At 40.6% G+C, this 142,964-nt stretch overlaps 11 protein-coding genes and 1 pseudogene across 29 annotated transcripts in view; 7 read left to right on the top strand and 5 right to left on the bottom strand.

The window, feature by feature from the left end:
- LOC115686157 (cysteine--tRNA ligase, chloroplastic/mitochondrial) overlaps positions 1–5,208 on the top strand; it is a 5,612-nt gene extending 404 nt beyond the window's left edge. The window contains exons 1-10 of one of the 5 annotated variants that reach the window (XM_056318898.1): positions 1–115; positions 528–591; positions 859–1,020; positions 1,275–1,445; positions 1,924–2,205; positions 2,316–2,441; positions 3,214–3,411; positions 3,712–3,813; positions 4,143–4,405; positions 4,832–5,208. The exon at positions 1–115 is cut by the window's left edge and continues 391 nt beyond it. In XM_056318898.1, coding sequence (XP_056174873.1) covers positions 1–115; positions 528–591; positions 859–1,020; positions 1,275–1,445; positions 1,924–2,205; positions 2,316–2,441; positions 3,214–3,411; positions 3,712–3,813; positions 4,143–4,379 — 1,457 coding nt within the window. In that variant the 3' untranslated portion in view covers positions 4,380–4,405; positions 4,832–5,208. Of the gene's footprint in view, positions 116–523; positions 592–858; positions 1,021–1,274; positions 1,446–1,923; positions 2,206–2,315; positions 2,442–2,586; positions 2,727–3,213; positions 3,412–3,711; positions 3,819–4,142; positions 4,693–4,831 lie in introns of those variants that run through there. The other 4 variants (XM_056318897.1, XM_056318901.1, XM_056318900.1 and 1 more) reach the window with 4 other exon arrangements.
- A 49,322-nt stretch (positions 5,209–54,530) lies between these two features.
- Positions 54,531–55,595, bottom strand: LOC115686255 (uncharacterized serine-rich protein C215.13). The gene has a single exon (XM_030611481.2). The coding sequence runs from the start codon at positions 55,459–55,461 to the stop codon at positions 54,808–54,810; it is 654 nt and encodes a 217-aa protein (XP_030467341.1). The 5' UTR covers positions 55,462–55,595; the 3' UTR covers positions 54,531–54,807.
- Positions 55,596–61,886: 6,291 nt separating this feature from the next.
- LOC115686234 (uncharacterized) lies at positions 61,887–68,486 on the bottom strand. 3 transcript variants are annotated; one of them, XM_056318806.1, is made up of 8 exons: positions 67,999–68,486; positions 65,905–67,148; positions 65,476–65,535; positions 65,159–65,287; positions 64,427–64,480; positions 63,902–64,042; positions 62,741–63,782; positions 61,887–62,589 (listed from the first exon to the last, which is right to left on the bottom strand). In XM_056318806.1, exons 1-7 carry the CDS (start codon positions 68,153–68,155, stop codon positions 62,748–62,750), a joined length of 2,820 nt encoding a protein of 939 aa, XP_056174781.1. In that variant the 5' UTR covers positions 68,156–68,486; the 3' UTR covers positions 61,887–62,589; positions 62,741–62,747. The 3 variants fall into 3 exon arrangements, with proteins under 3 accessions (XP_056174781.1, XP_056174782.1, XP_030467318.1); XM_056318807.1 differs by having other exon boundaries at positions 62,587–63,782; positions 65,905–65,957; positions 66,069–67,148; XM_030611458.2 differs by having other exon boundaries at positions 62,587–63,782.
- Positions 68,487–72,248: 3,762 nt separating this feature from the next.
- On the top strand, positions 72,249–93,144 carry LOC115686186 (uncharacterized). 12 transcript variants are annotated; one of them, XM_056318730.1, is made up of 17 exons: positions 72,252–72,541; positions 74,712–75,012; positions 75,145–75,393; positions 75,488–75,576; positions 75,723–75,821; positions 76,701–77,400; positions 77,522–78,565; positions 78,685–78,799; positions 79,092–80,896; positions 88,221–88,356; positions 88,460–88,580; positions 90,867–91,025; positions 91,119–91,298; positions 91,605–91,718; positions 91,802–91,984; positions 92,355–92,399; positions 92,736–93,144. In XM_056318730.1, exons 2-17 carry the CDS (start codon positions 74,901–74,903, stop codon positions 92,868–92,870), a joined length of 5,286 nt encoding a protein of 1,761 aa, XP_056174705.1. In that variant the 5' UTR covers positions 72,252–72,541; positions 74,712–74,900; the 3' UTR covers positions 92,871–93,144. The 12 variants fall into 12 exon arrangements, with proteins under 12 accessions (XP_056174711.1, XP_056174706.1, XP_056174708.1 ...); XM_056318729.1 differs by having other exon boundaries at positions 74,716–75,393; XM_030611398.2 differs by having other exon boundaries at positions 74,712–75,393; positions 88,526–88,580.
- A 2,763-nt stretch (positions 93,145–95,907) lies between these two features.
- On the bottom strand, positions 95,908–101,900 carry LOC115686187 (hydroxyproline O-arabinosyltransferase 1). The gene is made up of 8 exons (XM_030611403.2): positions 101,351–101,900; positions 99,861–99,928; positions 99,556–99,757; positions 99,258–99,355; positions 99,093–99,162; positions 97,444–97,515; positions 97,119–97,232; positions 95,908–96,307 (listed from the first exon to the last, which is right to left on the bottom strand). Exons 1-8 carry the CDS (start codon positions 101,768–101,770, stop codon positions 96,248–96,250), a joined length of 1,104 nt encoding a protein of 367 aa, XP_030467263.1. The 5' UTR covers positions 101,771–101,900; the 3' UTR covers positions 95,908–96,247.
- A 5,556-nt stretch (positions 101,901–107,456) lies between these two features.
- Positions 107,457–116,643, bottom strand: LOC115686228 (uncharacterized). Of its 2 annotated transcripts, none has more exons than XM_056318865.1 (18): positions 116,417–116,643; positions 116,093–116,294; positions 114,378–114,534; positions 113,900–114,036; positions 113,524–113,636; positions 113,328–113,423; positions 112,073–112,166; positions 111,540–111,660; positions 111,224–111,423; positions 111,037–111,128; positions 110,891–110,946; positions 110,131–110,220; positions 109,949–110,048; positions 109,557–109,661; positions 109,409–109,481; positions 108,361–108,524; positions 108,086–108,140; positions 107,457–107,873 (listed from the first exon to the last, which is right to left on the bottom strand). In XM_056318865.1, the coding sequence occupies exons 1-18, from the start codon at positions 116,417–116,419 to the stop codon at positions 107,800–107,802; spliced, it is 1,932 nt and encodes a 643-aa protein (XP_056174840.1). In that variant the 5' UTR covers positions 116,420–116,643; the 3' UTR covers positions 107,457–107,799. The 2 variants fall into 2 exon arrangements, with proteins under 2 accessions (XP_056174840.1, XP_030467310.1); XM_030611450.2 differs by having other exon boundaries at positions 113,524–113,627.
- Positions 116,644–119,964: 3,321 nt separating this feature from the next.
- LOC115686203 (uncharacterized) lies at positions 119,965–120,559 on the top strand. The gene has a single exon (XM_030611424.2). It carries the CDS (start codon positions 120,100–120,102, stop codon positions 120,523–120,525), a length of 426 nt encoding a protein of 141 aa, XP_030467284.1. The 5' UTR covers positions 119,965–120,099; the 3' UTR covers positions 120,526–120,559.
- Positions 120,560–121,768: 1,209 nt separating this feature from the next.
- On the bottom strand, positions 121,769–125,138 carry LOC115686202 (probable calcium-binding protein CML25; annotated as a pseudogene).
- Positions 125,139–132,993: 7,855 nt separating this feature from the next.
- LOC115686201 (uncharacterized) lies at positions 132,994–133,425 on the top strand. Its single transcript, XM_030611423.1, has one exon. It carries the CDS (start codon positions 132,994–132,996, stop codon positions 133,423–133,425), a length of 432 nt encoding a protein of 143 aa, XP_030467283.1.
- Positions 133,426–136,305: 2,880 nt separating this feature from the next.
- Positions 136,306–136,713, top strand: LOC130140142 (uncharacterized). The gene has a single exon (XM_056318756.1). It carries the CDS (start codon positions 136,306–136,308, stop codon positions 136,711–136,713), a length of 408 nt encoding a protein of 135 aa, XP_056174731.1.
- Positions 136,714–138,858: 2,145 nt separating this feature from the next.
- On the top strand, positions 138,859–139,272 carry LOC115686200 (uncharacterized). The gene has a single exon (XM_030611422.1). It carries the CDS (start codon positions 138,859–138,861, stop codon positions 139,270–139,272), a length of 414 nt encoding a protein of 137 aa, XP_030467282.1.
- A 1,073-nt stretch (positions 139,273–140,345) lies between these two features.
- On the top strand, positions 140,346–140,971 carry LOC115686199 (uncharacterized). Its single transcript, XM_030611421.2, has one exon. The coding sequence runs from the start codon at positions 140,509–140,511 to the stop codon at positions 140,929–140,931; it is 423 nt and encodes a 140-aa protein (XP_030467281.1). The 5' UTR covers positions 140,346–140,508; the 3' UTR covers positions 140,932–140,971.
- Positions 140,972–142,964: the final 1,993 nt, after the last annotated feature.

Raw genomic sequence — 142,964 nt, 5'->3', positions numbered from 1 at the left:
CGTTCAGGCCCAGAGTGGAGGGCAAGGTGGGGATGTACGTGTGCGGGGTCACCGCTTACGATCTCAGCCACATTGGGCACGCTCGAGTTTATGTCACCTTCGATGTGCTGTACAGGTGCTTCCCTCTTTCTCTGAAAATTAGTGCCGTGTGCATATATGAGGGGTAGTTTTTGGGGGTCAGTATGAGTATTTGTGAGTTAAACTTGAGATTCTTAATTCCATTTCATCGAATTAGGTTGGTGATATTAATGGGGGGAGGTGGAAAGTTTTGGACTTTGATGAGTATTGTTGAGAATTTGGAGACTTCGGCCTATGACTATGTTAGTAAGGGAGAAAAAGTGGGAATGATGAAATTCATTAGGTTGCTGATTTTTGGTTTTGAATTTTTGATTGGATTTGTTATTCTCTCTCTTTCTCTGGGCTAGTGAGGGCGCCGCCACATTTTCAATAGCATGTTTTCCGTATGGAATTCGACTTGAAATGCTAATCAGGATTTTGTGTTGGGTGTTTTTTTGGAAATTAGGCAGATACCTTAAGAATCTGGAGTACGAAGTTTGCTACGTCCGTAACTTCACCGATGTTGATGACAAGGTGAGTTGGATTTATGGGTTGCATTGTTTTCTTTTTAAGACATCACTTATTGCACATATGAAGCTTAGGAGGTAGTTTTGTCCTGTAAAGTGAAGTTTAGCCGTTCCTCTATTGATCATCTGGTGTTTACTGATTCATATTCTGGTCATTGCGTCACTAGTATAGTCATATCATTGGACATTGTGCTATTGGAGCAAAATGTTGACTGCATTTTATCATTGTTCATTGAAACTATAGGAACCTGAATGCAGTGTCCACATTTTGTAGATCATTGCTAGAGCAAATGAACTGGGGGAGGACCCTATCAGCTTGAGCAAGAGATATTGTGAAGAATTTCGTGTCGATATGATGCATCTTCATTGCTTGCCTCCTTCTGTCGAGCCTCGTGTTTCAGACCATATGCCTCAGATAATTGACATGATCAAGAAGGTAATCTTTTGGTATGATGTGTGAGTATTGGCACCATTATAAAATCAAGCAATAGTGTGCGCTTCAAGCACGGAACGGGTGCTCATGAATGCAGAGTTTGGCTGTACAAATCCTTTGATCATAACCTATTTCAGTGGCTTATAAGTTTCTGGAGTATTCAATAGTCAGTGTCTTTCAATTTTGTTTAGTTAAATCTCGCTACAACCTGCTCCGTGGTTCTAAATTTGGATTGAATTATGTCCTTTCTTGGACAGATTTTGGATAATGGTTGCGCATACCAAATTGACGGAGATGTGTACTTCTCTGTTGACAAGTTTCCCGAATATGGACAACTATCTGGGCGAAAACTAGAAGATAATCGAGCTGGGGAGAGAGTTGCAGTGGACTCGAGGAAGAAAAATCCTGCTGATTTTGCTTTATGGAAGGTACTGCAATTGCAAGATGCACCTTTTTATCTCAGATTTGTTTGAACATTGTAACTTCTACGCAGAAAGAAAAGAAGATTGTGTTTCCACATTAATTTTCCATCAGACTGCTGTCTCCTCATTAGATTTAGTTTGCTTCTGCCAATGACTGCTGGAGATACATGCTAAGGGATTGCTTTATTAGATCAGGAAAAAAATTCAATAATGCTTCATCTTGCTGATCACTCAAATCTTGTTCCAGAGTAGCATTTTATGAAGCTAGTAATGACAGCATATTCTGATTATATCCTAGTATAGTTGTGCTATTTCTGTGAGAGAGTTTGCGAGAAAGCTGAACTTGTATCCTGGAAAGATCATCACCCAGCAGATTATTTTTGAAGTTTCTTATCTTTGTCTGTCTGAAATTAGGTGCTGATCTAACAAGGAATAGAGTTAATGAGTATAGAGTTAATGAGTATTGTTTCTAATTATGTTGCAGTCTGCAAAGGAGGGTGAGCCCTTCTGGGAGAGTCCTTGGGGTCCTGGAAGACCTGGATGGCATATAGAGTGCAGTGCCATGAGTGCCGCCTATTTGGGTTATTCATTTGACATTCATGGTGGAGGAATGGATCTTGTCTTTCCACACCATGAGAATGAAATTGCTCAGAGCTGCGCGGCATGTAGAAAGAGTAATATAAGCTACTGGATACACAATGGTTTTGTCACTGTGGATTCAGAGAAGATGTCAAAATCCCTTGGGAACTTCTTCACGATTCGCCAGGTGAAAAATTTGAGGTCAATTATTTGTCTGATCCTTGATGATTGTAGTTCCTCTGTGTGATTTTTTATCCTTTGAAGTTAGATTTGATTTTGCTTGACTCTCTTTGATAGGTGATCGAGTTGTACCATCCACTAGCTTTGAGACTTTTCTTGTTGGGGACCCACTATCGATCGCCAATAAATTATGCTGATGTACAGCTCGAGAGTGCATCAGAACGTATGTATTACATATATCAGGTATGAAATCTGCTTCTAAGTGCTCTCTCTCTCTCTCTCTCTCTCTCTCTCTCTCTCTCTCTAGCATTGTCTATAGCCTAGAAAGACCATGCTTCAGGAAGATTCTTTTGTTCTAACATTTGAAATGTCCAACTGGTAATTCAAGTTGCAGAAAGGACAGAAGCAGGGCAGAGAAAAAGCAGAAAATCAGTTAAGGATGAAACAAAACATCCACCTGATAAGAGGGAAAATTTACCTACCTCTGTGGATATCAATCTACTCGAATAACTACACATTGCTATTTGGGTACTCTTTCCTCTCGTGTTAAATTAATCATTTAATACGCCCAAAATATGGATAATGGAATGCTGCTAGTGTGTTAGCAAAGTGGAATTCAAGCTAAAACATGATAAGACAATCTGCCTCTCAAAATTGAGACGTAAATTCCCCTTATTCTCCAATTTTTAACGGACATTAGAAATACATGGAAACATTAAATCATATTCATATTTAACATAGGTCCTTACTATGTCCGTCTGATGACTGCAGAGACTAGAATACCGTGGTCTTGCATTTTCTCTTTTGCAGCGCGATCAGAGCATTGGTCTCAAAGTGCATTGATTTGTCTGCCTATGTTGGAATTTATATTCACATGAATTAGTTATTAATTTGCCTCAGCTCATGCAAAACTTGAATATAAGTATTTATCTGCAATGTTGTCACAAGTTTAACAAGCACTGATTGAATACTGAATTGCTTTTTTTTGACACAATGGATTTAAATTTTGTTGCAGACTTTGTACGACTGTGAAAATGTTGTTAGTCAACATGCAGTCCGGCAAGATAACATCCCATCTGATGCACTGGAATGCATTACGAAGTTCGAGAATGAATTTGTGGCCTCGATGTCTGATGATCTTCACACTCCCGTTATTCTGGCAGCACTTTCTGACCCGCTGAAGAACATTAATGATCTGCTGCATACCCGTAAGGTCAGGAAACCAGGGTTTACGATTATGCAATCCGTCATTATCAAGACAATTCTTATAGGGTGTCTGATGTTTGACCTAACATGGTCCTATTTGATGAAGCTTTACCTTTCTCAGTTCAATTATTTTCGTAATCATCTCAAATTAACATCTTATCTATGTGGCGTATTTGCCGATCTGTCTCAATGATGAAATTTCGATAGATACAGTATATCAATATGGTAATCTGCTTGCTTTTCCTTTTTATTTACGAGTGGTACTATTTCTTTGGCGTATATGGTATGATTTTGACGATGCATGCAGGGGAGGAAGCAACAACTGCGAATGGAATCACTGGCTGCTCTAGAAAAAGTAATCAGGAACGTTTTGACTGTTTTAGGACTACTACCCGGCGGTTATTTAGAGGTATGAATGCCTGCTTTTATATAGGAATGATGTTCATGATGTTACGTAGCATCCAGGAGCTCCATTTCTTGCATTCATGTCATAGATATTTGTAAAAAATTGCATTTATTTTTGCTGTATTATACCTTTCTGCAAGTGTCCCAAGGAATAATTCCCTGAATAGTGTGTGAAAATTTCGTCTCAATTATTGGCATATTCCTTCGCATTTAGTGTCGTCTTTTCTGTTTTTAAGGATGAAATTCATGGCCTTTGCTTCAGATGTTTGCTCATTGGGAAGTTGCGTTGCCGTTCTTGATTTGTAGTAATCAACGGTCTATTTCTCCTTGCAGGTATTGCAACAGCTGAGGGAAAAAGCGCTGAAGCGCGCAAAATTAACAGAAGAGGTGGTCCTGCAAAAAATCGGAGAGAGAACCGCCGCAAGGAATGCCAAAGAGTACGACAAGTCAGACGCGATAAGGAAAGATTTGGCCGCTGTAGGGATTGCTCTCATGGACAGTCCCAACGGGACAACTTGGAGACCATCCGTCCCTCTCGCAATGCAAGAGCAGATGGCTCCTATGACATAAGCGGTCCCCAACATGCCAAAATCAACGTACGTCTTCATCGAGCTGCTCCGTTTAACATCTACTTTTTTAGGTGAAATCAGGTTAGGAACGGGTTCCGGGATTTTTTGAGACTCGAGGCGAATGGAAAAACGCAATTTGTCATGTTCAGTTGAATCAAAGTTAGATACGGAGTCAGAGTTTGGGGCTATACCAAATTATTCTTTTTAAGATTATCCTTGCCTGAAGGAATTGCCCAAAAAAAGTAAAGGACACATTAAATTGCCGATTATATGAGCGCAGAAAGCTTGGTGACACTTTTGTCCCCATTTTTGTCGTTTTATTTGTTCATGATTTTTTGTTTCTCTTGTATTGTCATGAAATGTTTTTCTAAGGGAAGCTCATCATATATAATGTCTTTCTTTCAAGTAAAAACACAATTTAGCTTGACAAAATCGACAAAATGTCGAATGCAGGACAATCAGTCTGATGGAATGGGTCCATAAAACACGAGTTGCAAGAAAGGATTTATTCAAGTGACTGCAGAGCTTCTTGCTCTTCGGTCATGCATACCCCCAAGGATTTGTCGACTTAGAAAAGAAAAGAAAGTAATGGGTTATTGTCTCGGTGAATGCTACAATGTTCCGGATGTTTCAATCGCAACTGAGGAAATGATGAAGAGAATTTTGTCCATGAAACACTATTCGTTTGCCATTGGTTGGTCACATTGAGTGAGGACATATGTAGGCGACGCCTCAGTGACCAGATTCATGTTTTTCCCTTTGTGGATGCAGAGTGTAGTTGGAGATCATTTTTGAGTACTCGTCATGTTAAAGTAATCTTCATTTCTACCTATTATCTACTGTTAAAGATAATCTGTCGTGCACACAAAACTTTGCCAAATTCACAAAATGGGATATTCATGAACATTCACTGTTCAATCTATAAAAGGTTGCCGACCTCAGGAGCAACTGTCATGTCCTTTCTCTTCTTTTTTTGGTATTAATCGGTCTCTTTCCTTTTTCGATCATGTTGAAACAGCATGGTCCAAATCTGTTGTTTCTTTATGAACATGGTTGCTGCACCACTGCACATTCAGTCTCAGCTCCAAAGTCCACCCCTCATTCCATCTTGAGAGAGACTTTACACCTCGAATGCAGAGTGTCAGGACTATCTTCTCTTCCCTCATGAGGCGATAGCCTTCATGTTATTCCCACAATCAAGCAGAGTGTGTTCAGGCTTAAAGTTCCATTAAATCTCTGTGCTAGAGAGACGAATAAACTTTTGACATAAACAAAGAACTGCCATTGGGTCTATCATTAAGCTTCTGTGTGCGGCTTTGCTTCTGCTTCACTTAAGTAAAGGTGAGCGTCTCGTTCTTGATTACACAATGAAGTGCGACATATCAAGTTGTGCCTTCAGAGAAGCTTGGAGCACGAGGTTTACTTCTTGCGGCAAATTTTTTGCACGGACGCACGCTTGTAGCCCGGGCGATGTGAGCCTAGCCCAGTACGGCATGGGCGATCTGTACATGCGCAAGCCAGTGTACAACGTGACGATCCATAATGGGTGCACTGACTGCGCTGTGGTCAATATGTCCCTAAGCTGCCCAAGGTTCAAGTCCGCGATGCCAATTAACCCTAGCGTCTTCGACCTTCCGACAACTATTGCATCATCAGGCATGGCAGCGAGATCTTCATTGACATGACGGTCAACTTCACCTACGCCCGGGACTATCAGCACCCTTTCGAAGTCACGCATCTTGATTTTGCGTGTCGCTCCACCTCCGAAAATCGAAGGATAAGGGCGCGGCGATGATTGTTAGTGGTTGATGAGGTTCTTCATATTATGGTTTTCCTAGCCCTAGACATGGGATCGTGTTGCATAATTCGTAGTCCTATGTTCGCTTGTCCATGTTTGTAGCTGGTGGCCTTCTGTTTCCCATTAATAATTCAATGAACAGTCTTGTTGCCATGAGGCTAGATGAGTAGCGGGGGGTGCAATATCACAAGTTGAGTCTGGTCGCTGCACTGTTAGGTTCGAACTCGACCCGACTCACATCTTTTGCGCTGATGCTCAGTTAGAACTCGATTGAGTTTTACATGTCGTGCTCGATCGAACACGACTTGCAATGTAATAGAGAAACTCCGACTCGGCTCGACTAGGTTGGATCATATATATAACGATATGATCTGCAATTTTGAGATCTTTACTGTCTCATTTTACGAGCACTAGCAAAAAAAAAAAAAGACATGCTCACTGGAAGTTTTAAAACTTATTACGAAAGTGCAATCAAGTCCTAAACTTTGTCAAATTGATTCAATCGAGTTCTAAAGTTAACACCGTTTAACTTATTAACGAAAAATGTTGACATGGCACTAACGTGACTGAATTATGAAACATAAGACTAAAATTTAACCTAAATTTAATTTTTAATACTATTTTTATTTAAATTAAATTAAAAATATAAGCTAAACACAAAAAGGAGGAGGAGAAGTCAGGCGGCGAGGGCTGCAACCCCTTGCTGCCGCCACCCCATCATCGTTGGGAGGGGCCGACGAGAGTAGGGGATGGCCGACGCCAGTCGCCGGCCCTTGCCCAGACCTGTCTGAGGGCTACCAACCCCCGCTAATGGCGGCCCTCCCCTTTTTTTTAAACAAATATTCAACTTGTTTTTAAATTTTTATTTAAAATAAAATTTGTATTAAAATTTTAAAAAAGTCACTTCATTGTCACGTAGAAAAGGAAAAATAATAAAAAAATCCAAGTTAGCATTTTCAACTTCCAACTCGATGTGGAAGAAACCGAAGTCAAGTTCTTCTTTGACGTACGAGAGCGATTCCATCTTCATCTCCATGATCAAACTGATTCAAATTCCTCTCTCTCTCTAGATGTGTTCTGCAGAGGGTAGGGTGTAGCATCCCAAATTTCCGTCGGCTTGTCACACAAATACAATCAAGTAAGTACAGTGACAATTAGGACGTTTGTCAATGGAAATAGAGAAATGCCGGTTTAGAGGACTCGGGTACCGTCCTGACATTTTTACTATCTTCACATTCATCACCGCACCTCACAACACTATTGTGTTTATTCCCGCACGAACCGTCCGACGATCCCCATCCTTTTAAGTCCAAACATCAACTGCTGAGTACACTACTCCTCTTATCATACTTGTCTTGACATGAAAATCCGAGCTTCGGTTTTATTTCTCACCACCATTGTCACATTTGCTCGGCCTATTTCTCCTTATTTTCTTTTCTTTCCGCCTTCCTTCTTTTCCGTCACTTGGCGGGGACATGCGCCAAATGGCGCCAGAAAGTTGCCGAGTGGCAACCTCCCATCACGCCCCCGATCATTTCATGCTTCATGCAGAGGGGAAATGACCCTCAAAAGTCTCTCTCTCTCCTCCAGATCAGTTTCTTCTTCTGCTTCTTTTCTCTCTTCCTCGGCTGTTCCGCCTGAAGCCGCCCGATATTGCTCGATCACTGGCACCGTTCACCGCGACTTCGCCGGAGAAGACTGGACGTCGGTGACCTCCCCCACTGTCCATGAGCTCAGGACGACGAGCAGGAACCTTGAGGAGCCACCGGATTTTTCTCTCTTCCCTGGAACAGCGCCGCACCGCGCCGAGTTCTTCCGATTGAGGCAAGTGAAGTTCTAACATCCTATACCAAACGGTGACTGTTTGCATGCTGAATTGGAGTCTCGGATGGGTGTCGGAAATAATTGTGACTGTTGTAGTTGGCTGTGTGGGTTGTGATAGTGAGCGGTGGGCGATACCGCGAGTGGAAAGGGGGGCGACGATGCTCAGTCCGCGAGTCCAAGGGGAAGGATGACTCGGTGAGGGCGCAATTGTGGTTGGCTAGTGAACAGTGAGTAAATTTTGAGTGATGTAGAGTGTGTAAGTCTAAGTGAGAGAGAGAAATGCTGGAAAAAGCAGTGATACTCATCGCTGGGGAAGAAAATGGAGCCTAGGTTGTTGAGTCACGTGATCTTATTTTACCATGTTTATCTACCATATTATAGTCAGTTGTTTGTTGTCCTAGTTTTTAGGAGTGTTTTATAGTGGTGCTGAACATGGGTTTGCGTTTTACCAAGTCAGTAGGTGGTTTTTGCACGTTGCTGTTTTTAGGAGTTAGTGGATGTACTTTCTTTCTTAACCCTCATGTATTAGCTCTTTAAAAGAGCATCCGTTGTAAGCATTCTTCTTTTTTTTTTAAGAAGTAAGAAATAGACGTACTTCATTGCATATTGTCAGTTTTCTTTCTCTCTAATACTGTAACAGTGGTATCAGAGCCTGGTTGTGAGAAGGCAGCAGCAATTTTTCAATGGCCACTGATAATTTCGTTCAGCCAGCTATCCCTCGCTTTGATGGTCACCATGATCATTGGAGCATGTTGATAGGGAATTTCCTGCTGTCCAAAGAGTACTGGCATGTCGCTGATTCCGGAGTAGCAGAACTAGCAACTGGAGTGGTATTGACTGATACACAAAAAACTGACGTAGATGCATTGAAACTAAAGGATCTAAAAGCCAAGAACTACCTTTTTCAAGCTATCGATCGATCAACCTTGGAGACAATTCTTTGCAAAGACATCTCCGAGCATATTTGGGATGCAATGAAGAAAAAGTATCAAGGGAATGTGAGGGCAAAGCGCATGCAACTTCAAGGGCTTCGGACGGAATTTGAGAACCTACGTATGAAGACCGGCAAATCCGTTACTGATTACTTATCAAGAACAATGATGATCACTAACAAGATGCGGATCCATGGCGAGAAGATGGATGGCGTCACCATCATCGAGCATATTCTTCGATAAATGACATCGAAATTTAATTTCGTTGTTTGTTCTATAGAAGAATCTAAAGATATTGATGAACTTTCAATTGATGAGTTGCAAAGTTCTTTGCTGGTTCATGAGCAAAAAATTGTCCGGCAAGATAAAGAGGAACAAGCATTAAAGGCAGTAGCCAATCCAAGAGGTCCTGATCGTGGGAAAGGGAGATGGAAGGACAAAGATTCACACCAGAAATCAAATGAGGATCATGCTTCTGATTCCAAATGGAAAGCGAAATGCCGTGACAACAACTATTCAACTGGTAACAAATCGAAGTTTGTAGACAAGTTAAATGTTGAATGTTATAGATGTCATAGGTATGGCCACTATAAGTCTGAATGTAGAACCAATCTCAACAAAAATCGTGGTGTAAAATCAAATTTTGCAGAGAAAGTAGAAGAATTGTCACTGTTGATGGCTTGTCATGCACAAGAAGAGGTTCATCACAATTTGTGGTATTTAGATACCGGCTGCAGCAATCACATGTGTAGAGATAAGTCTGTATTTTCAGACTTGGATGAATCGTTCCGTAACACTCTGACGTTTGGCGACAAATCTTCAGTTTCTGTCATGGGCAAAGGCAACGTTAAGATCCACACCAAGGAGAACTCTACTCAGATTATTTCTAACGTTTACTTTGTTCCAGATTTGAAAACCAACTTGCTTAGCATTGGTCAGTTACAAGAGAAGGGATATGAGATCTCTATCAAAGATGGAGTTTGTCACATTCAAGATGAAAAGTTGGACTTAATTGCTCAAGTCAACATGACAACAAACCGGATGTTTCCACTATATCTCGACAACACCACCCAATGGTGCTTCTCTGTGAGATTGAAGGACGAAGCCTGGTTGTGGCATTTTCGCTATGGACATCTGAATTTCGGTGGTCTAAAAACACTGCAGCAAAAGAATATGGTGACAGGTCTTCCGCAAATTCAAAGTCCTTCTCAAGTTTGTGAAGAGTGTGTTGTTGGCAAACAACATCGAGACCCATTTCTGAAAGGAAAAACATGTAGAGCGAAGCAGATGTTGGAACTGATTCATTCAGACTTATGCGGACCCATTAATCCGACATCAAATGGTGGTAAACGTTATTTTATAACGTTGATTGATGATTATAGTCGGAAAACCTGGGTTTATTTTCTACGGGAGAAGTCCGAAGCTTTTTTAGCTTTCAAAAACTTCAAAGTACTAGTCGAAAAAGAAGCAAACACACTTATAAAGACTCTTTGCAGTGATCGTGGCGGAGAATATAACTCACAAGAATTCGTAAATTTTTGTGAGACTCATGGAATTCAAAAACAATTTACAACAGCTTATACGCCGCAGTAGAATGGCATTGCAGAGAGGAAGAATCGCATGATTGTGAACATGGTACGAACCATTTTGGCAAGAAGTGGTGTCCCAAGAAGTTTTTGGCCTGAAGCTGTCAATTGGAGCATTCATGTATTGAACAGAAGCCCCACACTTGCTGTTCAAACCTGACGCCTGAAGGAGCTTGGAGTGGACGCAGACCAAGTGTCGAGCATTTCAGAATCTTCGGTTGCATAGCATTTGCCCACATTCCAAATCAGAAGAGGAGCAAGCTTGATGACAAAAGTGAAAAATGCATTTTTCTTGGTGTTAGTGAGCAATCAAAAGTGTACAAATTGTACAATCCTATCACCAAGAAAATTGTCATCGGTCGTGACGTGATTTTTGATGAAGAGCGGTTCTGGATTTGGGATGAAAACAATGTTGAACAACAAATACAAGCTGATTTTGATGGAGAAAATGGAGAAAAAATGCAGCAGCCTTTGGAGAATGCACAATCTGTAGAAAATGAGCAACAACCAGAAATCAATGAATCCATTTCAGCCTCTGAAATAGTAGATGAACAACGACCTCAACCTGTTGGAAGAAGGCCTGCATAGATGACTGATTATGAGGTAATCGAGATTGACCAAACTGAAGATCCCCTTACTCATTTTGCTTTATTCTCAAATTGCGATCCAGTAGCTTTCAAAGATGCCATTAAAGAACCAAAATGGCGGAAGGCGATGGATGCTGAAATTGCAACCATTGAAAGAAATAATACTTGGGAGTTGACAGAGCTTCCGAAAGGGCAAAAGACCATTGGCGTGAAGTGGGTGTACAAGACGAAGCTGAAGGAGAATGGTGAAGTTGATTAGTACAAAGCTCGCTTAGTCACAAAAGGCTACAAGCAAGAGTTCGGCATTGACTACAAAGAAGTGTTCGCTACAGTTGCTCAACATGACACAATCAGGTTGGTGATCGCACTGGTGGTGCAAAACTCAGGGCCTATCTTCCAATTGGACGTGAAATCGGCATTTTTACATGGCAACTTGGAAGAGCAGGTATTTATTGATCAACCTCCTGGTTATGTAAAGTTTGGAAGTGAGCACAAAGTGTATAAACTAAACAAGGCTTTATATGGACTAAAACAAGCTCCAAGGGCTTGGTATAGTCGTATAGAGGCCTATTTTCTGAAGGAAGGTCTTCAAAAGTGTCCATATGAGCATACACTTTTTGTCAAAACTGGAGATGAAGGGATGATGCTTATTGTTTGTTTATATGTGGATGATTTGATTTATACTGGAAATGATAGAGCCATTTTTGAAAAATTTAAGTAGTCTATGATGCTTGAATTTGATATGTCTGATCTTGGAAAGTTGCACTATTTTCTTGGGATAGAAGTTGTTCAATTCGCTTGTGGAGTTTTCATTTCACAAAGAAAATATGTGCAAGACATTTTAGACAGGTTCCAAATGAAGAATTGTAATCCTTCTAGCACACCAACTGAGGCGGGTTTGGAGTTAGTGAAAGATTTTGAAGGAAAGAGAGTTGACAGCAATATGTACAAGCAAATTGTGGGAAGCTTAATGTATTTGACTGCAACAAGGCCAGATATAATGTATTCTGTGAGTTTTATAAGCAGATATATGGAGAATCCTACTGAGATGCATCTCTTTGCTACCAAGAGAATTTTTCGATACTTGCAAGGTACGACTAGTTTTGGACTGCTCTACAAGAAGGGAGAAAACTCAAGCTTGATGGGCTTCACTGATAGTGATTATGCTGGAGATCAAGATGATTGAAAGAGCACTTCCGGATATGTATTTATGTTGGGTTCAGGAGCTATTTCATGGTCATCAAAGAAGCAGCCGATTGTCACTTTATCAACCACTGAAGCTGAATTTGTTGCTGCAACTTCATGTGCTTGTCAAGCTATTTGGTTGAGGAAAATTCTTGAAGAACTTCATTTCAAGAGTCAAGGACCTACTGCAATTTATTGTGACAATAGTTCAACAATAAAGCTCTCCAAAAATCCTATTTTACATGGAAGAAGCAAATATATAGATGTGAAGTTTCACTTCTTAAGGGATCTCACGAAGGAAGGAGTCATTGATCTCATCTACTGTAGAAGTGAGGATCAAGTTGCTGATATTTTTACTAAATCCCTCAAGTTGGCTGCATTTCAAAAGCTGGGAAACCTGCTTGGTGTTGACAAGTTGTATTAAACTGAATATTGGCAAACTTTCAGTTTAAGGGAGGGATTGTTGAGTCACATGATCTTATTTGACCATGTTTATCTATCCTATTATAGTCAGTTGTTTGTTGTCCTAGTTTTTAGGAGTCAGTTTTATAGTGGTGCTGAACATGGGTTTGTGTTTTACCAAGTTAGTAGGTGGTTTCTGGACGTTGCTGTTTTTAGGAGTTAGTGGATGCACTTTCTTTCTTAACCGTCATGTATTAGCTCTTTAAAAGAGCATCCGTTGTAAGCATTCTGTTTTTTTTTTAAGAAGTAAGAAATAGACGTACTTCATTGCATATTGTCAATTTTCTTTCAGAAAAAGTACACCACAAGTGCCATAACTTGTGTACGGCGATCACTTTGGTGCCATAACATTTTTTCGGATCACTTTGGTGCCAAGTCGGAGGAAAAGAGATCACTTTAGTGCCAATTTGGCCGGAAATCCGACGTGGCATTTTTAATTAATTTTTGACGCCGACGTGGCTCACCGGAGGCTGAGTCAGCGTGTGCAGTCAGCATTTTTTATTTTAAATAAATTTTTCCAACGTGTACAGTCAGCATTTTTAATTTTAAATATTTTTTTTCCTTTTTTTTTTCTTCTTTCCTTTTTCTTTTCTTTTCTTTTTTTTCTTTTCTCCCCTCGCCGGGCGGTTGCCGGTGGCTGGCCGACCACCGGCGAAGCCCGGGAAGGGCTGGGCGAGGCTTGCCCATGGCCGGCGAGGGGCGGCCTCACGAGATCTGGGCGAGGCGACCCTCGCCGGCGACAGGCGAGGCCGGCCCGGCGAGGAAGCCCTCGCCGGGCGGGCGAGGGTCGCCCTCGCCCGAGCGGGCGTGGGCGACCCTCGCCCGACGCCGGCGAGCGACCCTCGCCCGCCCGGGCGAGGGCTTCCTCGCCGACGCCGGGCGAGGTCGCCCTCGCTAGATCCGGCGAGGAAGCCCTCGCCCGGGCGGGCGAGGTCGCCCACTCCCGACTCGCGGCGAGGCGACCTCGCCCGCCCAGTGAGGGCGACCCTCGCCCGCCGCGAGGGCTTCCCTCGCCCTACGCCGGCGAGGGTCGCCCTTGCCGGATCCGGCGAGGGCGACCCTCAGCCCTCGCCTGGGCCGGCGAGGGGCGGCCTCGCCTGGGCCGGCCTCGCCTGTCGCCGGCGAGGGTCGCCTCGCCCAGATCTGGCGAGGCCGCCCCTTAACGGCCATGGGCAAGGCCGCCCTCGCCCAGCCCTTCCCGGGCTTCGCCGATGGCCAGCCGGCCACCGGCAACCGGCCGGCGAGGGGAGAAAAGAAAAAAACGAAAAGAAAAAGGAAAGAAGAAAAAAAAAGGAAAAAGAATATTTAAAATTAAAAATGCTGACTGTACACGCTGAAAAAAATTATTTAAAATAAAAAATGCTGACTGTACACGCTGACTCAGCCTCCGGTGAGCCACGTCAGCGTAAAAAATTAATAAAAAATGCCACGTCGGATTTCCGGCCAAATTGGCACTAAAGTGATTTCTTTTCTTCCGACTTGGCATCAAAGTGATCCGAAAAAAAGTTATGGCACCAAAGTGATCGCCGTACACAAGTTATGGCACTTGTGGTGTACTTTTGCCATTTTCTTTCTCTCTAATACTGCAACATAGGTGGCGATCGTAACTAGTGTGGCGACAAGGTTGAATTCGTAGACGGTTCGGGGAGGACGGTGTGACAAGTTGTCAATTGAGGAAACAAATTGAAGTTCTTGTGAGTATAGACCAGAACGAATACCAGGGAAATGCAAGTGGATGATGGCAAGCGTATTGCACGGTCAAGATAGTCATGGAGAGAGAGGCGTATGTTTAGTAGTAGGGTTGAACAGTGAGTTGAGATAGTCAATTGATGATCCATGAATAGTTTAGCGGAATGACAAGCTAGGTGGAGCAGCACAACATGTTCTGTATATTAGTTAGTCTTATTTTCCATGACTTGTGAAGTGTTCTGTTGGAATTATATTCAGTCAATCATAAGTTCTAGCCAGGCTAAGAAACCCGTGACATTGAGATAAGTGGAATGTCCATGAAGGCTGGTGTAATGAATAGGTAAATTATTGTGTTTGTGCTTGCGTGGGGGAAAATATCATTGAATGCCGTTGGTTAGTGAACTGACGATGCCCCGCGGAGCTAGTAGGGAATAGCGGGATGCCTAGTGATCGTGTGAACTAGATGCCTAGGATGAGTGTTCCTTAGATGCCCCGGGAGTGTGATCGGGATGTCGTGGTCAGTGGATCACAAAGCCTGCGCGGGCCGATGAGAGTATCGGCATACACCGCGGTAGATCGGAGAGCGCACCGCACCTTGCCAGACGGGAAGTGTTCCTCCTTGCGTGACCGGCGAGCGCACCGGGCATGGGGCTCGGAGTTGATGTTGAAGTACCATTGCAAGCATTTAACTGTTTATTCATCTTTGAGTCATATGATTTCTCATTGTTATTGATCCTTGAATCTCTACTCTTTAGGATTTGGTAATGGAATGTGCACTACGATGAGTGTTATAGTAAATCTCATATGTTCGATAAATGCCTGACATGAAGAATCCTATTTGACGTGCTTGAGTGTTTTTTGTTTAGTATAGTGTGTTAGATATTTCTTTGCTGAGTTATCGCTCACCCTTGTGACTGCTGAAATTTTTTTCAGATTAGTAAGCATGAGCTATCCATCGCCTGCAGCACTTGTCACTCTCTTTGGCGCCCCGAATGAGTTCGAGGGCTGCCTTATTCCTTTTACTGACCCGGAGTTCCCACTGGTTCATCCGATACGCTACGAGGCCACGCTGTGGGTAGATGTGGGGTTACCAAATCACCAGGTGCCTTTTCGGTCGGTCTCAGTCTTCCTTGATGTGGGTGGAAGCTTGGTAGGGCCAATCTAGTATCCCGTGAGTGGAGGTGGAGGCGGCAATGGAGCGAGCGGAGGTGTAGGTGGCTAAGTAGGTTGGTAGTAACCAACTTAGAGAACCATTTTTGGAAGCATGACTAGTCACTTTTTGAAATATGGTCATGCAGGTTGGGTGATGCCTTTTGATGTGCCAATAGGCAAGTCGGGCTAGTAAGACCCGTTAGGACATAGCTTTTGCTTAGAGATGGTTTCCCATGTATGTCCTTACTTGTATGTCACCCAATGTTTATAAATAAGAGAAAGAAGGACTCTTTAGTAAATATTGTCATTCACTCGTATATTAGTTCTTTCATAGTTAATTAGTTAACTCAGTTTGACTTAGGCAAATGAACGGAATATGGATGTTGGATATCACATTTTTGCAGGTGTTTAAAGTGTCCAAATGATATTAATAATTATTTTAGGAGGAGAGTGTTACCCTTATTATTAAGCATAAGAGTTTAGACTTAACCACTTTAAACACCTGCAAAAATTTGATATCCAGCATTCATATTCCGTTCATTTGCCTATGTCAAACTAAGTTAACTAATTAACTATGAAAGAACTAATATACAAGTGAATGGAAATATTTACTAAAGAGCCCTTCTTTCTCTTATTTATAAACATTGGGTGACATCTAGGTGAGGACATACATGGGAAACCATCCCTAAGCAAAAGCTATGTCCTAACGGGTCTTACTAGCCCGACTCGCCTATTGGCACATTAGCAGGCATCACCCAACCTGCATGACCATATTTCAAAAAGTGACAAAGTCATGCTTCCAAAAATGGTTCTCTAAGTTGGTTACTACCAACCTACTCAGCCACCTACACCTCTGCTCGCTCCATTGCCACCTCCACCTCCACTCACAGGATACCGAATTGGCCCTACCAGGCTTCCACCCACATCAAGGAAGACTGAGACCAACCGGATAGGCACCCGGTGATTCGGTAACCCCACGTCTACCCACAGGGTGGCCTCGTAGCGTACTAGACAAACCAGTGGGAACTTTGGGTCAGTAAAAGGAGTAAGGCGGCCCTCAAACTCATCCAGGGTGCCAAAGAGAGTGACAGGTGCTGCAGGCGATGGATAGCTCATGCTTACTACTCTGAAAAAAAAAAAATCAGTAGCCACAAGGGTGAGCGATAGCTTAGCAAAGAAATATCTAACACACTATACTAGACAAATAACACTTAAGCACGTCAAATAGGATTCTTCATGTCAGGCATTTATCGAACTTATGAGATTTACTATAACACTCATTGTAGTTCACATTCCATTACCAATCCTAAAGAGTAGAGATTCAAGGATCAATAACAATGAGAAATCATACGACTCATAGATGCATAAACAGTTAAATGCTTGCAATGGTACTTAAACATCAACTCCGAGTCCCATACCCGATGCGCTCGCAGGTCACACAAGGAGAAACACTTCCCGCCTGGCAGGGTTCGGTGCACTCTCCGATCTACTGCGGTGTACGCCAATACTCTCATCGGCCCGCGCAGGCTTCGTGATCCACTGACCACGGCATCCCGATCACACTCCCGGAGCACCTAGGGAGCACTCATTCTAAGCATCCAGTTCACATGATCACTGAGCATCCCGCTATTCCCTACTGGCTCCGTGGGGCATCGTCAGTTCACTGACCAACGGCATTCAATGATATTTTCCCCCACGCAAGCACAAACACAATAATTTACCTATTCATTACACTAGCCTTCATGGACATTCCACTTATCTCAATGTCACGGGTTTCTTAGCCCGGCTAAAACTTACAATTGACTGAATATAATTCCAATAGAACACTTCACAAATCATGGAAAATAAGACTAACTAATATACAGAACATGTTGTGCTGCTCCACCTAGCTTGTCATTCCGCTAAAGTATTTGTCACGACCTAACCTTTGCGGTGCACCATCTAGGGGTTCGGCTAATGAATTATTAAGTTTAAACCTAATTCGGGCCCTACCAATTCACAACTTGTGATTTAAATTCTTAACATACAAATGTTTTCATGTTGATACCAACTTCTTCTTCCTCGTGTTTTGTGGCGGGTGTTGCCGAGGAAGCAACACCAGCCTCCCTCTCTATTTCTGTTCACTACCGTCTCTCAATGTGGCCGAGTGTTCAATATGTGGCCTCCTCCCTTGACTTGTGAGGATTATGACATATTTATAGCAAAAACCTTAGGTTTAATAAGTAAAAGGCTTAATTTCAAGCCTTATTAAAGATTAATGGGCTCTATTAACTTTAAGTTCAAGGCCTTTTATTAATTAAACTCAAAAGGGGCTAAATTTCGATTAATCAAAGCTCAATAAGGCCTTCTTCTCCCTTTGAATTTCGGCCAAAGCAATGGTAGGGCTGAATTTCGCTGCTCTGTGGGCTCAATCCAATTCATTAAGTCCAAGAGAATCCATCAAGATCCGTTCACCGCCGGTCCTATTAATATGCAAACTATATGGGCCTAATTAACTATTAATGCAAATGTTCTTAATATCTATATGCAATTTAGCTAATTTTTTTTCTAGGGACCAGGATCGATCCCTATTTTTATGCAATGAATGACTAATTGAGTCGTCAAAATTTAGGTATCAACACTATTCATAGATCATCAATGGACTATCTCAACTCACGGTTCAACCCTCCTACTAAACACACGCCTCTCTCTCCATGACTATCTTGACCGTGCAATAAGCTTGCCATCTTCCACTAGCATTTCCCTGGTATTCGTTCTGGTCTATACTCACAGGAACTTCAATTTGTTTCCTCAATTGATAACTCGTCACACCGTCCTCCCCGAACCTCCTACGAATTCAACCTTGTCGCCACACTAGTTACCATCACCACCTAGGCTCCATTTTCTTCCCCGGTGATGAGTATCACTGCTTTTTCCAGCATTTCTCTCTCTCTCACTTAGACTTACAACTCTACTTCACTCAAAATTTACTCACTATTCACTAGCCAACCACAATTGCGCCCTCACCGAATCATCCTTCGGACTCACGGACCGAGCATTGTCGCCCCCCTTTCCACTCGTGGAATCGCCCACCGCTCGCTATCGCAACCTACACAGCCAACTACAACAGTCACAATTATTTCTGACATCCATCCGAGACTCCAATTCAGCATGCAAATAGTCACCGTTTGGTATAGGATGTTAGAACTTCACTTGCCTCAATCAGAAGAACTCGGCACGGTGCGGTGCTGTTCCGGGGAAGAGAGAAAAATCTGGTGGCTTCTCGTGGTTCCTGTTCGTCGTCCTTGAGCTCACGGACAGTGGGGGAGGTCACCGGTGTCCAGTCTTCTCCAGCGAAGTCACGGTGAACGGTGCCAGCGATCGAGCAATGTCGGGCGGCTTCAGGCGGAACAGCCGAGGAAGAGAGAAAAGAAGCAGAAGAAGAAACTGATCTGGAGGAGAGAGAGAGAATTTTGAGGGTCATTCCCTCTCCCCCCCCCCTCCCCGCCGTGCATGAAATGATCCGGGGGCGTGATGGGAGGTTGCCACTCGGCAACTCTCCGGCACCATTTGGCGCATGTCCCCACCAAGTGGCGGAAAACAGCCCAAGGACAGAAACCAGCGGAAAAGGAGGAAGGCGGAAAGAAAAAGAAAATAAGGAGAAGTAGGCCGAGCAAATGTGACGATGGTGGTGAGAAATAAAACCGGAGCTCGGATTTTCATGTCAAGACAAGTATGATAAGAGGAGTAGTGTACTCGGCAGTTGATGTTTGGAATTAAAAGGATGGGAATCGTCATATGGTTCGTGCGAAAATAAACATAATAGTGTCGCGAGGTGCGGTGTGATGAATGTGAAGATAGTAAAAATGTCGAGATGGTACCCGAGTCCTCTAAATCGGCATTTCTTTATTTCCATTGACAAACGTCCTAATTTGCACTGTACTTACTTGATTGTATTTGTGTGACAAGCCTACCTATAGTGACCAGGTCCAATGAGGGCGGGGAGTGGTCGCCGGGACCAAAGGGTCTGGACAAGGAGCGGTTCCTGATAGGCTTCTAGGATGGTGAAAGGGGCAGGAATGAACCGAACTATGCACCTAATAAGGAGAGAGCGATTCTGGAATATATATTTAAAAACTGGAATTAACTCACAAATGCGCCTTTTGACGTAACAGCAAGCTTTGCTTTGGAACTCCAAAGTTAAGCGAGCCCAGGCCAAAGCACTATTAGGATAAGTGACCTCTTTGAAAAGTGCTTGCCTGTACACCAATGGACAAAACCGTGAGGCTTGGTATGGGACGAGCCAAAGCGAATAATATCTCGAGTGAGTTAATCCAAGGATGTCACATTATGGTATCAGAGTGGTACCCCCTCTAGTAGGTATGTGGTTCGAGGACGAACCATGCGGCAATTGGTAGGCCTGTAATGACCCGGTCCTACGAGGGTAGGGAGTGGTTGCCGAGGCAAAGGGTTTGGACAAGGAGTGGCTCCTGACAGGCTTCTAAGATGGCGAAAAGGGTGGGAATGAACCGAACTGTGCACCAAATAGGGAGAGAGCGATTCTGGAATATATATATATATATATATATATATATATATATATATATATGTAAAAACTAGAATTAACTCACGGAGGCGCCTTTTGACGTAACGGCAAGTTTTGCGTTGAAACTCCAAAGTTAAGCAAGCCCAGGCCAGAGCACTATTAGGATGGGTGACCTCTTGGGAAAGTGCCTGTCTATACACCAATGGACAAAGCCGTGAGGCTCGGTATGAGACGGGTCAAAGCGAACAATACCTCAAGTGAATTAATCCAAAGATATCACACAAGGTCGCCATGCCCTCACCTCATTTTCACCGGTGGTCGACGAGGGCGAGCTTCGCTAGAGGCCAGCAAGGCCCTCGCCTCTGCGTGCTAGAGGAAGAAGGAAAGAAAAAAAAGAAAAAACAAAGGAAAAAAAGTCAATGATTCTCTCTCTCTCTCTCAAGTCCTAGTCACTTGACAACAAATCCCTCCTTGCCCCTTCAAAGCCTACCATCGCAAGTTCCATCCTCAACTAGAGGAGCGTTGATTTCATCTAAGTTTTAGCATGCCACTCGCACTAAAAGCCCCAAATGGGTTAAATCTTGCCAAAATGAAGACACCCAAAATTGAATTATGATTTAAGCTAGGGCTCTTCAATTCTTCTTAGCCATCCCACCCATTTGCTTATGAATCCTCTCTATTAGCTGCACTCGCATCTTCAAGCATTGTGATGATAGGCTAGTCCCTAACATCAATGATGCTTTTGTTGAAACTTTCACACAAGTTATTCAAGAAAATATCACAACTTTAGCTTGTCCTAAAGTTGGACTTGCTCAATTATATTAAAGGCCTCTGGAACAACCAATCATAAGTTTCCTCATCAACTGTCTTCGGCTCTTCCATTGCCAAGTAAAAATCACATACCCTAGTAGACGTGTCAACCTTACACAACAACATTTTAAGTTCCAATCCTTTTGTGATAGAGCTTGAAATTCTCATAAAGATGCGTCGAGCAAAATCTATGTTTTGCTCTAGACATTAGATTTGATAGTGCTTGCACTAATTTCTTCTAATTGTCACACAAGAAGTCCAGTACTTTGAATTTGCCAGACCTATAATCCCCAGGTCTTCCACAATCATAATAATATATGAGTGTCATGTCTTGTATGTTTTTTCTCCCACAACTGCCTCTGCAAAGGGGTACATCTTATTGTCGTCATCTATCTCATGACCGTTAGAAGTATACCTTTGTAGCATTATGACAAATGGTAACCATCAAACCCAAACAAGAGCACTTGCATCCTTAAAAAAATCCATCCTCAACGCATCCTCTAAACTTGAATTGGTCTTGGCATTGGTCAGTCTTGATTACACATGTGGATCATGGTTTGGCAATAAGAAGTGCTTGGTAATAGGTTTTAAGCATCCAAACTTGCTCCTCCTAATTCCCTGCGATTATACTCATTGTTGTAGCCCTAGCTTTATATATCATTGTTTTCGACAGTTTTAATTAGACTCCTTTATTTTCTTCATTGAATGACCTAGCCATGCAAGATAGCTACTCAACCTATGACAATACTTGTTGGCTAGCCATTTGATGCTTACTTGAGGAATGGGTAGAGCTCTATTACATGTATGTACAAAATTGAAGGATTTACCTTGTAAAGTATGCCCCATTTGCACTTTGGGAATACACATGAACCAATCATAGTCCTCATAACACACTACCCTCAACTTTTATGCTGTATTCTTAGTGAAGCTCACCTGTCTCCCATTTTTGTAGGCAAAATTCCTAACGATCTCTCTAAACTCCTTAGCATTACTAAATCACATCCGAACTTGAAGACAAATCTCCATATCAACCTAAGCATTAAACTCAGAATATGCATACATATTTTGGCTGCCTGCATTCAAGAAATCTACATTATTAGCTCATACATTTACATACAGGCTAATGTCTCCAACATACATATCCCTCTCTATTAAAACATATCCCTCAGTGCATCTTACATTTATTTTGTATAATTCATCAAGATCAACAATGACAAACGCATCTTCTTTGGCACCCTCAACACATATACTATGAGGCAATAGTTTGATTCAAAATAGAAAACATCTTTCTAGGAAACCTATTCAAAATATGAAACATAATTGAATTAGGAAACTTTCCTTTTGCGGCCTCAAACTATAAAAGCCCTCTAACGGCTCCGGGGTATTGCCCCCACGACCCCCGCTGGGGCAAACCTCCCAGACCCTCGCCCGCTCACTGGGGAGTGGAACCCCTGTGCTGTCCAGTCGTTGGAGATTATGGACTATACCCCAAAAGTAAAATGCACTTGGACCATTGCATACTATGGACCTTACTTGTAAATATACTGGGTCCATCCAAAAATACTGTTACATATCTATTTTTGTATATACACAATCCTCCTAGTACTTTTTTTCAGTCATAAGTTCTAGAGTTTGCTAATTATGCTTCTAACATCCATTATTTTTTTTTCTTTTAATTCTTATAGTAACTACAAAATTTTGCTTTAATTGGTCTTGCTTTATTTTGATCCAAGTTCCCTATCCTGGAATGCACTTGCCATTTTAAGCAAAGAATCCAGTGACGATACGACCTATGTTTCTCCTCTTTGTATTCTTGAACTCTAATTTAGGAAATGTGAATCCAAAACATAATTGTCCCCAAAATGGCAAGAAAAGAAAATCAGATTCTATGTCTTGTATTGAATTATAGGTAGGCCTAAGTTTTGTATATAAAGACAGCAAGTCCTCATAAATTTCTACGAATATCATTTGGAATAGGGTTAATACCACGAAAAACCCTAAACTGGTACACCTGTGACAGATTTACCCCAAACTATTTTTTTGACCACAAAAAACTCTAAACTGGTACATTTGTGACAATTTTACCCCGAACTATTTTTTTGACCACCAAAAACCCTAAACTGGTACACCTGTGATAATTTTACCCCGAACTAATTTTTTAATATTATTTTTTCGAATTTTTTTAGTTTTTCTTTTCTTTTCTTTTCTTTTTTCTTCATCTACTTTATCTTTAACCTCTGGTCGGCGAGGTCAGCCTTGCCCCACCCCAGGCGAGGTTCGACCTCGCCAGTTGCCGGCGAGGGGTCGTCCTCGCCGTCGCTGGCAAGGCTCGGCCCCGCCGGCAACTGGCGAGGTCAACCTCGGCCACAAGTGGCGAGGTTGAGCCTCACCAGCGATGGCGAGGACGACCCCTCACCGGCAACTAGCGCGGTCAGCCTTGCCCCACCCTTGGCAAGGTTCGACCTCGCTAGTTGCCGGTGAGGGGTCGTCCTCGCCATCGCTGGCGAGGCTCAACCTCGCCGCTTCTGGCCGAGGCCGACCTCGTCAATTGCCGGCAGGGCCGAGCCTCGTCAGCGACGGCAAGGACGACCCCTCGCTGGCAACTGGCGAGGTCGAACCTCGGCCGGGGTGGGGTGAGGCCGACCTCGCCGGCCAGAGGTTGAAGATAAAGAAGATGAAGAAAAAAAAAAGGAAAGGAAAAATAAAATAAAAGAAAAACTAAAAAAATTCAAAAAAATAATATTAAAAAATTAGTTCGGGGTAAAATTGTCACAGGTGTACTAGTTTGTGATTTTTGATGGTCAAAAAAATAGTTTGGGGTAAAATTATCACAGATGTACCAGTTTGGGATTTTTTATGGTCAAAAAAATAGTTTGGGGAAAATATGTCACAGGTGTATCAGTTTAGGGTTTTTCGTGGTATTAACCCTTTGGAATAAGGCAAAAGTTACAGTGAGAAATCTGATCATCATTCAAAGGTAAGGAAATTGGCGGTCTTATTCTTTTTTTTCTTTTTTCTCTTAAGCAGAGACTTGACTCTTTCATTTTCTCTAATGTGTTTTGGGGTGTTAAACTCCAGTTCTCAGTTTTCGAATTTTTTTGTTAATTTTTTTCTTTTTTTCTTTTTTCCTTTTTTTTTTTTCCGCCCTTCTTCTCTATGGCCGGTCTGGCGACCGGCCAGAGGCAATGACTGGCAAGGTCGACCTCGCTCAACAATGGCTCGCCCTCGTCAATGGCCGGCAGGGGTGAGCTTTGCTGGAGACTCGCTAGCCAGAAGGAAGAGGGGTAGAAATAAAAAGAAAAAAAATTGAAAAAAAATTAAAATATTAATAAAAATTGTCACGTCAGCGTTGGCCGGACGGCCGGTGTCCACGTCAGTACTGACCGGCCAAAATTAGCCGAATAGACTGAATTGGCAAAAATGCAATAGGTTTAGGACTTTTTAGACAATTTTTCCTTATTGAAGTGGTACATACATAATTTTGAAAGGAAAGGAAAGGAAAGGAAAGGAAAGGAAAGGGATATATATAATGAATTAGTACGTTTATTGGTGCCATTATTAGTAGAGTTAATATCACGAAAAAGCCAAACTGGTACATTTGTCATAAATTTACTCCAAACTAATTTTTTGACCACCAAAAACCCCAAACTGATATACCCGTGACAAATTTGCCTTTCGTTAGTTTCCGTTAAATTTAACCATCAAATTGCTAAGTTAGATGACGCGTGGCAGTAGACGGATGTATCAGTTTGGGGTTTACCCGTTTGTTTGTCACGTGTTTACCAATTTGTGTTTTTTCATGGTATTAATCCAATTTAATGGAGGGTAATTTTATCGCAAGTGTACCAGTTTGGAATTTTCCGTGATTAAAAAATTAGTTTAGGGTAAATTTATTGCAAATATACCAATTAAAGTTATTGGTGGTCAAAAAATTAGTTCAAGTAAATTTATTATAAGTGTACCGATTTGGGATTTTTCGTGATATTAATCCTTATTAATGCATGAGGCTGATGCATAGCCATAGTCGCTGGCTATGATTCGTTGCACTAACAGGGCAAAACTCGAGTATTAAGCCGTCATAATCTCCGATTACAAAATCATCAGACTAATATCATTCACTATCATTCACCCACGCTATAAGGCCATTTGTTTTTTGGAGGAAGAGATTGTGGCATAGCCATGAACGAAGAAAAAAAAATGCCTTAGAGCAACCACAAGGCGGTGGTGGAAACAAAGGGGATGACCAGAAAGTGTCCTTCTTCAAGCCGTTCATCTTCGCGGACCGCCTCGATGTCCTTTACATGGTTGTCAGCGAGCAGGCTCTCACAAACTCTCATGACGCTCATATTGAGCAACCTCATACTCTCTTTCGACTCCACCAACCGCGACCATGTTGTTAGGGAAATCTCAAAAACTGTGCATGTTGTGTCTAGCTCTTCTCAATAGTGATCGATAGCAAATTAAATCGAATCTATGAACCCAATACCAATCCGCATTGTAAAGTAATGATCGATGATTATATCTTTGTTGACACCAAAATAAGAATCGGCATAAGTGCCGAATCGGCTTTAATGCCGAATATGGCGTATAATGGAAATCAGCCATCTGCCGAAACACGTCTAGACCAAATTCGGAAACATGTTGAGAAGCAAGTGTGAATGGTATCGTGTCCCGAATTCGGTAATTAATGAAAATATGTATACTTACCGAAATATGGAGAGTTATAGTTCGGGACATTGGAATATTTATACCTCGGGACAACGACCCTTTCCCGAAATTCGGGAGGTTCATACTTCGGGAATACACTGAAGAATCATAGCCCAGCCACGTAAATCACGATAGAAAGAAGTTATGAGCAGAAGCGAGGATAGTGAGCACGAGCATATCATGGGAAGTTACTTGTCCATATTTGAAATCATTTTAGCGGTTGAGATCAAGTTTTGGCGGACAATAAAACTGGAAAAACGTGGTTGGAAAAGGCAGTTATTGGAAGCGCCAAAATATTCAAAGTTTGAAAACATGGAAGTAACCGACGAGCAGTTGCAGGATAGGAGGAGATACAAATACTCAGAGGAAGCAAAGAGGAAGGGAGGAACAACGATACAAAAACCACTCAAGCTTATCTGCACTTTAGTTTCCTATGCATCTTTACTTCCTGTATTTACAGCTTCCTGTAGCTTTAGTTAACTTTCGAGTCTTTTACAGCTTTCGTAGGAGTATTGTAACATAGCTTGGAACTCTGTTGATCCCAAACCCATTTTCAATCCATTCAATTTCTATCCATTCCATACAATCTTGTGTTACATTTTATATTTCACCACAACTCTCCTAGTAATCAAGCCACAGAATCTACCTTAATAAAAACCGAAGATCGAAGTTTCGGTGAAGGATATTCCTCGTCGTAAAACGAGCGAACATCTTTTTGGCACGCCCGGTGGGACCTGCGTGGTAAGATTTGGAGAAATGGTAAGAACCAGGCAATCTGAAGGAATACCGGTGGGTAACGTCAACAATCCAGTTGAAGGAGCACGTTCTGAGCATTCTGCGGCTAATCAAGTAGAGGAAAGTGCCGATATTCCTCGGCAATTAACTGAAGAACAAGCCCGTGCATTGGCACCAGACAATACCTTGGTTGCCACTATGAAAAGGATGTTTGAGAAACAACAGAACGAGCTTACCAACCATATGGTGCGACATGTGATAGATGTGATAAAACCCATGGTAATCAACGCTATAAATGAGGTAATCTCGCGTCCCAGTTCATCTTCTCAAGTGCCGCCTTTTTATGCAAATCCTCTCGGCGCAACATTGTTGCCACCAACATCGGGACCTTCTTATGTGGGGTATAATGGCAATGGAGGATCAAATTCTCAACCTCCTGTTAGAATTATACCAAGACCAGAGAATCCTACCCCTATAAACCTTGTGAATGGTGTGAATGCTTATAGCTTTCCTCAAAATGTCCCGAATGATGTTAATTTGGTTAATCCCATGGTCACAAATGCAACACCAGTGATGAATGTACCTCCACCAGTAACTATGCCTAATGTTGACCATATCAGACCACCTGCGCCTCAACCATATCCTCATGTGATAGAAAACCCTCTTTATAGGCCACCACCACCCGTTAATTTTAACATGGAGCAGCAAGGGGTGAACCGACCTCAACAGTTCGACCCTAGGGGTCAAGATCCTTGGTTAGGTCAGCAGAATTTAAGACCATGGAACCCAGATAGAGTCGCAGAATTGGTAATGCAACAATTGGGAGCAGAGAAAGGATTGCCAAGGTAGGAAGCCACATCCCGATTGGGTTGATAACATACCATATCCAAGAGGTTTCAAGATGCCAGACTTTGCTGTATTTACTGGAGAGGAAGATCAGTTAACTGTGGAACATGTGGGTCGATTCCTGGCACAATGTGGAGAAGCTGGAACTAATGAATATCTAAGGTTAAGGTTGTTCCCATTGTCTTTGTCAAAAACAGCGTTTACTTGGTATACAAATTTACCTGTGAATTCTATTCAAACATGAGCCGAGATGGAAAGGCAGTTTCATTCTCAGTTTTACCGAATGGTACCAGAGGTAACGGTAGCCGATTTGGCCAGGATGTATCAATATAACGCCGAGACGGTAGATCAGTTTATTGCCCGTTTCAAAAAATTCAGAAACCGATGTTTAACATCACTCACTGAGAAGGAATTCACAGATTTGGCTTTTAACGGTTTGAGGTTTAACCTTAAGGAAAGATTTGAAGGACAAGCCTTTGACGATCTTTTTCAGTTGAATGCTCGGGTTTCTAAGTATGAACACTTATTGAAGGAGAAAGATAAGAAGCCGAATAAGGACAATCGGCAGGCAATCGCATTTGCTGAAAGTACCGAACATGGTGGGATAGCTTAGGAGGAGAATGAGATAGCCGTAGCAACTATGGTACTTGAAAAATCATATGTATGCCCAGCGCTTAAACCGGCCAGGGTAAGGGATGTATCCAAGTTCAAGGCTAAGGAGACCAACAATTATTCCTTTGATATTTATAAGTTAGATGAGATATTTGACATATTGTTGAAAGATGGAATGATCAAATTATCTGAAGGACAAGTAATCCCATCAAAGGAGGAAATAGCAGATAAGAGATATTGCAAATGGCATCACTCTACAACTCATGATACGGTAAATTGCATTATGTTTAGAAAAACAATCCAGGAGGCAATTCGCCAAGGCAAGATTAAATTTGCCGAAGACAAAGGCAAGGCCCGAATGAAAGTAGACGCAGACCCTTTCCCGAACATGATCAACATGGTTAATATACGAGAGATAACAGACGATGACAACAAACAACTTTGCACTCGTTGTCACCAGGAGTTGACTCGGCAAGATCGGGAGTTTCCAAAGTTCCAATTCATGAGGGAAACGAGAGGGAGGTACCGATCGGGATCATTTGTTCACAGGATAAGCGGACCACGTGTAAGATCTGAGATTGTAGCTACTGAAAATTCCTCAGTACAAACAAGAGAGGAGGAAATTTACCCAAGACAGACAGCACAGGTGCTTGAAAGAAAATATGCTGGCCATAGGCATGAGAGGAAGGAATACCACCCTGGTTTATCTCAACTAGCTTCCCCAATTCAGGAGTCGGTTACGCAAGTTCATGAAGAAAACGAAACATTATCGAAGCCTGCAAGGAAAAAGAGTTTATGACAGCGATATAAAGAAGGTGATCCCAAGGTTGGATTGCTTGGAGAACCTAGTGGGAAGTTTGACTATGTGGTCTATTATGGAAATACAGACGATTATCCACCTCCATCATTGCCAGTTGAGCCAACTGGTTGGGGAGATGAGTTCGATGATCCGCCACCATTAATATCTCAGGAAATCCACAGAAGAAAAACGGTTAAGGTACCGTATGACCCTCCCGAGGGAAAATGGTCAACAGTTAAAGCGCTGGGACAGGCGTCTTATAGAACCATCAAGAGGTGTTTCCAGCGAATGAGAAATAGACAAAAGAATTTTGAGAATGGCCAAGCTAGAGGTATAGCAAGGCAAGGTTTACCTTTCACATCTGTCAGTAGGAAAGGTAATTGGGTTTAGAAAAGAAATCCCGATGAAAAAGATCAGGGTAAACCAGAACCAGGTGATTCGGGAAGTGGCTCTCACATCCAAATGAAAAGGGAGAAAGAAGCTGCTCAGGTTCAACAGACAATTAATTTTGGGCAGATTACTGTAGCTCTCAACCCAAAGCAACAAGGGAAGGTGGAACAAAAGGACTTGGATCCTAAGTTGTCACAAAAAGATGGCAAAAGTTACCGAATTGGCTATTCCAAGATATCGAAGAGATATGGTTCCCCAATACGGATAAACATGGTCTATGTTAGACTTCCAGCGAAGTATGAAACTAGTTTGATAGTAGAAGAAGACATCGAACATATTTCAGAAAAAGAGACAACCATGGCAGAATTTCAGTTTCCCGACAAAGAAGCTATCAAGTCTCAAGGTACCCTCTGAAAAAGCAAAGCATTTAAGATCCTTGATTGTTTCAGGAAGGGTCAATGGTAGGTCTGTCGGTAAAATCTTTGTAGATGCTGGAGCTACTTTGAATCTCATATCTTACAAATACTGCAAGAAATTAGGGAAAGATGACAATGACATCATCCCATCTAATGTTCAGTTATCTGATTTTCTTGGGGAAGTTACCGAAGTCAAGGGGGCAATAGTGCTTGATTTAACTATAGGGTCCAAGTCATCTAAAACGACTTTCTTTGTAGTGGAATCTAATGGTTCATATAATCTGTTGCTTGGAAGAGATTGGATACACTCTAATCAGTGTGTACCATCAACTTTGCATCAAATATTGGCATTTTGGAATGGCGAGAAAGTGGAATATGTTGAAGCATATTCGGGATATGCTTCAATCGGATGGACTGACGTTTGTCAAAAACATCGGGATTGTTCACATGAGGGTTATGCTGTTGAATTACCAAAGACAGATCCACAGTCCCTTGCTTATTGCCGCTTCGGGGATATGAAAGCTGAATGGATCCCCAAGTCAAGCTTGGCATTAGAAGAATTATACATTCTTTATGGAAAACGAGTTTGTATTGCAAGAAGTTTGTGAAAGGTACTTCACACATTTGGCGGAAATGGCAAAACAAAATGTTGAAGCCTCAGATTGTATAGATGATTGGGAAGAGTTGTTAGTCAAAGAAGACAGAACAATGGAGGCTCAAGATCCATTATTAGAGGTTGATATAGCAGAACTTGGTTGTTTTCGCCCAGTGTATGTAAGTACGTTTTTGCAAGGGGGCATGAAAGACAAGTTGGTTAACCTGATCAAAGAGTACAAAGATTACTTTGCATGGGACTATCATGAAATGCTTGGTTTGTCAAGAGATATTGTCGAACATCGTCTTCCAATCAAGAAAGGGTTTCGTCCACATAAACAATTACCAAGAAGATTTGCTCCAGATGTAGTCGGTAAAGTCAAAGAAGAAATAGAAAGGCTGCTGAAGGTAAAATTTATTGAAACAGCCAGGTATGTTGAGTGGCTTTCAAATATTGTTCCTGTGAAAAAGAAGAATGGAAAGCTAAGAGTCTGCATTGATTTTCGGGATCTAAATAATGCCACTCCAAAGGATGAATACCAAATGCCCATGGCAGATATGTTAATAGACTCAGCATCGGGAAATGAGATGTTATCATTGATGGATGGTCATTCGGGTTATAACCAGATTTTTATTGCTAAGGAAGACGTCCCGAAGACAGCATATAGATGTCCTGGTGCGATCGGGACTTTTCAGTGGGTAGTTATGCCTTTCGGATTGAAGAATGCAGGGGCTACATATCAGCGGGCAATGAATTTTATTTTTCATGATATGATCGGTAAATTCTTAGAAGTTTATATTGACGACGTGGTGGTTAAGTCAGCCCAAGAAGATCATATGGATTATCTCGAACAGGCATTCATTAGGATGAGAAAGTACAAATTGAAGATGAATCCAACCAAGTGCGCCTTTGGAGTACGAGCAGGAAATTTCTTGGGATTTTTGGTCAATCAGAGGGGAATTGAAATTGACAAGAACAAAGCAAGGGCTATCATGGAGCTTTCCCATCCTGCGTCCAAGAAACAATTACAAATGGTGATTGGAAAAATAAACTTTCTTAGAAGATTCATTGCCAATTTGTCTGTTAAAATGGAGCCGATGACACAGCTTCTTCATCTTAAAAATCATGACGAATTTATATGGGGAGAGAAACAACAAAAGGCATTTGATTTGATCAAAGCCTATCTAATGAATCCTCCTGTATTAGTGCCGCCAAAAGCAGGCAAACCACTGAAATTGTACTTATCAGCTACCGATATAACTATCGGGAGTATGTTGGCAATGCAAATGAAAAAGAACAAGCGGTATATTATTTGAGCAGGGTATTATCTGACGTTGAAAAAAGATATACCGCAATTGAAAAATTATGTCTATCTTTATACTTTGCATGTATGAAGTTAAGGCATTATTTGTTGCCAACTACAGTGCATGTGATCGGTAAGACTGATATAATAAAATACATGCTGTCCCGACCTGTTATAAAAGGGCGTATAGCCAAATGGGCATTTATCTTGTCTGAATTTGATTTAACATATGTGCCGATCAAGGCAGTAAAAGGTCAAGCCATTGCTGATTTTCTTACCGAATACCCATGTTTACAAATGGAAGAAAATGAGCAAAGCCTCAGTCAAGTGCTACCATGGACTATGTATTTTGATGGATCGCATGCTAAGAGTATGGCTGGAGCTGGATTAATAATAATCTCTCCCGATGGGGAATTTACAAGGTGCGTTTGTAAGTTAGATTTTGAATTTTCAAATAATCAGGCTGAATATGAAGCACTAATTGTTGGCTTGGGGATATTGATTGAGCTAAAAGTACAGTTTATCAAAGTATTTGGTGATTCACAATTAGTGATGAAACAGTTAAAGGGAGAATACCAATGTTCAAATGAAAATTTGATTGGTTATTACTATCTGGCCAAGAGGCAGTTAGAACAATTCAGAGAGTACGACATAGTTTATGTGAGAAGAGACACGAATTTCGAGGCTAACAAGTTGGCTCAAATAGCTTCTGGATACCGAATATTAAAAGAAGTGGCAGACATCGTGACTACTATAACGCTGTCGGTACCTTCTATTGAACATAGAAAGATACCGATAGTAGTTAGCAAAGTAGTTCGAGAAGAGGATTGGAGACAAACCATCATTGAATATCTGAAGAATTCATATTCGAGAGATCGAAAGCTGAGGATGCAAGCCCAGAAATATGTTATATTAGGAGAAGAATTATACCGAAAATCCTCAGATGGATTACTCTTATGCTGTCTTGATGAAGATAATGCAAAATTGGTGATGGTAGAAGCACATTAAGGTATATGTGGAGCTCATCAAGCAGGAATCAAGATGAGATGGCTATTAAAAAGGTATGGATACTTTTGGCCAACAATGATGCAGGATTGTATCAACTATGCCAAAGCATGTCTCTCGTGTCAAAAACATAGACCGTTGCAACATGTACCTGCTATGGAACTCCATTCTATCATAAAGCCATGGCCATTTAGGGGATGGGCAACGGACATAATAGGTAAGATCTATCCACCTTCTTCTCATAAGCATAGTTACATTTTATTGGCCACGGATTACTTTACAAAGTGGGTGGAAGCCATTCCATATAAGAGTATTACACAAAAGACTGTGGTCAAGTTTATTGAAGAAAATATAATTCATCGGTTTGGCTTGCCTGAGTCGATTACTGCGGATCAAGGAACAGTATTCACTAGAAGCAAAGTAATAGAATTTGCACGATCAAGAGGAATCAAAATGGTCTATTCCACACCATATTATCCCCAGGCAAATGGACAAGCTGAAGCAACTAATAAGGTTGTTATTGGACTGATTAAGAAACATCTAGAAGAAAATCCAAGAGAATGGGATGTTTTACTATCAATGGTGTTGTGGGCATACCGAACATCACGAAGATCAAGCACAGGTGTCAGTCCTTATATGCTTACATATGGACAAGAAGCAGTTTTACCGATGGAAATAATAGTACAATCTTTAAGAGTCCAATTGCAAAGTGAAATGTTGTCCGAAGATTATAGAGATTGGATGCACATAAATTTGGATGAGCTGGATGAGGTTCGTGCAGCTTCTTTGGATCAGTTGATTGCACAAAAGAGAAGAGTGGCCAGAGCTTTTAACAAAAGGGTTAAAGTCAAACAGTTCCTTGTGGGGGATTTAGTTTAGAAAGCAATTTTGCCATTTAACCTCCAAAACAGGGAATTCGGTAAATGGTCGTCAAATTGGGAAGGTCCATATTTAGTTACCGAAGTGCTTAGTGTGAATTCATACCGATTGATGGATATCAATGGAAAAGAACTATCACGTTCTATAAATGGGAAATTTTTGAAGAAATATCATCCATCAATCTGGGAAACACAAGGAAGGTAATTTATTCATTCGAAATGAAAGTACATCTTAATCTTGGTGACAAAGATCTGCAAGTCACTAACGAGTTTGAGATTTTGGGCTACATAATGAGAATGCAAAGTAAGATCCTGACGAAGGTTAGATTGTTGTCCCTCGAGATGCTCCAGATGACGAGAATGAAAGCGGACAATTTCAAACTTCTCCCAAGCTTCTTGAAGCAATTGCCTGTACTTGTTTGAAGCAACTTCAACCATAGACTTGACACGGGAGATTTCATCTCTGAGTATTCTTCGCTCCACACGATGATGATTGGAAAAGAAATTAAGAAGTTGACGTGTCATCTCAACGTCATCTCTAGCTTGAGCACAGGAGTCCTGAACTTGAGCATATTTCTCTTTGGAATTTCGTAATCGGGAAGATTCTTCCTCAATTTGAAGATGAAGGGTGTCAGCTTCCACAATAGTAGGCTCCAAATTCCAAATTTCCCTCACATTATGCTCAAATTCATCAAAGCTAGCAGGGAATAAAGAGCATAGTTCCCAAACCAGATCGAGGAAGCCAGAATCTACAGACAGAAACACTTTGGATTTGAAGAAATTAGCCAAATCGGTAACTTCTACCTTATGCTTGTGAGTTAATAATAAGGCATGATGTCCTTGAGACAGTAATTCGTGCAGTCGCCTCCATATGGACCGATCACCTAGATAGTGGAATAAACAAGTTGTTCATGTTAAATAGTTGTCAAAGCCCAAATCTGGTAATGTTCAGGGGAAAATTTACCTTCATAGGAAATGCGACGTCTTTGTGATCGGGACCAAAGAAGCAATTGGGATGAAGAACCATGTGAAGACATCATGAACAGGATTGTAAGTTTCCAGGAAAGATTTGGCAACTTGGACAGTTATAAAGGTAAAGGATATGGAGCAGATTGTGGGTAGTAATGCGCCAGAGTTCTTTTTGGGAAACTGAGATAGAGGCTGAACGTGGTCTATGCGTGTGGACAAACAGTTATTTCTGAAGTTAGTAATTTCAGAGAGGATAAGCAAAAGGGAAGGTTATTGTTTGACCTTTAAGTTATGAAAGTTGCAATGGAGCAATTTTCTTTGAGTTGGTTTAAATGTCAAAGGAGCCAAATGGAGATTAGGTTTAACCTTTGGTTAAGAGGGTTAAATTATTGATGTGAGCAAAGTACAACGTCGGGAGTTTATATCATCGGGATATTAAGTGAATGTAAAGGAGATCAAGATCCAGCAAGCAGGACTTTTAATTTATTTCCATTTGGCCAATAAAGCTTTGGCTTCAATTACAAAATCTCTCAATTCAGTCTCAAGCCTATGATTTTCATCCATAATCTCAGCTCTCTTCTTTTCATGGACTCTGACCATTCCAATAGAAGCATCAAATTCTTTCTCCAACTCCCGACACTGCTTCATTTTACACCTGAGTGTAGGGCAAAAAGTCGAAACTGTGAGATTATGTTCTTCTAATTGAGCATTCACCATCCTCAGCTCTGCCTCAAGCTCTTCTTTCCTGGCCTTCAAGCGTTGAAGTTTGCTCTCTTCAACTTTGAAATTGTTGTAGAAAAGACGAGCATCTTCATGCTTACGGGCCAGTTCATCTTCAATTGCCAGTCCTCGGTTTTCTCCAAAGAGAAGGCGTGGGAGTTGATCAAGATTGACTCTTATTGTGCTCACAGCATCCACAAAGCCAACAGCAAAGAGATCAATCTTGTCCTGGAAAGGCTCAGATAAAATAAAGGATGGATTACCAGAGCATACTTCCTGGAAAAGAATCCTTGCCTGGCGTTCCTTATCAAAGTCATTGATCAATTTTCCATAGCCAGGTTCCAATAAGTGAAGGAGCTTTTCTCATTTGGCTTTGGCTATTTCTTTGGAGATTTCGGCTGACATTGATAAAGTTGAGGACTCTGGAGAATCAGGAGCTGTGGAAGAGCTAGGATGAGAACCTGTCAATATCCTCTCCATTTCTGCCTGTTCAGCTTGAGAAAAAATTTCTATCTCGGCAGGTGGACTAGGCACAGCATGAGATGTAGAGGGAGGTAAAACTGTAACTGTATAAGTAGCAGGTGGTACACTTGATGCTCTTTCAGAAATTGAAGTCTCTTGAAGCTCATCAGTATTTGCAAGTGGTGGTACACTTGATGCTCTTTCAAAAATTGGAGTCTCTTGAAGTACAGGAATGGGCTCATCGGTAATTGCAAGTAGTGGTACATTTGATGCTCCTTTAGAAATTGAAGTTTCTTGAAGCACAGGAGTGGTCTCATCAGCAACTGCAAATGTTGACCTATGTATGTTAGACAACAGCATAAAATCTTGAATCAGACAAAAGATAGTAATATTTACCGATGAAAGACGAAGAAAGATCTTTTTCAGATCCTACAGCAGGGGCAAGAGTATCCTTTGGCGGTATACTCTCTTTCGGATGTGAAACAGAAGGTTGTTCTTGAATCAATCCAGCCTCTATCAAAGGAGCAAGGATCATCGGTAAAGGACTGGAAGTTGGTGGGGTAAGATCCTTGCTAGGAAGGGAAACAAGAGAAGCAGTACTGGGTTGATTAGTCTTAAGAGTTCCTGGATTAATCAGAAGATAAACAAGTTAGTGCTGTAATAACCTTCAAAAGTAAAGCATGAGAATTACCTTTCGGAGTGCGTGGCTTTATCATGGCTCGTAATGTGGGTTCTGGAGATTGATTCATTGTTGGAGAGCTATCTGGAGGTGACTCTGAGGATCGAATAATCACTCTCCGTTTTGCTGGTACTTTCTTTGGAGCAGGAGCAGGTGAGTCTGAAGCTTTCCTTTTCTTACTCACTATAAGGATAAAAAGTCAAATTGGAAGCTGAGTATCAAACAAAATACATGGATATGGAAAAGCAAAATCAAGTTACCTTTAGAAGTCCCTACTGGTTTAGTTGAAGGTACATTGGCAGCTTCGATTGTTTTTGACAATGTAAGAGGAATAGCATCCCTTATCTTCAGGAGAATTTGATCCAGAGGATCTGAAAATACGGTTTTGCGATAACCATCCCACCAGAGGTCAAAATCGACTGAAGAACGGTTGGGATATCCAATGAATTCGACAACACGGAACAATCGATAAATACCCCGAACCAGTGTGGCCAGTTCAACAAAAGGTTGATTATCTTTTAGCTTGCAGGATATTTTGTCAAAGGAAGCATAAGAGAAAGTATAAAGGGCTGGAACAGGAACCCCTTGAATTAGCCCAAGCTGTCTGGCACAGTATTGGAGAGAGTAAATTTCAAAACCAGTAACGAATCTGCCTTTTGTTGAAAATCTTACAGGAAGATCAACAGAAGTCAGAACGGTCTACCAGAAGTCACTCCTGTTTTTCTGGAAAGCAGGGAAGTAGAACTTGATTCGGGAAACAAAGAAAGGAGTGAAGGAATTTGGGTTCTCCTCAGCAGAATAGATTTGAGAAATAAAATACCGAAGATAAGAAGATGGCTCTTCGGAAACAGAGATTAATTTCCTACTCAAGGCCTGGCAGACCGGGTGATCAGGAATGGAAATCGAAAGGGGTTGGATAACTTGATCCTTAGAAAACCAAGCAAGGAAATAGAAAGCCGCCCATGCTTGAAGGAGCCAGAGAGGACCACCAAAAACTCCACTAACTTCTTCTGAAGCAATAGAGGAGGAAGCATGGGCTAAACCCCGATATAGCAAAGCTAACATGGTTTTGCCCAGAGCTAGTGGGGTCCCTGATGCTAGAGTGGAGGCAACAACAACAAAGTCATTTGAAATCCTAACTATGGGATGGCAGAAAAGGAATTTACAGAGCTAGTATAAAAGAAAAGCAGTATGCTCCTCGTCGGTAACTATACTCTCCTTTTTGAAGTACTTTTTTATGAATGCCCCATAGGCCATTTTAGAATCAGATAATTTACCAAATATTGAACGAGAATCGGGAGACAAGGTAGATGGGTCTGTACCCAAAGGAGAGAGCCCAGTGAGGCAGTATACATCATGCAGAGTTACTGACATAGGAGAGAAAGGGAAAAAGAAGCAATTAGTGGAAGGCGACCAAAAGCAAGATAATGCTCCGATTAGTTCACGATTCAAATGGTAATCAAAACAGCTACGACGCAGAGCATTATGAATTGAAAGGGTATCCCAAAGGGAACCCTTAGAGGGGAGGAGTCGAAGATACCACTGGTAGAAGTTTGGCTCAAAGACGGAAAAAACCCTAAGGCGAGGAGGATGAGAGTGCCACTGATATGCCAAGATAGATGACTCGTGGACTGGAAGCACTTCAAATTGGTGACGTGGGAAGTGGCTTGATAGGCACCTTGGAACAGAGAACTGATTGTGCACTGCTGGACCAAGGATGAAAGAATCTTCAAAATCATTCTCCACGGAGAACAGATGAAATTCTTCGTTGAAATCTTCAGAATCTCGGAATATATGGTAGCGATCAAGAGCATCTGATGCAGAAAAAGAAAAAGTTTGCTCCTTGGAAGCCTTGGAAGCCATTGGGTTCAGATGTATGTCGAGAGAAAGTGCAGAGAATCGAGAAGTTGCAGAGAGTCGAAAAGGTGAGAAGGCAAGGGCACGAAGAAAAGAATGATTTTTAGAAAAAGGTTTTGAAGACGAAAGGGCAAAGCGCGCGAAGTGAGGTGACGAAACGACAGCAATAATAAAACGTAAGTGTCTTTTCTTTCGGCATTTAAAAGAATTAAACTTTTAATTCTTTTAAAAGGGGGCATATGTTGACACCAAAATAAGAATCGGCATAAGTGCCGAATCGGCTTTAATGCCGAATATGGCGTATAATGGAAATCAGCCATCTGCCGAAACACGTCTAGACCAAATTCGGAAACATGTTGAGAAGCAAGTGTGAATGGTATCGTGTCCCGAATTCGGTAATTAATGAAAATATGTATACTTACCAAAATATGGAGAGTTATAGTTCGGGACATTGGAATATTTATACCTCAGGACAACGACCCTTTCCCGAAATTCGGGAGGTTCATACTTCGGGAATACACTGAAGAATCACAGCCCAGCCACGTAAATCACGATAGAAAGAAGTTATGAGCAGAAGCGAGGATAGTGAGCACGAGCATATCATGGGAAGTTACTTGTCCAGATTTGAAATCATTTTAGCGGTTGAGATCAAGTTTTGGCGGACAATAAAACTAGAAAAACGTGGTTGGAAAAGGCAGTTATTGGAAGCGCCAAAATATTCAAAGTTTGAAAATATGGAAGTAACCGACAAGCAGTTGCAGGATAGGAGGAGATACAAATACTCAGAGGAAGCAAAGAGGAAGGGAGGAACAACAATACAAAAACCACTCAAGCTTATCTGCACTTTAGTTTCCTATGCATCTTTACTTCCTGTATTTACAGCTTCCTGTAGCTTTAGTTAACTTTCGAGTCCTTTACAGCTTTCGTAGGAGTATTGTAACATAGCTTAGAACTCTGTTGATCCCAGATCCATTTTCAATCCATTCAATTTCTATCCATTCCATACAATCTTGTGTTACATTTTATGTTTCACCACAACTCTCCTAGTAATCAAGCCACAGAACCTACCTTAATAAAAACCGAAGATCGAAGTTTCGGTGAAGGATATTCCTCGTCGTAAAACGAGCGAACAATCTTCTTGATTTTCAGGGGTGCTTTTGTTTTTGTACTTGGCTTTTGGTGCCGGAGTCGTTTCTTTTCTCCGTAAGTGCGGTCGATTCTGTTTGCACAACTTTTCTTTAACATTATGAGGCTTGGGTATCTCCATGCTTAGTCGAGTCCCTTGGTTTCTCTTGTTATCGTTGCTGGTTACTGTGGACAAAAAGTCTCAAGCTCTTGTTGTGTGTGTGACTTCATCTCGCTTGTGTCGCGCGTTGAAGCAAACTTTGCAGCTCAGCAACCATTCCCATCATAAATCTCTCTCAAATTCAGTAGGGGAAAAAGAAAATGGAAACGTACAATTACAAAACCAGCGGGATAAAAGAATCGGGAAATTTCAAATTAGGATCTAAAATGGGATCTTTTTCTTAAAAGAAAATCCAGAGTGGACATTGTCTCATATAAGACCTTGAAGTGGTTAACTTAATATCTAATAAGGCCTCGAGCTCATCAGCCAACCAAATCTTCGCCATTGGGCTTGTTGTTTGGCAAAGATTTGGTCCGCCGATGAGCTTGGGACATTATTTGGGATGGCATTTAGGGCTTTATTTGAGACAAGCTCCCTTTAGGCCCTCTTTTGAGAAACAGCCCCACTTCGTACCCTTCTTGGTTTGTCTTGCTTTATATTGACCCAAGTTCCTTATCTTGGAATTGCATTTGCCATTTTATGCAAAGAGTCATGGTGGCAATATTCTATATATCTCCTTTTTTTTTTCTTGAATTCTAATCTTGGAAATGTGAACCCAAATGGCAAGAAAAATCTGATTCCTATGGCTTATATTGAGGAAGCACTTAATTACCTGTCTTACCATAAGCAAGCCTTAAGTATTATATATAAGGACATCAAGTCCTCATAATTTTGTGAGAACATAATTTGGAAAAAAGCATAAATTAAATTGAGAAATTTTTATCACCATTCAAATGGCAACCCCTGTCAAGATGTTGATCCTTGTTTTTGTTATGCGTCTCGTTTGCAAAGGTTAGGGAATTGGCGGTCCTTTTTTTTTTTGTCTTTTTTCTCTTAAGCAGAGACTTGACTCTTTCGTTTTTTTTTTTTCTAATGTGTTTTGGAGTGCATACCTTTCTTGCGGGTTTTCCCTAAGTGACACAAGAAAGTATATGTTCATTGTAGCGTTCAATTAATATATACTATGATATATAGTATAAGAAAGTATATGGTCTCAAGACGGATATTGAAACCAGCACGACAACGATAAGCATAACCTTTCTTTTCTTATACTGAACCCTAGGATTTTCGATGAAAGATTAGTGCAGGGCAAAGGTAATATGGATCTTTGATTTATCTCGTACGTGCATCGCTCTTTCTTGATACTAATGCATGGTAAATTTCATTTTCACGTGTGCTCTTCAAGATTTAACATGTGTGAACTTAACCCTCCCCTTTGCTAAGTTAGATGACGCGTGACAGTAGACGGATGTATCAGTTTGGGGTTTACCCCTCTGTTTGTCACATGTTTGCCAATTTGTGATTTTTCGTGGTATCAATCCAATTTAATGAAGGGTAAATTTGTCGCAAGTATACCAGTTTGGAATTTTCCGTGATTAAAAAATTAGTTTAGGGTAAATTTATTGTAGATATACCAATTAGAGTTATTGATGGTCAAAAAATTAGTTCAGGTAAATTTATTATAAATATACCGATTTGGGATTTTTCGTGGTATTAATACTTATTAATGCATGAGGCTGATGCATAGCCATAGTCGCTGGCTCTCATACTAGCAAAGGAATACTATTAGTGATGATTCGTTGCACTAACAGGGCAAAACTCGGGTATTGAGCCGTCATAATCTCCGATTACAAAATCATCAGACTAATGTCATTCACTATCATTCGCCCACGCTATAAGGCCATTCGTTTTTTGGAGGAAGAGATTGTGGCATAGCCATGAACGAAGAAAAAAAATGCCTCAGAGCAACCACAAGGCGGTGGTGGAAACAAAGGGGATGACCAGAAAGTGTCCTTCTTCAAGCCATTCATCTTCGCGGACCGCCTCGATGTCCTTTACATGGTTGTCAGCGAGCGGGCTCTCACAAACTCTCATGACGCTCATATTGAGCAACCTCATACTCTTTCGACTCCACCAACCGCGACCATGTTGTTAGGGAAATCTCAAAAACTGTGCATGTTGTGTCTAGCTCTTCTCAATAGTGACCGATAGCAAATTAAATCGAATCTATGAACCCAATACCAATCCGCATTGTAAAGTAATGATCAATGATTATATCTTCTTGATTTTCAGGGGTCCTTTTGTTTTTGTACTTGGCTTTTGGTGCCGGAGTCGTTTCTTTTCTCCGTAAGTGCAGTCGATTCTGTCTGCACAACTTTTCTTTAACATTATGAGGCTTGGGTATTTCCATGCTGAGTCGAGTCCCTTGGTTTCTCTTGTTATCGTTGCTGGTTATTGTGGACAAAAACTCTCAAGCTCTTGTTGTGTGTGTGACTTCATCTCGCTTGTGTTGCCCGTTGAAGCAAACGTTGCAGCTCAGCAACCATTCCCATCATAAATCTATCTCAAATTCAGTAGGGGAAAAAGAAAATGGAAACGTGCGGAGTTACAAAACCAGCGGGATAAAAGAATTGGGAAATTTCAAGTTAGGGTCTAAAATGGGATCTTTTTCCTAAAAGAAAGTCCAGAGTGGATATTATCTCATATAAGACCTTGAAGTGGTTAACTTAATCTCTAATAAGGCCTCGAGCTCATCAGCCGACCAAATCTTCGCCATTGGGCTTGTTGTTTGGCAAAGATTTGGTCCGCCGATGAGCTTGGGACATTATTTGAGATGGCATTTAGGGCTTTATTTGAGATAAGCTCCCTTTAGGCCCTCTTTTGAGAAACAGCCCCACTTCATACCCTTCTTGGTTTGTCTTGCTTTATATTGACCCAAGTTCCCTATCTTGGAATTGCATTTGCCATTTTATGCAAAGAGTCATGGTGACAATATTCTATATATCTCCTTTTTTTTTTCTTGAATTCTAATCTTGGAAATGTGAACCCAAATGGCAAGAAAAATCTGATTCCCATGGCTTATATTGAGGAAGCACTTAATTACCTGTCTTACCATAAGCAAGCCTTAAGTATTATATATAAGGACATCAAGTCCTCATAATTTTGTGAGAACATAATTTGGAAAAAAGCACAAATTAAATTGAGAAATCTTATCACCATTCAAATGGCAACCCCTGTCAAGATGTTGATCCTTGTTTTTGTTATGCTTCTCGTTTGCAAAGGTAAGGGAATTGGCGGTCTTTTTTTTTTTTTTTTGTCTTTTTTCTCTTAAGCAGAGACTTGACTCTTTCGTTTTTTTTTTTTTCTAATGTGTTTTGGAGTGCAAACCTTTCTTGCGGGTTTTCCCTAAGTGACACAAGAAAGTATATGTTCATTGTAGCGTTCAATTAATATATACTATGATATATAGTATAAGAAAGTATATGGTCTCAAGACGGATATCGAAACCAGCACAACAACGATAAGCATAACCTTTCTTTTCTTATACTGAACCCTAGGATTTTTTATGAAAGATTAGTGCAGGGCAAAGGTAATCAGGATCTTTGATTTATCTCGTACGTGCATCGCTCTTTCTTGATACTAATGCACGGTAAATTTCATTTTCACGTGTGCTCTTCAAGATTTAACATGTGTGAACTCAACCCTCCCCTTCTAACGTGAAGTGCAGGCGATTGCCAGTGTTTTCTGCAAGATATTGAGATCGTGCAATCCCAAACAGGAGCCATTGTGAAGCAGAAACCAGAGTGGAAGGTGACCATCAGCAAGAATTGCCCTTGCAGTGTGCTGGACGCGAGCTTAGTCTGCCCGGGCTTTCAGACCGTTGAGCCCATCGACCAGTCGGCCCTGCAGCAACAGGGGGACAAGTGTCTCCTCAACGGCGGGCAACCCATTCCACAGTCGATCAGCTTTTCCTACGCATGGGACGATTCTTATCCATTCAAACTCGACCCCGGTTTCCAAATCGCCTGTTCATAAGAGGAGAACGGATTAGTGTTGTTGTATCGAAAGGAAAATGCCGAATAAGCGCTCTTTGCTATGCTCGGCTTCATTATTGCTTTTTCATTACTAGACTTTATTGTGCTCAGTTGATCAGACGGCAAAAATTCATACAATTTATCAGCATATTGAGCTCCTTGCGGTAATACCTGAGAACCTTTTGCAGCAATTGGTGACGGACTCCTTTCTGCGATTCCATATTGTCGATTCCGAATCCAAAGGAGACGTGAAAAGATAACCAAACATCTCGGATTTCACTCTTTTTTGCGATTCCATAGCATCGGTTGCCAAGTAGAGCATCCATACATAGGACCAGTCAAATATACTTACATCTGCATAATAACTGATTCCCATTTCCTGCTAACGAAGTACGAAGACGATGATTTTCCGGCATTTTCCGTACCCGTAGACTCCCAGTTTCTCGCAACATTAGAACAAATAAACCGATGCCTTTTTCTCATCCTCCCATCCCTTTCACTATTCTTTTTCCAGGGGTGGATTTTTGCAGGGACAAACCAGATTTGTACCCCAGAAAATATGCCTAGCCCAGTCCGGCAAGGGCAATCTGTACCTGCACAAGCCAGTGTACAACGTGACGATCCACAACGGGTGCACCAACCACGCCATGGTTGTTCAAGATCGTGAAGCCGATCGACCCCAACATCCTCGAGCCTTCCGGTGACTGTTGCATCATAGGCAATGGCCACCAAGTCTACACGGACATGACCACCGACTTCGCCTCCGCTTGGGACTTTTCAGTGCCCTTTCGAAATCCCACATCTTGATTTTGAGTGAGCTCCGCCTCCGAAACCGAAGGAAAGGTCATGGTGATGATTATCAGAGGTTGATGAGGTTCTTAATATTATGGTACGCCTACACTAGACATGGGATTGTGTTGCATAATTGAGTGTTACGTATCCTGCTCGATCGACCTTGACTTGAAAGGTAATTGAAAAACTCGAGCTTGACTCGACTAGGTTTGATCATATTACATGACAGTATTATGTGCCTTTGAAGTCTTATATGTCTCACTTAGCAACCATTAGAAAATAAATTTAAAAAGATTGCGGTACTGGACAAAATCTCGCGAGCCAATCGATCTGTGCATTGTATTTGCGAGCTCGAGTTCCGGTCAATAAGCAATTTGAATGGTTCGAGACAGAGCTCTGTGCGAGATTGGTCGAGCGGATCTCGAGTACTCATATAATCAAGCTCGACCTACTCACGAGTAGATTGACTCGATTGCATCTCTATAAATAACTATTTGCTTGCCTGTCTTGTTTTTGTCTATTGGCGATTCTCCATTGTCAATGGATTAGATGTTATCTTCTTACTGGTTTGTCGGTTTGCACGACCCGATGCAATAGAGATTATAGACTCAAGTTAAAATCCTTTTTTGAGGTTCGCACAGAAAGTGCATGCAATCTCAAAACAAAAACGCCACGCTGATTTTGGAGTTCAGTTTCAATGCTTCTCCGATTTACAAAAATGTTGCATTAGTTATGTTAAAATATGTCTCGATTTTAAGCCAAAAAAAAAAAAATTTCTAATTCAAGTAGGTTTCCTATTTCGAATAGATTTTTTAATTGAATGGCTTCCTAGTTGGAGAAGGTTTCCTAAAAAGAGGTTTCCTAATTTGGATCCAATTCTTGCCTATAAATAAGAAGTGGATATTATTTATGAAAAGCATCGAAGAGGAGCTTCTACTTGTGAATTAGAGGTCTTCTGCTTGTGAATTACATCTTGAGAGCTTTAGTGTTTGAAACAAATTAATTCTTTTGGTAAGAATTTGTGTATAATTTCTTTGTAAAATTGAGAAATTATTTTGTGAGAAATTGTGGGCTACACACTGTTTGAGTTATTGGATGTAATTGGAGCTTGAGAAATACTTAAAGTGTTTGAGTGACTCGAGTGTGATTGTAATCTCCGTTGCATCGCTTGATCTATGATGGAATTTCGTGCTTCTCTTAATGTAGGTCACTAGACAACCGAATCACGTGAATCTAGAGTTCGATTTATTTTCTTGTTCCGTCAAATTTATTGTTTGATCTCTTGCTTCTGCAACAAGTTATACCAACGACATGGCAAAATAAATATATTGCAATTGTACCAATTCAGTCCCAAACCATTTTCTTGTTAATTGAGTCCTAAACATTTTACATTTATGCCATTTAAATCCATCCGACCAATTTTGACTTGCTCACACTGATGTGGACGCCAGTCAATGCTAACGTGAATAATTTTTAATAATATTTCGTTTTAAAAAAAATTAATTTTTTATTTTTCCCTTTTTTTCTCTTTTTTTTTTTCCTCCTTCTTCCTCTAGCCAGTCGCCGAAAGAGGCAAGGGCCGGCGAGGTCGACCTATTTATTTATTTTTTGAATTAGCCCTATTTTTGTTTGTACATGTACAACTCTCCTGATACTTTTTCATTATAAGTTTTAGAGTTTGCTAATTATGCTTCTAATATCCCACAACTTCTTTTTTAATGCCCGTCGTAAGTACAAATTTTTCTTTTCTTGGTCTTGCTTTATTGAGACAAAAGTTCCTGTCTGGAATTGCATTTGCCATTTTAGCTAAATGATTTTATGCAAAGAATCGTGGTGACAACACCTTCTATGTCTCTCCTTTTTGTCTTCTCGAGCTCTAATCAAGGAAATGTGAACCCAAAATGAAATTGTCCCCCGAAATGCATTAGCCATATTAGTTGGTCTATGCTATATTTTGACCCAAGTTCTCTATCCTGGAAATGTATTAGCCATTTTATGTGGAAAAATTACCAAAAAAGTGATAGAGCTATTATAATTGTGCCAATTTAGTCATAAACTTTTTTTTGTCAATTCAGTCATAAATCTTTTGCGTTTGTACCAATTCTCGATCCATTCGGCCAATTTTGGCCAGTTGGCACTAATGTGGACACCAACCGTCCGGGCGATGCTGATTTGGATAATTTTTAATAATATTTTATTTTTTCAATTTTTTCTTTTCTTCTTTTTCTTTTTCTTTTTAGTTTTCTTTTTCCTTTTCTTTTTTTTTCTATTATTCCCTCTTTTCTTTTCTTTTTTTCTCTCACTGGGCAAGGCTGCCTAGCCCTCGGCCCCCAAGCTTGTGCCCCGATCGCGAGAAAAATCATACTGACCTTGAAGAGCCACACACACACAACAGTCTAGGCGCAAGGCCTAGGGACCGCATGCAAGGCCAACCTCTCAGCCACGGGCAAGGCCATAGTGAGGCTGGCCTCACCCAAATATGGGGGAGGGCCGGTGAGTGGAGAAAAAAAAAAGCAAAGAAAGATGGAAAGAAAAAAGAAAAAGAAAAAGAAAAAGGAAAAATTAATAAAAAATCGAAAAAATAAAATATAATTAAAAATTGTCCATGTTAGCATGAGTCGGATGGCCGACATCGATGTTAGTGTCAGCTAATGTGGGGAAAAAAAGAAAGGGAAAAGGAAACAGAAAAAGAAAAAGAAAAGGAAAAAATTCAAAAAATTCAAAAAAAATAAAATATTATTAAAAAATTTCCATGTCAGCGTCAATCGACCAAAATTAGTCGAATAGACTGAATCGACACAAATACAAAAGGTTTATGACTAAATTGGAAACAAAAAAAAAAGTTCATGACCGAATTAGCACAATTACAATAGATTTATGATTATTTTAGTAATTTCCTCATTTTATGCAAAGAATCATGGTGACAATACCTTTTTTATGTTTCTCCTCTCGTGTCTTCTCGAACTCTAATTTAGGAAATGTGAACCCAAAACATATTTGTCCCCAAAAATTTTGGAAAGAAAAAAAAAACGATTTTGGATTCCCATGGCTTACATTGAGGAAGCACTTAATCATCTAATCATCTGTCTTACCATTAAATATAAGGGCATCAAGTCCTCATACTTCTTCCGAGAATATCATTTGAAGCTAAGGCAAAAACTAAAGTGAGAAATCTGAGCATCAGTCAAATGGCAACCCCTGTCAAGATTTTGGTCCTTGCTTTTGTCATGCTTCTCGTTGGCAAAGGTGAGAGAAAAGATTGTTTTTTTCTTCTGGGTTCTGCCCTAAGTCTAAGTCTAACCATGTTTTAGGTTTTGATTTGATAAATCTATCAAAGTTAGTCAAGACAATACGTTCATTATCGTATAAGAAAATGTATGGTCGCGACATGGATATTGAAACCAGCACGACGATGATAAACATAGCCTTCCTTTTCTCGTACCAAACCTTAGGATTTTCGATGAAAGATTACTGCAGGGCAAAGGTAATCTGGATCTTTGATATATCTTGTACGTGCGTCGCTCTTTTCTTAAAACTATGCGTGATAGATTTCGGTTTCATATGCGCACTTCAGGGTTTACCATGTGAAGTAACCCCCCTCCACTTCTAACGTCGTGTGCACAGGCAATTGCCAATGTTCCGCGGACGAAATTGATATCGTGCAATCCAGAACAGGAGCCGTCGTGAAGCAGAAGCCGGAGTGGAATGTGACCATCAACCTCGGTTGCCCTTGCATTATAACGAACATTAACTTAGCCTGCCCGGGCTTCCAAACGGCGCAGCATATCGACCCGTCGGTCCTGGAGAAGATGGGGGACGAGTGTCTCGTCAACGGCGGGAGATCCGTTAGAAATACGATCGGCTTTTCCTACGCGTGGGACGAGTCTTATCCGTTCAAGATCGCCTACTTCGAAACCGTCTGGTGTTCGTAAGAGGAAATCGGATTAAGTGTGGTTGGGTTCAAGTCGTTCCTGTTGATTGCACTTCTTGAAATTTTAGATCTTGATTGCATCTTCGTGGGAAGTTTTTGGACTTCAAATTTCATGACTCGATTGTATTTTTGGGACAAGTTTTAGGATTTCTATGCATCTTTTGAAAGTTGTATAACTCAATTACATTTTCGTGACAAGTTATATACTTTTTTTAAACTCGATATTTACCGTGTTCGAGATTTTTAAGGTCCAATCGGAGTTTATGTACACAAGAATGTTCCGATCTTCTCAACCCCGTCGCCAAATAACTCGCAGGGTCGAACCAGTCTCCTGGCACAAGAGAGCTAATCCGAGTTAGCCGAGTTGACTCGGTCCGCACCGCCCGATCCGATACCTTCAGAATCGGCCAGCTGGCTCCCTCGTTCGCTAACAAACCGGTAACCTGGAAAAAAGCATTCCTACTGCAAATCCTCACATGCACTCTCTTTCATCAAAATCACTTCATGAACGGTATAAGAGATCGTTACAAAAGTTCTCAAATCAAAATTTTCATTCAACGCAACAAGTGAAAGGGAACATTCGGGTTCTCATACATGGTAAAAATGTTCAATTAAGCTACCATGCGCTTTGGGTTCGCAACTTGATCGAATCCATAACTTTCATTAGCAAATTCATTTTTCTGTGGTTTTCCTCATCAAATTGGAGATTGCCAAGAAACCATGCATAGCACTATATAGGGAGACATTTTATTTGGCAGTTTTCAAGATGTTAAGTGCCATGGTGGGTTACCATGGCTTCTATTAAATGAGCACTTAATTACCTGTCTTTCCATAAGCAGGCCAAAGCTCTATACATAAGTACATCAACTGCTCGTATTCTTTTCATAAATTAGTACACATATGACAAATTTATCGCAAATTAATTTTTTGACCACCAAAAATCCCAAACTGGTACATTTATGATAAATTTACCCCAAACTAATTTTTTTGCCATAAAAACCCCCTAAACTGGTATATTTGTAACAAATTTACTCTCCCTTAGTTTTCATTAAATTTGATTAATATCACAAAAAATCACAAGCTGGTATACATATGACAAACAAAGGATAAAACCCCAAATTGGTACATCCGTCAACTGTCACGTGTCATTAAACTTAATAATTTAACGGTAAAATTTAATAGAAACTAACAGAGAAAAATTTATCACATGTGTACCGGTTTAGAGTTTTTTGTGGTCAGAAAATTAGTTTGGAGTAAATTTGTCACAGATGTACTAATTTGGAGTTTTTTGTAGTATTAACCCTTTGAAATAAGGCTCAAATTAAAGTGAGAAATTTGATGATGGCTGGGGACCTCTATCAAGATTATGATCCCTGTTTTTGTTATGCTTCTAGTTGGCAAAGATAAGGACTTGGTGGTCTATTCTTTCTCTCTCTTAAGCATAGATTTGGCTTTTTCATTTTTCTAATTTTTTTGGGGGGTCGTTAAATTTCAGTTCTCAGTTTAATTTCGTTGCATTTCATTTTTTTACTAGTATCAGAAATTTCAATCTCCACTGAGAAAATTATGTCGTTGTAGATGCAGCTAGACTGGTTTTGCCCTTGCTCATTATACAAATGAAGTGATCATAAGATAGATCATTGAATATAACCTTCCACCTTACAAAAATATCGTAAAAAAAAAAGTGGAGTGTGTATCTTTTTGTAGGTTTTGGCCTAAGTCTAACTATGTTTCGATGTTGGATTGGATAAATCTAATAAAGTAAGTGGAGATAATTTGTTCCTTATAGGCTACGATTAGGCAAAAATTACCAAAAAAGTTATAAATTTATTACGCTTGTGTCAATTTAGTCCTAAATATTTCAATTCTTCTAATTTGTCATAAACCTTTTTCACATGTTGCCAATTGAGTCCATCCGGCCAATTTAGGTCAAAATTCGCGGATGTGAATATCGGTTGTCCTAAGTGGCATGGCCGGCACTGATGTTGACATTTTTTTGTAATTTTTTTGATTTTTTTTTATAATTTTTTTGGTTTTTTCTTTTCTTTACTTTATTTTTTCCGAGGGTCGCCGACCACAAGCGAGGGCATTGCGGCCCTCGCCCAAGCCCTCACCAGCCACATCGAGGGTGTCGCGACACTCGCCTAGAGTTGGTGAGGGCCATGATGCCCTTGCCCAATGCCGGCAAGGGTTGTCAGCCCTTAGTCCAAACAAAAAAAAAAGAGTAAAAAAAACAAAAGACAAAACCAAGAAAAACTTATATAATTATAAAATATGTCCACGTCAGCACCGGTAGTCCTAAACCGGCAATGCCATTTAGGATTGCCGGTATCCACGTCAGCAAAGTTCAGTCAAAATCGGCCGGATGGACTATATTGACAAAACGTAAAAAGATATATGACTAAATTGGCATAATGAAAAGGTTTATGATTTAATTAGCACGAGTACAATAGATTAAGAACTTTTTTGGTAATTTTTGCCAATAATTAGCAAATGCTGGGTTGTATTTAATATGGGAAAATATATAGTCGCAACAAGAATATCGAAACCGGCACGACAATGATGAACATAGCGTCTCTTTTCTTGATCTTTGGGCGAAAGATCATCTCAGGGCAAGGATGATTCCAATCCTCGGTCGACCTGGCACACGCGGCATCGCTCTTTCTTAACACTGCGCGGGGTAGGTTTCTCTTTCCATGTATACTCTTCGAAGATTTATGAGATAATGATACAAACAGTCCCTGAACTTTGATTCAATGTGCAATTTGGTTCCTGAACTTTTAATTTGTTCAATATAGTCCCTGAAGTTTAGCCTGGTGTTCAATGTGATCCCTAAACTTTTAATTTGGTTAATGTGGTCTCTGAACTTTTGATAAATATTTAATTTAGTCCCTGAACTATATGAAAATATTTAATGTAGTCCCTGAACTTAAATTAATGAAATGACAACGTTGAACATTTTCATATAGTTTAGGGACTAAATTAAACATATACCAAAAGTTCAGGGATAATATTGAACAAACTGAAAATTTAGGGACCGCATGACACATTGGGTTAAAGTTCAGGGTCTACATTGGATAAATTAAAAGTTTAGAGATCAAATTGCAAATTGAGCCAAAGTTCATGGACTCTTTATGTCATTTTCCCAAGATTTAACATGTGAATTAACAAACCCCTCCACTTCTAACGTGATGTGCTGGCGATTACCAGTGTTATCCGCAGAGTATCGAGATTGCGCAATCAAAAACAGGAGCCATCGTGAAGCAGAAACCGAAGTCGAACGTGACCATCCGCCTCCATTGCCCTTACGTCATAGCGAACGTCACCTTGGCTTGCCAGGGCTTTCGGACTGCCGAGCGCATCGACCCGTCGGTCTCGAAGAAAACAGGGGGGACTTGTGTCTCGTCGATGGCAGGAGATCCGACTGGCTTTTCCATCACGCGGGACAATTCCTATCCATTCGAACTCTTCTATTACGAGCATGTCGATGGTCATAAGAGGAAGGCGTTGTGTGGTTGTGTCGGAGGAAACGCCGAGGACGAGCTCTTTGTTGTGATCTACGGAGAGAACTTACAGGAAACCCTCCATTATACCGGAGAGTTCCTTCGCCCGTCTCTCTTTGAATCTTTTAAGGCCTTGCTCATGACCAAAAGTGTTCCTGTTTTTCTTTTTTTATCATTACAAGACACTTTATTGGTGCTCAGTTGATCCCAATAAGCATATTTCTTATTCGTTTTGTTATTTTAAAAAGATTCTGTTCCCTCTTATTGCCAAACAAAGAAAAAATTTATATCGCTTAGCTTTTTCCTTTATTCCCATTTTTATTTTATTACTTTTTAAATCTAATCGATGAGAAAAAAATTTTGTGTTTCAACTTATCTTTTTAAGCATAGAAGCGTACTTTAATTTTTTTTTCTGTTTTTTTTTGTTGGAAAATCAATCCGTTAATGTGTTTATAGTATGAAGATCAAATTTAGGATGAGATGTTGGAGTATTTGATATTATTGGAAGACGGTGTTGTAGCTAATGAAATAACCTAAAGGGGTGAGTAGGTTATGAATAAAATATGATAAATTTTTTCGGAATTAAACAGAATCAAGTTGATATATTCAGGAACAAATTGATCGATGTAAGTATATGCTGCGAATATGGTGCGTCTATTGATCAATTAAAGCCTCGAGTAAGGAGATAGAGATAGGTGCATCAATATGACTAGCTATGAAAGATCTTTGTGCTCTTGAAATATAGCACTTCAAAAATATATAAGCAACATGCTTTGATACTAATTGTTGTAGCTAGTTAGATAAGGGGGCGAATAGATTCAAGTTGATAGATGCAAAAATAAATTGATTGATGCAAGTATATGTTGTGAATACGTGTGCGGTGCTTCTATCGATCAATTAAAGCCTCAAGTAAAGAGATAAAGATAGATGCGTGCATATTAATAGTGGTTCGGCTTAGATCAATTTTCCATCCACTTTTCCAAACTAACATTCACTAGTAGCTCCTTTTTTTTTCTTCTATCATTCACTAGTAGCTCTTTGAATAGTGACAATCGTAGCTTGCGCTGCTTCTACCCAAAGCTGGTAAATAACGCTACCAAGTTACATGCACTACTACAGCACTTGTACACTTTTTAAACGATTTACAATCAATGTATAACTCTCGGTAAGTAAATCAAACTAAGTAAGATATTCTTGTAATTCTCACAACTCGTCTCTATCTACTTTAGCTTGCCTTGATCACTTTTATAATTGTCAATCGTTTACCGTTGAATAATCTTCGAGACAATCAATTAGCCATTGTAGATAAAAATAAAATAAAATTACCAGAGATACGTTCATCCATACAACTAGCTCTTCTAGCAATCTTGTTGCTTCCAAGAATAGTTCCATCTTCAATGGTTTATGAATGATTAATTGGATACTCTTCGAACTGAATGGACCCGCAATTCCATGCTTGTGATCGGCCATCAAATTCCTTTAGATGTGCAATAATGACTAAAGGAATATCCGGTTTTTGTTTAACATGTTATGTGACTTCTCAGCTTGATATAAGCAGTAGCTTTTGTCAACCTTCCATGATTCTGCTCAGTCATCCAGTTGGCAAACATTGTGTCTATATGCATGAGCATATATGTGAATTAGACTTCCACAATTCTGTTCACCTATTGATTTCTCCAAGTCCTCACAAAACTTCTCCTTCGCTGATCTTGCTTACCTTCGAGTCCTTCCAGTCTTTTAAGTCATTTCACTTAGCACTTAAAATAGTTCCAAATGGAGCTAAGTCATCAATCAAAGTCACCTGAATAGAAATAACATTTGGATCTATCGAAATACAAATAGTAAGTGATAGTTTTGTCAATACTAAAATCTTATGAGGTTTTCTCAAAAAATAGTACGATTGATTCTGATTCTGATGAGATATGATTAAATTATAATAAAAATGTACTTTTATTCGGCGTATGTCGAGATAATTTATCATTGAGAAAACATATCCTGCCAAAAACATTTTACTTTTTCGCAATACAACACGGCCACTCGAGTTACCTTTGTTTTGCTTGTTACTCTATCTTTCGCTTTAACCAATGTGATAAGAATAAATTGTATGAATTTTAATTCAATGTCCGATGTCGCTTCTAAACCTTAAAGTTCGACGTGATCCCTAAATTTTAACTCAATATTCAATCTAATTCCCAGACTATATGAAAATATATAATATTATTCATAGTTCAAAAACTGAATTGAACATATATCAAAGGTTTAAGAATCACGCCAAACAAATTGATAGTATTAAGTTAAAGTCCATGAGTTATTTGTGTCAATTTTTGCCTTAACCGTCCTTTTTGCGAGGGTAGAGGTTGAGATCTTCGTGTCTCCTTGTTGTTCTTGCCGACACGGCGATTTTCATCGCGTGGGTTCCGTTCACCAAACTCCAATTGATTCGTGCGGGACGAAGCAAAATGCTCATCGATTCTCTTACTTTTTAACACATCATTCCATCCCGACCGTCGAATTATGTACGATCTCGATGGGGCGCGGTAATGAGCTCATCATCTCGCTAGGTCCTTCACGCAACGTCCTTGTTAATCTGGCTAGCTGTCTTCCACCATCAACACTTCTTTGCTTTCCTTTCACTCTTTCAATCAAATTTGACTATTTCTCGAAATTTTCAAATCAATTAGTACGACCGTCTCATGATTTAATTCCAAGATTTTTAAGACCTTCTCATTATTTAATTCCAAGATTTTTAAGGTCCAAATCTCCACGCGTCCGCTCGGGGAAAATTACCATTTTTTATTTTTCACTTTTTCTTCCCAAAATTGAATTATTTCGGTCCCCAGTGGTAAATTCTCGAAAAATCCCGAATTTCTCACCTGCGAATTTACACATATAGAGAAAACAAGGAAAATAAACGTTAGCGAAAAAGGTCAAAAATAAAAAATAAATAACGGAATCAATCAACGAGGAAACAAATGTTAAAAGAATATACCTCGCACCGAATGCCACGCAACCCAGCACGAACGGCGAAGCGAACGGGACGACGGTCAACGGGGAAGGGAAAGCAACGCACGACGACGACGACGACGGCTACGGCGGCGAACGGCGCCGTCACACGGAACGGATCACGACAGCGATCCCAAACAAAACGCTCTGCAAAGACGGCGGGCCCCGACGGGATTAGGGTTTCGAATTTCGATGATCGCGATTAGATTTAAGGAGTCGATTAACCAGTTTGATTAGGGATTATTATCAGATCTGTCCGATTGAATGTAATTAATGTCCGAAAAGAATCTTTTAATCTCCTTCAACAGCCCATCTCAGCCATCACATTGGCTCAGCAACTATGTACACACAAGAAGGTGGTTGTGGTTCCGATCTCCGCCGCAACCCCGTCGCCAAATAACTCGCAGGGTGAGCTCGCCGAGTTGACTCGGCCGGCACCGCCCGATCCGGTACCTTCGGAATCGGCTGGCTCGCTCGCTGACTGACAAAACCTGTGACCTGAAAGACGCCCGCTCTCCTACCGCGGATCCTCCGCCTTCGACATGACGGAGAGCCGGCTCGGCCTGGTCTCGAACGCCCCGCGCCGCCGCTGGTGGTGCGACGACGGCCGGATCAGGGCCGTGAGGGATCTCCTCATCAGCTCGCCTTCGACGCCGCCGATCCGCACCAGCGAGTTCGTCATCGCGGATCTCCTCATGTTGAGCCGGTTGGAAGGGGACGACGCCGACTGCCCGTGGTGGCCGCCGCCGCCGGAGTTCTTATGCAAGCTACAGCGAAACGAACCTGGATGGGTGGTGGGCGAGCACATGCACGTCTTCTTCGCCGGGCCGCCACGGCTCCCGATGACGTGGTGCCTGGGGGAGACGGCGATGGATCTGCCCGGGGACGTCGACCGGTCGATGGAGAACCGCACGGAGGGGGACATCGAGGAAGAAGAGGAGGACGACCTGAAGACGTTGACGCGCGTCGGGGACGACGACCGGCGGCTGAAGAAGGAGGCGTTGGAGGGACGGGAGTAGAAGCTGGAGCTGGTGGAGGAGGCGAAGGCCGACGCGGTGGCGGAGAGCGACGAGTCCTGCGCCGCCGCGAGGGGGGAGTAGTACCGGCCCGACGGGGAGAGGGATCGCAGCACGTGCCGGCTGCTGGATCTGGTCCTGGACGAGGTCGCCATTGTCGGGGAAGCTTCGAGGCTAGAGAGAGAAAGCTCGAAGGCGGAAGAGAGAGAAAGAAGGGAAGTTGGGGGGAGGAGCGCCGCCTTAAGGGGGTGGTTCGGGTGTTTGGTTCGGCAAACCTAGCGAGTCTCAATGGCTAGATTTATAGATCGGAGCGGGAGTGGCAGAGGCCGTAAATTCGAGAAACATCGTGGGGGGTTTCATATGGTATGTGAACTCGGGTTAAGTTCCCCGACCATGGTTAGGGGGGAGCGGTTAGGGTTTGTGGGGGGCCTGGATCTTTTGCGGGATTCTGATCCAACGGCCGGATGGAAAGGGACGGGGGAGGCGAGGGGATGGAGCGGCCTGTCCAGCTGTCGCGACCTCGGACGCGCCGAGATGCCGACACGTGTGGGAAGGTTCGCGCGTTTCGCGGTTGTCGGGATGTTCGGTCGACGGCCCGTAGATACGTGGGAAAGCGGTAGTGGCTCGAAGTGGCCAGGATTTCCGTGGCGCCCACTGTCGCAACTTATCGTCGCACGCGTGGAGCGCCTCCCCGCGTACAATACTTCCAAGAATAACGCTGCCGTTTGTGGGCCACGAAATTTCTTTTTTAAAAAAAAAAAGTGTTTAAACGGAGGAATTTTGGAAAATTATTTATTGTTATGCCGATTTTGCAACTCGGTCCTAAATCTATCGTGCGAATGTCAATTCAGCCCCAAATCTTTCAATTTTGTTAAGTTAGTCCGGAACATCTCTGTTAAATTTTAATGTAGTCATTTTGATTAATTTTCGTCGAAAGTTACTCATGTCGTCCTGCACGCACACTGTCAGCGATTTACGATGAAAATTGACTAGAATAACTAAATTGAAATTTGTGCCAAAGGTTTGGAGCGAAATTATAAGATTGAATTGGGATCTGCACAATAAATTTAGAACTGATTAGACAATTTTCCCAAACATCGTAACATTGTAAAATAAATAAAAGTTAAGGACGTTTTGTTTTTTTTTTTTGTTTTTTAATTTCGAAGGGCAAAATATCATAAATTAAACATTTTCCCTTTAGAACCTTCTGAACTTGTATAGCATTAGATGTAGGAAGCCCTTGTATAATATTATAAAGTTAAAAAACAGTATTCTACGTTCTTCCATGCTTGGCTAGGATGAAATGTTATATAGCATTTCCAATATATCCTAAAATAAATTATGCGTGTTTGGCTTCTTGCAATTTAGTGCTATATAATAGGGGTGTCAGAACCGAACCGAAAAACCGAACCGAGATACGAACCGAACCGAAAATTTCGTGCATTTCGGTTCGGTTTCGGTTTCGGTTCGGATCATCAAAATAAACCAATTTTTCTTTTCGGTTCGGTTTATTTCGGTTCGGTTCGGATCGGTTTGGATCGAACCGAACTAAAATAAACACTTCGGTTTAGGGCTATTTTGCCCTCTCTCTCTCCCCTTCTCTCTCCTCTCTCCTCTCTCTCTCTCTCCTTAATGAACTTGAAACCGAAAACTGATCCGAACCAAACCGAACCAAATCGATTTTTCGGTTCGGTTCCAATTCGGTTCGATTCAAATTCAGTTCGGTTCAAGGGGGCACCCTTAATGGTTCGGTTTTCTTGAAAAACCGAATCGAACCGAACCATTTACACCCCTACTATATAACATCGTTTAGATTTTGACACACGCTAAAACAATTGACCTTCCTAAATGATATGATGAGCTATTGAGACTCAAATGGGATTATTCTAGAAATATGAAAATGGTGGACATCCAACCGTTGTGAAATAACATAACATAAGTTGTTAGACATATTATAAGTCAAGGGTAATTTTATTCAAAAGGAAATTCTACGTTGGAGATTTAACTTTTATTTAGGGTCGACCATTTGAAATTAGCTAGTCTTATAAACTCAATTGATGTTGAAAATAAAAAAAAATTCGACATATAGTGAGATCAAGCTTGTTTGATTACCCTGATTAGCTTTGACTGAAAGGACTTGATTTAAGTTATAAAAATTCACTTAATTCGAAAGTTAGGAAGGAATTACTCATTTCGTTAAGTAGAAAACTTAACTAATAGTAACTAAAGTCCTGCCAACCATATCGTTAAAACCTATCAATAGTAGCGGCGCTTCTATTTTCAATGAAGCGATAATAATATTCAGTCCTCAATTGCAACAATATATAAACTTATTCTGGACCAGTCCAATATGCATTGAACTCATAATCATTTTCGCCATTTTAAAGTTACCACCACTTAAAATTCAACGCTTAAATTTTCGGCACTTGCTACATGTTTAAGACAGCGACTATTTTTGTAATACTCAATGAGGGGCTTTATATATATATATATATATTTGTCCTCGCTTATGTAGAAGTGGGATAAAATCAATACCAACCAATATTATTACTTGGCTCATAAGTTATTTAATTAAATTTTTTTTCGAATAAATGGAAGTGGCGAGTACATAAAATGTACGCACAGAAGAGAAGAAAGGGACAGAAGGAGACTTCACTGTCGCACGACGCCATGTTGGTGATGGGGGAAACTGGGAATGTGGAAAAAAATGGGGGGTTGGAGGTGGGTCGATGTCAACGAAAGTTGCAGCCTCCACGGCTTGTCCCCCCGTCATTACTTACCTTAGAATATCATCCACCTGTATTTTAAGAAAGGAAAAATGACGCGAATAATGCGATATCCGAATATTTCGGATAGTTTAGAAATTAAACTGAACATGTATCGAAAATTTGGGGATCATATTGAATAAATTAAAAATTCAGGGATCACATTACATATTAGACCAAAATTCATGAATTATTTGTAACATTATCTCTTTAAAAAGCAACTGATCAAATTCCTAATTTCCTTCAAACCCAAAATATATATTTTTTTTTGTGAAGAATTTTAGTTTTTGAGAGCTGAGGTGAGAGTCTTGACAAGTTGGCGATATGACAAGAGAACCCCGGACCTTGCACATGTACGTATTAAATCTACTAATCTTTTTTGGCGAATTATTTGGATCGGACGCACAACCATTGAACGTGGTCTAAGAATATCTGTTCATTTTTTTTTTTTAAATTTTGGAATGGCCGTTCGAAATTTTAAGTTTATAATTGACGAAAGAAGGTTGGAAGTGGGCCTCTCCTTGCTGGCCAAGCGTTTTCTTGGGACCCCCATGAGTTAGGTCTTCCGAAGCTTTTTCCTTTTTGTGCTGCGACGTGCTAGAGGGTTTGGAAAATTTTGAAGTCGCGTTAAAGTTGGGTTGTGATGTGTCCCGTCTAAAAGGCCAAATTATTATTCTCAATCTTTAGTGGGAAATTCGGTGATGGTTATAATTTATAACCCGCTAATAAAAAAACACGGTTTAAGAAATATGCGACCCGACTGAATTTCGCACGTCCTCGATAGGATATTGATTTTCCCCGTGAGAAACGGTATTAGATCTTCGTGCGGTATTTTTACTATCAAGATGATGGCGGGACTCGGAAATAATAATAATAAGAGCAGTGCTCCTAATGAGTCATCGAGTGGGAGAATGCATTCGCTAAATTTAGTTGGTGTCGTCTCTCTATGAATAAAATGAGAATAATTAACTATTGTAAAAAGTATAGATTAAGCGCCCTAGTTGTCATTGTCGTGACGGAGTGGTAGGGATGGTATTGAAACTTATGAAAATGAGAATACATATATTTTTTGGGAAGACGTTGACGCTATGTCTGAAAGAAAGGTCGAGGAGGAAAGGGCGGAGAAAATGCTCGAAATTCCAACTTTTTTCCTACTCTCCCTACTCATAGAAATTTTTTTAATTTTTTTTCATCATTTTGCACTGAAATTTTCATTTTCCCCAGCTGCCTCTTCTCATCACTACAATAAAACTTTTCGGTACATATACAATACGAGAACAACATTGCACTTACCACTCAAAATAAAAAAAAATAAAAAAGTCAGCTTGATTATCAGGTCAAAACAAGAGCAACTCCGACGAGGTGTTGACTTAGACGCTCAAAATGTTTTACTCTTCTCGTGAAGGTCTCGGGTTCAAATCTTGTTGGGAGCATTTCAAAAAGTGAAATTCTAATCGCACTAGGCCAAGCTGAGGGAATGCACCGTTGAGATCGCCGTTGATATGTATGAAAACCGATCCCTACACCATCCGATTGTTTTTTGTTTATTTTAAAGAAAAGCAGGAGCTTCACTATTTGTTGTTTCCATAAGTCTTACTGCAAGGAAATATATGGAAAAAATTTGAATTCATACAATTCACATCCAGCACTTAGGATGTGTTTGTTTGAGTGAAAAAGATTTTTCGCGAATTACTTTTTTGGATTTTCACGAGTTTTGATTTTCTAAAAGTGATTAGTCAAAGAAAAACCATTTACGGTCAAAGAAAATATGCGCGCTTAAAGTTAGAGAACATGAATTCCTTAACCTGGAAAGGGAAAAACATTTTCCCGAAAAAGGATTTCTCTTTATAACGAATCTCGCGTTTGCTTTCCCCGAAACGAACACTGCCGTTAATCGGTTTTGGGCGTTAAGAGCAGACTCGTTAGTCCCGATCAAATATTACAGCTATAGCGGCACGCCATAACAAATAATAATCAAAAGGAATCTCGTGCACACTTAGCCTAATCAATGTGAATTCTAATCTATTATGTTAACAAATTGATTTCTAATCTTGTGCAGCAATTAACATGTGAACCGTGGCCAAACCCTAGAGTCACGACCACGCCGCCGCCATGGCAGAGTCGTTCTTCTGCAGCTGGAGCAGGTCAACGATTTCTTGATATGCTGAAGCCCCATGTGAAGGCGAAGGACGAGGAGAACAATTCAGAGAGTCAACATGGAATTGGTCTCGCCTGTCAGAACCTTCCTGCATGATGCCGAAAGGCTACACATTGTATATGTATTTTCCCAGAAGTTAGGCGCAGTTCCTTTTTTTTTTAATTAATTATTTTTTTGGAGCTTCTTAATCTCTTTAAACATACTTAATGAGGAATTTTTAAAATTTTTTTTTTAATGATACCGATTACATAATTATTTTCTTTCGAAACGTCCATGATTGGGGCTGTTTTGAGTTATTTCCTACTGATTATGTGTTTGATTGCACTGTCCACGAGGCATAATTGAGCCCACTGATTCTTGCACATGGTATGTGGGAACGAAGAACTGGTTTATTAGCCGTGGCCATGGACCCATTGAAAATGTTCGGACCAAAATGATGTATGCCTGTGTTTGCTGATAATTCGAATTTCCATGGTCAGCATTGTTCGACATCGTTTGTCGAGACTAATTTCAAAGTGTTCTGGTGATGTGGTCCACGAAAACCGTGATTATCTTGTGAAAGAATTATCAGCTTTCCGATCGTTATGTCCATACCTTTTATTTAACGATGGTGGTTTGTGTATAGCTCGAGGCTCACGTTCAAGGCGCCTCTTGCGTATGGGGGAGACGGATCTTCGGTTTATATTTGCGGGTTTGTTTTGCTAATAATTTGTACTTTTAGAACAATGATTATTGCTAGTTGTCACTTTTATTGAATTCAATTCTAAGTGAAGTGTCAAAAGCAAAGGAACAATGTTCAAGGCAATGCCACTCTCGTCTGAATTTGTGCTAACCTTTGGGGGTCGTAGTTTGAAAGTGGAAGCATCCATGAAAATTCAGTCTTTATGTACAGAGCCATCCAGATGAGACTAACTTTGCCGCAAAGAGCCGAACGATGATATGAACAGAGATTAGAATCTTCTTTTTCCCGGTGAAGGGAATTACCAAGAAATTGATCCTCCAAATTCCATATAAATAGTAGAAAGTTAGGTTGCAATTGCTAGAAAATTTTCAGATGTGGACACAGGTTATTTGAGACTTATTAGTTACATTTTCTTGTAAGATGGAAGATGTTCTAGCAAACTGAGTATCGCGATTTTCCTCGAGGGGTTCCTTCTACGGTCCTGTAAGAGGAAAACGGGACTGATCCCGCCCGCTTAATCGATCGTAATTCTCTTTTGGCATTCGTAATTTTCTTTCTTGATAGTAATTTACCTGCTACATGTGATTTCATTACTTTTCTTCACCGGATGTAATTTCCCTTTCGTCGCCGTGAGTTCTGATGATCCAATGGTTAATAATATTCCACAAAAATAATGATATGTAAATTTGTTGTGTTATCGTTAGTAAAACTATCTCATCGATCGCGACTTCCATTTACACTTCGTAAAGTTCTGTAATCTATGTGTCGATAATTTTTCTTACTTATTGTAAATTTTTTAAATCAAAAAGTAAGTCTAATAACCTTTACATAATTACATCCCTAAATATACTTCAACGTTTTTAACTTATATGGAAATTTGAATTTGCAAAACAAATCCGACGGACCACATTTGTTTCCCCCTTTTTTTTTATCCAACAATCCACGTCGAATGCGAGACAGGTCCCGGAAAATCACTTAGCAGACCAGAGAATATCCCTTTTCTTAAGAATAGTAATAATCGAAGCGACAGAGGAACCTTCCATGATTCTTTCTTATGTCAACACATAAGAATGATTTGATGGGAAAGACTTCTTTAGCTACTCTCCTTGACGTAGAAGCATCCCTTTAACTAAACTGCAAGCAGATGTAGAATTAAGGATTGAACTACTGGTACTGATTATCAGTTCTTTTGCTGGTGCTGGTTCATCAACTTACTAAGGACGTTGCGAGTTCTCTTCAGTATACTCATCGATGTGTATCCGCAGCATGCTCTCGTGTCTGAATCTTAACTTTTCTCCGGTGTTGTTCCCATTCCGGACTGGTAGATACGCAACTTGCCGAGATAAAACATATTTAGTTCCGAACTTCCGACGAGAAGGCGTGTGGGTGACGCGTGAGCATTGCTTTCCTGGAAATTTGTGTGCTTACTCGGATACATCCCCCCCTCAAATCCCTTTTCGGTGATCTGAGATCTCTTCTAAAGCGACCTTTTACCTAAATTGAGAGACTTGACTGCTACATAAAAAGAGACATTATGAAGGACCCGACTACTGCCCAAATCATAGCTGCCTATTGCCACTTGAATAGGTAATTAGTCTTGCCACGGTCGCGCCAATAAAGGACATATTCCCAAAACTTATGAGACAGTATCCCTCTAAACTGCTAAAACCTGCAGTTCCTGCAAAAATGATAACGAGACATTCACTGAGGAAGCAGAAGCCATATCGAAAGAACCACAACAGTTTATAATCTCGACATTGGCTTTCCAACTCTTTCTTTTTCCCATTTGCAACTGTGAAAAAAACATCGATTTACTAGCCACATCTTACTCGAACACTATTGCTTCTTCTTCCCAATGTTAGCCAAGAAATCCAGAATTTTCGAGGCCTTCGCTGAATCATTCTGAAGACCATGAGCAGATTCCCCAACAGCCTTACCACCGACAGCGTGATGTCCGTCGGCATGCTTCGTTCTTGTGTCTGTTTCGAACATAGCAGCAAATGCTAATGTTGAGGACAATGCCTTCTGAGCTGAATTCGAGATGTTCCTGTACAGCCTAGGCGTTGAATCTGAAGGTTGACCTGGAGTTATTGGAGAAACTGGCAGCTTCCATGTTGTCATGCTAGAGCTCTGTGTCGTACTAGAGGAACTTGGTTTCCCTTGCAGAGATCTGTCAATAGCGTCATTACCAACAGAACTGGAGCCAGATTGTTCTCTAGTTATAGAGTCGTGAAGTAAAGCCTTCCTTGCGGAGAAAAGCTTCAAGTTCGGTGGTTTTACTACCAGCTCAGTCCTTTTTGTCGCTTCATTTGAATTGGGGAACATTGACATTGGTTGGCTTACATCATTAACAATCTGGGCGCTATCACCCTTCTGTTGAGTTGAGGGAGCATGTTTGAGCATATTCACGTTACTTGCATTGAAAAGGAAGTTAGCTGGTTTCTTAGAATCTGTCTGATTCAACGAAGAACCAAATGATAGAAAATTTACTCCTTTTGGTGGCAATAGTGGTGTGGTCTTCAAAATTGCGTTCACGTTTTGAACTGTGCCAGAAGCATCTTCTCCACTATGAATGGAACCATCTTTTGCAGATGAACTGCCCATTTCTGACTTGTTGAAAGAAATCAATGAGGATTTCTCAGCAGATTCAGAGCTACCTCTTTCAGGTCTGACCACTGGTGAGTTTGTTGAAGAGCCTGTCATGTTCGGTTTTAAGTACTTGAAAGAAGCACGGGAAGTGTCTGACGCAGTATGGGCGTTGTTCTTGTGGGAGCCAACAATTGTGCCTAGTTGCTTCTTAGGAATCAATGGCATAGCTAGATGATTTGATTCATTATTGCAAGTGTTTGAAGCAATTGTAGAATCTTCCATCTGCAGTAATTGAAATCAAGCATGTCAAAGATAACTAACCAAATTTAAAAGGCTAAACCCCAAGTCCACACCAATATGCTCTGGTCAACACTTGGAGTATAGTAGCTTTGTAGAAGTACCTTATGTGAAAACATACAGTTGTTGCCTCTGCTACAAAAGCCTTTGGATGCATAATTGCTGCAAGTATACTTGGAGAGCTGATGATCAAATGGACAATCATCTCCTTTCATGCATGAATTTCGTGCAAAATGACAGCAAGGCTGCAAAATGGAAGTCATGAGGGAGAGGAAGAGAGGAGAAAGAAAGAGGGTCAAGGGTGCTTTCTTAGACAAACATGAAAAGTGATTTACATCTGTCTTTCCTGCCACTTCAAATAGTTTATGTTTTATAGAGAGACATCTAAGAATTGCATGTTTGCTCTTTACGTGAGTGTTGGCCAAGCTAAAATGTCATTGAAAATGCTCAAGAGCATATTCATACTGACATTAATCTACAAAAGAATGACCTATAAATAGAATTAGTTAGTTCAGTTTGCCCCTAAGGCTATTTTAGAACCAATATCAATGGAAAAATTGTCACCAAAAGAAAAAGTAACAATAAAAAATGGATATGAAATACAAACAAGAAATGTAAAATATAGGCACCTTTGTAGATTTCGTCAAAGGCACGGTATCATGTGAAAATTTGCACTTCTCTCCCTGATAAACATAAAAGAAACATGAAGATCAGGGGAAATGTGAATTTTCGAAACTTTAGACCATCATAAGCAAAAGTATCAAAGACTAAATCCACACAAGAGTAAAATTATACGCTCAGATTGCTTGTGAAGTGTAAAGTAGAAAAACACAACTACTTATTCCAAGATATAACCCCCATTATTACGACACAAGAAAGCACAAGGTTGTTACATGATGACCATCATTCATTACATCTTAAAATGCAACTCAATATGGTCAAAAATTACCCATAGAAAAGAAAAGACCTACGGGTATTAATAGTAAAAACTTAAAACAGGGTAATGTTCTCAAACAAATGATAATGTATATGAGCCTTGGGATTCCCTGAAAATATGTACCATATAGTGATGAACCGTCTTTTTTTCCTGCTCTTGTATATAACTGATGTGCTCAAAAAGTTTCTCCATCAATAAATGTTTATCTCATAAAAATATTATGATGAACCACCGACTAATCCCACCCAGCCGCAGAAAACTGAAAGGAACATTTGTAACAGAGGACTAAGTAAAGAACCTCCCACAAAATTCACCATTGACACAGTAGCATATCGCAAGGTAAGCAACAAGTTAAGATCTCAAGGTTTGCAGCTATTGAAGCATTGATAACCTGATGTTGTTTTTGGTTCTAGATTTCTCTTACCTCGGTGCATCTTCCCTGGAGATAATGGCGGCAATATGTAACTGTTTTTTCTTTCAGCACTGGTTGCAATTTCAACCTTTTTACCCCAAGCTCTCTATTCTTTTGTGCTCTCTTTCTTCGTTCCTTTAGCTGAAAAAAAAGCCTTATGAGCAATTCATGTAGTATATACTTTGTTTTTAATTATACAAGTCGCCAAGTGAAAGAGGAAAATTATATACATTGAGAATTTTCATGTCAGAGGAAGGGACAAGCGCAGCTTCATGAATATGAATCTCAAACACAAAAAATAATGAAAGAAACTGGATAAGTGGACAGACCTTTTTCTTCTCCTTCCTTTCTTTGCTAAGAGTACGCCGTTTTTTCTTATCTTGAGACTCCTGCAGCAGAGCCATGACAGTTACACGATGCAAAATTTTCATTAAGGAAAAATTTTCATAAAGAAAATTATCGTCCACATATATATAGCAAAAAACCAACAGCAAAAGCTTCCTCTATGCTTTTTAACCAAGACATGCCACACTCATCTCTATATACCGCTCATCCATACAAAAGGAAAATGATGCCATAACCATGGTTGCTACAAACTTCTGATCATCACCTTCATGCTAGAGACCTTTAATCATGGCAGCACATTAATGCATCTTCTCAAACTATAAGATGATATTAGTGCATCAGATACCACTAAGTTGCAATGGAAGTTATCTCTCAATAGCAGTGCAGAAAATAAAAAGTGCATAGGATCAGACCTTCATGGTAGTTACAGCCCCTTGGTCCCCAGATTTCTTTTCCAAATAAATATCTGCATAGGAAACTATATCGTTACATCGACTTGCGTGATCGGGCACGTCTTCACTGAATATGCAACCATGCTTTTTGGCTTTTTTATCTTCAGTTGAAGGACGATCTGTACCTACTTTTTCAGCTTCCAAAACCATTGACTTTCCATGAAAAGCCATTTGAGGTTCACAAATCTTCTTCCCCCCATTATTTTCATGGTTTTCAGCTTTTCTCACATTAGCAACATCACAGTCCATTCCAGCACTGAAAGAAGAGGCTCCAGATTCTGTTTTGTTTTTCCCTTTTTGTCCTTCATCAGTGACACTCTCCATAAGTGCAATGCATTCAGACACTTGCTCAGTGTTGAGCAACTTAGTCGACCCAGCAATATCATCCAAACGCATATTAGACAATGTTCCATCCACCCTAATGCTGTCAGAAATTTCCCCCTCCTCAACCTCTTGTTCTTCTGTCACTTCCTGAGGCAAATTTAATGTACTATCTGGGAGATGCACATCCGTGTCTCCCGTACATGGATGTTGTATTTCATTCTCTCCAGTCAATGCCTTGGTTGCTGAGAGTGGATATTTCTCGTCCACACTCTGCATTGGAGTAGGAGCAGAGCCAATTGCAATCTTTTGACTATGGTCATTTAAATCTCCTTGCAGGTGACTCATACTTGTAGGATCATCTACAACTATTTGTTCACCAGAAAGCTCTTGATTGGTACTTAATGAAGCCACGACACCACTGACATGGCGTTGATCATCCGTGAGCTCCACTGTAGAATTATCCTGATGAACAGGTGCAATGCCTTCATCATTCAATAGGATGCTTATATCGTCCATGTCCATGTGCTCCAATTCATATCCACTTTCTTCTATATTAATGCCTAAAATGCTCCCCATGACCATCTCATCCTTTGGTGTTGAAAGATTGACACCGTATTCTCCATCCGCTCTATGGGCCATCTCATCCATTGTAACTTGCACTTCACTAGATTCTCTGTCCTGAGAGCTTAGACCTTCGAAATGTCCATCAGCAACATTTGATTTCTGAACACTTTCGGATTCTCCCACAATGGGAAAACCGTCTTTCTGTGCTGATGAATGTTCTAGTGGTTTACAATTTGAACCGGCCACTTCCAACTCACCTTGACCTTGGTCACAAACTGCCTCTCCAGTGTTTTCACCCTGGTCATCATGGGCATCATCTTCAAGATAGAGAGACGAATCAATTAAGAGACAAAGCAAGCAAACCAAAGGACTCCATTGGAGCCATTACTAAGACTGTAGATCAATCTTGTTGAGATTGCATTTTTATATAACATCACCACAAGGTTAAAATCAAATTTTAAAGTTGTATAATTTTACAAACAATGGAAAAGAAAAGAAATATTCCATCTTTATCATTGTAGATGTCAAACACTAACGTAATAAACACTACAAATAAGAAATAACCACAATACCCATATATATCAAGTAGTTCGCCCAGGGAAAGCATTATACAGACAGACTAACTACATCATAGTTTCTTAGTCCATAACCTTCATATGTAGCATAATACAGACCAAACAGACTCGGCCGTCTAGATAATATCAAAAAGCACAAAAAAATGCACTAACAACCAATGTGGAATAAAGCTTGACATTTCTCTCAAGGTTTCGATGAATCGATTATGTCCATCATCCTCATAAATTAACAAAATCATCATATGCACAATGACGACTTTTTTCAGTGGGTTTGCAATATTGTTCAAATGCTAAAGCTTTACAGACAAAATATGAAGCTTAGCTAGAGCCAAAAATCAACAAAAGCAATCATTATGGCGTTTAGCCTAGCTCTATCCTTGTTCCCAACTGTGGCCCTTGCTTAGACCAGCCCAAATTTCCTCTCTTTTCGAGTTGTAACTCAAAAAATCTCTCCGGGTTTACTGTTTCACACGATTCTAACGACCCAAAGATCTCGATACAGGGCAAGCAGCAAAATGCTACCAACATAGCAAGCCCAAGCCACATTATTGAACTCAAATTTCAGAGGTGAATACAAAGAGAACGCAAATACCTGAACTTGGCAAGTGGGTATCGAATTTGACGACGCGCGGTGCGTAGTTCGGGTCGCCGCAGAGGGAGAAGATGCGAACCAGGGTCTCGCAGGTCTCGCTCTTGAGGCGCGGCCTCTTGCGCAGAGGAAACGGGGGCATCAACTCCGAATCCTCCATCGCGACGTCGCCCGAGAATCAACACGGGCGGCGCGAGCCCTCGCTCGAGTAGCCGGCTCCCCCCCGCCGCCTCCGCGGCCGCTCCGATAGAAGACCGGCCGCGCCGGTCAGGAAGGATGGCTTCGACGATTCAAACCGACCAGAGCACCGACGAACGATTGGCAGAGAGGGAGGGAGGGAGGGAGGCGAGGCGGAGAGGGGCTCAAGCACCAAGCTTTTGGCGATCCAAGGAGGGAGAAGAGCGTCGACCGATCATGGAGTCGGCGCTGCTTCTCTGCTTCGCGCGCGCTGCGAGGGAGAGCGACGGAGGAGGCTCGCCGCCATTGCAGCCCAACAAACATAGTGTTTCTCGTATATGGTACAAGGTTTTTATAAATAAATGATTATAGACATATTACGTTAGTGACTAATAAATCAAAATACAAGTAATAAGTTAGTAATCGAAATACTTTTAAGCTCAGTTTGTTTTCGCCAATAAATTGATATCCGGAAAATATTTTCTGAAAAATTATTTTCTAAAAAAAGGATGATATTTTCTAGTGTTTAACGGAGACAATTGAGAAATATTTTTCGTTGTTTGGTAAGAAAAATTCAATTTTCCTCTTATACTGGTTAGGTGCTAATGACTTGCATATGAGGAGAAAATATTGTGCAAGACTGTCTCGCCATGTCATCGCTGAGACAGTCCATTAGGTGTGCAACATGTGTCAAAGCAGGTCTCACCTCTCAAGGGATTTTGAAATTTCCCTCCCATCTCTGTCTCCGTTAGCTCTTGCGCTCTTTCTTCCTTCTCCCAAGAAGGAGCTCTCTCTCTCCATCACTCTTCACGTCACAAATACAAACAAAAGCTTCACGAACAGAAGCTTTCTCTCTCTCAAAATCGCCTTCGTCTTCTCATTTTCTCTGAAATCTCAAGGAATGAAGCCGTTCCATTCTCGCCATCAAATACTTTTCGCAAAGAGAAACATAAGTAAACCTCATTCCCATTAAGCAAATGGGGGTACAAACTCACAAATATAAACGAAAGGGGAGGAAAATCCTAACCTGATTTTCGCTCTTCAGACGGAGAAAATGAGTAGGAGGTGCCGATGGGCTCTTGAAAGGCAATGGCGGAGGGGGCTTCGTTCGTTGGAGAAGAGAAGATGGAGTGAGGCGACAGCGGAAGCTCGTTGTGATTTTAGGAGAGACGCGAGAGGAAAACCCTAACTTCCGGAAGACCTTCACTCATCGGACGGAGAAAACGAGCCGGAGCCGCTGATGGGCTCTTGTATGCGACGGCAGAGACAACGGCGAGAATTTGTTTCGTTGTTTGGTAAGGAAATTTTGATTTTCCTCTACACTATTTAGGTGATGGTAACTTACACATGATAGTCAAGGAACTCAGCACGGGCACTAGAGTCTAGTCTTGGGTTCATAAAAACCGAGCCCAAAAACTCGGTGCACGTGTCCAGCTTCTTAGTGCCTTGGCCTAAGTCTATAGATGTTGGGCCTAGGTCCCTCGATTTTGGGCTTGGGTCCATCGAGGCCGAGCCTTGAACCTTAACGCCTTCCTAATACTGGTGCCTACTCCTAGGTCCATCGAGGCCATGCCTCATATCGATCCCTTCACGCTCGGACCTGGATTCGTCGAGGTTAGACCCGGGACCTTGGCGCCCATACCCGAGTCCATCAAGACTAAGCCTTAGTCCCTAGCACTTGGGCTTGGCCCGGCATCGAATTAGCCGATTGTAGCCTAGATGTATCCGAGCCAGGGCATCGGGGTCTTTGGCCCAACCTTGATGTACTTAGGGCCCGTTTGGTAACGTGCCAAATAGTGAAAATTTCTGTTCTTTTGTTCCCAGAAATAGTTTGGGAACAGAAATGCGTTTGGTAAATTTTTTGTTCCTTGGCACATTTTTGCAAAAATTTGTGCCGAGAAACAGTTTTGGAAGAGAAACAAGAAGTAAAAAAAAGTTGCTTCTTGTTTCTCGGACAATTTTGAGAATCGAGTTTTTTTTTTTCTTTCTTTTTTTCTTTTCTTAATTTTGTGTTCTTCTTCCTTGGGTTGGCGCCGGCGCCGGCGACGGCCATGACCCAGGCCGGCGAGGGCGTCACGGCCCTCGCCGGCGAGGGCGAGGGCCGGACCTCGCCGCCCGGGCGAGGCGGCCTCGCCCGGATCGAGCGAGGCCGAGCCTCGCCTCTGTCGGCGCGACGGCGATGTCGGCCTCGCCCGGAGACGGCGAGGCTCGGCCTCGCCCGGATCGAGGCCGAGCCTCGCCGTCGCGACCCACGGCGGCCGACCTCGCCGTGGGTCGCGACGGCGAGGCTCGGCCTCGCCAGATCTGGGCGAGGCCGAGCCTCGCCGTCTCTGGGCGAGGCCGCCTCGCCTAGGCGGCGAGGGTCCAGCCCTCGCTCGCCTAGCGAGGGCGACCCTCGCCTCGCCGGCGGCCCGCGAGGGCCGTGACGCCCTCGCGCCCTCGGGCTGTGGCCGGTCGCTTTCGACGGCCATGTGCCAAAGAAAAAAATGAATAAAAAGAAAAAAAAAATAAACAATTCAAAAATATTATTAAAATATTATTTGGGAACAGAAATTTTGTGTAGTTACCAAACGCATTTCTGTTCTTTTCTACTCTAGGAATAGAAATTTTGGACAATTTATCAAACGCCTTTAAATACTCGTAAATTGTTTCCACACGTAATAAAAAAATCATTTCTGTTCGTAAATAGTACGCAGCACGTAATGATTCACGCGCACCCTTAGTCCCACTACCAAGGGCCTAGGAGCAAGTGTTGGGGTCCATGTGTCAAAACACAGAGTATTTTATTCAAGTTCCAATACATGGTCATAATTTAGAAAGTAATTTTCAATTTTTTATGAGGAAATTATTTTCCAAAATCTTAGTTTTAAGAGGAAAACTTTTTTCAATAATTAGGAAATTTTTTTTCGTTAATTCAATTTTCTGAACTATCTAAATGTCGAAAAATGAAGAAAACATTTTTCTACAAAATATTTTTCGGGGGAGCCTTTAAAATAAGTCCAGGGTCATCATGAATTACGAGAAGAAGGATGATAAATTTTTTACATTGAGATGTTTAAGGCATATTTGGTAATTATCTTGTTTCTCTATTTTTCTGTTCGTTTGTTTTTCGGAATAAAAATAAATAAAAATTCGCTTGGTAACGTCAATTAGTTTTTTATTTTCTTGGAATAGGAAAGTGACTAGGGAATAGATTTGAAACAAAATAAGAAGTTGTTCTTGGGAACAATTTCTAAAACAGGTCATTTTTTTTTCTTTTTTTCCTTCCTTCTTCTTACTCCTTTATCTAGTCTCCGGCTATTGCTAAGGCTCGGCCTCGGACAACCACGCAGTGGCTGGTCGAGGGACAGTGGTTAGACGAGCAAGGCTCGACCTCACTAGATTTGGGGAGGTTGATTTTGTCTGGCCATGGCAAGGTCGACCTTGTCGACTCTCGTCTCTAGAGACCTGACGACCGGCTAAAGGAGGAAGAAATATTTTAAAAAAATTAAAAAAACCTAAGAGAAAATTATTAAAAAACTGAAAGTAATATTACTTTATAAAAAGATTTTAGTGTCGTATCAAATGCATTTTTTTATTATGAGAATAGAAATTTTATACAATAACCAAATGTGTTTTTTCTCAAATGCTCATCCAAAAAATAAAACTTAAAAAATTAATTTTAATAAAAAATTATTTTCGAAAATAAATTGATTACGACCGCCGCTAGAATACCATACGATAATAATTCGTTCGGCCAATTTGGTCCCCGTCTCGCTGCCATAACCAATCCCCTTGCCGCACGTGGCAGCCTCCCCCTTCGCCTGGCCCCACCGCTGCTGCCCCCTCCCCTCGCATGCTCTGCAATTCTGGCGGACGCCACTACAGTCCGTCTCGGTCCCAGGCAAAACCCATTCCAATGCCCAGCTGGTGCGCACAATCCCACGGCCCACCGTCGCCTCTCGCACCAAGATCCAACGGCCCAGGCTCCCTCGATCCGCCCGCAACTGCCGTCGTCGCGTCACTGTCCCCCTACCCCACCCCTTATCGAAACTTGCTATAACGATCACCAGATGACGCTGCTCGCCGCTCACTGCTCGCTGCTCACTGCTCTTCCCCTTCCTCGCTCTCGCGCTCATCCATCGATTCTTCGTCGGCCATGGAATCGTTGCCGCCGCCTTCGCCATGACCAGCGCGCTTCGTCTTCTACACCTCGACTCTTGCTTCTCGATCGTCTCGTTCCGCGGGTGCATTGGTGTTGTCAGCGAGCTCTGATGGAGTCGCAGCTGACGGCGAGCGTTGTCCGACGATGCTGCGGCGGTCGCCTCTAGGACCGTCCCGTCGGCTTCTTCTTCGGCGTCGCCGCCGCGGCGACGGCCTCTTTGATCAGGTGACTGACGCGATCGTTTGCGTTTGCTCTGGCTCGGTGGAATTTGGACCGTCGCTGTTGGCTTCCGTGTTTGCGTTCGAACTCGGTTCCGTGGTGAGCGATACGCGAGTTGTTTGTGCAGTTTCGTTCGAAAATGCTTTCGAGAGTCCGAAGGACACGATTCCATGCGCGTATCCCATTTCCAAACACCAAAACTGAAAAAGGCCAAAATTTTCGTTTACCGAATGCAGCCGAAGTCTCTCATATTGAACAGCAACGTGCTTCGAACGGGATTTATCGGGGATGTTGTGTTATTCACCTTGTGGCTTCGACTAGTGGGATGGGTTTGATCCATCGCTAGTTGTCTCAATTGTTTCTAAATGAGAATTCGCATGTTTTTATCCATTTTGATCTTTTCCTTTGTGTTCCCATAATCTGTTATGTCGATATGAGTGTGCATCGCATTCATGCTGTCTGGATCATCATTATTTCCTCGTTTATGCTATAATTGCATGATATCTCAATGGGCTGGCGAGTAAAGCCACCAGCTCCGAAATATGCTTGTTGTCGTAAAATCACTTTGGGAATGTTGGAGAGGCCTTTCTGTCCCGTGAAATTCTTAGGTAGACACGGGATGAAGTGGACTCAAATGATCGAAAAGGATCTCTATTGCTGACACTGTATGTCAAGGGAAGGCTTAGGTTACTCTGTAATTACTGAGTCCGTTCATTAACCATCGGGCGAGCTGGATAAGGTTACTGAGTATGAAGTCTCTATGAGAGCCAAGTTTCTCTCCACCATGTTTGATGTGCTCGCAATTAGTGGGTTTTGTTTCTACCTTCACTCTATTTATGCCAGTTGCATGCACAATAGTAGTTCTGTCCTTCATTCTATTCGACTTTTATTCTACTTTCATGTGAGAGGAATGGTGGACCCGTTTGTTTCGTGGAAACTCTGTCAATTTCTATTCACGGTAAAAATATGAAAAAGGAAATAGCTTTCTATTCAAGTTCTTGTTTTCTTGAATTGCATTTAGTTCGTGAAAATAAAAATTTTCAAAGAGGAATGGAAATCCTGAAATTATTTTGGGTTGTGTTGTTTTCAAAATCAAGAATGATATAAAAATTACCAAAGCTTGTTAAATACTTATTTTTATCTTTTCCTTTGATAATATCTTCTCTTAAATTTATTGTGATAAAAAAAGGATTGAACTCCCTCTTGTAGTTCTCCTATTTTTCACCTAGCATCCTCTACTTCTAAATCCTAAACTTTGCCCCTTGAATTTTGTTACTAAACTTCAAATCGACCATGCATTTAGTTAATACAATAAACTTATTTACCAAATTACCATTCCCCCCAAAAAAGCTTCTTAGACATGTCTTGTAACTAAGATGAAACTTTAGTGAAATTTGTATAAACATCTTTGGTTATGTTTATACGACTACATTATTTTCATCGTATTAATTGTAGAGCATGCCTCCTATTATTCAAGTATACCAACTATGTACTACTACTATGGTGATCACCTTGACCATTTTTTTTATCGTTTCTGATGATTAAATCAAACAAAAAACCTCGCGTCAAGATTTAAAAGAGAAAACCATGTACCATGGAGAGGAGAACACTGGCTTCCATCTGAGGAGTGGGATGCTGGTCTTGAGATGTGTTTTCAAATGAAAAGGAAACATAGAAAACTGTTTTGTATTGTTTTCAACACCAAGGCCAAATAGACTAAAATAGAGCTCCACATTTTCGTTTGAAAATGCTTCCAATTGTCCGAAGGACATGATTCCATGCGACTATTTGTTTCTAAACCAAAACTGAAAAGCCAAATTTTCGTATATTAAATGCAGCCTAAGTCTTCCATATTGAATATCAACGTGCTTTGAACAAGATCTGTCAAAGATGTTGTGTCGTTCACCTTATCATTTCAACTTTTGGGATGGTTGGATTCGTTGCTAGATATCTCATTATTTCTAAATGAGAATACACATGTTTGTTCCCATTTTGATCTTTTCCTTTGCGTTCCCATTATCTGTTATGGTAAATTTCCTTATATGATTAGTTATTTATGTTGATATGAGAGTACACGCGTATATCTCCATGATCTTTTCCTGGTTCTTTCTGATGATAAAATGAACATTTTTGTTGTATGATGGACTTGATGAGGTGATTTATTCTTTCATGACAGATAGAGATCAACAGAGGTTTACATTCTCTTCCATACCTCAGCTGAGATATGTGACAAATTGGACATGAAGTAATGCAAAAGGCAACCTTTTTTCCGCTTCAACAAACTTTTGCTCAACCAGGTCACTAAATCAGGACTCAGAAAATTCAGTCTTGGCTTTAATATCTGGACCATCATCCCTATTGCAGTATGAAGGATTTTACAGAGCCCAAACCTATCAGCAAGTCTGCAAAACTTCCCTTTGAGGGATATAATGTCACTCATAGTGCTCCTTCTGGCAACATGGCACGACTGAACTTTGGTGGGTCAGCATTAAATGTTGTAAATGGTGAAAACCTCTCAGGATATTCGTATTCCCTTGTTTCACCTATGGTTTTGTCAAAACCCAACCGTAGTGTCAAGTCTGCTTTTCATCATGGGATTGCAAATGCAGATATGGATGTCTATCAATCTGACTTGGCCCAGGCAGTTGTCAGTAATACAATTCCCAGTAAAAAGGATATGCTGGACTTTTCTTGTTCAGGCAAAGGACCATATGGAACAAGTTCTGTATACTATGAGAAGCTCCATACTTCAAACGCCCGAACTTGTCAAAAGTTCCCATTACAAGCAGATGATCGAGGAGGTCATGTTCCAGCAGTGTCCTTCAGTGGGTGTCCTCGAGTATATTGTCTAAGAACAAGTGAGTGATTATGCAATTCGGTCTTAGTTAATGGATAAGAGATGCTTCTCTAGCGGAAATCTTGATCAGTTAACTCTGTTTTGGCTATTGTAAGGTGGGATTTTACTGCTCAGCAATACTGGTGTACTGGGTATTGTTTGTTCATGCCACTACTCCCATATGTCTGTCTCTAAGTTCTGTGAGGTAACTTCCAGTCATATATTATTAAGTTAATGCTTTCTAGGTGGTAGATGTCCATACAAATGGATATTTATTATTCTGGGCAGTGTGCTTGGATGATGGCCTTTACAAGTGCTGGAGAACTGATTTGGTTTGCTATTTCTTTTTAGCATTCAGGGTCATCTGATGCTCACCCTGGGGATGTGGTTCTTATGGATAACGGACATACCATAGCTCAGTGGCGTCAGCTCTACTTTGAAAAGTTTGGGGTAAGTTATCTGTGGTTTCTCAATACTATTCATGCACCCGAAGTTTACCTACTTTGCTAGTTTCCTCTTAAACGAAATGTTTTTTTCTCAAAATTTTTATGATTCACTAGGCGCAAACCTTTTGTGACTTAGCAGTAAGTATGGCACGAGTATTTTTAAGGTGTTTGCATGCACGTCTCTGCACTCAGATGGAGCTTCTAGAGGAAAGTGAATAGATGTGGAGGGAACCCGTGATTTGAGTCTTAATGTACATGCTTATCGGGTAAAGAGTCTCTATGTACATATAAATAGTTTTCCTTTTATTCAGTATCATGATAAAACCTAGCGCAGCCATAGTTTCTAGGATCATATTTGATGAGGAGTATGGAATGTGCCATAAAATGAGCTTAGCTTCCTAACTATCATCTGCCCTGTGCTTTTTTAAAAAACCACTAGATATCCAGCTTAATTTAATCTGATATTTGTCCAAGCATGAACTTCTTTGGTTACACTATTGCTTCTTGAGAAGGGTGCTCTCAATATATATTATACAAACGCATGTTGTCCCAGTTATCTAAGCAAGAGTTAATATTCTATTTTCTATTATTTTTGTCTAGGTGGTTCATTTTTATTCATTAGATAGTGTGCGTCCATTTTAAGTTTTCCGTAGTTGATAAGACAGAATCCTTATGCATAAGCAGATTGTCTACTTCTTGTGGGTCAAGTCGTCCATGCAGATGTCTGCAGGCATGGATAGCCTGACCTGTCTCCTAAGTAACTCCACCTTGCTTACGGGTCTGTTTTATACTCTGTATTGTTTGAAATGAAGTCCTATATTTTCTTTTGGCATGTTTTGAAGCAACAAGACAACTGGATGGTGACATTTTCTTGGTGCTTTAGATTATGGTTCCAGAAGACCATTGTGGGTGGGACTGGCCTGAAGGGTTATCTGGAACTACTGGCTTGGCTAATTCTAGCTTGTTTATGCCCAAATGCAATAGCACAAGCCTCTGTCAGTTGGCTGGTTCACGTGGATGTTTAATGGGGCCTGGGCAGCATTCTGTCAATGCTGTATCATTAAATGACCAGCATTCTGATGAGAATTTTGTCATTGATGGGTCGCAAAACAAATTGCAGAGAAGCATTCAGGGTAGAAACAACCATCTTTCCAAGGGATTGCCTTGTAGTTTGGACCAGAATCAGCATGTTGCAAGAAAGAATGAAATATTTGAGCGTCAAAGGTCAAGATGTTTTGGCGCATCTAGTTCTCTTGCTAGAAAACCAGATATTGGGAGCCGATCTTCCTGTTATGTTGGCTCCATCGGGAAAATTTCAATTGCAGCCAACGAGCTTCCTTCTTTTCAGGATTCAAGAAACCTGGCTGAAGATTCGGGGACTAGATTCAGTGGGATGAAAACTGCAAATGATTGTGTTTTGGTAGATAGAGATCCTGCCGCTTCAAAGGTTGAGTTGGGACTTGGGCAACCGCATGAGAAAAATCGGGCTTCAGGAAATTCATTCCAATCTTTCATGGGATTAGGATGTTTAGGCTCATTGTGTAATAGGTCAAAGACATTCCATGAGCAAATGGTACATAATTGTAAGTAAACTGTTCTTATTAATAAGAGCGATCAGATAGTATCAATGTTGTCATTATAATCATGCTTTCTGCTACTTTTCCAGTTAAGCGACTGACCAACTTAGTCTTGAATTTGATGCAGCGGCAACTGCTAGTAAGAGGGAGGAATCTAGGCAGAGTCTTAAAAATGACATGAGCTCATCTAGTGCCTGTGCAAGAAGAGAAAGACAAGTGAACCGAGGGAATCTCATCTATAATGTGAATAAAGCAGTCTATAGCCACATTGAAAATGGTAAAGGTGATACAGACAAGAGCTCAGAAATATCCTTGTTTCAACAATCTAATAATAGTTTTGGGAGTGGACAATACAAAGATTCCAATGACAATATCAAAGGCCGTGAAGTAGTAAAGCCTATGTTATGGCATTCCATCTCTGATACTGCTAAGCGTGATTCAGTTGATGTTCACCCAACTTTTTACTATGGTTCAAAAGTGCCATTGGACAACTCTGGTGCGGATTTTCAAAGAATTGTGGACAAGGGAAATGTAGTTAAATGTATTTCTGATTCCTCTTGCCTTCCAACAGAATCAAGGTTTACAATTCATGGAAAGGAGGAAAATGCACCTGCTTTTACTGGTTTTACTGTTGGAAGTTCAGCGAGGAGGAATCACTTTTCAGATGGATTACTTAATCAGCCTCAAGATGCTGCTTTCAATAGAGAGAGTAATAGTCTTGGGGAGAAGTTCTCCTCCCATGGTAGTGTTCATAATGGTGACAACTTCCTCAAGCCAATGATTTCATCCATGTGTCTTAGGCTCCTTTCGCCATTGCAAGCATCGTCATCGGGCTTCCATCTGGAGCCAAATATGAACCCAACTTTGTCAAAACAAAAGGGCACCAATATGACCTCATGTCTACTTGATGACAATATGAGATTACTTGCATTGAGGCAAATATTAGAGTTATCTCAACAGCAACAAGCAATTTTGGGGTTAATGGCCCATGGTAATGAGGGGTACAGTGGCTCCTCTTCTTTTCAAATGCAACATACTCTTGTTGATCCATTAAAAGTAGCTAGAGAGGAGGGGACTCGATCTACTTGTAGACAGAACGATTTTGAGGTGGACACCACCTCACTGCCTGTGGTTGCTACTAGCAGGATGTTCGGTGTTCCTCCTGAAACTGGCAAGCTACTTTGCATGATTTTACATATCAGTGTTTTAAGTTTAGAGGTTTAGATGATCGTTTGTGTTTTTGATGAGGTATGAATCATGAACAGTTTACACTCTTCTAATTTTATTCAGGTCAGAATTACTCGTGTGATGTCTCAATGGCTACAGCAACTTTATTTTCACTAGAAGATAACATGCAGTGTCAAACTCCAGAGGGGCCTCTTCAACATAAACAGCCCTCAACAAGGTTGTTCTCATGAGTATCTGGTTAAGTTAGTGAGTTTTGATGTCATAGAGTTGAGGCTACGCATTATTGTTTTTCAGATGAATAAAATGTTTGAACTGCATGCCAGTACATGAGTTCTTGTGAGCTAAAATAGTTGCTTTCACATGAGGAAAATTTAAATTTGCATGGAATAGAACCCATAATGCATCTCAAAAGTCAGAACTGTGAGGATGTCTAGCATGGGATCTGTGTTCCTCTAATTTATAATGCAACATGAGATTCTTTCCTCTAACTTATCAGTTTCAATTGTCAGACTTAACCAATCTGAAAGAATATTCCCTGCACCAACCATTGTTGAGAGATGCTGTCCCATATTAGGATCTATGTGCTCCCCAAGCATTTCTGTAGGTGCTAGGCAGATGAAACATCCAAGAGGAAGTTTTGAATTTCAAGCTGACAGAACTTCCAAAGAATGGACAGGAAGGGCTGGTAGCCAACCTCACATGTTTGTTTCTGCTGAAAGTGTCAAAGATAATGCTCGTTTGGAGGAGAAGCATGTAGCCTTAGATCAGAGTGTTGACTTGTCTGGAAAGTTTCTTGGGAGTAGTGTCAATCTGTCTTTCCAATGTAGTGATGGTCCCAGTGTGGTGGAAGGGAAGGGCAATGCAACGTGCATGGACCATGTGGGACATTTGGTGGGTGGAAGAGGAAATGAAGTCCATCTTGATAGGGCTGGTAAATGCTTTGATAGGGCTGAGCAGACAGTTGACTCTTTGAAAGAACATGAAAAATCTATTGTTTCTTCTGGATGCTCTACCGCTGCGGTGACTCAAGCATCAATTACAGTTAATAATGATAGCAGTTGTCCCGTTGATGCTCAGCATGTTGAATGTGCAAATCAACTTGTAGTTGATGAAGGATCAGGTGTTGATCAATGCTGCTCACCTGATTACCCTTCTGAAAGCAAAGGAAGTGCTGAGTTTCATTGCACCAGTCCTTGGGCCAATGCTAAAAGAGAATTACCTTCGGAAGTAACTAGTAATCACTTGTCTAATAGTCTTCTGGATGAGCTGAAGCTCATGGGTTCCTTGACATGGAACAAAGGTCGAAATCGAATCCATGACAACCTTCCTGTTCATAAAAGGTCAAAGCATCTGCATAAATCAAAGACTGTGTTGAAGATTCGGAAGAGACGGAGGGTTATGAAGTTGAGTGAACTGGGGTCATCATTTTCCACCGCAGGACATACTAGTAAAACAACATTTTCTGGTTATGAAGACCATGGCTCTTGCTCGTTTGAGGACAAACAGACGTTTCTCCATTCTGACCATCGAACATCATGTTCAGGTGATGATTGTTTATGTAGAACCAATTTCAGGTGCTACCAATCTCCATTAGGTCCCTCAAATTTTTCATCTCGGAAGAGAAACCTGCCGAGAATATACAACAACGAGGAGGTAAGGAATAAACAGATAGCTTTGAGAGATCACATTAATTATGGTAAAGATCCCCTAGTTAGATGTGTGAAGAAGTTCCGGGGAATAAGTGATAGCGATGCTTCTGGGCAGCCAAAATTGGATGTGACGTGTCATGAAAATGCTGGGAAGTTAACCGAGCACACATCGATTGGTTTCAGAAAGGCATCTCCATTGCAGGTCAATGCTGGTCGAAAGATGGCAAAGCCTATGGTATATGGACTATATGGTGAGATATGTAGAGAAAACTTTGATTTAAATGTGTCAAAGCCAGCAAAAATCATTTCACTGAGCAGGATTTTAAAAAAAGCGAGTAAATGTAGAGCACCTGGAATCTCTAGGGATACGCTAGCATGCATGAGTGAGTTGAAAAAGGTTGCATACGGAGGAATTGATGAATCGGCCAATGAAATATCTAATTTGGTGCAAAACAATGACAGTAGAAGTCATGATCTTAGATCCTGCAAACTGATGCAATATTCTGCTGCAAAATCATCGATTATTGCATGCCTGGAAGAAGAAGACAAGTTATGTGCAGGAAAATGTCGGAAAAATAGTGCGGTCGGTACTCACACTCAACTGGAATCAAAGTTTGGAAGAGCGCGGGAGCGTACACGTAGCCTTAATGAGCTATCTTTGCCAGGTAAAAGTGCAGTCCCCACCATAGTTTTTCGCATTTTGAATTGGCGGGTTGCTTTTTATGTTGAAAGAAGAAAAAAAAGGTTTCATGTTTGAGTTTGGTGCAGTTCCTGTGGCAGGTCTTGGCATTCCCCTATAATGTGTGAAAAGAAACCACTTAGTTTATAATGAATATGAGGGTGAATCCCTTCCCATCCTTTTTAACTGATATTTTTTCCTTCCCCTTTTAGTGTTGCACTCTGTGTTTTCTACTGAATAGAATGAATTTCCCTCTATCCAAGCAATATAACTGAGCTCGTTAGATCTCATGTATATATCATTGAATTAATACATATCTTCCAAAACTCAGTTGTGTACCGTCTATAACCCAACATCATTCAGGATAAATACATAAGCCAGTCTTCAATAGGTACCTTATAAATGTATTGGCCTGAAAGATGTATGCGTCTGTTAATATTTGACCTGGTCATTGAGCATATCTAAAAATCAATTCAGTAAAACTTTTACCTTTTCTAGTTATTTAAGCAGTTCCCAAATGATTATACTGGTCGATAATGGCTTAAAATGTGTTTTCAACAAGTGAAGATAAGCCCGCCCTCTCTCTCTCTCTCTCTCTCTCTCTCCCCGTGATGATATGCATCTTGCATATGCGCGCCCCATGAACTGTTATATTCCGTTTTCTTCTTTAGTCTATTCTTTTCTCTTGCTAGATAGATTGTGTGGTGGGAAATGATCATTCTGGAAATTGATCCTCTCCTTATTGACCTTTGATCGATACCATCACAAATGAGTTCTAGTTATTTAACGAAGAGAATGCATGCGACTCTATCACTATGAAAAGTAAAATACTCATAGGGAAAGCACATTACGTGCCTCCCTGTGTCTTTCTTTGGTCGATGGCATTTGCACTTTTTGCTAGTCTCTCTCTCTATATAGTAAAGGTGTAAAAGAAAACACCTTTATGCCTTTTTTCAAAGGCATATTGGCTTGATGTGATATAGTAGTATTGAAGGTTTGCTCTGGTTGTTGAGCTGCTTGTAGCTTGCTCTTGATATTGGTCAAGCCTTTGGGCTTTACTTCGGAGACTTGGCAAATTCTTTGCCTTTCTCTTCTGATGGGTTTTTTGGGAGGCATTTTCCATGTAAGAATTCTCGTGTGAGAAAATCTTGTAAGGAATTGGAGGCACCATTTATAAATTCAATATTAAAATAAAAAATAGATAACACGGCTTGCCACCTGGCAAAAATCTGTTTTGAAGCAATATTTTGAACATCCTTTTGCAAAATGTCTTTTGCTGATTTACAATCAATTCTCGATAAAATTTTTTGATCCAAAAGTTCTCTTTGAAACTTAGATATAGATAAAACAATAGCAAGGATTTCCTTTTTTATGGTGGAGTAATTCTTTTGACAGTCATTCCAGTGTTTGGAGACAAATTGAAGAATTTGTTCTTTGTTGTCTTTTGTCTGTTTTAGAATTCCTCCGTATCCTATATCTAAAGCATTTGATTCAACAATCTTGAAAGCAAATGGGTCAGTAAGATGTAAGCAAGGAATCTCTTTGATGCTATGTTTAATTTGTTTCACAATATTGGTATGAATCGAGGTCCAAGGTGGAGGTTCCTTTTTAAGTCTCTGGTGGAGGGGTTTGCAAATTATGTTGATATTTGGGAAAAAATCCGTAACATAATTCAGGCTCCCAAGAAATCTTTGTAATTGATTCTTATCTCGGATTTCATCAGGAAATTTTTCAGCAAAAAGTATTGATCTTTCAATGGGTATCATGGTTCCTAAATGAATATGATGTCTTAGAAATTTGATTTTGGTTTGAAAAAGGGATATTTTAGTTGGGGAAACTACCAAACCATTTTTCATAACAATGTTAATAAAATGATTAATATGTTTAAAATGTTGGTCAATGTTGGAGGAAAAAATGAGAACATCATCTATGTATACAATGATATAATCAGAATGTGGGTTAAAAATGTCATTCATGATTCTCTGGAATTCAGATGGGGCATTTTTTAATTCAAAGGGCATGACATTCCATTCGTACTGTCCAAAGGGGACAGTGAATACAGTTTTATATCTGTCCTTTTCATTGATTTGTATTTGCCAAAATCCTGATTTCATATCAAATTTAGAAAATAATTTCAAACTATGTAATCTATTCAATAAATCTTTTTTATTAGGAATTGGATATCTTATCCATTTCAGAGCTGTATTTGAAGGTTTATAGTTGATTACCAATCTTGGAACTCCCCTTTCTAATTCAGCATTTTTGTTGACATAGAAAGCAGAGCAATTCAAAGGTAATTGGCTCTTCCTAATGAGAATTTTATCAAGAAGTTCCTGGATTTCATTTTGACAAAAATTCATGACTTCATGATTCATTTGGGAAAGTCTTACCTTGGTCGGGATTTCTTTTTCAGAAAATCCTGATTCATAGGGTAAATCAACTATGTGCTATTTCCTAGACCAAAAAGCATTAGGAAGTGTCGAACATATGCAACTTTTTATGCAAGTTTCAAGTTTAGCAATTCTTTTCTTAATAGTAGGATCAGAAAGATTTTGCTCAATCTTTTTATGTTCAAGGTTTTTTTTAAATATTGGAAGTGGTTTTCTTTATTTTGGATGATACAATTTATGTCAGAAATGGATTGTTCCTGAAGTATATTTAAGTTGGTTTGTGGTTTACTTATAAAATTGTAAATTATTTTCTTTTTTAAAAATTTGGTCTCGATACCATCATTAGTAACTTTAAAAGGTTGTATAAGTCCTACAACAGGAGTCCCTAAAATGACATTCTGTTTAATGTTTTTGACAAGAAAGGAATGAAGTTTTATAAGTAGTATCTTTTACTATTTCGGCTTTTGGAATCTTATAATTAATATGTAATTTATTTCCTGATGCTGATTTGAGTGATTGGATTGTTTTCTCAAAATATTTGGTCGGTATAAGACCTCTAATACAGTTGAGATCTGCTCCTGTAGAGTGTTGTATTTAAAATGAACTCATTATTGATTCTTATAGTGATATTTATAAACCATTTTCTGGTTATTTCTGAAAGCATGAGCAAGAAGTTTGGATCGAAGGGTTAGGGTTAGAATTGAACTGGGATTCCGAAGATTCTTCAATCTGTTCTTTTTTTCCTTTCATGAATTTGGATTTATCTCTAGAATTTCCTTTTGCATCTCAATTTGTGTAAGCTTGAGATTCTGAATCTCTTGCTTCTGATGGTTGATCTTTTGATTAAGATCGTTTATTGAAATAGGTCGAGAAACAATTTTCTTCTCTCTATTGAGAATGGTAGAAGGATTATAAGGGGTATCAGAATGCTGTTTGGAGATTATAGAAGATTAGAGACCACTGAGATATTTAATTCTATCTTTAGGGTTAGCGATTTGATCAACTCTTTGTAAAAGAATTTCTTTCTCTTTTGTTAAGACATTTATTTCAAAAGAGTTTTGAGATTCTTCAGATTCATCAGAGGAAGTGGTTTCAATATCATTAACCTGAAGTCCATTTTCTTCAGATTCATCATAGGAATTGCTATCAATCTCAGCGATGATTTGACTAAGATGATTAAGAGTTTCCTCGTCTAGATTTAGTTTGTTCAGCTTTTTACTTATTTTGCAATATTTGGAAGTAAATGTGATTAAAAGTTTTTTTTATCACAAAGGCAACCTCCAAAATCAAAATTCTCTTCTAAAACAATATTTCAAAACATATGTACCGTTGAAAATGGATTCTATCATCAAATCCCAACATATTTGTTTTCTGATAAATTTAACTATACTCACATGATCCATACAAGACAGTGGAATTTTATGAAAAAATACTGATAGAAATCAAGTCCATCGTTTTTAAGCATTTTTTTGATAATATCCATATAAATTATTCCACAGCAAGGATCCGTAAAATAATCCGTCATTTCCGGCGGAAACTAATCCCCATAACTCTGATCAGATTTGATACCAAAATTGTTGAATCAACACCATATCGACCTTCTATTTATATTTTGATTATCAATAAGCCTGGTGGAATGCATTTATAAGGAAAAAATGCCAACAATACCCATACATGGCTGCTCTTTGAAGAATTTGATACTCGCCTGATGCCATTCTAGTTCATCAGATGGTGGGAACATTTTGGATCTACTAGTGAAATACTACACGCATTAGTGCAACCCAGCTACAAAATATTTTCTAGCCAATTTGCTTTTCTTTCATATGAAGCCAAAATCTCACACCTGTTCTTTTTCATATACTTTGGAGTATCATGGGTAAGGGCTTGGAGTTTTGATTACAGAAAAACCATAGAATCGAATACTGTTACCTTAATCAGAAGATTCAAGGTTAAGTAGTGTGGTGGTTTTAAATTTTTGATAAGGTTGATGAGCAATCAATAACAGAATGGTTGAACAAATGAAACTCTAGCCGTATCGGTCCAGATAATGTCACTCTTTTTTTTCATGACAAATGATCAGTTTTATCGAGATTGTCATCTGTACAATCCCAGCAACAACTAATGGGAGCTCCTCCCACTCATATCATAGTGGGAACATAAATGGGGATGACTGCTACGGTATACGCCTTGGTGATGATGATGACTAAAAGACGAAGGTGGGACGATCATTGTCAAAGTTTTCACAATTCCATAATGAGAGGAGACTAACGGCAATTGTTTTTTTCTTTCTGCTTTCATACTATGCTTTTACATTGCACGATGTTTTTTCGCCGTAACATTGTGCACCTTTTCCTGTTCACACTAGTGACTTATTGAAAGACATAATAACATCACGTGAACCTGAAATAATGCAATAGCTTTTGAAGATTCCCTTAACCTATAAAAGCCATCATTTTCTAACCAAAGAGGCAGGTTCTGAAATCTTCTTTCAGAAATCATATAAGACAGAGAAGCCTCTCGATCTCTCTCATCTCTTCTGAATCTCAGCTTGATCCTACCTCTTAAATATCTTCATTCTTCTTGTAATCCCAAATCCAGTAAGTTTTATATCCACATATCCATATCATTCCTGAAGCACCTTTATGTTCCAGATTTTGTTCATGATCTGAGGATACAAAGGTTTTTATTTACTGAAATTTGCACTTGTATTTTAATATTTCCATTTGTAATCTTTGAATATTGTTTAAATGTCAGTATTTATTATGATCTTTTCTTATCTGCAATTTATACTACAGTAATTTAATTTACGTACCCCACAATCGGCAGGTCGTACCACCTGTGGCTGGTTTGCTCTTTATTTTCTGCCCAATTTCATATTTGCAATGTAGTTTACATATCCCACAATCGGCAAATTTTACCGCCTGTGATTGGTCTACACCTTTATGTTCCAGGATCTGGAAGATAAAGGTGTTTTAGGGATGATATGGATATGTGGATATGAAACTTACTAGATTTGGGATTCCAAGAAGAGGAGTGAAGATATTCAAGAGGTGGGATCAAGATGAGATGTGGAAAGTTTGAGAGAATTCTCTGGTTTCATAAGAGATGAGAGAGATCGAAAGGCTTCTCTGTCTTCTATGATTTCTTAGAGGAGGGTTTCAGAACCTGCCTCTTTGGTTAGAAAAGGATGGCTTTTATAAGTTGAGGGAATCTTCAAAAGCTATTGCATTATTTCAGGTTCATGTGATGTTACTGTGTCTTTCAGTAAAAGTCACTAGTGAACAGAAAAAGATGCATAGTGTTACGGGGAAAAGACATCGTGCAATGTGAAAGCATAATATGAAAGCAGAAAGAAAAAGACAATTGCCGTTAGTATCTTCTCTCATTATGCAATTGTGAAAACTTTGACAATGGTCGTCCCGTCTGTCTTTTAGTCATCATCATCATCATTACCAAGACGTATGCCTTAGCAGTCATCCTCATTTGTGTTCCCACTATAATGTGAGTGGGAGGAGCTTGATTTTTCCAATTCAATAAGGGCTTATTTTAAAAATCCCATTAGTTGTTGCCGGGATTATGTAGATGCCAGTCTCGATAAAACAAATCATTTGTCATGGAGAAAAGGAGTGACATTATCTGGACTGATATGGCTAGGGTTTCTTTTGCTCAACCATTGCTCATCAATCCTATCAAAAATTTAAAGCCATTACCCATGATACTTCAAAGTATATGAAAAAGAGCATTAGATGTAAGATTTTGGCTTCATATGAAGTGCAAATTGGCTAGAAAATATTTTGCAGCTGGGTTGCACTAATGGGGGTAGTATTTCACTGGTAGGTCCAAATGAACCAAAATGGCATGAGGCGAGTATCAATTTTTCAAAGAAGAGCAGCCATGTATGGGTATTTTTGGCATTTTTCCTTATAAATGCATTCAACCAGGCTTGTTGATAATTAAAATATGAAAAAGAGGGCCTATATGGTGTGGGTTCAACAATTTTGGTATTAAATCTGACTAGAGTTATGGGATTGGTTTCCACTAGAAAGAATGGATTATTTTACAGATCTTTGCTGTGGAATAATTTATATGGATTTTATCAGAAAAATGATGGACTTGGTTTCTATCAGTATTTTTTCATAAAATTCTACTGTCTTGTATAGATCATGTGGAGTATAGTTAAATTTATCAAAAAACATATTTTTTGCAAATATATTGGGATCTTCACAATAGAACTCATTTTCAACTGTACATATGTTTTGAAATATTGTTTTAGAAAAGAATTTTGATTTTGGAGGGAAATTCTTTGTAGGTTGAATGACCGCCTCGCTGGAAATTCTTTTTCCCATTGACTTTATGGGTGAAGGATTCAAACTTACCTCAATCTGATTGGTGTGCTGGTTATTGAAGGCTGTCTCAAGAAGTTTTATTGCTTCTTTATGGGATAATTTGGATATGTCAAAATGAGAACATATATATATATATATCCGTAAGTCATTGGAAGAACTTTGCTTCTGTAAGTATATTCTAGATTGAATGGATTGTTGTCTGTTGTATGAGCTACTTGACACTTGGTGAGAAGCACCTTCTAAAATTGCATCAAGATATGTCTGGGTAACCAGTGGCATTTTCCAATTCAAAAAATGATGAACACTTAATAATGCAACAACTAAGCTCTCTCTGGGGTTTGCTCAAGACTAGAATGAGGGATCTAATGCAAATACCATCAAATAAGGTTGGATCAAATTCACGGGGTGATGCTATGCTAGGGGAAGATGAAGGCCTGATAGATTATAAGTGAATTGGTAGTATCATACTTGATTTGTGCATGCTCTATTAACATTGTGTTTTAACTTTCCTTTTTCCAAGTGGCTCGTTGTTATGATTTCTTCTTTATAACCAATGAAAGTTGCATGCCTTCAGGAGTGAGCCACAGTTCTAAGAAATTTTTGCTGAAGAATAGCAGAACTGTGACAACAAAGAGATTGAGTAAAATTTTGAAGGATACTGAGATGCAAAGAGTTCCTGCACATGGGACATATGATGCTACCACTATTAAGTGAGCAATGAAGTTGTTTGATGACATTACTCTTCTTCTGGTTTTACAGTATATTGCAATTTAGTCTCTTGATCTTCGAGATCATATTCATTGGACAGTGCAGATGCTATGCTGAGCTGGATCGGCTGTCAAATATGGATGCTGATGCATTTTGCTTTGTATGTCAAAGGTCGAAGCAAGACAAAGCTAATTGCTTGTTGGAGTGTAGCCAATGCTTGGTCCAAGTATGTTCATAGTTTACTGACTCTGTTTACATATTACATTGATTCTTTTTTTTTCTTCCATGAGATCCCCCTACTTTATAAAACAGATAAGACAGGAACTCTAGCCTAGGTGGGTGCATCTTGGATTGATTCTGTGGTACCTATTATCATTATAGTAAACAGATACATCGGGAATGATATATTTTTCTTACAGTGCCTAGTAGGGATTTTCCTTTGCTACCTATACAATTTATTATTGAAAAATGTTGTACAACTCCAGATCTGCTATAATCTGTCTTTCATTTTACTTTCCAACCTTTCTGAATTGTAGTCTTCTTGAGCTTTAAAAATCATTTACTATTCAATCTTGTTGTGAAGCAGGAGAAAGATTTCGTTAGTTCGCGATGATTTCTTCCTTCAGTTTGAGGACTTAGTGAGCTGTTAGACTCTTGAATATTGTAGTTCTATAATTATGGAAACTGCAATCTGTTGCTATTGAGATGGCCATCAGTGACAGTTGTATGAAATTGTACTGACTTAGAATTTCTTTAAGGTTACTTTAACATTCCTAACCGTACAGATAATTTAAGGATCTGATCCAGTTGACACAGTTTAATACTTGAGCATAAGTTGACGGGAATAGTCAAGGCTCGATACACAACTTAAGCTTGGTTGAGCTTGACCCAATTAAGTTTTTAATAAGCTCGAATTCAACTCGACCCAATTCCTCAGTAAATTTTATTTTGAGCTCAGGTTTAAATTAAGCTTGAAGCTGAGCTCCAATTTTAAAATTCTACTAAAATTGATGTTCGGGACTATCTATATTGTGTAATGAATGCGCGATTATGCTTGTATTTTTAGCATGAATTCCACTCAATTAAGTACCTGAACTACTCAAATTTGAAAGAATCGTGCCGAGTTTGAGTAATTTGTGATTCGAACTGGATTATCTCACTATTAGTTTGACTTGCAAGGTCAACTCTCTTACATTCCTAAGATAATCCATAATGAACCTTTAATCTTTTTGAGACCTTTTTTTTCCTATTTCATAGATATGCATTGTGCTTGTTTACCTTTTTAACCAAAGTTTGAAGAAAACGGTCTAGTCTTTGATTATTTAGGAGGTGAAGGACATTTACAGAATTACTTCTGTTGGCCATGTTATTTATAGAATATATGAGCTGGAAAATGAAGATGCAGCTCCCTTGAGCTTCTCTTTGTCTATCGTAAGATAGATGACAATGTGTATCCCCGAGTTCCACCTGATAAACCTATGTTTACTTCCAAAAATCAACATTTTAACTAAGTAACAGTTTGCTGCTTTTCAAGTATTGGCCTCCATTATTACTTTAACACTGAATAAAAATACTGGCTTTTTACATAGATATCTACTAGTCAATATCATACAATCTATATTTCTTCGCTCAATTATTATGTCAGAGAGTAACATAAAAACCTTTACGATGGTAATGTAATTAAAATGATGATAGGGCAAAATAATGCAATAATTATGATTGATAAAAGAAAATGATATTGTCCAGGATATGCCTATTGACATAATGGTAGTTTGCATCGAAGTTTCCAACTGGTAAGCATGCCTAGGAAGTACCCACCTTAGTCTTCTCATTATTGTAGACCCAAAATAGTCATCAAGCTGGATAAACAAGAAAATTTATTCATAGGCTCTAATTGAAGCCAGAAATCAATTGTTTTGTAATAGTATCTGTAGACAGATTTTTTATCGATATGAAGTTCAACTACAGGTCACCACGGGGGTGCAAACCCATACACAAAAAGAGCCCAAAAAAACTAAAGCCATGTACAAAATAGCTCTCAAAACCAAAAAGAGCTCAAATACAAAATAAATTATCGACTATAGCAACGGAGGCATTTACATCCATACGCAAGTTCCGTTATAATAAAAGCGTATTACTTTAAGCCAATTTTCAATAAAAATTGCAATGGAAGATTCCTATCTATCAGAAGCTCTCTTGTTCTGCTCCTTCCAAATCAACCAAAAAACAGAGAGGAATTGAGGTAACCTTCTTTTCTTGGGCGCTATAAACAAATGCCCTGCCAAGCCCGAAGTTCTTGCTTGGTTAAACCTCCAATACCCAAGATAACCTGGTGCAAGCATAGGAAACTGTCCAAACTTGCTGTTTTAGAAGTATCCCTTGCTAAGCATGTTAACTATGGATTGATGGTTAGTTCTACTGAAATTGTATCAAAGTAACATTGATGCACTAGTAATTTATGATCCTACAATTTCTAATTTGCTCAATATGTGTTTTCTCTGATGGCATGTAGGATCTACTGCAAAGTGAGGTTGAAGGTATCAACGACAAGAATGTTCATTTCTATGGGAGATGCGTGCATCATGATAAAGATGATGATTGTGGATCCACAACCATTGGCGTTTCTGACATCGTCTGTTCTGGTGATATTTTAAGATGTGCTCGGACAGAGGTGCTTTCTGCATTTCCGAGGTTCCCTTGTCGAAATTACTGATATAAGAACCAGCAATTTAACATTGTATTCATACTTTAACCTTTTCTGCAGGGTTACGAGGAAAGGAATTGGGATAACGTCCATAGTAATTCCCACGGTCTTTACCAAGGCAAGTGTGGAAGCCTTGTTCCACCGGACCAGGTCAATGCTTGGACTCACATTCATGGTCAGAAGAAATGCTCCCAGGCCATCTTACAGTTGCCACACTCAGTTGCAGAATCTGATTGCCGAGTATGCTAATATATCCACCGTGTCTTATCTCCAACTAATATAATCAATTTGCATGCATCAGATGTGCATGACACGTGAGATTGTCATATCAAGTTTTTAAGTCGTGTTTCATTTTCTGTTTCTTTACTGTCGTTTTCTGCTAGGTTCACGCGTAATATCTGGATCCTTCGGGTGCCACTTTTAAGCTTTGTGGGTGCTTAGTACTTTATTCAGAGGAAGCAATTTCCGCTTTGCAAGTTATTATGCAGAAGGCCCGGTGTTATTTGTGAATGCCACACTAACGATTTTTGTTTCAAACACCTGCAGAAAGAATATGGCCGTTACAAACAGGCAAAAGGTTGGAAACGTCTAGTAGTGTACAAGTCCGGCATACATGCCCTAGGACTTTATGCCTCTCAGTTCATTTATCGGGGAGAAATGGTTTGGCCTCAGGACCCTAGCTTTAATATTGTTCTTTCCCTGCTTATGGAATAGTATTTATAGTTGGGCATGTGCTCTTGTAGGTTGTTGAGTATGTCGGTGAGATTGTTGGGCTACGTATCGCTGATAAAAGAGAGAGAGAGTATCAGTCTGGGCGAAGAATTCAGTGCAAGAGTGCTTGTTATTTTTTTAGGATAGATAAGGAACATATAATTGATGCTACACGAAAAGGGGGGATTGCTCGTTTTGTCAACCATTCTTGCCAGGTAAAATTTCCTGTTTCCCAACTTTCACTGAAGATCTGAAACTTCTATCTCCTTGTTTGAATGTGGCATTCTAGAATATCATTACGCATAGAAAGTATTCTAAGTCAATCAATATTTGTTCATCGAAATATGTGATTCAACATTTTAAGCCATCGAATGGTAGCAGTGGAAGATCTAAGCCTTGTAGCATATGCTCAGGAACTGCTTAACAGAGAACATAGTTTGAAGCTGAATGAGTTGGCTAAGTTGACTTGGGTTTTCACAATTACAGTGTCAACCTTGTTGAGAGCATACCTCACTCTGCAACACTGTAAGCTAGTATGTAAGAATCAACTGACTCATCTTTGTTCTGTGCAATTTATGTGAACAGCCGAACTGCGTTGCCAAGGTGATTTCAGTGAGAGATGAGAAAAAGGTATGAAAATGCAGCCCCCGTGTATTAATTTCTTTTGAGAGTTCTGCCTTGAGAAAAACCAGCATATGTTTGTTTTCCTGATTAGATACGGTATACAGAATGCAAACGAAGTCTTGTTAAAATTGAATTGAGCATACCCACAAAACTGACAAAACTATCCCATCGCACATCACACTGATGCGCGAGTGCATCAGAAGACATAGTTCATAATCAAAGAGTTTGATGTGTGGTTGTCCAAAGTTTGGAGGACTTGTTAGATTTTTTTTTTTGTTGGCTAAATGGCATTGTAACAGTTAAAAGTAGCATTCACTAAATTATCTGATTCTTGAATTGCAGGTGATTTTCTTTGCACAGAGAGATATTCTTCCTGGAGAAGAAATCACTTATGACTACCACTTCAACCACGAAGACGAAGGCAAAAAGATTCCGTGTCATTGCAAGTCGATAAACTGTCGGCGTTATTTGAATTGATGGTCTGTAAATCATCTATATCACACACTCGCAAACTATGGTAGGCGCTTGAATAACATCAGTTCTCATTTTTTTTGTTATGTCAAGGAGATCTGTTAGTCTGATCTGTCCATTTTTACCATTTCAGAAAAGTTGCCTGAATGTCGCGTTGATCCACTTGAAAATGTTGTCTCGAGTTTCGTACTGTAATACTGTTTATGTCACGTGTTCCTAGTCTTATGCAGTTTTCAATAGAGGTGGCAAAATGAGCATCGGCCCTTATTTTTGCTCATAATTGATCAATATATATTTTTGTAACGAAATGGTAAGCTTTTATATTGTATTTTAAGAATTTAATTCTTTACCCAAAAACATGAAATGGGGCTCGTTCCCAGGTAGAATCGGGAACCGAACCGGAACCAACTAGTTGATGGTTTAAAAGCCTCCTTGTTCTTGTCACCAGTTGATGGTTTAAAAGCCTCCTTGTTCTTGTCTATCAGAGCGATGCTCACCCATGTCTCGACGTTGCTCATGTGCAATGTGAAATCCTAGCCCATGACCCAACTCGAGCACTTGAGCTCCCTCGTAAACTTGACGAGCCTGTCAATTGAGTCGCTTATTATTTAGATGCAACAATTTAGGGAGAAAAAGTGCTAAGATTTGGAGCCCGGTTCGGTTAGATATATGTCGGGTCGGGTCGTGTATAGATGGATAAAATTGTATTGCATAAACATGGGTCAATTCAGATTGGGTCATTTTCAACCCGGTCCGACCTACTTGTTTGACAAGCTTAATTTTCAAATATAAAATGACATACCGTGATGTTGATCGGTGAGTTTCAAAGAAGCCAGTACAAGACATCATATTCTTACATCACACTGAGAATTAGCATCATGTCAAATTTTTGTTCACTTTAGTGCACCGAAATCATATATAATAAAATTTTGAGATAAATGCACTGAAAATTCTAAAATTCATGGGGAAAGTACAATCGTGTTGTAAAATTCTTAGATAGTGCAAAAGTCAGAAAATTTGTCAAATCAATACGATCAAATCCCTATGTTGACTCCATCTAATTTAACTAAGGAGAAATGATGTGGTGCTTTTTTTTATCACTTTCTCAAGACATGTAGCGCTACAACATGTGGCGTGGCCAAAAACACTTGAAGATTTGATATGTTTTTTATGAAGTGGATCAGGTAATGTGAAGGGGCTTGAAACTCCTACACGTCTTTCAGATTTTTGAAACTTCTCTCTCCCTCCCTCCGTCCCTCCCTCTCTCTCTCTTCTCCTTCTTCTTCTACCCTCAACCCGACCAAAGGAGCTCGCTTCTCCTCCGCTGTAAGTTCTCCCCAAGCCACACATATAACAAGTTGCCGGCGCTCGAGTTCAGACGACATGCCTTCGAGACCATCCTGGCGATCTGGTTTGTATCTGGTGAGTTCATTTTCAGAGAACAAGTTCGTCTGTATGGTGTCCATTTGCAGGGTTTAATTGCTTTGCATCTCTCTCATTTTCACAGTTCCCTTCACGCGACCCACCCTCAAGCTCCTCCGTTAAATTTTTTCAAGGCAACAAATCCATCCCAGGTCATAAACATGCTATAATGCTTTGTTTCTAGAACCTCATTTTGAGTATGAAATATAAAAATGCTAAGATTATACAAGAAAAAAAGGCAAGACCATCGGGCTGTTATACTTCGCCAGCAAACAAGTTGGCAGAATGTGCAAATACATGTTGGTAAATTAAAAGGGTAGTTGGTAATATCGAATCAATCGAACAAAAGACGTATAGAAGTTGATAAATTTCTATAAAAGTTTGTAATGTAACATCATGGTTATCTTAACAAGTAAATGTTGGCAAAGTATTGGAACGGTTGGTAATTTCAAATGATCAAATAAACAGTGGTCAAAAGACCCAAATAAGAGTTGGTAATTTCCTATAACATATCTGTAAGCTCGGCACATAGATGTTGATAAATTATCAAAACCATTAGTAATTTGGAAGCAATCAAATAAATGTTGCATAAAAGTTGATTAAGTTAAAACTAGTTGCTAACATAACCCGTGAAAAGTTGGTAAATCACCCAAATGAATTTTAGTAGTTTCCTACAAGAGTTTCTAACTCTAACGCATAGGAAATTGGTAAATTATTAGAACGATTGGTAGTTTCAAAACGATAGAATAAATGTTTGTTAATGGACTCATAGTAAGAGTTGATAATTTTCTATAGAACCTAGCAATTTTAACACATTGATAAGGTATATAAATTAACGTCCCACATTATTAAAATAGTTGGTAATTTTAAACGGTCTAGTAACTGTTTGCATTTTGTCCTATGGAACAATTAGAATAGTTCCATTCTAAGTTACCATTCATTTAGAATTGAGTTTATATTCTCAATCTAATTTGGCTCACTACTTGGAGACTCTGTCATCCGGCATCATTTTTGGTATCAAAGCGAATGTTGCTGGCATCAACCTACGATTTTCTCCAACAATGGTGAGCAAACGCTGAGTCGAATTCTAAGTTTGGAGCTTTGTGCTGAGGATCATGAATACACAAAAGCACATTTTGGTTGCAAAGGAGTTGATCAAGCCTCTCTGATCATGCTAATGAGCGAAGAACTTGAATCACAGGACATTGACTGACTGCTATTAGAAAAGGATCAACAATGGTGAAGAATCGAGCAACGATGACAGTCGATAGAGCACGCAATTACGTCCGGGGAAGGCGCTTGTTAAGGACGAAAAGAAAGAGCCAACCGGAGGTCATCACGACAACGACGTTACCAGACTTGAGGAGATTGATTTTTCGATTCCTTTCATCTTTCATTCCCAAAAAGAAAATTAATACGAAACATTAATGTTGGACGACCGAGGGGGAATGACTCAATCTACAAGATCAAACAAGTCGATACTCATTTGAACATCAATGTCTTAGACCAAGTTTCAGTGGTGGACCCTTGCATCATCAGTTCGCTACTCAAAAGCAATCCAGGTGCTTTAGCTTAGTTGTTTTCCCACAGCTATACCATTTACCATGTGACGAAACTTCAGTATCGAAAGCCAAAAGGTGAGAATTTTATTGCATGGAAAAATCAAATCGAAATGAATCCTGTGTATATGGTGTCATTTACATGCTTCCTAATGACATCTCGACACTGTTGGACGACAATACGCAAGTTTTACAGCTCATACAGCGCACATACTCATCTAACAAACGAGGATGATTTGAAACCTTGTATTCATACAATTGACAAAATGCACCCATCCTCGACGGTGCATAGGATGTTAATATGACACCAATTCTCACTCCACCGTGCTTGTTAGCCCCGTAACCTCTATTTTGATGAACCACCAGTGAACCTTTCGGTGGCTGCAAAAGGCATATGATGTTTTAGGATCCCCAGTTTGGAATGTTTGCAGTTGCTTCATTTACCATTTTCACCAGAGTCACCTGCCAGAAATCAAAATTTTTCAACGGCGATGATGAAGAATGAGGACATTAAAAGGAAAAATAAAGTAGCAAGTTAAAGACAAAAGAACGAACACCTCCAACAGAAAACCATTATTGAGCTTGTGACCTTCACCTTTATGCAACATTGCTTATACAATATCCAAGGAGTGCTTCACATTAAGCTTTTCAATAGTAGGATTCTTTCTTGGCATATTCTGTTAGGGATCATTTTCTACAGGCATTGCGCAGATCTATTTAGTGCCTAGCTAGAGTGTTGATGTTTATGACTCGTTGCTCTGGCATCTTTTTCGTGTGATCTTTCTTTTGATTTTGCATAACATTCTGAGGGGATCTCATGGCAACTAAGAAATAATTAGAAGACTCTGCGAAAAAAGCTATTAGTTAGAATCTATTGCTACACCTCCAAACACATTCAGAGAGAAAAAAGTGACTGCCTGACATGCTCATCTATTGGTGGCAAGAATCCTCTAATTGTGAAAAGGCTTCAATGAAACTAACCCCTATTCCGAAGTTGTTAGTTGCAAAGGATTAAGGCTCTAAAAAACACAAAAGCCATCATGAAGCAGAAGCTCCTTCAACATACACCTGATCAGAAAATAGATTTAGATTTTGTAAATTTGGTGATCCTTCCTTTGTTTGAACTATACTCTTCCAGATCTTTTGGCTTTAATGATCCATGCTCTCAAAATGGGGAAGCAATCTTCCAAAGATAACCTAGACATAAATGGAGGTTTCCAGGGGAAAAAAGAACAAAAAGCACCCTAGAACAACATGGAGAGATAATACATACCACACTTTCTGGAACACCGGGAGGAGGCAGTGGTAGGTTCTTTGGAGGAGCAACACTGTCATAAGATCTCTTGTCAAACCTCCATTCTCCTATCTTTCCATAAGTCAAGTCGCCCTAATTTCCAAACCAAAGTTGAACTTAAGTCATGATGCAAGTGGCAAAAGGAATGTTATGATTTAATTTTGGAACTACTATCAATAAATGTAAATTAGGGATAATATACTGGTCCAAAAAAATAGGGCTCATCATTCTATCATATTCAGCAGTTTCCCCTCATTTTCTTTTAAGTGAAACATTATTTGAAGAATTCAGTGACCGAAATCACCTTCATGTTGTAGTCACATCCATAAGTGTAATGAATTATGAACTTCTCCCCAAGTTCTTTGTCCCATGGAGGCTGAATACACAAAATAGAAAGTGATCAACACATCAGAATAGTTCCCTGATTAAATGATTAAGCAATCATATGAAAATAAAGAACAACAAGATTACTGGAAATTATTAGTAATGCAATCCAACAACCATCAAAGATAGAAAAGTTGATCCCTGCTGATTGTAATGCCTGTTAATCAGACTAATAATCAATGACTATATGCTTGTCTCAATGACCATGGCCAGTTTGTTGCAGTATGATATCATAGTTAAGAATACTACCTAATGAGAAAAATAGTTACGAATAAAAAATAACGCAATAAGAGACTGCCCTTCTCTCACATTATTTATAAGCATTAATTTCACACTTGACCACATGTAAGTACTTTTATCTCCTCTTTAACTACCTCTTTTCCAAAGTCGGAAGCTTCCCTTGAAAAGAGATGGATGAAGATGCAAGGTAAATTTACAAAACAAACCAGGAGACATTAATAAGCCAGTGAACTAAAAACCAGCATGAGGGAACCCAATCAATGACTAGAAGCACAGGACAACAAGTAAAAGCTAACAAAAACTGGAATTTGGAAATAAACAAATCACTCTTCTTCATATTTCAAGTTCTTATAGACTTTTCCTTGGGATCTTAGACGATACGGTTTTAAATTGGTAAACTGAATAACCGTTTTCAGCCAAGATTAAGAATCTCAACTATGGGGAACTTTACTTCAAGATACTTTTGCTTCATTAATCGTAAGTTTACATGTTAAACAGAATCTTGGTTGATATTCCTTGCTGCAGACAGTTTAGTATACCCTCACATATAAAATATGCACAGTTCAACTTCTTGTGACATTCTTAACATTTTATGTTGGCCAATTCATCTGGCAAAAATAGTAGGAACAAACTAATCCTTCAGGGCTACTTATGTAAATCTTATGTTTCGAAAGTTTCTTGCACGGGTAAAGGTAATTTGTTTGTGTAAATTTCAATGTCAAGTCTATTTTTGTCAGCTTTAAGTTGAACCTAAGATCTCTTTCACTTGGAGTATTGCTACATGTCATCTCAGTCGTGGTATCAGCATTACTCAACAACGTTTCTATAAGTTCATTTATTTATGTGTTATTTTGCTGTAGCATAGCAAATTGACTGATTGACAGATTAATGCAGGGGCCGTATGACGTCTGAAGAACATGGTATCCGACTTTGTAAGTAAAATCATGAGCTATCACACAGGCAACACGGAACAGCAGAAATGGCTAACCTAGTTGGCAAGGGAACCTGCCTCAATAAGACTGAATGTCATTGACTTACTATAATTACCTGTTGAAGATTCAAACTTAATGAATCAAATACTCAACTCAACTACCCAACAATTTTTGGCCATTGTACGTTTTCTCTGATGTCTTTCAATCGAAGATTTACTTTCTCTAAACTCATAGTCAAATGTAACAGTCAGCAGGTTTTTTAGTAATATGAGGTCAAACTTCAAACACTTGATCATTAACATGCCATCAAGACTTAGTACTCCCAACTCCAACCAAGATCTTGCGCCAAGTCAGCAAAATAATTAAGAAAGTAGGAGCAAGATGATTATCTGTAAACCTGAATCATAAAATCCTTGTATAATATGTTGCCAACACCATGAAATGCCGATGATACAGCATAAGCATACCTACATGGTACATAAGAGATGGAATCAAAGTAAGTCCAAATTGAGTATTCAACTTGAAAAAAGGTATAATATTACATTGGCCGAGAAGAGCTCACATTTCAAGCACCCAACCGAATGCTTTATCTGTTTCAGGATCTTTCTTCATTGCCAAGGAAATATTCATCCAAGTTGGAGCAATTTTTTTAAGAGATTCCTATAAAGAACAAGAAGAAACTTAATGGAGAAAATAAAAGGAAAAAATGCATCGTCATTGATGGCACTGCCTTTTGAGAAATATAGTAGACATGAAAATGAATGGCACTGGAACGAAGCAAGGTCTAAATATGCTCCTTTTCCAACACATATAAGAAGTAATACTATTTGCTACCTCCAACAATGGATCAGAAAACAAACCTTTCCTACAATGACAGGAGAATTGCCAATCGGATCAATATTGGTTATTGGTCCCTTCTCTTCAGGAAAGAATTTCCGAAGGACAGCCTCATACTTCTTAGGCTCAATATAAAAGAAAGGAAATGCAGCTCCAAGTCCATCTCTTGACAAGTTTGGTATCGGCTTGACAATGACATGATCAGGCTCTGACATCAGTATGTAACTGGACAAAAGGTAAGAACAGCATCGGTAAAGCCAATTGCACGAAAGAATAGAGAAGAAAATCTCTGTTGATTCAGAAATGCCACAGTATTAAGAGCTCATACTCTTCTTTAATGTCAGCTTGTTGAAGCCACTGTACAAATGCCCATGGTCTGTTGAGGACTATATAACCCTGAAAATATAAATGCGATGCAACAATGTTAAGATGGGCAAACAATCCATTTATTGTAACAGAGATTATTCTCATCTTGAAGTTCACTATTAACCATCCACAGAGTTACCTCTGGTCGAATGAATGTGGAAGCTTAACTTAAATTACACTCTGCCCCACTGCAGACATTTTAAATTTCAGAAACCAACTATTTGGGAAAAAAACAAAAAAGACCGATTAAAAGGCTTAGTTGCTTATCCAGGGGCCGCAAGGATGGATGTCAAATCGGAGGCCAAAATCATGGGAGAGACCAGATTCTCAATTTTATTTGGGTTGTTGACCGAAGGAAAGTAGGATAAAGGGAAATCCTTGACATAACAAACTAATAAAAGTAGCTGAGCCAATTGATTCCATTAGCTATTACTGGGTCTGAGTAGACTTTTTCCCTACCATCCGCAACGGAAGAATTTTGATCATCGTATTAATATAATTTCTAGGCCCAATTAGCGCATATAGTTCAGTGGCAGCAGATGCAGAGTTCTATTCCCAGAGACATGCCAAACCATGAACAGGGGTTACCAAGAGGAAGAATTTCGTTCCTTTTACATTTTATCTTCTACACCTCTGTTATGTATTTTTCAGAGTATCCTTCACGTCTTATGATCTTAATGTATACACAAGCTTTCTAGCCATTCCATTGCTGGTAAAGAAGCCCCATGTAACTAACCAAGAGTACGTTCCCATTGTCAGTAAAAGGAACCTCATATCAACCACTACATCTTCTCTGTTTCATAATATTTTGCAGGACTATACTTTTCATTTAACTTAGACCACTGACATGGGTGAGATCACTTTGTTTATAGAATAGAACATCACGCTTTCTAATTGTCAAACCATAGGAATCTCTTTCCATCATCTCAAAGCTGAATTTCGAACAATATGTCAACAAGCATTATCAATCTGACTAAGATGCAATATATCATTGACAATTGCAGTTTATGGAAGATCAACACAGCTGGCATGACTGTCCTAGACCAGTCTTCAGAATATCAGGTTCAATTTCTTCGAGTCACTGCTCACAAAATTTTCACAGACAAATCCTCTCGTGTGGAGCTCGTCACATTACTTCCCAAAAAATATCAATACGCAACAAGGCTCCACATTGCTTTTCTCACTTCCAGTAAACATATCTAGCAAATCGCACAATCGAGGTTCTAGGATCTCATCAAAATCCGCAGAACCACTGCCATTATCCACATCACCACTAATTGCCTTCCTTATCCATCCAACAGAGACATACACACAATACAAAAATGCAAGACAATTTCCACACAACTAAGCAACTCCCAGCACAATCAACCAACTTACTCCACTCAACCACCATGCCAATGGCTAGGAATTCTTTCCCAAAAGGGAAAAAAACAGAAAAGAAGAAACTCTCACCTGATCCATCCCAGAAGGGAGTGGCTGAGCAACAAAAGTGGGGATCTCGTCCATGTACCTATCAGGCTTCCCCGAGTGCAAGATCCTGGTGAACCCACCCATCTCCGAATTGGGCCCGCCCTGGTGCTTCTTGAACCAGTAATACATCACCCTGCACTGCCAAGTGTTGTACACCGAATCGGAAGCCGTGACCGCCGTGTGGAACAGCCGCCTCCTCTCGCCCCCGCCGCCACCGCCGAACCTCCTCGATCCGTCGAGGGGCATCTTGATGACGGGGTCCACGGAGAACCCGGCAGAAGGGTCGGAAGGGCCGGGGAGTTCTTGCCGGAGGGGGGCATTGGCGGAGATGAGGATGTTGTAGGTGATGAGCGCCACCGAGAAGGTTACCAGCACCGAGAAGAAGGTGTTCCCGCAACCCATTTTCGCCTTGCCCTTCAAACGGAACCTCCCGTTACTACTTCCTTCTGCACAGCAGCATGTGGGTTCAACGCTCTGCGTGAGTTCTTGGAAGAGGAGGAGGAGGAAGAAAGACGAGAAGAAAAGTCGTCACCTCGAGAGTCAGGACTTGGAGAGAGAGAGTCCAGCCTACTTCTTAAAAGAGGTTTCTTTATAGCAAGGTGGCCCCTGTACTTTTTTTTTTTTTTTTGGCAAGTTCTGTCTCTCCCTTTCTGACTTTGAGCAGTACTAGTTCCAAGGGGAAATTACACGTTTGCCCTCGAACTTTCTACCGGTATACGAACCTGGGAACTTTCATTTGGTTACGGCCGCCGGCTCTGCGTCTATTGTTAGCACGGTTTCTCCACGATAACTATAACCGTGCGATGAGGCACTTCAAAACTTACTAGATGTTTGTACCCTTTGGTAGTATTACAAACCTATTTTACATGCCTAATACTTATGGATGCACATAGATCACCTTGTTCACCAAATACGGCTCTATCCACAGGGTGACAAAAGTGACTCTCGAGGTTACTATGAATAGAAGGCATTGTCATTTAAACATATGATGTGCCGCATCGAAACCAAACACTTATTTACTTGATCAACTTCTCGGGGCCGTCTCATGCCCAACTACATTATCCACACCATTCGTAACACGTCGCAGTTCTAACTGATTTGTTGATACACATCTCAACATTCGTAAAGTACGACACAATTACAGTATAACAACTATATTCATATCGGATGGACTCTCTGAGTATAAGACTGATTTTCATTAAAGGTAGCATTTTTGTAATTTAGATGGACTTTTTTAAGGGTTGTCTTTCGATTGACTTTTGTACTTGGAAAGAATTTACACCACGTTAGGCACCAATGAGATGAAAGGTGCGTTTGAATCAGCATTTGCAAAGCCTTTAGGGTCCTCAAAACTCATTGGGCAAATGCAAATGCCGCTTGACAAAATTTTTGAAGTACTTGGGAATGTTGCTGTGTTTCTAGATTACAAATATACTTTTTTTTTTCTTCCAACTTTTCCCCCGCTCAATTTTCATAATTCCAAAAATGTCCTCCAAAACCCTAACTTTGCCTCAGCCACTGATGAGCAACCAGAGTGCCACCGGCAAGCGATTGGCGTGCCACCGGCATGTAGCCCGCGTGCCACAAGTGAGCGGCCGACATGCCACCGGTGAGCCACTGCCACACTCGCGGCGGCGGCCGAGTTCCGGCAAATAGTTTGAGATTTTTTATTAAAAAAAATACCAAAAATCATTTACAAAGTATAATTTTTTCTAAACGACGTCTACGTCAAAATAGCAGAAATTTTTGACAGCATTAGGGTGGATGGAACATCTTTCTACTTCCTATTGCTCAGGCCGTGGGGTTCAACTCCCTGCGTGATTTCTTGGTAGAGGAGGAGGAGGACTGATGCGAGAAGAAAAGTCGTCACCTCTCGGGAATCAGGACATGAGAGAGTAGTTGGAGACGACAACTTGAAAGAGATTTCGTTATAGCAAAGGGGCCCCTGATTTTTTGGCAGGTTCTCTCTCTGACTTTCGGCAATACTAGATCCTAAGGGAAAAATTATCCAAAAAAAATCCCTCAAAATTTTTGCCGCGATACATGTTTACCGTCGAATTTTCTACCAGTATACATAACCCGGAAACTTTCATTTAGTCACGGCCGCCAACGCTCCATCCATTTTTTGTGCAATTTCTTCACGATAGCTATAACCGTGAAATGAGATACTTAAAAAATGTTTGGCTACGCACCTCATAGAATATATTTGGAAACATATCTCATAGCTACCTTTTGGAGTATGCACATAAGTCGCCTTGCCTATGAGTATTCATTGAATAAGGCTCTATTCACAGAGTGACAAACGTGACTCTCAAGGTTACTATAAATAAAAGATATTGTTATTTGAATTCATGATCTGCTGCATTGAAAGCAAATGCTTATTCACTCAATCAACTTCTTGGGGGCTGTCCTATGTATAGCTCTAACTGACTTGTTGATGCACATCTCAACGTTAGTAAAACTTGACTCAGTTACAATACAATACTACTATATTCATTCGAACGGAATCTACTAGTGTAAGACTGATTTTCATTTAAGGTAGCACTTTTGTAATTTAAATTGACTTTTAAGGGTTGGCTTTAGATTGACTTATGTAATTGGAAAGAATTTGCACCAAGTTAGGCACAAATGAGATGAACAACTCCCTCCCTTTCCAAAGGATTTAGCTAATAATTCCATGAGAAGGATTAGGGTGAATTTCCTTTATTATAAGTCAACCGAGTCAAGCATTTTGGTCATGAAAGATAGAAAAGGCCAATTCAAGTTTCGCATGGATAGCATTGCACGTTTGGGCAGGAAAACTAACAGCGGTTCTCTGACTGCGAATTTTGGAAGATGAAGGAGGAATTTGCAAGAAGTTAAAAGAGAAGGAAGCAATTTCATTTCTGATCATTTTCTATGGAGGGGCAATTTGCAATAAATTCTTAAGATTGGCGTAAAAACATAAATATAATAATGTAAGAAAAAGTCTTCTTGTTTAGGTACTTCTAAGAAGGGGTGTGCAAAAAAATCAGGAACTGCCCGGATCGACTGGAACCGGATAAAAAACGGTGGTTCCTGAGGGAACCAGTCTGGGTCCCGATTCCAATTTTTGGGAACCGGTGGGTACCGGTCCGGTTCCTGGTTCCAGGCGTGGAACCGCCCGTCCGCTCACCCTGACCGGACCAGTAATATAATAATAAATATAATATAAATATTTATTTAATTTTTAATTTTTTTAAAAAAAGAAAAATCCTAAATCCCTAAGCTAAACCTAACTCGCTCGACGTTCACAGCCTCACAGTAAGCCAAGAAACACCTTTTTTGCTTTTACCTCACACTCATTCTCACTCTCTTACTCTTCTTGATCGATACTCACCTCACCGTCTTCGACTCTCCATCTCCTTCTCCGTCTTTTCGTCTCTGTCCTTGGCTAGTGGGACCAATTCCATGGACCCACTCGAGAACCAGACCGGACCGACGGTCCGGTTTCCGGGGGGATCCATGGAACTAACGGGCGGCTCCCGATTCTAATTTTTCGGAATCGGTTCTTAGTGGGCGGTCCCGATTCTAGGGTGGAAACCGCCCACTAGGACCATGCTTACCCCTCCTTCTGAGCTACAATTATGGGCCACCCCTCGTCCATTATCTCTATTCTCACGGTAGAAAGTCAACTTTGAGTTCTATACTGCAATGAGACAGAAAGAAAAAATAAATCTGGATTTGGCAGGAAAAAAAACGAAAAAGAAAGACATTCAGTGGATGAATCTTTAATTAGAGGAAAATGCGGTGCTTATTTCATAATTTCACGAAAGTATAACTTTCTGTGCAAGTTGTAATTATTCTAATCAATCTTTTTCAATGATACCAAAGTTGTCTCGTAAGTAATCTTATCGAAAGGAGAAAAAGTCGGTAAGTGAAGACTTCGTATATTTACCCTTTTCGTTTGAAAATGTTTAGTATTTTGCAAGGACGGGTCGCTTAAATGTACTTTTTCTCCCCATTAAAATATGTAATAAAATAGAATATTGCCTTTGCGATTTTTCACAGACTATATTTTCTCGAATTTTGTTTTGATGTTATTTACCTCTAAAGTTCGATGTTACCAAGATAATTCAAAAGGCTCTTTCTCTTTTAATTTTGTTATGCATAATTAACACTTTCTATACTTTGTTTAGCAATTCAAAGTAATAACTTGTCCTTTTGGAAAAGACACGTGACTTTTGGTCAAGGCATCCTTGAGATACTTATGCTTTTTTGTGAAATATAACGCTTATTGAACTTAAGAAAAAAATACCCGTTTTTCTAAAGTAAATCAGATTATACCCATATAAAACGCGCTAATTTCCAAAAAAAGAACACCAATTTTACCTTGAGTGACAATTTTGGTCCTAATTTTTTTTGTCTCAATAAAAAGTACCAACTTATATTATAGTTCCAAATCTAACTCCCATGATGTGAAATTTTCAAATTGTTCAGATTAGATTAGGGATTTAAGTTAAAGTTGGTGATATTTTATGAAACAAAAAAAAGTTTGGTCCAAAATTGTAACTCAAAGTAAGGTTGGTGCTTTTTTTTTTTGGGAATTAGCCCATATAAAAAATAGGTATTTTATTTAAATGAAATTACTTCAATCTTTAAATTTTCTAAAATCTTTCAATTAAGCCGGTTAATGATGTCATGTGCTAATTATCGTTGATATGCCAAGAATATCCATCATAATCGTATAGATTACTAAATTTTCTGGTCGTTTCTCACTAAATAGCACGAAGTGTTAACAAAGTTCAATCTTTAGAAACAATATTTTCTTCATAGAATCCAGAAATTAAAAAAGACACTATTTTTAATATGCAGGTTTCTTGATATGTAATACAACTGATGTAAAGTTACAGTAACATCTTTTTTGAAATTCTATTAAGACGCCATAGATTTTTTTTCGCATACTTTAATGAAAATGACTATGAACCCACCTTATTTTGCACAATATGATTTACATCCCGGATATTATTGATGGAGATTGAGGCATATCATCATTTCACCCGAGCGATAGCGAAGAAAAACATATTCGTTCCTCATAATCGTGGCCAGATTAGATTTGAAAACCCATAGATTTCGTTAAGTGTCTTTCTCGGAGCCATTCAACATGGTTAAACAGTGTTAATTTAGGCTCCGTTTATTTCATGGAAAATAAAATGATTGCCTGTATCACTTATAAAAATAAATAAACGAAAAATATTTTCATTATCCATGAAAATATTTAAACATGAATTGCTGTTGATAATGAAAATATTTTTTATTGACTATTTAGTTCAAATGATACGAGTGATTAATTTTAGAAAAATGCTTTCCTTATCATTCATTTTCCGTGAAATAAACGGAACCTTAATACGAAAAACATGGTTGAGGAAAGATTGATATTAGTGGGGACTACTCCTCATTAAGCTCTCCGCAGTTAAATGTTAAGTAAGGTGATCTAAATCACAACAAATGATAGGACCACAGTTGACCCCACTAAGCGTTTTAGCTTTATGAAATCTAGTAAACTTGACCTAACTTTGTTTATTCTTTCAACGGGGATCGTCCCTGTGATCTACCTAAACGCCCCAAACCTCCCAAACCCCTTACCATCAAGCCTATAAATGTTACCTAACTTGTTGCATGCATTCTCGGTACAATTCGAACATAACTGCTACCCAACTTGTTACTTGCATTCTCAGCCTATAGATTTCACCTAACTCGTTACATTTGTTATGAGCCGTAGGCTCATTACATGGTATCAGAAGAGTGGTCGAAGGAAAGTCCCTGCTTCTTATAGGGAAGCTTCCAACTATCCGGTATTACATTCCTCTGCATAAAGACTTACAACGACACCATCTTGAACGCAGCATCACTCGATGCATCTTTCAAAACTAGAAGACACATCAAATTATACATCAGGAGAATGCAATTTACCTCTCCTAGCAAGCCGAGCACGACAAAACACGAGCTACTAGAAAGCTTGAGCTGCCAAACATGGAAAGATGATCTTTCAGCATGCAGTTTCATCCAAGCCGAACTACTAGACAGGGAACCAGGACTCGTTTATTAAAAAACTAAAGATCTAATGCTCTTTGCGAAAGTAATCAAGAGAAATTACATTGAAAGAAGAGATGCTACATCTTTCTTGGCCACTTCATGATTACACAGTCAATGCTACATAGAATTACATTTCCTGAATGCACAAAGAAACTGGGTGTGATTTACCACTAAAGAACTGCATAGGATGATTTTACTATATACCCGATCAAGATGGAACCAGACAGATGCAAAGAAAAACAAGTATGGCCAGGTATTAGGTTAGTGCTGGTGAAATATCCATCTCCAACGACATTCTTTCTCCAGTTAGCCAATCTGAAGAGGTTGGAGATTTGGATAAACCACTTCTACATGTACTAAGTTAAGTGAACCATGAGTCACGTACGATAACCAAGCTCCCTCTCAACCATGTCTTTTATATACGGAAAACAATGTGACCACCGGGAAAATCCTGCACAGGATAAAGTGGGCACAAAGAAATTTTCTGTTTTAGCAATCTTCTCAAGAGAAAGTAAATGAACTTTAACAAAATTAAAGTAGCAAAGCAAGGAGTTTAGATGGTGGATCCAAATCTTTAAGCTGCACAACGGAATCACTGAGAAGGCAATAATGCATGTCTCACATGTCTGACGTAAATATTAGGAATTTGCAATTTAGACCTACCCGATGAGACAATCTCTTGAAGATCCAAGTCTGCTCTAGCTTCATCAACCATATCCTGAGATAAATTCAGAAAGTAATAAAAAATGTAGTGTGTGAGGTGTTATCACCGGATACTGGCAAAGAATGAGAAAAAAGAAAGAACAAAGGTGTTGTCATAGGATCTTAGAGTACAGCATAAGGAGGTGGGATTGCACCATAGAAAATATTGCTGTCATTGCCAGCATCAACTCTACATTAACCATGACAAGTAGAATAAATTCTCTGAGCACCCTTACCATCTCATTTGAAGCGAGACTTTTAACAATGAGCCGACACAAGCTATGAAGATCGCTGCGATTAAAATTTGGACAACCTAGAAGAGCCTCTTCTGAAGAATGATCTAATATCAGCGAACATATGCTTGACGCCATCATTGTCACAGTTGGGTCATTAGAATTCTCTGAATCACAGAGAGAAATTCAAGTGGGAAATCAATATAGATTTCCATGTTAGTATCGTTCAGGTTAAGAAAAATAGCATGGAAAAAAAAAACCAAACAAGAAAATCATGTATTTCCCTGATTTAGTTATCTCTATTATCAGCATCAGCTTCTTTCTGTCACACAAATCCTTCTAGTATCATTTTACACTTTTAAGACTTCACAGAGAAAGACAAAGAGACCCATGATAAGTCCTAATGACATGCATGAGTACATTTTACATTACACTACCATTTTTATTAGCGCTACAAATCAAAGAGGAGAAAAGAAAGATGCAAAAAACATCCAAAAGCCACACAAGTGGCTAATTCTAGTAATATTTTCTGCCAATACTCATCATCCAATGACAATTGGAGCACCAAAAAGACCATTCCGCAGTCATTTCTAGCTCTTAGTGCAATTCTTATCAGTACACTAAAGTATCAGCAAAGGAGTCGCTTTCATGCATAACACAAATAGCATTAGCAACAATCCTAAGGCTTTAGCTGAATAGGGAATGGGTATGAAACCCATGATAAGTCGAGAACAAGCATTCCAACTCATTGTAATCCCTTGGCCAGGCCAAGAGGAACTAATTGCACTTGATTTCCTTAGTCCTTGTGTGGATAGTTTGCCTATGCACCAAACTGGAAAGGTAGGCTTAGTTCGAAGTGTTAAAGCTAGGATAAGATACCACCCGGCCCTAAAATAAAGCAAAGACAGAGAAAGAGAAAAAAGCTTTGGCAACAAGAGAGTAGTAAGTATGTCCATTATAAATTCACGCCAAATAGTAAAAACAGAAGATGAAGAAGAGCTTTGGCAACAAACAAGCAAGTATACATCCATCAAGAGTTCACATACTCCACCTGCCCAGCATGTTAAGGTTCTCAACAGATTGACGTAAATGGGCTCCTTTAGTGATAATGGCACCTTCTCTTTCTGTTGTAACAAGTTAAAAGGGTCATTGCACCAAAAAGATAAGAGTAATGTCCTGATGTAATGAGCAGGCAGTACCTTCAGAAGGAGGTTCATAATAGTATCACAAGCCAGGAAGATGCTGTCAGTATCCTCTACCTTGTAAGAATGTGTATCAATCATTTTAACGAGGCAGTCCACAACCTGCAAAGTCGAAGGACAATAATTACCGCATAAAGATTCACAATTGGCAATTACGTAGACAATTATTTATTTCAATGCCCTGGTATAGACACTCTCTTCATTTTTTTTTGTTGAAACCCTGGTATAGACTCTAAACAAGATATTTTCCACCAATGGTTAAATATAAAAAAAAATGAGGAGCCATTCCACCAATGATAATTGACTTTAATGTGCCTTCTTTACACCGTTGCCAGAAATATGGAGTAACGTGATCTCAGAATACATGGGACAAGAATCTCGTTGCTTACAGCTTTATCCCCTCCAAAGGAAGCTAAAACTTGACATCCTTCCGTCTTCATCGTTGTTTGACACAGTATAGGTAGCAAAAAGCATACAGAATAGAATGGACTGTTGGAACAAAATTAAACAGATGTTATTCCAAAAGATTTTTCATTTGAGTTGAACCAAAAGTCACAAGGTGAATCCAGACCTAGGCTCATCATTGCCTTCAATTGATAGCATAAAAGGTAGGAGCTCCTGGACTTTCTCTTTGCATGCAACAGGTGTCTCTGCAAGATAGCTGAGAAGATCCGCAGCTTAAACCCAATACAGTAAACAAATAGAATTCTCACTAGAATGGATAGTTATGGGAGCTGTCATTCAACCACGTTTTGCTCAAGCCAAATGTTTGGTCGCACTGTCTAGCACATTAATTTGAATAAAAGATATAAGAAACCTAAATCATATCCTACTAACTCTGATATAATCTTACAGAGGAATAGAATACGAACATTAAAGTGCATTGGTTTCTCTTTAAGATTATTCATCCCTCTATACAATATGAGTGGTTTAGATTCTTCTTATTCACATCGTACTAAGATTATTCTCCAGATTGAGTCGGGTCATACCACGATTCTTTAAGAAAAGTAACTGGTGCAGGATACCTGGAGGACTAAAATAAAACTGCCTAGAGTGGCCATGCAGAGCACTAAGTGAAATAAAATGAGAACAGATGAGTAATCTAGCCATATGATGGACATCTAGGAGTCCAACGATTACATGGAGTCGCATGGATATATGGTGTACATGGGGTCAAGGCGCAATTTACCCTATAATTACTACCATGAACTTCAAAATCTGTGAAACTAGCCCAGAGGAAAAAAGAAACAGAAGTCTGTATTACTTGCATTCATCTTGATTTACTGAAGAAATTCTTTCGAGAGTATCGTGAAAATGATGGAAAAATATACCTCCCAACAACTCGCACTGACGCAAGAAGATCATCTCCCTTTTTCTCTCCATGTTCCTGCAGGACAAAAGGCAACTCAGAGCAGAGGTCATAATGCTACCAACACCGAACCATAGGAAGATAATGTAAATGTTCTTGAACCCCAACCTTTGCATCTTGTAAGTACTCCAGAACCACACCAATCGTCTCATTAAGTCCATGGATCACCTTTGTGAAAGTATTTTCGTCAGTAAGATCTCCTGTAACATTGAAGAACAATGTCCATAAAGATCCTACAAGATCGTAATATTAGACATGTATGATAACTATCAGTATACATGATGTAGCTACTTACCTTCATCTGCACCCATATTTGCAACTAGTTTAATTATCTTCTCAATCAAGGAAAAGGCAATAGCCAAAGTTCGCTGCTTTGAAAGGATAGAATCCACATTGGAGGAGGAACTCTTTGAGGCTTCATATTTCAAGTAGGCCACATCATTCAGCAATACAGCAATTTCAACCCTAGAAGATTCTAAGACAAGCAACAGACACCTAAAAGAGAAAAAGGAATAAGTTAGTGTGAAAATGAACCGAGATGCCAACATGACATCAAGTATTCCACTAAGAACCTATGATCAGCTGAGAACAATAGGGCCAACATGCATCACCTGTCAGCTGGAATGGGCTCCCTTGCATCAGGCGAGTTTACTTGATTGATGAGCCACTTCTCACCTATTATTGAGACAGCAGACTCGGCTAAAATGAGAGCATGAAGCTTTTCAGCAGGAGCTACATAGAAAAAGGAACTATATCAACATGCTTTCAATAGAAACCAAAAAAATTTCCTCACTTAAGACACTCAAAAGGACATCATCAAAAGTAATTGTTATTGGTAAGTGAAAAAATCACATATCAGATTAATTTTCCATCAAAACTAATGTTTAATTTAAAAATCTCTTTCCTTACGGTTTTGCTAGGAAAGTTACCTTGCCGCAGAAAACCTAGAATTAGAACCGTTAAGTTCTAAATTAGCATGGTTGACTATTAGTAGATCCCTGCACTACTTTAGGTAGTTAAAAATAACTTCGCACTTTATAATGAAAGTGCAATCGGCAATAACTTAGAAGCGAGAATTAGTTGGTTACGCATAAGCATTTTTTCTTGCAATATACATCCATGAAAATCACTTTTGCTTACATACCAACGCGGTTTTGTAGGATTGCCGTGATGCCCGTCCTTAAATCATCGGACCAAATACCATTTGGCATTACACGAAGTGCCTCATGAAGCGATGCCTGTGAATCCCGACACAACCAGAATTAGTTTCATCGCTCTGCATAACACCACACTGCAGATGGAAATATTACGTAATTGGTGGATATATAATGCCAAAGATGGCCATAAATATTATTTTCTTCAATTAGACCAAGGACAGATACACCAGATAGGTTCGATTTGATAAGTTTAACGGATAAAAGGCATGAAAGCGTTTTCAGAGAATCTAAAATCGTGGAAAATCCAAGTAAATGCAAAAATCTTCAAAACTTTAGGAGATAAATGCACTAAACTCCTCAAATTGAAACACGATACTTAGTTCGGTCTTTTCAATTTTCAATGCAGCAATTAATTCTTTTAACTTTAAAATCCAATCAAAGCATTCTATTACCTCTTAACAAAATGGCGACAGGAAATTTGTGATGCCAATATGGTAGACCCAAAGGAAAGCCATTTTTAGGGCTTTTTGAGGATCTTTTTTCTTTTTTGCCAGGAGGCTTTTTGAGAGTTCTGAAATTGAAAGGATAGCAAAGAAGTAAGGTGCAGTTTTTTTGGGATTGTAGTCCATAGCTATTTGAGGGCAATGGAGTCCATCTTAATCAACTCAAACAAGTAGACTTGTGGTTAGTTAGGCTTTGTGTTTCCTGCAAGAATGTTAAAAATTTCTCGACTTCTAGATCCAAGATAAAGTTTACTGACCATATACATGAGTCTTGATGAAAGCAATGCCTAACTACAAACAAAGGTAGAAATTTTATTACATTTCACCAATAAGAAATGGATATTTTTATGCAACTAGAGGTTGGAAAAGAAGTTTACTTATTCAAGTGCCACCGGGATCCCCTCGAATTTACCTAACAGAGGCAACGAAAGGACTTTTCAAAATTAAGGATTTGATTGGTCATTTGAAAAGTTGTAGAACTAAATTGCATTTCAGACACAGGTTTCGGAACTTCTTGTGCATTTATTCCAAATCTAATACAGTCAAATCAAGCACCAAATTCTGCATCCAACTCCCACATCAAAATAACGAACAGGGCACGGTACAAGATCGTCCATCATTAATTCAACACACACAGCTACTCCCGTATTGAAAACATATAATGGACACAGAAGCACATAAAGGAATGATTGTTTTCAGGGAAGGAAAAACAGAAACACTTGTAGAGGAAAAAACAAACCGCAAGTTCTGAAGAGAAGATAGTTGATAGTATATGCAGCGCTTCGAATTTTAATGCATTGTGGAGGACAGCAAATTGCCTCGCAATCGCAGCAACCTGCTTTCAGAAGAAATTACTCTATTACTGATCTCTAAGAGCAGACTCATATAGATTGACAAACTCAACAAAAAAGGACTCAATACAAATCAAAACTCACAATTATTGAAAGCTCCTCAAGACAAGCATTGCTAATAAAGCCCAGAGACAGCTTTCCTAGCAACAATTGCACAAGTTTCATGGCTAGCTCCATTGGACGAGAACCTGCCAAAACTTTTCAATTAAGGTCTGACAGAAGATCCATTAGTAATCCATCAATAAACATATAACATATTTTTTCCAGAACATGTTGGACAAAAATATTGTAGAAATATTCTCAAATGGTATCAATCAGAGCAAAACCCACAAAAGGCAAGAAAACTTCTCTGGTGAATACGAAAGTCCCCACTGGAAACACAATATGACCACAAAAATTGACAATCACAACTATTCTTAAGTACTTGTTAGCAAGATCCAGTTAAGGTGAGAATATTTACCATCAGCAAATGTAGACATTTGAGGGGCTAGCACCTTCAAGCCTCCGGATTCAAAGAAAGAAACAACTCCATCTTCATTTGCAGAGAGCACTAGATATAAAAATTCGTAACATTCTTCAAGTATAGAGGAACCAGATCTGTATTTGATATATTAAAAATCAAAAAAGCACTAAGAGTACAGCTGAAAGAAAAATGTCAGGATCAACCACTGTAAATTTCACCCAGAAAAAGTAATCATAGCTATCTAAGTAGCTGCCTCTGTTCTACATTTTTTTTGGCTCTGCAAAGACCTAACACACGATCCTGGTTACTGACATTACAGAGCAGCTCCAAACACTTTTTCAAGGTACGACCATTGAGATCTCTTATTCACAATTATTGCATAAATCAAGAGCAAATTATTTTTGAGGAGTCCACTAACTTCTCTACTCAAAATTCTTAAAATGTAAATCCATCAAGTTAAGAAAGAGAACCTTACTTGTTTGACAAAATCTCAAGTATGAGAGGGATTTTTGAAACCATATCATTTGAAGCAGCAATCTCAGTAATACGGCAGAATGCAGCTAAAACTGTTACCGACAGCTGCAAATATGCATCGCGATTGTCACTGCCATCAGTAGATCCTTGTCCCATTCCTTCCCAAATAGAAGAAATTATGAGAATACAAAATGAGGACACAAATATCATGACAATATCTAGGCAAAGAAAGAATGTTCAACCGTGAAAGAATTTCCAATTGATATGAATTTGGTATGCCCTACTTAATGAAATCAACCTCTTAGTACTCAGCATATGAAAGTGAGTTTTAGGTCTGCACAAAACATACGGTCCAGGATTGCTAATACTTATTACATCCAGTCAGATTTGTCTAATGTATATCATCATAAATTGCCTCATCTATGTGCAACACACATGTCTAATATAACTCACCAATGTTGTAGCTAAACCTCTAAGATTCCAAATTGAGTGACCAGCTATCACTCTGGCTTGAGAAGCCACATATAGAAGTACGAGCTTTTAAACTCATCTGTACTAGCTTTTTAAGTAGCTACACTTTTCCATTAAAAATCAGCAAAAGACTCAGAAGTACAGGCTGTAAAAGCTTCCATTTTGTTTCCTTAAAACTGCTCGGCTAGTCACTCATTGAGTCACTTTAGAAGCCTTTACTTCTAGACATGACTTTAAAGGACCATAATATGCCTAATTTCGATAGAAATTTGTATTGACTTATCTTAATTAAGTTTACAGTCAGACACCAATGGTTGTTAGACTCACCTGAGGAAGGTGCTTCAAGATCCTCAAAAAGCAGCCAGATAAACCCATTATAAAGGTTTTTACAAGACCCGTCCACGTTCAATGCTAGTATTCAACGGGCATATAACTAAACTGAAAGCCTGCAGAGATCTTTCGGCACTTAAAGGTTACTCTAGAAAGTTCATCTGCCACAATGGTTCCATCAACAGAATTGTCAGACATACTCAAAGACAAGACCTTCAAGTAGCCAACTGAAACAGAAATGCCTCGCACCAGGTGAAGGAGGTTCATGTTACCATAACTGATGCCCATACAGTTACTACCAATTTCACCAAGCCATTCATCTAAACTGACACTTTAATAAGGAGAAAGAGCTCCACTAATGCAAACATTCGATTGTTTTCAGCAAATCCCCGCCCCAAAGAGCCGCACAATCACTTAAGTAAAAAGAGTCACATATCCATTTCTCATCGCTGTTAGCAAGCTCGGGGACTTGCAACTCGCAAAGGGTTCTCTTCATCATAAAACAAACCATGAGAGCTTATAGCATCTCTCCATAAGCGTGGCCGAAGTTGCATTGCTTGCCAAAGAAGCAAGTCACAATGAAAATTCACAACCTTTACATATTCCAACCCCATCTGTCATCATATACGCATGGTATCGTAGAAAAATCTTTTCTGCACAGTCATTTCTACCATGTCATTATTGCAGATAACATGTTCTTAAACTTATGTCGACAAGAGTTAATTCAAGCCACTTGGAACTCACGCATTCCTCAAAGCATTCCCTACCATTCCCAAAATGCTGATATTCACTCGAACATGCCATCTCGCAGGTCACATAGGTAATTGAAAAGCGATTCGTTTTAACCAACTCATGGCCGTGCCACTCCCACCAACAACAGAACTGTAAACAAACAAGGCGTCACCTAAAAATTACCGGTTCTGAGTAGTCGGTCGAGGAACCGCGTCCCGACGGCATCGTAAACCCTGCGCAGCGAGCCGAGGTCGTCCCCTTCGCAGAACTTCGTCACCAGGAGAAGGCCCGCTAGGCGCTGCTCGTCCCTCTCGCCTTTCAACAGCCTGAGGCAATCGTCGAGCGACGGCGGCGGCGACTGCTCCTGCTTCTCCGGCGCCGCCTCCTGCAACCGCAGAGCATACCAGTGAGCATCGAAAACGCAACTCCTTCCATATTCCGGCCGTGCGCCAAGACTGCAGCTCGACCGTTCGATGAAATGCCGCAGAGAAAGCTGCTGCTGCTCACCATCTATGCAGAAGTCGTCGAGGGTCGAGCTCCGGATGCTCGATGAGATCGTCGAGGAGGAGGAATTGGCAAATGGCCCGGCGGATTTTCGGGTTCCTGGTTCGTCTTCCGCTTTCCCACCGTTTTGAGTAGACGCTTCGAGAGCAGTCTTCACGAGCCGGGGTTCGTACGGAAAATCGACGGTCAAGGACGAGGTCGGCACGCCCCTTGCCGAATAAGGACACAGCGTCCGAGCTGGCTTGAGATGCAATCACTATTTACGTGTCTGCCCCCTTTTGTTTTGCTGGGCGACTCTGCCCCTCTTACGTTTCTGAAAGCGCGAACCCCTAATTTAATAAGTGACTCACTATCTAAATAAGTAAAGAAAAGTACCAAAAAATTCATAAATATATTATATTGATATTACTTTAATTATAAATATTTTAATTAGATCAATTTAATCATAAATATTTTTCACATTGACACCAATTTCGTCCTTACGTTCAATTAAAGTTGAAAATTGCTGAAGTGAACGTTGACTATCCTACGTGCCACGATCGATACTAACGTGAATGTTTTTTAATAATTTTTTTTTCTGTTTTTGCTTTTGCTTTTCCTTTTGCTACTGGCTGGCCACAGTCCATGGCTGGCAAGGACAAGAGCTGGAGCTTGCCTTTACCCAGGTGCGGCTTGTTGAGGCCGACCCTCGCCAACCATGGCCGGTGGCTAGGGGTGTCAACGGTTCGGTTCGGTTCGATTTTACTGAAAAACCGAACCGAACCGAACCGACAGGAGTGCACCCTTGAACCGAACCGAATCTTGCTCAAATCGAACCGAATTTTTCTTTCGGTTCGGTTCGGTTTGGTTCGGCTCGACTTTCGGTTTCTTCCTCTTTATTTTATTTTTTTGCTTTTTTATATTTCGGCAGATTCTTAGCTGAATCCACTCTCTGATCTGACCTCACCCACTCTCTCTCTCTCTACAGTCCCCACAAACCGAACCCATCTGTTCCTCCGTCGCCATCGCCGTCACTCTCTCTGCCCTCGTCCTCTTGGTGGCCGCCCTCCTCGTCCTTCGCCGCCATCGCCGGAGTCGGGACTTCACCGACAATGCCAAGACCCAGAGATTCGACGCCACGAATGGTGATTTGCCGGGCAATGCCGAGGTGAACGCTCGCGCTCGCAAGCAGAGGAGGACCTCTGGAACCAGCTCCGAGTTCCTCTACTTGGGGACCATGGTGAACTCTCGTGGGATCGAGGAGCCGCTCGGCAATGGAGGAAGCGGAACGGCTCGCCGCGGCGGTGGCGGAGGAGGTCTGGACCTGAGGAAGATGGACTCTCTGGAGCTCCAGTAGGAAATTGATGAATCAGCAACGAAGAAGAAGCATAATCTGTCGTCATCACTCACTCAGACCACAATCCAATCTCACAAACCTCAACACCCCTTTCCTCTCCGTCTCCATCTCCATCCTCCAACCTCCCCTCTTCCCGCCTTGCACCTTCCGCTCTCCCCTCCAGATCTACCACCCCCTCAGCCCCGCCGCTCTTTCCCCAGCGAGATCTGACCCCACGCGCCACCATAGCAACTGTCGGGACCATGGTCGTCTCCGGGAGGCCGATGAAGCGCATGAAGAGGCGAGTGACGGCCAACCTCTTGGACTTCCTTACCTTGCCCTCCTCGTCCATCGGCGGGGTAGGGGGTCTCTTCAGGGTAGGGAGTCACGGCCGCCGCCGCCGTCGGTGTTCGCCAGACGACGTGCAATTGCTGTTCCGGGTGGGGGACGGGGGCCCTGAATCGTCGCTGACGGTGGTGTGCATTGACGTGTGGAGGAGGAAATTTCCAGAGTTTTGGGTTTTGGGAGTGGTGAGAGCGTCGAGCATGGGTTTTTAACTTTTTCTGGTTCGGTTCGGTTAATAAACCGAACCGAACTGAAATAATCCGAACCGATAAAAAAAGGATGGTTATTTATCATTACCCGAACCGAAACCGAAACCGAACCAAAATACACGAAATTTTCGGTTCGGTTCGGTTCGGTTCGTATCTCGATTCGGTTTTTCGGTTCGGTTCTGACACCCCTACCGGTGGCTACCCCACCACAAGAAGACCTCACTCGGGGGCCTAACTGGCGCTCGCCCTCGCCGGCCACTGGCAAAAAGAAAAGGGAAAGCAAAAAAAGAAAGGATAAAAATAAAAAAATATATAAAAATATCTATGTCTGCGTCGACTGTGCCACGTAAGATAACCAGTGTCCATGTTAGCAATTTCTGGCCTAAATTAGCCGGATGGACTAAATTTGTACTAATATGAAAGATTTATGACTAAATTGGTTCAGTACTAAATTGATTCAATTGAAAAGACCAAATCTTAGTTGGCTTCCGCATATATAACTTCATAGTTATTTTACTAACAAGTTTTTTTGAAAATAGAGACATATAAATACCCTCACAATTAACTTATATGCCCACATGATTCGAGTTTTTTTTTTTTTTTCGAGATCAAGTCGCCTTCTTTCATTAATAGATTATAATCATGTCGAGTCGATTTCGAGCATCTCAAATTTCCTACTCGAATTGAACTCGAGCATAAATACCTTTATATGCTCGAGTCAAGCTTTGAGTATCGAATAGCAGATCGAGTCGAACCAAGCTCAAGAGCACCGTATCGACCAGACTCGACTCGAATACACCCAAAGAGACAAAATGCCATATTCCCCTATTATTTATACCAAATTGTCGGGTGAGCGAGCGTCCGGCGGCGGGCACCGATGCTTGGGTGCAGGAACCATTTTTCCTCGGATGCTCAGTCCAATCCACATCGACGTGGAGCACTCTCATATGCGGACTCGTACTTTGAGAACCACACGAGCCCAACGATCACGCGAAGACGCTCGGCTCGTAAACGACTAGAATCCAAACCAAAACAACATAACTTCCCCCCGTCATTCTTAATTAATAGTTAATTACAATGGTTATGTCGGAGCTGCTCAGTATTAGGGAACGTTCATCGCACCCTCGTTTCGTTCATGCACCACGGAACAATCTCGTTTATTATAACAGGAGAGAGAGAGAGAGAGAGAGCAAGCAGTTCTTGGTATGTGGGAAAACCAGCTTGGAGATCTATGAAACCACCCATTAGAAGTGAAGAAGCCAGTATCATGTGAATGAGATTGAGTGGAGATTAGTGCAAGGGCATGAAGGGAATTCCCACGCTCTTGTAACTCGACCATGTAAATAACTTGTCGACCCATTTAGTGTTTTTTTTTTTGGTCGAAATCGACCCATATAGTTTATTAAGCAAATATTTAGTAAATTTTTAAGTAATAATGCTCTATAAGTGTAAGTATATAAAAAAAGTTATCAAAGTTTCAACTTTGGTCCCTCGACTTTTGCTTAATTACCAAACTGCCCAAAAATGGGAGTTGAGAGAAAGAAAGTGAAAAAAACCCACGCGGGATTAACGCACAAAACCGCTTCCCCACTTGCCCACGAACATCCCACGGTTTTCTTCATCACTCGCACCGCTCTGCTCTACTGCTCTCGCCGCCCCCACGATCGCGTCCTTATCCGGTCCACCCTATAAATAAAACCCACCAACCTCATCCCTCTTCTCCATCTTCTCCCTCATCGCCATTCACTGTCTTCACTGTCTTCACAGTCTTGCGCAGACCACACCAAGACTCCAAGTCCATCGCTCTCTCTGTCGAAATGTTGTTCGATCACAAGCTCAGATCATCCTCCTCCCCGTGCCTCCTCTTCTGCTGCTTCCACGGCGGGCATGCCACCGCCTACCACGAGGCCGCCACCTCGGACTGCGGCGACGGCCACCGCCGCAAGGCGGCTCGGTTACCCTGCTCGTGGCTCCGCTCCACGGCTGAGGAGCTCCCGCTGCCAGAGATCCGGCACAAGTGCCGAAGCCTCATCGCTCAGATCGGGAGGTGCCGGAGGCAGGGCCACGTCGCGGCCTCGGAGTTTGGGTATGACCCCATGAGCTACGCGCTCAACTTTGAGGACGATCGGAGCCGGGAGTCGGATGAGGAGTTCCCAGCGAGGAACTTCTCGGCGAGGCTGCCGGTGTCTCCGGATCGGCTGCCGATGGCGAAGATGCCGAGGGAAGTCGCAGCGTGCAGTTGAAGTCTTTTTCTCTAAAGATCCTTTTGATTTTTTGATCGACAAGTTGGGCTATCAAGAGTCCTTGGAGGGATCCATGCCTGTGCATATTGTAGATTTCGAGATCTCAAATTCATGGAAAATTTGTTCGGAAGTTGAGATTGTGACAATAGAAAAATGTAATATTCTGGTCATTCACAAATGAAGAGTACTCGTGACTTTACGGGATCAATTAAGAAAAATATACAAAATTTTCTAAATATATCTATATTTTTAACATCTTCTCAAATTCAAGGTGATTTGAAAATGGTTAATTTGAGTTTGAAGAAAAGATCTAGAAAACGCCTAGGTGGATATGTTTTGGTGAGAATATTAGCTGTTCAACGGATGAACAATGCCATGAAAATTATGATATCGAATGAAATGACAGTCTATTTCAACATATTTAGTTCGTTCATTGAAAACATTAATATGTGCTATTTGAATAGCGCTTCGGTTGTCGTAATAAATGACTGTTTTATTATGTTAACACACTCATGTCTTCTAGTAGTGCTAGCGTAACCATGGTAATTTTGGGGATCACTAGCCCAGTCTACATCAGGATAAGCCATCAACTCAAATGTAGACTAAGCAGAAAAGTAAAGGCCATGAAGTAACGTACTCTTGATGTAGCAAAAAATTCGAAAGATTGCAGTAAAATGAGTCATACAAGGCGTAGTCATGCACTTACCAACAATATGGATAGTAGAGGCTATACCAAATTGAGTAACAGTGAGATATATAAGATTGTCAATTAATTGTCAATAGAGTGTAGGATTCGAAAGAGGAGCCCTATCTTTGGCATCAAATTTGGCATTTGTCTCAACATGAGTTGTAATGACTTTGTTGTCAGTGAGTCTGGCTCAAGAGATAAGATCAGTGGCATACTTAGCTTGTGAAAGATAATAACCAAAGGAATCTGAATGAACCTCCAAGCCTAAAAGCTTAGTCGCCCAAGATCTATCATTTTAAATTGTTGATTGAGATATTGCTTAAGTTTTGAAATGCCAATATGATCATCACCTGTAATATACATGTCGTCCACATACAAGAGCAGTATAATATACCCACGATATGTGCGTCGAACAAAAAAACCATGGTCATAGGGACTAGATTTAAAGCCAAGAAATTCCATGATGGAGCTAAATTTGGAATATCATGCACGAGAAGCCCGTTTCAAGTCAAATAATGCTTTGGATAATCTACACACTTTGTTGAAAGAATGAGTTTATCCCGGAGGGGGCACCATGTAAACTTCCTCAGTAAGATCACCATTTAGGAATGCATTTTTAACATACATCTGAAAATAGAGACCATCATTTAACTGTAGCAACAACAAGAAGACTACAGATAGAAGTAAGGTGCACAATAAGGGCAAAAGTCTCTTCATAATGTACTATGTAGTCCTGAGTAAAGCCTTTCGCCACTAACCGAGCTTTGTAACAATCTACAGTACCATCTACCTTTGTTTTGATCTTATACACTCATCTACAACCTACAGTGCACTTACCGGGAGGCAAATCAACCAAATCCTATATATGAGATTTGTCTAAGGCCTACAACTCATTTGCCATTGCTTGCTGCCAATAGGATGAGTACTGGCTTCTTTATATGCGCGAGGTTCATAAAGGAAAGCAATTTTCATTACAAAGTCGAATAAAAGGTTGACTTATTCTAATGGAATGACGGACAAAGGATAATGGAATGTCAGCCGGTGGAGAATCCGCAGATAGAGCAAACATGTCAAAAGTGGCTGAGGTGGTACCGTCAGTAGAACCTACATCAAGATTAGAAGAAGATGGAGGCAGTTCTAGAGAAGAGGATTCACAGGTGGATGGTAGGTGTGAGAACTCTTGAGAATAAATCCACTGAAGTGTTAGTGAAAAAAACAACATGAGGTGATGACAGGAAGGGATGAATAGAGGAAAGTCTCTTATGTTTCCCAAAGGTAACATGACAAGACACCTGAAGACTATTAGATATATGATCCCAACATCTATAATCTTTGTGCTTAATGCAATACCCATGGAAGAAACATAAACGGGCACAAGGCTCTAACTTCGTGCGTTCATGTTGGACAAGATGTACAAAACAAGCACTATAAAAGACTCGAAGAAGATTATAATTGAGGACACTACCATATTGGCGCTCATAAGGAGATATGTTATCTATTACAGGTGATGGTATACGGTTGATGGTGTATACAACAGTATGACAAGTCTCTCCCCAAAACTGTTTCAGACAAGAAGCAAAGACTAGAAGAGTGCATGTAATATCTAAAATATGTCTGTGTACATTGTGCTCGAAAATTTTGCAGGGAAGTTCCTCAACAAGAATGATGAACAATATTTCATTTTGGGAGAGAATTCTAAGAAATTTAGTGTCTCTAAAGCATTGCATTATCAATACGAAAGATTTTGATATATTGAGAAAATTGTGTTTTTATCATGACAATAAAATCACGGTAGATACGAGTATAGTCGGATCGATTTTTCATAAGATAAAGCTATGTATAGATTACAAAATAGCGAGAGCCTCCCATAGTGGGAGTTGGAGATGGTTCCCAAATATCAAAGTGGATAAGATTAAAATGAGCATGGGAGACAGACTCACTGAAATCAATTGGCAATGCATGATATTTTCCCAATTGACAAGGCGGTCAATCAAATTGTTTATTTTCAACGGGACCCAAATGATCACTTGAAATCAAGGATCATAGTCTATAAGAAGAAATATGACCTAATTAAGAATGACAAGTTTCAAATGACATGGTGGCAGTACAACTAGCGAAGGAGCTGGGAATATTCAGGGAAATAAGATCAAATAGGCATCGCACTATGCGATATATCCCAATAGTCTCTCCTGTCCATGGATCTTGCACATGATAACCATAAGAAGAGAAGTAAATATCGAAGCCAAGTTCACACATTTGTTTTACTGATATCAAATTTAGAGACAGTTTGGGAATCATATATGTGTTAGGCAATGATAATGTGGATGTTGAGATGTTTCTTGTGTGTCTGACTCTCTTTGTAAATTATTAGCTTTGTGAATAATAGGGACATGTGAAGTGAATGATTTGGACCGAAACAAATTGGAATATAAAGTCCTATGACTGCAGCAATGGAGTAAAAAAACTACGAATCAGAAGTACTTGAAGTGACAGACACAACTAAATGAACAGAGGAGCTAGAGGTACCAAATTCTCGAAGAATGGAATGAAGACCCTCTAATGAAAAAGTGATAGACAATCCATCAAGTGAAGTTTTTACGGTAGCGGCAGTGATAGATGAATTTGCATGTGGACCTTGATTTCGGGGTTTGATTAACCATCCCTGTAAGTTGCTTAGGTTGTATTTGATGGCAATTGGAGATCGCAATTTCATATTTATCCATAATATGCACTTCACCGTAGATTGGACAAAAGATGTGAAGAAGCCAGAACCTGGAAAGCCAATATGGAACAAATAAGGCCAAAAAGGCACGCAGAACGTTCAAGTACCTGGGGAATCGGTCTGAGATGGCCAAGAACTAGTTTAAAAGTGCTTGAACCGGTTAGACTAGCTCCTCGGAACCGGTCATCAGTCAACGACCAATGGTGACCTGGCAGGATGACGTAAGAAATGACATAACCGTGACGTCAGCAAATCTCTCCGGAGCTCTGGTCACATGCGTTGCACATGGGCGTGTCCGTCTCATGCGTAGTAGATATGAGCGGCGCGTGAAGGCCCATGCGGTGTCTGTTGGCGGAGGAGTTTGGCCGGTTGGACTCCTTGGGAGACTAGGAACCTAGTGGTGGTGATTAGGGGTGTCAAAAAAACCCAAGCCAATCCGGCCCGACCCGAAATTTTAAGGTATTTTGGAGTCAGGTCTTATTTTCTATTTTCTATGGGTATGGATTTTAGATGTGGGTATTTATTAGGATAGGGCTGGGCCGGGCCGGGCTTTTTTGACCCGGTACCAAATATAACCCTAGCCCCCCCTCTCTCCCTCTTCGCTCTCTTCTCTCTCTCTGCGCCGAGACCCACCTCCCTGGCGAGCTCCATCTCCCCATCGATCCTTTCCGCCAGAGCGACGGCTGTCACGGTGATGGACCCGTCCCCGTCGATGTCGTACACCGAGAACGCGTCCCTCAGGTTCTCCATCGCCTCGTCCGGGTTGACCCCCTTGGTGTTTAGCGCTCCACGAACTCCCCGAAGTCGATGAACCTGTCCCCGTCGGAGTCCACCCCACGGATCATCTTGGCCAGCTCCCCCTCCGTCTCCGGGTGGCCAAGGGAGCCCATGATGGACCCTAGCTCCGACACTGAGATCTTGTCGTCCCCGTTGGCGTCGAACTTCCTGAACACTTGCTCCAGCTCCTCGATCTAGGACCGGGACCCCATTGACGAGGACCGCAACCCCAGCGGGGTGGCCAATGCGGACCCCCTTGCCATCGCCATGGTGGGTTTCTTCTGACGGAAGAGGGATCGGAGACCCATGATCGGAAACCTACCGATTCGAACATGGTGATCGTGGAACGGAAATGCAGGCTATCGGGAAGGGCAAGCAACGCGGTTCGTGATGATTGGTTTCTTTGGGGAGATGAGAAAACGGAATCCCGATGGGGTGGGATTGATCTGTGTTCGTTGTGATTTTGGGGGGGAGATCTTGCGGTTTTTGATACGTAAATGCAAAAAGAGAGAAACAAAGGAGGAGGAGGAGGTACAGAACAAGCTGCAGAGAACAAACCCTAAACCCGACTCGGACCGACCCGACCCGACCTTATTCTTGGAGAATATGCTGAACATGGTCTTGGGTCGGGTCGGGTCAAGCGAGACTCTATATATTTCGGGTCAGGTTGGGTATCGTGAAAGCCCGACCCGACCCGACCCATTGTGGTGATGTATTGTAAAAATAGTGACCAAAATGCGTTGGAAAATCATTTACAGGCGACGGGCTTCAGTGGGTCCAAGACATGGCAGTGCGTGTGGCCGATATTATCGTTCTTTTGCTATGAAAGTTTAGAATTTGATTCTTCTTAGGGCAATGAGTTCGGTGGTGGTCTCTGTTTTCCAAAATAAGTTGCGAAAGATTCTCGAATGGCAACTGAAGTTGCGGGCTTGGTGGAGAAACGGAGGCGACACGGCCTGTACGGCTGGTGCAGTGATAACTACGTGAAGCGACGTGGCTTATACGGTTGATGTCATGACACCACGGTAGAGAAATGCGGCCTATGTGTGTTGTTAGAAACGGACTCGATGGTTGCGCTCCTCATATTATAATAGCTTTGATACCAAGTTGAGAATTGTGATAATGGAAAAATGTGATGACAATTGAAAAGTACACGAGTCTATTTATAGGCTTTAGAAGATGACTATCTAACGTAGCAAAATATCAATTAGAATCAATCAAGAGTAATACACAAAATCTCCTAAATATATCTATATCTCTAACATTCGATATGTCACCATCGTCTCCATTTTGCTTTCGCTTTCTGTCTTGAGTGTTCTGCATTTGAGCATTTTTGTTGATCAGTGTCGTGTCAATGAAATGCGAACCGACAAGAATTAAATTTTGTCTTTGGATGAATGAATTTTCTTTATGAATAACGTGGATGCAACCTCATTCGAGTCAAGCTCGGATATCTCAATTTTCTAGTCGAATTGAACTCGAGCACAAATTTTAATACTCGATTAAGCTCTAGTCGACTTTTAAATGTTGTGTATACGAATCGAGTCGAACCGAGCATGAGGGCATCATAGCGACCGGACTCGACTCGAATACACCCCCAAGAGACAAATTGCCACATTTCTCCTATTATTTATTCCAAATTGTCGGGTGAGCAAGGGTCCGGCGGCGGGCACCGATGGTTGGGTGCATGAACCATATCCTCGGACACTCACTCCAATCCCCATTGACGTGGAGCGCTCTCATATGCGGACTCGCACTTCGAGAACCGCACGAGCCCAACAATCATGCGAGACACTCGGCTCGTAAATGACTACAATCCAAACCAAACAACATGACTCCCCCATCATTCTTAATTAATAGTTATTACAATGATTATGTCGTAGCTACTGAGTATTAGGGAACATTCATCGTACGCTCCTTCCGTCCATGCACCATGGGACAATCTCGTTTATTATAACTGGAGAGAGAGAGAGCAAGCAATTCTAGGTACGTGGGAAAACCAGCTTGGAGATCTATGAAACCCCCGTTAGAAGTGAAGCGCTATTGTCACGTGAATGAGCTAGATTAAGTGGAGATCAGCGCAAGGGCATCTAGGGAATTCCCACGCTCTTGGAACTCTACAATGTAAAATAGCTTGTCGACCCATAATGTTTATTAAGCCAATATTTAGCAACTTCTAAGTGTTAATGCTCTATAAATATGAGTATATAATTTAGTTAATCGTGCGGGATATGAAAAGATGTTTCCATGGCAAGATCTACCTCAGTTAGACTTGGAACAAATTTACGAAGGCGGTAGTACGAAAAAATTGATTCGATATTACTAACTTTAATTGTCGGAGTAACCCGGGTTGAACCCCAGATTGAACAATTTATCTCTGTGCGTGTGCAGGTTGGTTTATGTAACATGGTTTCTCAAGCTTGGGGTCAACTTGCCCGTGAGCACATATATTTAAGAGATGCATGAACACACCAACATGGTATTGATTTAGATGGCAAGAGAGTTTGTATATTTTCTTGTGATCTTTGATTCAAGTCTTATTGAGAGAATGGTGCTAGGCTGAAATGGGGGAGTTTGCCCTTAGTATGGCTTGAGGAGGTGGACTAGTTGAGGTGCGCGAAAGTTAGCCCAAAAACCATCAAAGTCCACTTGAAGAAAAATGATGCATTAACACAACCCTAAGCTAGCTTTAGGCTGGACAGGTAAAAAAGGGTGAAAAGGAATTGTGCTGTACTGTGGGAGGCGATAGAGGAATTCGGACAATTGCATATTCTATTTCGATATCATGTGAAAAAGCGAATGTCCCAATCTCCTCTCTTCTGCCGTCCTGCCTCGAAGTTACGCTTGTCTGCCCGATGATATACAAAATCCTATGCCGATTGATGAAGATACGATCTACAGTTCAAATGCCATCAAGTGATGACGGTATCCCGTATTCCCCCTTTTGATTTTCTTTCTAGAATTTAATCATGTCCATAAAATTCCCAGCATTCTAAAATTTCAAATTAAATTAACTTTCCGCATCGTAGCTGCTTCAAGAAACTGAGATCAGCAGTCAAGACTTCCAAGCCACGATTTCGTTCTTGGCCTTTCCCCGCTGTAATTTATATCGTCATATGATAACCCATAACTATAATTATATAAATTCAGCTTTGGTAAACAAGGAAAAGGAAAAAGCAGCAGCTATCGGGTCCCTCGACTTTTGCTTAATTGCCAAACTGCCCCAAAAATGGAAGGTGAGAAAGACAAAAAGTGGAAGAACCCACGCGGGATTAACGCACAAAACCGCTTCCCCACTTGCCCACGAACGTCCCGCGGTTTTCTCCATCACTCGCAATGCCTCTGCTCCGCTGCTCGCGCCGCCGCACGCCGCCGTCCTTATCCGGTCCGACCTATAAATAACCCTCCAACTGCATCCCTCTTCTCCATCTTCTTCCTCCTCACCATTCACTCTCTTCACTCTCTTTGTAGTCTTGCATAGACCGGACCAGAGCAAGACTCCGAGTCCATCGTGCACTCTCTCACCCACAAAATGTTGTTCCATCGCAAGCTCAGATCATCCTCCCCTTGCCTCCTCTTCTGCTGCTTCCACGACAGCAACGCCGCCGCTGCCGCCTGCCATGAGGCTGCCGCCTCCTTGGACTGCAACGACGGCAACCACTGCAAGGTGGCTCGATCACCCTGCTCGTGGCTGCTTTCGACGGCTCAGGAGCTCCTGCTGCCGGAGATCCGGTACAAGTGCCGGAGAATCATCACGCGGATTGGGAGGTGCAGGAGGCAGGGCGACGTCGCAGCCTTGGAGTTTGGGTACGATCCAATGAGCTACGCGCTCAACTTCGAGGACGATAGGAGCTGGGAGTCGGACGAGGAGTTCCCGGCGACGAACTTTTCGGCGAGGCTGCCGGTGTCCCCGGATTGGCTGCTGCCGGCGAAGTTGCCGAGGGAAGTCGCAGCGTGCAGTTAGAAGTCTTTTTCTCTCAAGATCCTCTTGATTTTGATCCACAAGTTGGGCTACCAACAGTCCTTGGAGGGATCCACGGTGCCTGTACATATTGTAGATTTCGTGATCTCAAATTCATGGAATATATGCTTGGAAGTTGAGAATTCTGATAATAGAAAAATGTAATTTTCTGGTCATTCATTAACAAAGAGTACACGAGACTTTACAGGATCAATTAAAAGAAATACAATATATATTCTAACATCCTAGGTCTACTTAACTCATGATCCGATTTTAGCAAGAGCTCGATTTTCTACTTTTATAATAGAGCGAGCGACAGTGGTTTGATTCCTACTACAACATGAGAGAAGTGAGATGCCCAAAAAGAAATAGTAACTCATAGTGGAGCGACAATTTTGAGGGTTACCAATCTAGTTAGCATAAGAATAAATCGTCAACTCTAAGGTATACTAAGCAGAAAAGTGAAGGCCATCAAATAGAGTCGTACAAGGCAGAGTCATGTACTGACTAACAATATGGATAGCATAGGCTATACCAAGTACAAGGCAGAGTCATGTACTGACTAACAATATGGATAGCATAGGCTATACCAAATTGAGTAACAGTCAGATATAGAAGACTACTGACTAGTTGTTGATAGAGTGTAGAATTCCAAAGAGAAGCATCAAATTTGGCATTTGTCTTAAGAGGAGTTGTAATGATCTTATTATTTGTGTGTTCGGCTCGAGAGATAAGATTGGTGGCATACTTGGCTTGGGAAATATCATAACCAAAGAATCTGAATGAACCTCTAAGCGTAAAAGCTTAGTCGCCCAAGATCTATTATTTCAAATTGTTGACTGAAATATTGCTTGAGTTTTGAAATGACAATTATAATCAATCAAGAGAAATACACAAAATCTCCTAAATATATTTATATCTCCAACATTCATATGTCATCATCGTCTCTATTTTGCTTTCGCTTTTTGTCGGGAGTGTTTCGCGTTCAAGCATTTTTACTAATCAGTATTGCGTGATTTAAATCCGAACCGATAAGAAGTAAATTTTGTCTTGGATGAATGCACTTACTTTATGGATAAAGTGAATGCAACTTTATTTGAGTTGAGCTCGAGTATCGTGATTTTTCTGGTCAAATCTAACTTGAGCATAAATTTTAATACTCGATTAAGCTCGAGTCGACTTTTAAATGTCGCATATATGGATCGAGTCGAACCGACCTCAAGGCCACCGTATCGACCGGACTCAACTCGAAGACACTCCTAGAGACAAATACCATATTTCCCCAATTATTTATACCAAATTGTTGGGTGAGCAAGCGTCCGGTGGCAGGCACCGATGGTTGGGTGCATGGACCATTTCCTCAGACACTCAATCTGATCCACACCAACGTGGAGCGCTCTCGTATGCGGACTCGCACTTCGAGAACCACACTAACCAAACGTTCATGCGAGTCGCTTTGGCTCGTAAATGACTAGAATCCAAGCCAAACGACATGACTCCCCCATCATTCTTAATTATTAGTTAATTACAATGATTATGTCGCGGCTACTGAGTAATGAGGAACATTCATCGTACCCTCGTTTCGTTCGTGTACCATGGGACAATCTCGTTTATTATAACGAGAGAGAGAGAGAGAGAGAGAGAGAGAGAGAGAGAGAGAGAGAGAGAGAGAGAGAGAGAGAGAGAGAGAGAGAGAGAGAGAGAGAGAGAGAGAGAGCAGGCAATTCTAGGTACGTGGGAAAGCTAGCTTGCAGATCTATGAAACCACCATTGGAAGTGGAGCTAGTGTCACGTGAATGAGATTAAGTGGAGATTAGTGCAAGGGCATCTGGGGAATGAAATTATTCATTCTTACTAACTTTAATTATCGGAGTAACCCAGGTTGAACCCCTGATTCGCAATTTATCTATGCATGCATATTGATTAATGTAACACGGTTTCTGAAGCTTGGGATCAATTTGCGCTTCAACACATGTTTAAGAGATTCATCAACACACCCACAAAGATTGGTTTAACTGGTCTACACATCACCTATTCGCTCAAAAGAAGCTACATTAACAGGACTCGAAGCTAGTATTGGGCGGGACATTGAAAGAAATGAAAAGTGACAGTAACGTGGCAGGTGATAGTGGGATTCGAATCTTCGAATATCTGATTCAATATCACGTGAAAAATCAAATGTCCCGATCAATTCCCTCTCTTCTGTCGCCTTGCCTCCAAGTTATACTTATTTAGGTTGCGTTTGTTTAACGGAAAACTTAATGATAAAGGAAAATGTTTTCCAGAAAATCATTTTCCATGAATACGTTTAGTTTTCCTTTATTTAGTGATCCATAATGAAAATCGTTTTCTAATGTTTGGATTTCATTAGAAAATGATTTAAATCTCATGACTTCATTTTAGGAAAAAAAAATGATTTTTTAATATTTTTTATTTTAAAAAAAATCGAATTTTTAATTATTTTTTATTTCTCTTTTTATTTTTTATTTTATTTTTTTGAAAAAATTGAAATTTTTTTTATTTTTTTATTTTCTTTTTTCTTTTCTTTCCTTTTCTTTTTCCTTTTCCCTCAACTGCGACCAGCTGGCGATGGCCACGGGTGAGCTCAAGGCTTGCCTGACAATGGCCATAGGCGAGCTCGAGCTCGTTTGCCTCGATCGAGCCAGGGCTCGCCTGGATCTGGCTAGTCACAAGCTTGCCGGCCTCGGCCGAGCCTGGGCTCGCCGACCTCGGCGAAGCTCGAGCTCGCTTGGATCGATCGAGCCTCGAGCTTGAGGTTCACCGCCAAAGGCTGCCGCGAGCTTGCCGACTGTCGCCGTGGCCGGCGACCGGCATAAGGAAGAAGAAAAAGGAAGAAAAGAAAAAAAAGAAAAGAAAAGGAAAGAAAGAAAATAATTCGATTTTTTTAAAACTAATATAAAATGATTTTTAAAAATAAATAAATAAATAAAAATTCGTTTTTTTAATTAAATATTTTTATAAAAACAATCGTTTCATTAAGGATCCGAGCCTGAGCGCTGATGACCTGCGCACAGCCTTTGTGGATTCGGGTCGGAGGGTCGGGACTAGAGCTTGAGTATTGGTGGCCTAAGCATGGCCTTTATGGACCCGAGTTTGCGTGTTGAAGCATCGAGTACGGGAACTAGGGGTTCGGGTTCAACCTTGATGGACCCGGGCATAGGTGCCGGGGGCCCAGGCCCTGGACATCGAGCCTGGCCATCGACATCTGGTCCTGAATGTCGAGACTCGGAAACTAACGTGGGGGTTTTCGTGCTCAAATGTAGAGTTTCGGGTACAAGCGTCGATAGTTAATCATACTTTGAAAAAAGTTTTCTGGTTCTTTTAAAGGGGAAATTATTTTCCTGAATTTAAGCTTTGGTAGGAAAACATTTTCTATTGACTAAGAAAACATTTTCAGTTGACTTATTTTCCTAAACAAATCAAACGCCGGAAAATGAGGAAAGTGTTTTTTTGGAAATTATTTTTCGCGAAACAAACGCATCCTTAGCCTGCGATGTTTCACATCTTATTGATTTTCTTTCTGGATTTAATGGTATCCATCACATTCCCAGGATTACAGATTCTCCAACTTCAAATGAATCATCTTTCCCACACTGTAGCTGCTTGAGGAGACTAAGTTCAGAAGTCATGACATTGAAGTCACTGTTTTGTTCTTGGCGTTTATTCTCTCTATTCATAAGTGTTAAATGGGTTCATAATAACTCACTTTTCACACTCTCTCGTCTTCACTCAATCGCGCTCGCTTACTCCATGCTTTGACCTCAATTTGAGTATGAATTTTTCTAAATTAGTTTAAATATAAAAGTATTGTAACAATATGAGTCTGATTAGATATGTATTAAGAATGGGTCACTACATTTATATTACATTGGAAATGGGTCAATTTAAGTCGGATTATCTTCGATCCGACTCACCCGTTTAACAAGTTTAATAAAACCGATAAAAAAGTTAATGAAATTTCAACTTTGGTAAAACAAAAGAGATTAAAAAAAAAGGAGCATCTAAGTGGTCCCTCGACTGTTGCTTAATTACCAAACTGCCCAAAAATAAGTTGAGAAAAATAAAGTAAAAACACCCACGCGAGATTAACGCAAAAAAACGCTTCCCACTTGTCCACGAACATCCCACGGTTTTCTTCGTCACACGCACTGCTCTGCCGCTGACGCCGCCGCACGATCGCGTCCTTATCCGGTCCGACCTATAAATAAAACCCACCAACCTCATCCTCTTCTCCATCTTCTTCCTCGTCACCATTCACTCTCTTCACTCTCTTTCCAGTCCATCGCTCTCTCTGTCGAAATGTTGTTCAATCACAAGCTCAGATCACCATCCTCCCGGTGCCTCCTCTTCTGCTGCTTCGTCGTCGGGCATGCCGCCGCCTACCACGAGGCCACCTCCTTGGACTGTGACGATGGCTACCGTCGCAGGGCAGCTCGACCGCCCTGCTCGTGGCTCCGCTCCACGGCCCAGGAGCTCCCGCTGCCGGATATCCGGCACAGGTGCCGCAGACTCATTGCTCGGATAGGGAGGTGCTGGTGGGGGCAGGGCCACGTTGCCGGGGCCTTGGAGTTTGGGTACGATCCCATGAGCTATGCGCTCAACTTCGAGGACGATCAGAGTCGGGATTCGGACGAGGAGTTCCCGGCAAGGAACTTCTCGGGAAGGCTGCCGGTGTCTCCGGATCTGATGTTGCCGGCGAAGATGCCGAGGGAAGTCGTAGCATTTAGTTGAAGTCTTTTTCTCGAAAGATGCTTTTGATTTTGATCCACAAGTCGAGATCTGAAATTCATGGAAAATCTCCGACGATGTGTCATCATGTCTTCGTTTTGCTTGCGCATTTTGTTCGGAGTGTTCCGTGTTCGAGCATTTTGCCTGATCACTGTTATGAAATGCGAAACGGCAAGAAGTAAATTTTGTCTTGGATGAATGAACTTATTTTTTTTTTGGTCATTAATGAACTTACTTTATGGATAATGTGGATGCAACTTTATTTGAGTCGAGCTTGAATATCGCGATTTTTCTGGTCGAATTGAACTCGAGCATAAATTTTAATACTCGATTAAACTCGAGTCGAGTTGTAAATGTCGTGCATACGGATCGAGTCAAACCGAGCTCGAGGGCACTGAGTATTGACTAGACTCGACTTGAATACACCCCTAGAGACAAGTGCCACATTTACCTATTATTTATACTAGATTGTCGGAGAGAAAATACCAAAAAAGTTATAAACTTATTAAATTTATGTCAATTTAGTCATAAATATTTCAACTGTGTCAATTTATTTATAAACATGTTCACGATTTGCCAATTGAGTATCCGGTTAATTTTAGTTAGAAATCACTGACGTTGACGCCGACCGTTTTATGTGGCACGATTCGCACTGACATAGATAATTTTTATAAAGTTTTTAATTTTTTCTTCTTTTTTCTTTTCCTTTTTTTTTTCTTCCAAGCCCAGGAAGGCCTTCTTGCTGGGCTCGTAAAAGAAAAGAAAGAAAAGAAAAGAAAAAAAAAAGAAAAAATTAAAAACTTTATAAAAATTTTAACTTTTTTTTAAAATTTATAAAAATTATTCACGTCAACGCCGACCGTCCTACGTGGCACTACTAGCATCCACGTCAGCAATTTCTAGTTAAATTTGGCCGAATAGATTCAATTGGCAAAACGCGAAAATATTTTTAACTCAATTGGTACGAATGAAAGGTTTAAGACTGAATTGATACAAATATAATAAATTTACGACATTTTCAATAATTTTCCCAATTATCGGGTGAGCAAACGTCCGGCATTGAGCACCGATGATTGGGTGCATGAACCATTCCCTCGAACGCTCACTACCATCCACACTGACGTGAAGCCCTCTCATATACGGACTCGCACTTCGAGAACCACACGAGCCCCACGATCACGCGAGTCGTAAATGACTAACATCCAAACCAAACATGACTAGTGACTACCCCATTATTCTTATATATTAATTGATTATAATGATTATGTCGTAGCTACTGAGTATTAGGGAACATTCATCGTGCTTTCGTTTCATTCATGCACCACAGGACATCTCGTTTATTATAACTTGAGAGAGAGAGAGAGAGAGAGAGAGAGAGAGAGAGAGAGAGAGAGAGAGAGAGAGAGAGAGAGAGAGCAAGCAAATTCTAGGAATGTGGGAAAACCAGCTTGGAGATCTATGAAACCCCCATTAGAAGTGGAGAGCTGTGTCACGTGAATGAGATTAAGTGGAGATTAGTGCAAGGGCATGTAGGGAATGAAATGATTCATTCTTACTAACTTTAATTTTGAGAGTAACACAGTTAGAACCCCAGATTCACAATTTATTTGTGTATGCAGATCAATTTATGTTACACGCTTTCTCAAGCTTGGGATCAATTTGCGCATCAACATGTGTATAAGAGATGCATCAACACACCAATAAGGTATTGGTTTAGCCGGCCTAAACATCACCTATCCGCTTCAAAAAGAAAATGCATTAACTTGGCTCGAAGCTAGTATTTGGCTAGACATTAAAAAAATAAGGTGAAAAGTGATAATAACATGGGGTGATAGAGTGATTTGAATCTTCGGATATATGATTTGACATCACGTGAAAAATCGAATATTCTGATCAATGCCCTCTCTTTTGTCGTCTTGCCTCCAAGTTTTACTCGTTTGGTCTTTGGTGTTTCAAATGTTATTGATTTTCTTTTTCGATATAAACCCAGGATTACGGATTCTCCAACTTTAAATAAATCATCTTTCCTGCATCATAGCTGCTTTAGGAGACTAAGGTCGAAAGTCATGATATTGAAGTCACGGTTTACTCTCTCTATTCATATGGTCGTATGATGAAATCTAGACCTGTCAAAATGAGACATAAACCTATGTTTTAACCCATATTTATTAGGCTGGATTGTTATATGGGTTAATTAGATATTCAGTAAATGGATCATGAATGGGTTTAAAATGGTATAAGTGTTAAATGAGTTCACAACTTGCTTAGACCTAACCCACCTCTATTACTTCTTCTTCACTCTCTCTCGCCTTCACTCGATGGCGCTTGCTCACATCGTGCTCTCACCTTAGTTTGTATATGATTTTTCTAGATTGAGTTAAATATAGAAGTATTTTACTAATATGAGTTTAGTCGGATATGTGTTGGGTACGATTTATTAGATTTATATTGCATGGAAATGGGTCAATTCGGCTCGAACCATTTTTGATCGGATCTGACCCATCTATTTGATAGGTCTAATAAAATCCATTAAAAAGATATTTAAATTCCAACTTTGGCAAAACAAAAGAGAGATAAAACAAAAACAAAAAGCAGCAGCAGCTATGGGGTCCCTCGACTTTTGCTTAATTACCAAACCGCCCCAAACCTCACGCGGGATTAACGCGAAAAAACCGCTTCCCACTTGCCCCCGCGAACAACCCTCGGTTTTATTCATCGTCACTGCCACGTGGACTTTCCACTCTGTTCTGCCACGTCCTATAAATAAGATAAAACCCACCAACCTCATCCTCTTCTCCATCTTCTTCCTCATCGCCATTCCCTCCCTTCACAGTCTTCCACCGACCACGCCAAGGCTACGAGTTCGTCGCTCTCTCTGTCGAAATGTCCCTCAATCACAAGCTCCGATCACCGTCCTCCCCGTGCCTCCTCTTCTGCTGCTTCCAGGACGGCCACGCCGCCGCCGCCGCCTACCACGAGGCCGCCTCCTCCTCGGACGATTGCGACGACGGCAGCAACCCCCGCGAGGCGGCTCGGTCGCCCTGTTTGATCCTTTACAAGTGCCGGAGCCTCGTCGCTAGGATTGGGAGGTGCCGGTGGTGGCAGGGCCATGTCGCCGGGGCGGCCTCGGAGTTCGGGTACGATCCCATGAGCTACGCGCTCAACTTCGAGGACGAACGGAGCCGGGAGTCGGACGAGGAGTTCCCGGCTAGGAACTTCTCGGCGAGGCTGCCGGCATCTCCGGATGGGTTGCTGCCGGGGAAGTTGCCTAGGGAAGTTTGTAGCTTGTAGTTGAAGTCGTTTCCTCTGTAAAAAAAACATCTTTTTGATTTTGGTCGACAAGTTGGGTGGGGGCTATCAACAATCCTTGGAGGGATCCAAGTTGTCTGTACATATTGTAGATTTCGAGATCTGAAATTCATGGAAATTCTGCTTCGATGCGTCGTCATCGTCTCCATTTTGCTTTAGCTTTTCGCCTGGAGTTTTTCGTGTTCGAGCAAATTTTGCTGATTGAGTAGCGTTGCATCAACGAAATGCGAACCGACGAGAAGCAAATTAGTATTGGATGAATGGGAAACTTTAAGGATAACATGGATGCTAACTTCTTTTCTTGGGTCGACTAAAAAAAAAACCTTCTTTTCTTGTGGAGCCCTCTCATATGCGGACTCGTACTTCGAGAACCACACGAGCCCAACAATCACGCGAGACGCTCGGGTCATAAAATGACTAGAATCCAAACCAAAACAACATGACCTACCCCATCATTCTTAATTAATAGTTAATGACAATGATTATGTCATAGCTACTGAGTATTAGGGAACGTTCATCGTACCCACGTTTCGTTCATGCACCGCGGGACAATCTCGTTTATTACAACAAGAGAGAGAGAGAGCAAGCAGTTCTTGGTATGTGGGAAAACCAGGTATGTGGGAAAACCAGCTTGGAAATCTGTGAAACCACCAAGTGAAGAGCTAGTGCCACGCGAATGAGATAAGTGGAGATTAGTGTAAGGGCATTTATGGAATAAAATGATTCATTCTTACTAACTTTAATAATTGGCCGCCATTAGTTCTGTATTGATGCCAAGACATATTCATTCTTATGAGATGCAAGTGTGCTCATCACGGCGGTTCGTGATGTTATTGTTTTTGCTGTTGAGATTTGTTTCGTTTTGAGCCCCTCATATATCGTTTTAAGATGTAAATGAAACATTCATTTTCGAACAAAAAAAAATTATTGGAGTAACCCAATTTGAATCCTCGATTTTAATAATTTATTTGTGTGTAGATCGATTTATATAATACGCTTTCTCAAGACATTGAAAGAAAATCAAGAGTGATAGTAATTTGGAGGTGATAGAGGGATTCGAACCTTCGAATATTTGATTTGATATCACGGGAAAAATCCCGATTAATCCCCTTTCTTTTGTCGTCTTGCCTCCAAGTTATACTTGCTTAGACTGCGATATTCCAAATTTTATTGATTTTCTTTTTGGATTTAATCGTGTCCATCACATTTCCAAGATTACGGATTCTCCAACTTCAAATAAATCATCTTTCCCATGTTGCAGCTATTTCAGGAGACTATGGTTAGGAGTCAAGACTTTGAAGTCACAATTATGTTCTTTGCATTTATTCTCTCTATTTATGTGGTTGTATGCTGAAATTTAGATTTGTCAAAATAGGACATAAATCCATTTCTTAACCCATATTTGCTAGTTTGGACTGTTTTATGGATTAGTAATATTCAATAAATAAGTCATAAATGAATTTAGAACGATAAGGCTCAAATAATGTAAATGTTAAATGGGTTAACAACTTACTTAGATCTAACCTACCTCTATTGCTCTCTCTTCGCTCTCTCTCGCCTTCACTCGATTGTGCTCGCTTACTCCGTGCTTTCATCTTAGTTTGGGTATGAGATTTTCTAGATTGAGATAAAAATAATAGTGTTTTAGCAATATGGATTTGGTCGGATACGTGTTGGGTACGAATCACTAAATTTGTATTACATGAAAATGGGTCAATTCGGCTCGAACCATTTTCGACCGGACTCAATCCGCCTATTTGATAGTTCTAATAAAACCCATAAATAAGTTATTTAAATTCCAACTTTAGTAAAACAAAAGAAAGACTTTAAAAAAGGCAGGACCTATGGGGTCCCTCGACTTTTGCTTAATTACCAAACCACCCCAAACCTCACGCGGGATTAACGCAAAAAAAACCGCTTCCCAGTTGCCCCCGCGAACAAACCCTCGGTTTTCTTCATCGTCACTCCCACGTGGACTTTCCACTCTGTTCTGCCACGTCCTATAGATAAAACAAAACCCAACCAACCTCATCCTCTTCTCCATCTTCTTCATCATCGCCATTCCCTCCCTTCACGGTCTTCCACCGACCACGCCAAGGCTACGAGTTCGTCGCTCTTTCTGTCGAAATGTCGCTCAATCACAAGCTCCGATCACCGTCCTCCCCGTGCCTCCTCTTCTGCTGCTTCCAGGACGGCCACGCCGCCGCTGCCGCCGCCTACCACGAGGCCGCCTCCTCCTCGGACGATTGCGACGACGGCAGCAACCCCCGCGAGGCGGCTCGGTTGCCCTGCTCGATCCGTTACAAGTGCCGGAGCCTCGTCGCTCGGATCGGGAGGTGCCGGTGGAGGCAGGGCCACGTCGCCGGGGCGGCCTCGGAGTTCGGGTACGATCCCATGAGCTACGCGCTCAACTTCGAGGACGACCGGAGCTGGGAGTCGGACGAGGAGCTCCCGGCTAGGAACTTCTCGGCGAGGCTGCCGGCATCTCCGGATCGGTTGCTGCCGGCGAAGTTGCCGAGGGAAGTTGTAGCTTGTAGTTGAAGTCGTTTCCTCTGTAAAGAAAAGATCTTTTTGATTTTGATCGACAAGTTGGGGGCTATCAACAGTCCTTGGAGCGATCCAAGTTGCCTGTACTTACTGTAGATTTCGAGATCTGAAATTCATGGAAATTCTACTTCCATATGTCATCATCGTCTCCGTTTTGCTTTCGCTTTTTTCGTCTGGAGTTTTCCATGTTCGAACAATTTTTGCTGATCAGGTAGTGTCGTGTCAATGAAATGCGAACCGACGAGAAGCAAAATTTAGTATTGGACGAATGGGATTTACTTTAAAGATGACGAGGGATCGGTAGCGAGTCATGCCAACCCGGTTAGGTGGCAGGCCATGTCCGTTTTGTGCCTAGGCCGAGTTAGGCCCAAGGGCCCTCATGGGCCAGCCTAGGCCCGACAAATTTCACGTTGAAGAATGTAATCGTGATTTTATTTTGAAAAATCTTCAATGAAATTTCTTTTTTGCTTTATCATCCCATTATATATAAAAGAAAGCTGATAAGATGGGATTCGATGGTGATATGCACAACAAAAGTAAAAAATTTTAAACAAATGGTTTTGCTAAAAAATTGTCTATGTTAATTTATTTCCAGATTCTAGTGGACAATTTATCCATAAATATGATCGATGGCATAGAAAAGAACTAGGTTATTTTTTTGGAGATATGTCTTTTCATCAAAACTAATTTTTATGGAAGTAAAATCCGACAATTAAAGAAAACACATCATCTTTTAATATACATGGGAATTTTGTTTTTTTGGTAACTAAATCCTACATGAAAATAGAAAAACTTAAAAAGAAAGGAAAGTAAAATCATTTGTGACCGGCACTTTAAATTGCAATCTAATAATCGAGGGCAATTTTATCTTTTCGACGAAAATCGAGCAGACCTAATCACACAGAAGCGGAACTAGTGCTGCCCAAAAATTATTTAAATTCAATCATGGCAAACACGGAAAAGGGGAAAAAGGCAGCAGCTTATCCCTTATCCGGTCCCTCGACTTTTGCTTAATTACGAAGCTGCCCCAAAAATGAAGTGATGGGGCAAAAACTGAAACGAAACGTAACGTCACGCGGGATAAACTCGAGAAACCGCGTCCCCACTTGCCCGCGATACATCACTCAGCACTGCCTCCGCTCTGCTCCGCCGCTTGCGCCGCCGCGTGCCACCGTCCTTATCCCGTCTGCCCTATAAATTACCCTCCAACCTCATCCTCACACACCCAAAATGCTGTTCATTCACAAGCTCATATCGTCCTCCCCGCGCCTCCTGTTCTGCCGCCTCCACAATGGCTGCAGCAATGCCACCGCCGCCTCCTCGGGCCGCGACGAGGGCGGCCGCCACAGGGCGGCTCGATCACCCTGTGCGTGGCTCCGATTGATGGCCCAGGAGATCCGGGACAAGTGGCAGAGCCTCGTCGCTCGGATCGGGAGCCGCCGGAGGAGGCAGGGCCAGGTCGCCGCCGTGGCTGCTGCCTCCGAGTTCGGGTACGACCCGACGAGCTACGCGCTCAACTTCGAGGATGACCGGAGCCGGGAGTGGGATGGGGAGTCCCCGGCGAGGAACTTCTCGGCGAGGCTGCCGGAGTCTCCAGATCAGTCTCCGCCAGGGAAGATGCCAGGGGAGGAAATCGTAGCAGCGCGCAGATGAGTTTTTCATCTTTGAAAAGATTCATTTTGATTTTGATCGACAAGTTCGGCTATTAGAGTCCGTAGTGTCCATACAAATTGTAGATTTTTGAGATCTCAAATTGATGGAAAATCCATGGAACTTCTACTTCAATGTGTGATTGTCATCTCCATTTTGCTTTTGCTCTGTCTGGAGCATTCCCTGTTCGAGCAACTTTTTGCTGATGAGTGTTGGGTCAACGGAATGCGAACCGACAAGAAATGTAAAGTATGTCGTCTTTGGATGACGCGGATGGATGCAACTTCCTTTTCTTGTGGGTAGGGATCGATAGTAGGCCATGCACGGCCAGGCACGGCCATGGATGAGGTGGCAGGCCACGTCCTACACCGTGCCTAGGCCCAATTCGGGCCCATGGGGCCCTAATGGACCGACATTTTCTTTTTGGATTTGGCCTTTGGGGTTGAGTCCGGTGGTTGTGCCCATGCCCAAGCATGGCCCGTTAGCTGACTCGCCGTGTCGCTTTTTTTTTTACCTAGGCCTGGTCAGGCCCATGGACCGTAATGGGCTTGCCTAGGTCCGATGATTTTTTTTTTGGGGCTTTGCCGCGGAGGTCGAGTCCAGTGGTTGGGCCCCATACGATTGGAAGGGATTGCAAGGCGAACGTCGGGAACGACGAGCGGGAAATTTCTTGTTCGCTTTTGTTGATTATGTAGACACACAAAGATGAAGGCCTTATTAAATTAGAAAATACAAACACTTGTATGGAGACTTTAGTTATCGCACAGTGATAAAATGCAGACTTAACGTGAATATGGACCTAAATAAAAGTTATCGGGTTGGGTTAGATAATATTTCTCATATCCAAGGGAGAGAGAGAACCCTATGGAGAAAGGAATAGGGACAATGGCTATCTTTAAAGCAATCACAATCTTGATTTGACAATGGCAAGCGCCTAAATAGTCGTGATCCTTGCCATAGCTTGAGACCGGCCACTGGCAACAAGGAAAAAAAGAAAAAATCATAATTTTTTTAAAAATTATAAAAAAATTAAAAATTATCTACGCCAACGCTGTTTACGACACATAGGATGGATAGCAGTGACCGGATCATCACATCAATGATTTTCGGTCAAAATTGACAAAAAAGACTATATTGGCAAATCCTGAAAAGATTTAGAACTTAATCGATATAATTGAAAAGTTTATAACTGATTTGACCGTCGTAAAAATAATTTTAGAACTTTTTTGGTCATTTTCTCTCTATTTGGCAGCTGAGGAATATATTTGTGTGTCAATTAGACACACAACATAAGTTCATCGAATGTAAATAATTTAATATTCTTAAAAATTTTATTGGTTCGTTTAATTTATTAGACCAAGAGTTTTAAATTATCTAGTAGTTATCTTGTTTTTTAGCTCTTATCTATTGGTTAGTTTGACAGTTTTCTAGCGTTGGAATTCGAAAGTTATTTAAGCGAGCTTCACTTAAGAGGAATTTGCTACATCAACTTATTAAGCAAATTTAGTTGGCGAAGTATGTTTAGCATTTAACAATAGAAAGAATAAGAAAAGTCTTTGTACCCGACTTCTTCACTTATGTTATTGATTTGGCAGATGATCCAAAGAGTTGTAATTGGCAATGGACGTTGAGGTAAAATCTATTAAGCAAAATAATACGTGGTCATAAGCTAATCTTCCTCCTAACACTAGAACTATAGATTCTAAATGGGTGTTGACGAAAAAAATTAAAACCGGATGGTACCAAAAGATGCGTTTTCTCAAAAGGGAGTCCATAATAAACATCATCTCAAATAAGAGCTTGAAGTAAACATTTGATCTCAAACGAAGGTCTGAAATCACTTATTGGCAAGCACATGCTTATTCCCGTAGAACGAGCGTGGCCATCTTTGTCTGGAGACATTTCTCTTTTAGTTTCTTTTTCTTTTTCTATCTTTTCACTGTTCATCTCCTTCATGCTTGGAGGGAAGTTGCAATCTCAAGCTCACCTACAGATCTGGCCGTCTTCCATGTCCATTGGCACCGCGTTCAAGTGTC

This window comes from Syzygium oleosum, unplaced genomic scaffold, assembly GCF_021117445.2.
Source record: "Syzygium oleosum isolate NSW1041296 unplaced genomic scaffold, Sole_v2.1 Sole_v2.16, whole genome shotgun sequence".
Lineage (NCBI taxonomy): Eukaryota > Viridiplantae > Streptophyta > Magnoliopsida > Myrtales > Myrtaceae > Syzygium > Syzygium oleosum.
This window is presented reverse-complemented; position numbering and strand designations above follow the sequence as displayed.

Coding starts and splice junctions, on each gene's coding strand:
- LOC115686186 (XM_056318729.1), top strand. CDS start 74,901: ATGAAGGATTTTACAGAGCCCAAACCTATCAGCAAGTCTGCAAAACTT. Junction 75,577..75,722: donor CTGTCTCTAAGTTCTGTGAG/GTAACTTCCAGT, acceptor ATTTCTTTTTAG/CATTCAGGGTCATCTGATGC. Junction 88,581..90,866: donor GTAGCCAATGCTTGGTCCAA/GTATGTTCATAG, acceptor GATGGCATGTAG/GATCTACTGCAAAGTGAGGT.
- LOC115686201 (XM_030611423.1), top strand. CDS start 132,994: ATGTTGTTCAATCACAAGCTCAGATCACCATCCTCCCGGTGCCTCCTC.
- LOC115686228 (XM_056318865.1), bottom strand. Junction 114,037..114,377: donor CTTGAGATTTTGTCAAACAA/GTAAGGTTCTCT, acceptor TATCAAATACAG/ATCTGGTTCCTCTATACTTG. Junction 110,221..110,890: donor TCAGTGCGAGTTGTTGGGAG/GTATATTTTTCC, acceptor GGATCTTCTCAG/CTATCTTGCAGAGACACCTG.
- LOC115686255 (XM_030611481.2), bottom strand. CDS start 55,461: ATGGCGACCTCGTCCAGGACCAGATCCAGCAGCCGGCACGTGCTGCGA.
- LOC115686187 (XM_030611403.2), bottom strand. CDS start 101,770: ATGGGTTGCGGGAACACCTTCTTCTCGGTGCTGGTAACCTTCTCGGTG. Junction 97,233..97,443: donor GATGTGACTACAACATGAAG/GTGATTTCGGTC, acceptor TTTGGAAATTAG/GGCGACTTGACTTATGGAAA. Junction 96,308..97,118: donor CCGGTGTTCCAGAAAGTGTG/GTATGTATTATC, acceptor GATTTCTGGCAG/GTGACTCTGGTGAAAATGGT.
- LOC115686200 (XM_030611422.1), top strand. CDS start 138,859: ATGTCGCTCAATCACAAGCTCCGATCACCGTCCTCCCCGTGCCTCCTC.
- LOC130140142 (XM_056318756.1), top strand. CDS start 136,306: ATGTCCCTCAATCACAAGCTCCGATCACCGTCCTCCCCGTGCCTCCTC.
- LOC115686234 (XM_056318806.1), bottom strand. CDS start 68,155: ATGGAGGATTCGGAGTTGATGCCCCCGTTTCCTCTGCGCAAGAGGCCG. Junction 64,481..65,158: donor TCCAGGGAAGATGCACCGAG/GTAAGAGAAATC, acceptor TATGTTTATCAG/GGAGAGAAGTGCAAATTTTC. Junction 64,043..64,426: donor CTTTGACGAAATCTACAAAG/GTGCCTATATTT, acceptor TCCATTTTGCAG/CCTTGCTGTCATTTTGCACG.
- LOC115686203 (XM_030611424.2), top strand. CDS start 120,100: ATGTTGTTCGATCACAAGCTCAGATCATCCTCCTCCCCGTGCCTCCTC.
- LOC115686199 (XM_030611421.2), top strand. CDS start 140,509: ATGCTGTTCATTCACAAGCTCATATCGTCCTCCCCGCGCCTCCTGTTC.